This window comes from Barbus barbus (genome assembly GCF_936440315.1).
Source record: "Barbus barbus genome assembly, chromosome: 36".
NCBI classification, from domain to species: Eukaryota; Metazoa; Chordata; class Actinopteri; order Cypriniformes; family Cyprinidae; genus Barbus; species Barbus barbus.
Genome location: NC_136714.1, coordinates 13235776 through 13378741, shown reverse-complemented (window position 1 = coordinate 13378741; position 142966 = coordinate 13235776). Strand labels below are relative to the sequence as shown.

Genomic DNA, 142966 nt, shown 5'->3' with positions numbered 1-142966 from the left:
GTCTATGCAGTGTCAGAGAGCTCTCGGATTTAATCAAAAATATCTTAATTTGTGTTCCGAAGATAAATGAAGGTCTTACGGGTTTGGAACGACATAAGGGTAAGTAATTAATGACAGAATGTTTTTTTTGAGTGAACTATCCCTTTAATAATAATTTAAGGAACCTTTTTTGCAATGTAAATGTTCCATGGATTTTAAAGGTTCTTTATGGATCCATAGATGCCAATAAAAAAACTTTTATGTATCACCCTGAATAACAAGTAACAGGGCAGATTTGTGGACAACACTTTTTTATTACTTAAATTAAACATACTGTACAAAAATACGTTGATATACAAAGGGAGCTGAGGTTGCTCTCTCAAGATTTATAAATGAGAGGGCGACTGGCTTGTTAAAGGTTTGAAGAAAGATTTGGTCAAGCTAACTGGAAACCAGCGATGGAAATACGTTCTAGTCATGGTACATTTTCAGGATGCAGCTTTTGATGACACCCATGTATCTGTCCCATATTACTTGATGCCTGAAGAAAAAAAAAGTGTTTAGATTTTTTTTAAAATATGAGAACGAGATCATAAACACACATAAATGCTTATATACTAACGTGAAAGCCTCAAGCGTGTGTACGGAGCTGCTGTAGTGCGTGAGGAAAAGTCTGAGATCTCCGATAGTCCATTTATCTGACCGGCACGGTTCAATAAACTGAGAGAAGAAGCGATAATCATTCAGTCACACTCAACCTGGGAGTATTCAAGGACAAATATCACCTCATGGCATATAGTTTATCTACAGTGTCAGTGCATTACCTTCTCCACAAGGTCGATGAACAGATCTCGGACATCTTTGGTGTGTGAGTTTTGAGGCGATGTTAATTCTTAAGTTCACCCACAACAATAAGCACCCATGTAATCCAACATGAATAAGACTAATTAATAAACAAAATTGTGTGTATATTACTCCAGTCTTCAATGTCAAATGATCCTTAAATCATTCTAAAATACTCATTTGGGCTTTTTAGGGCTCTCTGATGAACAGAAAGGCTACAAGAATTTATTTGAAATTGAAATCTTTTATAACATTATAAATGTCTTTAGTGTCACTTTTGATCAATTTAAGTATGAAAAAATGTTTACAATTAAAAACATTCATGCTTCTCAGCTTAAAACTGGCCTCCATCTCACTAAAGACTTTAATTTGTCCTCTAAGCTGTGCACATACCAAGCTATAATGTTTGCAGAGAGAGATATTTTAGAGATAGTGTGTCATCAGCATTACACATAATGACCATCTGAACAAATTATCTGCATGCCTTTTGTGTTGGTCCAGCATGTCCTTATCATTAACCAAAACTTTCAAGTTTTTCAAGTCATGCAGAAACTCTTTTTCTAGATCAACATCTGTCTTCCATCACGTTGTCTAAGTACAGAAGAAAGAAAACAAAGAGCGTGTGAATGCATATACAGTTGCTGTGATGCATTTCCTTTCAAATTAATTTTTCTAATTTTCCCAAATATTTCCCAATTTTGGCATTGGCTTACTTAAATTTTACTCACTTTCACCACTACTGTACAAAGACACTCACCAAAGATGATCTGATTGGTGGAATATCATGCAATCTGACAGTATTGGATTCTGTAGTAATGTAAATGACAGAATTTTCATTTTTCTTGAGTGAACTTCATCTTTAAGGTGAACATCTTACCAACTGCTCCCACAGTCCAGTAGCTGATGAGATGACCAGCACAAAAGGCAAAGTCCTGGAAAGACAAGTATTGTAGCTTTCTCGTCCCTGTCTCACAACGGCTGTTAGCAAAGAACACAATGGCAGCATAGTCCCTGCAGAGAGACATGGCTGAGTCAGTGAGAGGACAGGGAGAGTGTGAAAAGTGTGCCAGGAACAGAAGAGAGAGTATGAGGAGAAAGATGAATGGAGGAGAGAGTCCAAGCAAAACAGTGAGAGGATGAACACAACAGAAACATAAGTTTAAGATGTGCCTGTGTGTTCTCTAGGTTTACGATGGCTTTCAATTAAAACTCTAAAAGCTTTCACTGGTGAAGCTGGTTATATTAAGTCACAATAGCACACATGCATTTACAGTATTAAAGTATATAACCTCTTGTAAATCATCTTTATCACAAGAACAGGTACGAAATAATATTGTGTTTGGCTCACATTTATGTCCGCTTAATTGGAAAGCTAGAAATGGTCACAGTTTTCAATAGGTAGGGCAGCTGCTTTTTTATAGCACTTGCAATATGCTTCATTTGGCCACATGTGTGAAAGTCTCACCTTGCCAGAACATCAGACAGGAGAAAGTGACGCTGTGTATTCTCCACCAGGGGGCCTTTTAGCTCTTCCACCACTTTAAACATATGCTTGAAATTGTCAAACTGAGAAAATGGTAGAAAAGTTAATCTCCCTGCTAATGATTGAATTAATAAATAAATTAATTAGAATGAATGAATCAATTAATTCATATTAAGTTATTGACAAAATATAATGTTATTATTTAATATTTATAAGTACCGTACACCAACAACATTTCTGTAAATAAGCATATGTAAATATAATAATAACCATAATAATTCAATATTTATAAGTATTGTGCAAACACACTATCAAACTCATAATACCTACAGGACAAATATTGCACCAAATAAATAAGCTTAGCAAAACAGTAATGATGTCCCTAACTGAAAACTAAAACTAAAAAAAGCAACAACTCTATAAAACACAGTGGCAAACTAGTATGACTGCAGACCTCTCGATAAGCATGGTTTGACGGTGAGGAAGGATCTGGAACAGAAGCTGATTGGCCACTTTGGAAGGGGACTGGAGGAGCCGCTCACACATCTGGAATGTTCTGAACTGGTCCATGGTGTCACTGTGCAGAACTTCTGCATTGGCTTCACACTCCTGCAAGGCACCTACTTCCATTCATATTCTCACCGCATCTGTGACTATATACCAACATGAAGAATTACCTCAAGTGTTAAACATAAAAAGCTAGCAGACCTCTCGATAAGCATGGTTTGACAGTGAGGAGGGATCTGGAACAGAAGCGTTGCAGCGTAAATATTGAACATTTTCACAATATTCGAATTTTCTGAGATACTGAATTTGGGACTTTGATTTATTGTCAGTTATAATCATCAAAATTAAAGGAAATAAACATCTGAAATATATCAGTCTGTGTGTAATGAATGCATCTAATATACAAGTTTCACTTTTTGAATGGTATTACTAACTTTTTCATGATATTCTAATTTTATGACCAGCACCTGTATAATAATTAATTGCTAAAAAATAAGTTGATATACATACAGTGGTCAAACATAACCTTGTCTTGTAACAACACATGGAATCTCCAAATGGATTTTTACAGTGCATTTGCTACACAAACTGTTTTTATAAGATGTGCAGAGATTTAAAAAGCAATATAAAATGAATGATACATGAGAACTGTAACCTGCTTACTCATAGAAAGATGATGAAAACTTACCGTTTATTAATGTTTTGCACTGGAAAATCAGTCACAGAAGACACTATTATCTGATGTTAAAACACTACAGAAAGTGGTGCACCTGAGCTTATTGCGCAGTTACAATTCAAAACACGCACTACTGATCTGTTTGTGCGCTTTATGCAGTAACACAACAAATACTATCAGTATTATCTATGAACGCTGACTGATACTGTAGTATGTGCAAAGCTGTCAAACTTCTTCTTCTTCTTCTTCTTCTTTCGGAGTTTTATGGCGGTTGGCAAACCAGCTAAATGGTGCATTTACCGCCACCAACTGGACAGGAGTGTGAAGCGTTAACCGAGTGAAGCAAAAGTCAACTAATTATATATATATATATAAAAAAAAAAAAAAAGTCTATCTATATACATAAACTATATTCTGTTAACCAATTCTGTTTCTCTTAGATACCTCATTAGAGCACTATAAACCCTTGTCTCTTTCTGTGCGTTTTGAAATATGCTATTTACTGAGTATTAATACGTATCTTAATGATTCTATAAAGTTGATTCTTTCTCTGTTGTATTCTATGCAATGAATCAACACGTGTTCAACTGTTTCTGGCAAGCCACATTTATCACAATTCTCAGAAACTCTTTTTCCTATGATAAACAGTGAATAATTAAGGCATGTGTGCCCTATTCGAAGCCTAGATATTATGGCATCTTCTTTTCTGCTTCCGTATTTACTTCTCTCAACCCCAACTTTATTTTGAATTTTATACAGATGTCTACCTTTTGTCTCCTTGTCCCATTTCTGTTGCCACATTTTGTTTAGAGCAGATTTTATTATTGCTTTAACTTCAGTTTTGCTCAGTGATACATTAATATCTATTACATTACGTTTCAGAGATCTCTTTGCCATCTGATCAACCTCCTCATTACCCTCTACCCCCACATGTGCTGGAACCCATAAAAATGAAATGTTTACTCCTATTCTGTATATTCTGTACAGATTTTGAAGTATTTCATACAAAATATCCTGCCTGGATGTAGACTTTCCACTGTTTATACTCATTAAAGCTGAATATGCATCTGAGCATATCACTACATCCATAGGATGAACGTCTTCCACCCACTGAAGTGCCATTAAAATACCAATCATTTCTGCGGTGTACACTGAAACATGATCTGTAATTCTTTTTTCAATACTATATTTAAAGTGAGGAATGAAAACTGCTGCCGCTGTATGTCCAGTATCTGGACTCTTAGAAGCTGTCAAACTCCTCACTGGATCCAGTTTGTGGTTTGACTCAAGCTGAACTACATTCACCATAGACACTGCCCTCCCTCAGCGTTATTGAGCGTCTAATAATGTGTGACTGCCACCTGCTGGTAAGGAATAAACAAAGCACAATGTCGTAACCAAAACAAAAATAGATAAACAAAATGTGCAGAAATGCACAAAACTGTGTTATTTTAGTTAGTTTCTGGCTCAGGTATTCAAATATTTCACATTTTATATTTTATTAAATATTAATCTAATAATATTCAAAATTATATTCACTATATTTACATTTTTATAATATTATAATATTTATAAAAAGTATATCATTTCCATATTTCTTATAAGCTATATACTACCGTTCAAAAGTTTGGGGTCAACGTTTCAAATAATAATTTATTTATTTTTTAATCAATGTTTTATTAAAGGGCTGAACTGGCAGTAAAGACTTATTGTTACAAAAATTCAGTATCGGATAAATGCTGCTCTTTTAGCCTATATTTTCTATTAATCAAAAAATGCAGAAAAAATATATAAAAAATTCCACAAAAATATATTAAATAGCACAAACATTTACAACATTGATAATAAAATATTTCTTGAGCAACAATTCCAAATGATTTCTGAAAGAAGCTGGAGTAATGGTTGCTGAAAATTCAACTTTGCCATCACAGAAATAATTGTATTTTAAAATAAATTAAAAAGAGAAAATAGTTATTTTAAATTGTAATAATATTTAACATATATATTAGCTAAATAATAAACATAATTTATGGAGCTGGGACCCAACCAAGGTCCACACCTGTTGCTACACCCATGGTACAAAAACATTTGCTAGAGAAATAATATTTTGAAACTGTGGTTTATTATGAAAAGAAGTAAAACAAATTGTGCATGCAAGATAATAATTCTATTAGAATTGAATAGATTTTAAAATTTCGCTTTCTTTAACAAATATACGCGTATTATGTTATATAATCCACAGCTGATCTGAACCAGCAGACTCAGCACTAAACATGACCAGCATCAGTATTTATTCTGGGTTTAGGTCATTTAACTTGCAGATGGGCATATGTGCCTCAAAAACCAACTCCAGCCTCTCTCTCTCCCTTTCAAGAGCAGCAATCTCTTCCTCCAGTTGAGTCTTCACATGTTCCAAATGATCTGTCTCCTGAAACAAAAAGCACAAGCTCAGGACATGCGACTAATGGCTAAACATGGTCTATAACACAAATAAGTACTAATCTCACATTCTGTAACGTGTCTATAAGCATCCGACGACGGTCCCGACACCTGGCAGCTGCTACTCTGTTCCTTTCCCTGCGGATCCTTATCCTGTCAAGTTCCTCAGAGGACATCTATAAATGCCGAGAAGGTTTTAGCAAGGCAATTCCAAATTTTATTTAAGAACCAAGCTTCAGTCTAAAAGAGTGGTGGTGCTGCCATCTTATGGTTGATATCAAGAAAACATACACACAGTAAATTCTACCCAATTCCAAATATGCTGTTCCTGTTACTCATCCACTGGCACCAATGACAACATGATCCATCCATCTGAGCCTGCGCTTTACGATTCCCGCTCAAATACTACAGCACATTCCCCTTTGTGATTCAGGTGTGAGTCATTTCACTCGTTTACCATAAATGAATGAATCACCGGAACACCTCAAGTTTACTTTCACTATTTTCTCCATTCTAAACTCTGAAAATATCAGAAATACCTATAACTTACATTTTTGTTAGCATGTCCTACTGAACTGTCCCCCACTGCTCCATTACAGGACGGGTCAGGACTGGGGCACTGTGACAAACAGGGGCAGTTGGGCATGGTGGTGGGTGTGAATGAGGAAAATGTTCCCAAGTTGGTCTCTGATTGGGAAAGTAGAGAGGACTGCAGAAGCCACTGAAGATCTGGATTAGATGCAATTACATCAAGATTTGGGCTGGATGTAGTGCCCTCAGTAAGATTCTGAAAAATTAAATAACAAAAAATTAATAAAATAAAAAATAAATACATGAAAATTAATAAAGAATTTTTTTATAATGGTTATAATTATACAAATTTAGGCTCAAACCAATTATAAGAATTGTTCATATTTTAAATACTTAATTATTGCCAGTTCTATTGTATTTCCTCTATATGATTTGGTTGATTTAAAAAATAAATGACACTAAATATCTTAAAATATTATATAAATAAATACGTACCGGACGTACGTGAAGAGCCGTTGAGTTCTCCGGGTCCATCCATGCTGGAGAAATTTGGGAATCATGCATACGATAATACGATTCTCTTCCTTCATCATGATTCATCATGATCAAACCCGATCCGTATCCTTTGAGTTCATATTATTTCTGTTTGTTAAGTTCGCTTAAACCCATCTCCCGTGCTGTTAATTGCAAAACAGGCCCACAAAGGCACAAATTCGGTAGGAGCAAAAATGCCACAACTACGATAAATCCATCAGAGCGAATAATGAAAAAATAAATCAAAACATGTGCTACAAGTTTTCTTAAAGTGTTTCAGCGCCTCCTCACACCCACTCTCTCTCTCCTCCCCATCTCTGGAGCATTTATCTTTTCCAATCTACCGCTTTTTCTCCTCTGTGGCCACTAATGTGTCTCTAATGACTTTTACTTATGAAGACCTTCTTGTCAATAACGCCAACTAACCGCCACTGAAATCATATTCGCTAGGAAACGAGGTAAATATCCTAAGTTTAATGCTTGTGGTTTGAGAGCTACAGAAGCTTCCATAGCTCACACCCTTCACATGTTGAATTTCACTTACAGACATCTTTTGCCAAGTGACGTGCAGGTTTGAAATGTATGAATAAGCGAACTGTTGCAGAACTGGTAGGACATCCGTGAATCACTGCACTGGGTAGAGATCTGATACATGCCCCATTTAATGTTTCATGGCAGGCTGGTCTGTATTGTATTCAAGAATACATTAAAATGAGAAAAAAAAACTTGAAATTAAAAAAATATATATATATTTCTATTTAATAAAAATTTCAGTTTTTGTGCACCAGGCATATATTCAATGATTTAATAAAAAAAAGTATTTTTACTTTATTTTAAAATATTTATCTTATATATAACTTTTATCAACCAAATCAATTTGGTTGTTGGCATTAGTGTAAGTGCATTAGCATGGTTCAAATCGTACTTATCTGACCGCCAATTCGTAGCAGTGAATGAAAAGGTATCATATCGATCACAAGTGCAGTATGGAGTACCTCAAGGCTCAGTACTAGGGCCGTTACTTTTCACACTTTACATGTTATCCTTGGGAGATATTATCAGGAAGCACGGGGTTAGCTTTCACTGTTATGCTGATGATATTCAGCTCTATATTTCTTCGTGGCCCGGTGAAACACACCAAATTGAGAAACTTATGGCATGCATAGTCGATATAAAAAACTGGATGACGAGTAATTTCTTACTGCTAAATTCTGAAAAAAACATGTGTTAATTATCGGACCTAAAACCCCCACAAGTAATAACCTAGAACACTGTCTAACACTTGATGGCTGCTCTGTCAATTCTTCGTCATCAGTCAGGAACCTAGGTGTGCTGTTTGATAGCTATCTCTCCTTTGACAGCCACGTTTCTATCATTTGTTAAACTGCTTTTTTTCCATCTTAAAAAATATATCTAAACTGAGACCTATGCTCTCAATGTCAAATGCAGAAATGTTAATTGATGTGTTTATGACCTCGAGGCTAGGTTATTGTAATGCTTTATTGGGCGGTTGTTCTGCACGTTTAATAAACTCCAGCTGGTTCAAAATGCAGCAGCTAGAGTTCCTACTAGAACCAGGAAGTATGACCACATCAGCCCGGTTCTGTCAACACTGCACTGGCTCCCCATTGAACATTGTATACATTTTAAAATCTTGTTAACTACTTATAAAGCCCTGAATGGCTTAGCTCCTCAGTACTTGAGCGAGCTCTTATCACATTATAGTCCTCCATGTCCACTACGTTCTCAAAACTCTGGCCATTTGATAATACCTAGAATATCAAAATCGACTGTGGGCGGCAGATCCTTTTTCTATTTAGCGCCCAAACTCTGGAACAATCTACCTAACACTGTTTGGGAAGCAGACACACTCTGTCAGTTTAAATCTAGATTAAAGACCCATCTCTTTAACCTGGCTTACACATAACACACTAATACACTTCTAATATTCAAATCCATTAAAGGATTGTTAGGCTGCATTAATTAGGTAAACCGGAACCGGGAACACTTCCCATAACACACGATGTACTTGTTATATTGTTAGAAGATCGACATCTACGCTAATATTAGTGTTTCTTTCTTATTCCAAGGTCACCATAGCCACCCGATCCAGTCCGTATCCAGATCAGATGGTGGATCAGCACCTAGAGACAACCTCTACAGCTTATACTAAAGTTACTACAACTCAAGACATTGTTCAGATGTTGTATTTCAAGATATTTGTCAGGTTTTTGTCTTGCTCTTGTTTGTAAGACTAATTTCTTATTCATCTCATTCCACGCCTTTTTTGCCAATTCCAAAATGTCATTTCAGATCTAGTCATTATTAGAGTCCCTCAACAGTGTTCACACATTAGAACATTCATCATCCAATTAGATTCAATCATTTAACAGCCCCGTAGTATAATTTCAATTTTACTAAACAAAACCTGACAAATAGCTTGAAATACAACATCTGAACAATGCCTTGAGGTGTGGTAACTTTATTACAAGCAGAATAATTGACGCAACCCTGTTCTATTAAATTATTAGAAAACAACACACACCTGAGGTGTAACGGTCATTGTGCTTCGTGTCATGGCCGCATTACCAACTTGGTAATGCGGCCATGACCCATCATCAATTACTCCTTACTTGACTGAATCAGACATCAATGCTGACAAAAAATATACAAAGACAGAACTATAATTTTATCTTAGTCAGACTCGTATGACTAAGCCTGTGTCATAATTGAGATGGCAGAATGAGCTTGTCAGCACAAATCCCTGGTAAAATGTTTTATTATGAACAGAAAGTTTCACGGTTTATTCCTCTTGTAAATTCAGTGCATGTTTTTCCCCCCCAAGGCAACATAAACCAAAATGAACAGCAGATGTATGATACATCAACAGAGGAGCGCAGACTCACAAGGGTATGAATGACTAATTATAAGGGTCTGTAGGCCCCAACAGTAATGTCAAATAATTTAGGATTGTTTAGTGTCCCTTCTTTGTCCAAAAGGAAGTAGAACTTGTACCCTTTGATTTTAAGAGGGGTAAATGAAGGTGATTCCTGTCTGTGTGCATGACAGGTCACTTGAGTCAAAGGCACAGTTAGATGGTGAGCTCTGAGAGGTCCCAGCGGTGACTGTGTAGATACTGTGACTTTTCCACCTCCCTTATGAAGAATTACACGACTCACTGAACGACGGCTGAACAAGGTAGCCACGCCAACGATTCCTCCACCTACAACAACAGAAAAATAATATTTAGAGCTGGAATACATAAATGTCATGTCATCAGAAATCAAAGTTGAGGCTTACCAATAATTAGGCACCCAAAAGTGAATCCATACCTCCAGGCATCTGAACCGAGGTTCATATCAAAACTGAAAAGCCCTCCTAACTCAGTTCTAACCTTTTGAGGTTCACCACTATTTTGTCTTGTGTCTCGAAGACTTGTGAAAGCAAAGTGAGCCAGATATGCCCAGAATAGAAATTGGCCGCCACAAAATATGGCTAAAAGTCTGAAGAAACGCGTCCGGTCGTGTTCGAAGAGAATCACGTCCTTTGCGACGGCTGTAGACGTGAAGGTATAGGCATTTCTGACTGAATTAACGCGCACGCAGCGTAGTGGATTCAAGATGCTTGTTATATCATTGACATTGACTTTAACGGAATGGGTCGCTGTAAACGCTCTCGAAGACTGAATGCCTGTCAGTCGATAAACTGAAATAAATGTTCGACAGGACCTTAGACCGAACAATAAGCACTGAACAGCCATGATTTAATAAAACGATTACTTTTCAGTAATTTTCTGAAATACTGCCATTTCAAACATGACACGTAGCTGTATATTTTGACACTATAATATCTAACATGCTGAGCGATTTGAATGGCACCAGGTCGACGCCATATTTGTGCTCTTTCAAACTACGGAAGCCTCATTTGTCCAATTGGTCCAGTTCGTTTCTCCGTTTTTCTAAAAGAGATCTTCCAACAACACTTGCGTAAAACTTTTTAAAAAATTGTTTATTGTTATTTCTAAATAAAATATTGAGAATTGTAAATGATGAGATATATAGGGAAAAATAGTATTTTATTCAACTGAAAAACAAAATGCAAAAAATGTAGGCGTATTTTGAAATCAACTTATACTTTATGAAATTCAACTTCTATTTTAATGAATTATATTAATAAACAACATGTAAACTAGAGCTGCACGATTCTGGATAAATTGAGAATCACTATTTGTTTATATATAAACTGGAGATCACGATTCTCTCACAAAATAATTTACTAGTTGTTCTGACAAAATTTTTATTGCTTAAGTCTTTTAAAAATATATATATTAATTTGAACAAAATTAAAAAAAAAAATCAATGAAGGAGTCAGTCTCAGTTTATAAAGACTGGTTTCATTATTGGAGTCTCCTGAATGAATGATTCAATGTCAAATACATTTTTTAAACGGGTTGTCGCCACCTTCTGGCGGAAGTTGATAAGTGTTACAAGTGTTAAGATATTTTCGTTTTGATCGCTACTGTAGACAAGTGTTTATACCCAAACTATAAACTTTTATCGAAGTACTTCTGTTATTTAAATGTCTGTAACACTTTAGAATACTGATCCTTTGTTAATGAATAACTACACAGGAACAAGTCACTAATGCACTAACACTGTAGTAACTACTATTAGGGGTGGGCGATATGGGAAAAATATCATATCACGATTTTTTTTAGAAATATCACGATTCACGATTTTATCACGATTCTTTGTCATGTTGGTTTTACAAGTTTTCTGAGCATTACAGCCAAACTAGAAAGACAAAGCCTTTCAAGGTAACAAAAAACAAAAAAAAAGACATGGCAGATATTTAGGCCAAAGTGGGCGAAGATAAAAATCTTTGTCATCATTCTATCTTTCTTATTTTTTAATAAGAACAAAGATACAAATTACAAATACACATAATATACAAATAAAACAAACAGTGCTTTATTTTCAGGTACAATAGGTGTATTTAGCAGAGCATTCAATGAAATTGAATGAACAAATATAAAAATAAAACACTAGATAGACTGATTCCTAAAGCAACTGTATTAAAGATTTTCAGTCAAGAATAGTGAGTGATTTTTCTCTTTGCGTTTTGTTGTTTTGTTAACGTTAAATGAATAGTTCCCCCAAAAATAAATATTCTGTCATCTGTCTGTCAATTCTGTCATGTTTTATTTTTATACCATCATTTACTCAAAAGTTGTTTTAAACCTGAATGAGTGTCTTTCTTCTGCTGAACATAAATGCTATTTTGAAGAAGGTGGAAAACAGTTGCTGGTCCTCAGTGACTTACAAAGGATTTTTCTTTCCTGCTATCAAAGTCAATGTGGACCAGCAACTGTTTGGTTACCCTCATTCTTCAAAATATCTTATTTTGGGTTCAGCACAAGAAATTAATAGAGGTTTGGGACAACATGTGCGTGAGTAAATAATGACAGAAATTAAATTTTAGGGTGAACTATCCCTTTAATGACAGTCGACAGCACGTTTAGTGTCCTGTCCCTTTAAGAGCTGCACGCATCTAATACACAGGCACGCATCTGTTTCTCTCTTAACTATTTACTTTCATTTTAGAGATAACCAACTCAGTCTGTATGTAAACCTTGTGTGTTTTGACAGTATTAGCGCAAAAAATAAGTTAGTTGAGTAATCAGGAGCTGTTAGACAGGCTTTTTAGTGCTCGTGCTTCAGGTGTATGTGCTCAGAAAAAGCGCACGTCAGACCAGCGCGCGAATGAAACATTTAACCAGCAAGGCTTGTGTGCAAATAATGTACTTTTGCGATCGCAAATAAGTGCAGTGTCCTGTCAGAGTAACTCTACTGCTGTATGTCGTGTTGTACAGTATATAGAGACCGCGGCGCCAGAACTGTATTTGACATAATGTGTGCTGTAGCACGATACTACGATATTTCTTCAAAAGCAGCTCGTGGAGACATTTTTATCGTCCACGATCAAACATCGTCATATCGCACACCCCTAACTACTATTACCTAACAAGAAACTGATTATTGATTTAGTAAGTAATAGCGCTCAGCTGAAACTGGTAGTTCACTATTAGCTAATCAATAACGACTATTTTTTATATATAATTATACAGGTTCATAATTAATGTGAATTATGCATAATGGATAATTAATTCTAAAATGAAGATCATGGTAACCCACTAGTAATGATTTAAGTGTTACCAAATCTAGCAAAAATGAATTACTAACCAAAACCTTACAAAAACCTTAAAAGTTTACAGACTTCAGTAAGTACTAGGGAGTTATCACGATCTTCACTTTAGAATACTGATCCAAAAAATGTGTAATTCCTTTAGAAGGATGTAGTAACACCTGAATAATTACTATCCAATGCTTTACAACACTCTCAAAAGCTTACAGTGATTTCAGTCGTTACTAATGAGTTATCATGATCTTCACTTTAGAATACTGATCCAAATAATTAGTAATTCCTTCTGAAGAATTTAGATTAGATTAGATTCAACTTTATTATCACTGTGCAGAGTACAAGTACAGAGCCAATGAAATGCAGTTAGCATCTAACCAGAAGTGCAAATAACAAAGTATATAAATAAATATAAAAAATGTGTATATACATTGTTTTATGACATATAGTGCAAGTTATGAGGTAGAGGGGGAGAGACTATAGCTCAGTGCAAATGACTGTACATACAGCTTAGGTTGCAAGGAAGTATAAACAGAAGGTGCATTATAAAGTGAGGTATGTAGTAGCATATGTTTATATATGACCAATGACCTTAATGGCATCCGGAGGTAGAAATGTGCAAGAGAATGTGCAAAATATCAGAAATGTGCAAAATAACAGAGGAAACAATAAGAACATTGAGGAGTGCAGACAGGTTATTGAACAGTGCAGTTTTTTTTTTTTAACCATTAGGTGGTCCATCTTGGATGTAGTGTTCAGCGCCTGAGATTGCAGTTCAGTAGGCTGACAGCTGAGGGAAAGAAACTGTTCCTGAGTCTGCTGGTGCGACAGCGAAGACTCCTATAACGTCTCCCAGATGGGAGAGGAGTGAACAGTCTGGGACTGGGGTGAGAGGAGTCTTTGATGATACTTCTCACTCTCCTTAGGCAGCATTTGTGGTAAATGTCCTTGATGGAGGATAGCATGACACTAGTGGTGTATTGGGCAGTTTTCACCACCCGCTGGAGGGCTTTCTGGTCCGAAACAATGCAGTTGCCATACCACATGTGATGCAGTTTGTGAGAATGCTTTCAATAGTGCAACGGTAAAAGTTCAGCAGGATTTGGGGGGACAGTGAGCTTCCCTTAGTTTCCTAAGGAAATAAAGGCGCTGTCGTGCCTTTTTGATCAGTATGGAGGTATTCAGGGTCCAGGAGAGATCCTCAGAGAGATGGACACCAAGGAACTTGAAGCTCACCACGCGCTCCACTTCGGCCCCATCATTGTAGATGGGAGTGTGTGTGTGGTCCTTCTTAGTCCGCCGGTGGTCTACAATCAGCTCTTTGGTCTTCTGGGTGTTGAGTGCAAAGTTGTTGGCACACCACGTTGCTAGATGCTGGACCTCATCCCTGTAGGCTGTCTCATCATTGCCGCATCAATTTGTCTCATCAATTTGGTAATACTTGAGTCTTTACTAGTGGGTTACAATGACCTTTACTTTAGAATTAATTATACGCTATGTATTATTCATGTTAATTATGAACCTGTATACAGTAGTTCTTAGGGAGGTATGAAAAATAGTTACTGATTAGCTAATAGTGAACTACCACATTCGACTAAGCATTACTTACTAATTCATTAATCAGAGTTTCTTGTTATAACAGTTGAGTGCTAATATTGCGTTACTCATGTGTTCTTGTGTAGTTCATTAATGATGGAACAGTATTCTAAAGTGTTACCAGTTGTAACACAGAAATAACAATGTGTGGTTGAAAAGACTGTGTTGCTCTTTCTGGATCAGCAGCAGCATGAATGTCTTTAACACCTGTTTCACATCGTAAGCGTCAGTGGAGCTGAAAAGCCTTTAATTGGCTGTTTAATGCAAGGCTGTGATATGCTTCGCTATTGTATTTTATTTTTATTCATTTTTGTACAGGAAGTATGCCTGTACTGAAAGTGGCTTTTAAACATATTCACTAGAGTAAAAAGAGTGACCCGGTCTCCCCTACATGCAAAACTGCTTTCCCTATAAAAATAAACCTGGTCTAAAAGTAGGTTACCTTTTATCCACTGATGTAGCATCAACAAAGTGCACGGAGACATTGTGTATGATCACTGTATTCATTTTCACAGTGTACTTTAGAAACAGATTGAGATAAGAGGTGTTTGTGTTTTCATTGTGTGTGTGTTTGTGGGAGGGCTGTTCCCTCTTATCAGATTTTTGAGACACTAACATGCTGCAAACTAATTTGCATACAAAGGTTTGATGTGAACTAAACGCATATGGTTACCAAGTAAACTATATTGTAGCATATGTAGCAATGTGGAAAGCGCCAATTCCTTAATCCTCTTATTAATATTGGTAAAAATCCATATTTCAATGACAAACGGTGTCTTAAAACTTTAGTTGATCAATTTATGCGACAGGACACGCCCGCCCCCCTGCTAATAGCCTACTGTTACAGCAATGCACCCTAACAACACCCACCCACCTCCAGACAACATAGGCTACACAAACAAAGGAGCAGACCCACACCCTACAGAAAACCTGAAGACATGCTTAAAAAAGTTTATAAATGGACTAACATTACAATATAGTGTGCTAAAACTAACACGAACATGTTAATATTTAAAACCCGTTTACCTTTCTCATTAAGGTTAGCCTACATTAACATTACTTTTGAGAACCGGTTTTACCTGTACCTGCACTGCGCCGTTATATTTCTGCGCATGCGCAAACTCACCTGGCGGCTTCCTTGTTATAAGGAAAGCGATAGTTGAATTGTGGATAAATGTAGAACTGTGGGTTGCGAGAGGGTCCGCTTAAAAACATATCTTGGAATATAAATCATTCGCTAGCGTTTTCGAAAATGCCTCGCGCATTCCTCGTCAAAAAAGTGAACATCGGTGCTGAAAAAAGAAGCTGGAGTGAGATTCCGGATTCCGCGCGAGGGGACGTTTACATACCTGGTGAGTGTCTCGTTCATGTTCGCGTGTCACTGGGTGCACAGGGAGTTAAAAGAATTGAATATAGTGGATAAGTACTTTGTTATAATTAATTTTAGGCCTATATTGACGATGGTTGCTATTTGGAAACAAATCACTTTACAAACGCAGACTGCTTTCTCGTTATATAAAATGTTATGATGAGGTGTTCTGGGTCAAATTGTTTTACACAGGCTATTTTATTTTATATTTTAAAATGTTTATAAATAACTTGATATTGTGGTGACTTGTGATGCTGTAAAAAGTCTTATTACTCTTGCATTAAATAATAATAATTTAAAAAAGAACTTAATGCATAGAATTAAATGAGGACTTTAAAAAAGCGTAGGCTACCTGAACTCGGTGACTAGTCAAAATCTGTTGCTCTCTGCTCTGACTTGAAAACACATTCCCAAACTCATTCGTGATCAGTCTTTGTATTTCAAAAGCCATATTAAAACACATCTTTTCATTTCTTGTTTCTCTGATCTCTGACTGTATGATCTGTTTCATGCCATGGATTTCATGTCCATCTGTGTTTTGTTTTTCTGTCTGCTGTCATGTTTATCTGTTCTGTAATTGTAAAGTGACCTTGAGTTTGCAGAGAGGCGCTATGTAAAATATTATTATTGTTATTAATTAAAAATCTCTTTGCTCTTGCTGCTTCCTATAGAGTCCATTTTTCCACCATACGTGCATGAAGTCTCTGAGGGCTGCATTGCAGAATACTCCTGCTTCACAACTGCTCAAAAAAACAACACATTTCTATAGGTTCAGTCACGTATGTTGTCTGCACAGCTGCCATCTTCTGCTGCACAGGGTCAACCTGATCACAAGCCAGAATGCCACATGTGGACCCAAAAAGTGCCTTACTTGCGCTCAAAGCTAAAGGTGAGTCGACAGTTTTTTTGGTTTAAATTAAAACACACAATTTGTGATGATTGTGTGTGTGCGTGTGTCAAGAACATATCTCTCCATTCTTCTCTCATTTTCAGATAACTACAGGTAATATGCCATGTCTAGTCATCCCAGATAATGCAAACAAATTAGCAGATATTCCACCCACTGTATCAGTGTTGTCCTGCCAGGTGTGCCAGAAGACATTCACTACAGCACGTATGCTGAAACGCCATGTGAAGCGCCATTGTGAAACAAAAAAGTACTCTTGTGAGCACTGTGGAAAAGGATTTAATGATGCTTTTGACTTGAAGAGGCATGTACGCACTCATACAGGTACGTTTGCATTTAAATTAGTATACAAAGTATATTTACATGCTTAAATTTGCAAGTTTGTAAATTCATCTCGAACTTTCCTCTCAACTTACAATATACAGGTGTGAGACCCTATAAGTGCACTTTGTGTGTTAAAGCCTTCACTCAGCGCTGCTCCTTAGAATCTCACCTGAGGAAGATCCATGCCGTTACTCAACAATATGCCTACAAAGAGCGTAGGGACAAACTATATGTGTGTGTGAGGAGTGTGGCTTGACTGCACAGACACGGAACGGTCTGCAGAATCACCTTCAAGCTGAACATCCACAGAGACTCATAACGACAAAAAGCAACCATAAACTGAGAGGTTACACATCTGGAGGTAACACAGCGCCGTGTTCACCTGAAACCCCCCACATAAAGTGCTGAAGAAAAAAATAGAGGACCTAGTTATTGATGAATTATGATTGATTATTTTGTTCCACTCTACATGCACTTTTGTAAGTCAGTAATGGCAGAATGACTGCTTATCCCTTATAGAATTATTGGAATTGGGAAAATAATTTAAATGTATTGTATTGAATGACAAATTATGCTGAAGTGCAAGTAAATAAAATTCTGGTATGCTTTTGTTTGTTTGAACATATTTTCTTGTGAAAGTGAAGTAGCCTACACTTTAGCTTACTGAAAACAATACTTATTATTAGGTATATATTAAACTGCATATAATATTTTTGGAGACTTAATTGCATGTTATTTGTAATGTATTGTAATTTAAATTTATAGGCCTCTTAAATTCAAATAGTTGAATTTAAGAGAGCTTCTTTGTCTGCACATAGGACTTGCGTACATCTTTATGTGTAATTTCATTAAAAAAAATATATATATAATTTTTTAACTAGAAATAGTGTTTTTTTAATGTAATTTCTGTTAAAAAAAATTTTTTTGTATTTAGGCTACATATTTGTAATTATAATGTTACAATTTAGTAGCTACATTTAAAATAGTCCATTACTTTAATAACAATAGGCAAACAAACATGTATAGTGATGAAAGCCAAAATATTACTTTACATGTCTACACATCAAAATAAGTGTAGCCTACTTCTGCACTGTCTGTAGTTCCGCCACTGGTTGCCCTTTTGTCTTTAGTTAATAGTCTGCTGCAGCTTTAAACTTGTAGATAGACCTATATGTAAAAACGATGTATTACTATTAAATAAGCTAGGATAAACGAAAACTAAACCTCTAATAGGACCTACAGTTAAAACCGCTGTCAGCGGGCTGGTATGAACTGACCAATTATTAGGATTTTTAAGGATGACGTCAGAGTGAAGTCCGCAAGGAGACCGTTCAGGTGAAAGGAGGTTGAGGTGGAAAATACGCGGTGCTCGGGAAGGAGTTCCGTCATTTCATCCTTTCGATTTGTCGTTATATTAAAACGTAGAGAATATAATCACTGATTACGACACACGGTGTTCTGCAGCCTTCGACAGAGCGAGGCGCAAAGATGATGCGCGCGCTGCTGTCCAGCCATCGCTCCGTCTCGAGCTTGAGATGCTTTTGTCACACAGACTGAGGGGAAATCAAGCGCAACAGTTACCCGCTATTCTTGGCCGGACTAGAATCTAGAAGAATCGCTACCGGGATTAGGTGATGTGATAACCTCTGTAAAACACGAAAGGGAAAGGACGCATCTTTTGGGGATGCTATAGTGAACGTCGTCGCCACCATAGAAACGTGGTGGCACTCGCTGCTGATGGGGTGAAATAGGTCACGGAGAGGTCCTGACGGTGGACCGCAGCGATATTTTTCATCCTGGACTGTGTGTGCCGTGATAATACATGTTAGTGAAAAATGCAAGGGGTGACGGTGACGGGAGAAGCGCCCACGTTGAATGGGGGCGGAAGGGAGGAGGTAAGGCGTGAAAATGTTGGTAAATAAAGCCATGAGTTTCTTCTTGTTGTATTGCATTTGTCTTCTCAATATGTAGCAGGTGAAATGCGATGTAAAGAAAATATCGTAGACATTATATATATATATATATATATATATATATATATAGCCTACGTTTTATATTTTATAGATATTTTGTTACACAGGTCTGCTTGCATGCATTATGAAATCATTAATACAAAGACAAAATCAGAAATAATATATAATTTTTAGTTCTCTTGCAATATGCAAAAATGAAAGGAAATTAATCAAAAGGTTTTTATTTATAGTGCAAGTGTGTAATTGCTATTCATTTTTACTGACGTCAGAATAAAAATGTTATTACACTACACATTATCACACTATGTGACAATCTAATAAAACTTGAACCTAAATTCCTTTATTTTCACTTAAATTGTAATTAGATGATAAATATTAAGGATAGCCTATAAATAGGTCTATACACACAAAAGAAAAAAAACATAAACACAGATGAGCTGTATCTACTATTAATAACCAATGATGCTTCTAGTTAACAAACTCATTCAAGCAATTAATCATTACATGCAAATAATTTATATGACTCTTACTACTAATGCTTTTTTTTGTTTATTCAAAGTCACCTTCATATTTATCTATTTTATTGCCATCAAAAATAAAGATTGGTACAGCAGAGCGTTAATCACATTAAGAAAATATTAATTTTAAATACTCCCTTATGTGAAATCATGTTGTGCATTAACACTGCATTGACACTGTCGTTCATCTGTTCTCTGCTTTATCTTTTGTATCTTAGAGTCTTTATGCTTTGTTCATGTTGCTTTGTGGATAAATGCATCTTAGTGAGCACTTGCCTGGTCAAATAGAAATAGATGTATATGCTGACAAGGCAATTAAGACTTTAAGACGGCACTCAGGCCTTCCTGTTTTAATTTATGAGCATGCCTATCTCCTCTGCTATTTACCATTGTTAGTATAGCCACACACCTAACTAGTCACATAACTAGTCTCTCTTGTGTACTAGCTATGCACTGATTAATGTGCTCTGTAGCCCAACCACTGATGCATTTCTCTCTCAATATCATTTGTTCAGACTGAATATTTTATGAGCCTTCATCTCAAAATATTCACAAATAGAAATGAAAGGAAAGCCTCTAGCAGAGATGGGAATCGTAAAGAATTTCCTCTTAATGAATCCAGTTCATTAATGATTCTGTGTCAGTTTCCACTGCCAAATGATGAGATAATGTCAATAAAAAATATTTAAAACAATTAATTTAAAAATTGTTTAGACAAACTTAAATTCTTTACAAAATTTTAGAGGTGGCTTAAATAAAATAGAATAATTGGCCTTAAAGGTGGGGTAATCGATTTCTGGAACCCAATGTTGATATCTGAAATCACCAAAACAAACACGCCCCTACCCCAAAAGGGTCTCGCCCCTATTTTGATAGCTCCACCCCACACATACGTAGCCTACGCAACTCAGGCAATGATTAGTTCTGTGAAACAAAGCAAAACCAATGTTACACCGTGTCTACACCGGACGCGAGCGGCGCGACAAAATACTATAGAAGCCATTATAATCAGTGATGCTGTCTACACTGGATGCTGTGTGGCACGACAAATCCCTGACAGAGAACTGCTGCCGTGTTCTGTTTATGACGTGCTGACACAAATTTAAAATGATTTTCAATGGTCGCTTTATCGCGTCCAGTGTAGACATGGTGTTACTAACCTATCGAGAAGAAGCAAAGCAACCTTGGCGTCTGATCGCAGGCATTCCGCTCCATGAGTTCTCTCCAGCGCTGGAAAGCTGATCCGATATTTATACGGGTCCTACTTCTTGCCTTATCATTCCGCAGACGTTTTCCACTTTTGTTTTTTATCCGCCATCTCTATCTTTATGTCACTCGGCTTGGCTGTTCACTGAATGCTCTCTCCTCCATATCATGAGTAGACACGCCCCTTACTGCTGATTGGCTACAAGTTTGTTTTGGTACTCGGCCCCGAATCAGTTTTCTAAAGTGTTTTTGAACAATTACATACCCCACCTTTAACATATTTAACAACAATAGGCTAATGAACAAACAATAAAATATGATTGCATGTTTCATTTATTTACATTTCAACAACAATTCAGTAGCTATACACTCATTTAAGTCTCACAGTAGTTGTAATAAGCTGCAGGTTGTTAATCAGTAAAAATAACTGCGTTTTTTCTTTTGGCAATTGACCTTTTGCAAAGACCCCCCTTGTTACATGTCCGACAAACCATGCCGCTCTCACACCACACATAATGTTTGACATATCGTGACTCAGTTCAAGCGGTACGTGAACCATTAATCTCTTCCTCTTTACTATTTAAAGCATGAAATAAACATGAATGAACATTAGAAGGTATCTTGTTTCAACTGCAGAAAGATGTCAATATCAATTTTACAAGTTCAAATCCACCAATATTACTCTACTCTCTAGGGGAATTCTGTTATGATTAGTCAGATCGCCTCTCAGTCAAACTCCCTGCGAAGGGTCAATTGCACATAAGAGGCAACCCTTTCAAAAGTTACTAATATGTATGTTTTAAGGCACTAATATGCTCCCTTTAGGAGTAAAAAAAAAAGACTAAAACTGTACACTCTTAAAAATAAAGGTGCTTTATGATGCCATAGAATAACTTTTTAGTCTAAATGGTTCCATAAAGAACCTTTAACATCTGAAGAGCCTTTCTGTTTTAAAAAATGTTCTTTGCGGTGAAAGAATGGTGAAAGAAAGGTTCTTCAGAATAAAAAAAGGTAAGGAAGAGATGTTTCTTTAAAGAATCTTTGACTGAATGGTTCTTTGTGGAACCAAAAATGGTTCTTCTATGGCATCGCTTGAAGAGCCTTTTGAAGCACCTTTATGTTTAAGAGTGTACTTACGGAAAAGGTATCGTCTCAGTGACAGATTTTGTACCTTTTTTTTCTGAGAGTGTGGGGTGTGAGCAGATCATACAAAAATATACCAATAATGTACGATTTTTACCTGAATATGAACAGGATTGTTTCTCGGTTCCCAACTTAGATTTTATGCTCAACCAGCAAGTAAACAAATAGCCACTTGCTTTTGCTGTCTTATCCGCTTCCCAAGAGGGCAAATAATGTATTGACTCATACGCACTTGCAGGAAAACACTTACACTTGGGCTTGATTTTACCCATTCACCGATGCCTCTCATGTAAAAAGCATTCAAATACACACGATCATATATGCAGACATTCTCAGGTCATCTAAATTATTTAACCTATTAGAGTGGCTCTGACTTTATCCACTATTTATACATCATTGCAATTTTGTTCTATGCAAGTGTCGTAATCACAGCCTCCAGTATTGAATCTCACTGAATATCATTCACATTTCTTAGGACACATTTTCTTGTGGTACCAACACTAGCTTCTCACCCTCCCACAACTGCACGTCTCTGAGATATTGTGCAGTGAAAGCATCTAGTGAATAAATAATTAATTTGTGATAAGCTTGCATATTTTATTGAAATTTGAAGCAGTAATAATACTTTGTAATCCAAAATTTGCAGACATACAAATCTAAATGTGTGTATATATGGGAATATTATTTTTTATATAATATGCTGTATTATCATGTTTCATGGCTAAAGTCCCCATTATTAAAAACATGCGTAGATATCAGCTTGTGCACATGGTAAATCTCACTGCAGGCCCTAATGGATTCTATCTCTCCAATCCCAGTTTGCTCTCTTGTCTTGTAAAAGGAACAATTAAACTCCTGCAAAGAGGAGCGCAGCCTCCATGCCATGCTTGGTCTGCAGCCTGCTTTTAGTGCTGCAGTTTCTCGCAGCAAGGGCATTGCTGGTACTATTAGCTGATTTATGTGTGTAAGTATCTGTGTGTGTATTAGAGAGCAGTGTTGGGAGTAGCGCGTTACAAAAGTAATGCTTTTTGATGTAACGCAGTAAGGCATTACTAATCAATTTTCAGTAATATTTTACTCGGTACATGTTCAGTAACGCTTGCGTTTCAATACACTTTTAGCCCCCAATTTTATTTTTTATTATGGTTTTTTTTTATTTAAAGTCAGGCTCCGACGTTTTTATGTCCCTAGGCCCGGGCTTCGGGCAAATATTCACGCCATAGTTCAGACTCGGGCCGGTCTTCAGGCCTGTTTTAGGCTTCTCCTTATCTATATATTTTAGACATCCATCACTTATTGATGAAAACAAATTGTTGCGCTGTTGGAAATAACAGCTGAAGAGTTCTGCGTTCAAATACACACAATAAAGCAAAAGCCCCAGCAAAAGTAATTACCATGAATGTGTCCGGGGGAAATAGTAAGGATTCGCCATCTCCTCGTTAGACGCGCCTTTAGAGAGAAGTGCATCTTCACGGATAACGATTGTATTAAATAGTTTTTGTTTTTATTTATTTCGTTAAGTAGTAATTTAAAGCTTTCTATAGATATATTTATCATCTCTGTGAGGCATGTATTCGCTATCTTTCGGTGCACACAAATAAAAGTAGACCCTTTTACAGTTACGAATGATGTATTACTCTTACCTTTATGAGCAAAAATTATGGCGTAAGTTGTTTCCATTGAAAAAAAATGTTAATTGATTGCGCTGGTGCCTCCATGTCCTGCGCTTAAGCTTCCACTCTCCGCACTACTGATGCAGTGCACATTTATCAGGTTTAACGTTTAAACATTGTTATATGCTTGAACTGTTTTAGTATATCTATAGATTTTATTTTAGGCAAATCATGATGATTTGAGAAGGCTAAATTGATCAAACATAAGCTATGATCAGCCTGCTGGTCGTTACTTTAAGAAAAAAAAAACTTATTTAATGAACAAAGGTTTTTTTCTGAATGAACTTAATAAAAAGCCGGAACGAAATATAAACACTTTGCCATTAGGGCAGGGCTCTAGTACATTTAGTCATTTTAGAATGTTAAGTTCTACTTCTGTAGTTATTTTGGTGAAAGTAACTCAAAAGTAATACAGGAGTCATGTAACGCATTACAATTCTGAGACAGTAATATTGTAAGGTAAGGCATTACTTTTAAATAACAGTAAGAAGTAATCTGTAATGTATTACAGTTTGGAAGTAACTTGCACAACACTGTTAGAGAACATGTATGTGATGTTGCTAAAAAAAAAAGACAGCAGGGGAAAAGGACAAAGAAAGGACGAAAAAATTATATAAAATTGCAGACCAACCATAAAATACCTAATCTTTTTGTGCCATACCTTTCAGAGAAACTGTATGGTTTGTTTTTTCTCCCTCCTGCTAGTTTGGAACCAGTTCATCTTTGCCCATATGGCCTCAATACCAAAAGCTGCCACTGCGGTCAGACTAGGCAGTCGAGATCCATAGGCATTTAGTTGAGATGATGCACTCAATGATGTCTAAAAGCATCTAGATTTCCCCTCCACAGTCATACAGAGCGTTTTAAAAGGAGACAAGGTTTGGGTTACGAGCAGCCAGGAAATGTATTCAGCCCTCAGGAGAATTATCTATTACCGAGTTCTCTCTGCTGCATGTCAGAGTGGATATAGCAGGCTGTGCTTCACTCAGCTGTGCATGTTGTAATATTCCCTGAATCATCTAAAACACGGGTTCAACATAGAGTTCGGGGACCCCCAGGAGGCTGCAAAGGAGCCCTAGGGGGTCTGTAGAAAAAATATGATAGAAAATAAGTGTTAAAGGGCATCTATTATGCTCCTTTTTACAAGATGTAATATAAGTCTCAGGGGTTACCAGAACTTGTAAAATGTGATGTCACATTTTATGGATTCTGCGAACGGCTTATTCTGAGACACTACGTATGATTTATGGGGATTAAAAAAAAGGAGCGGGTGGATTTTTATCATTAAATGGTGGTTGTTTACACACACTGCCAACACACATTTATGTTCAAACAACATGTAAAAGAGAATTTTACATAATAGGTGCCCTTTAAATTCATTACAAATGTAAAATTAATGCATTATAGGCATTCTGCTTTCTCGAGACTGCTGTGAAATCATGACTTTAATAAGTACATATATTTTCATAATTTCTTTTTGTTCTTGTACAGTGTTGTATGTTGTATGCATTTCTGCCAGAACTAATTTTTACATTTTCTTTCTTTCTTCCTTTCTTTCCCTCCTGTTGTCCCAAAACCACGGTGCCCTCTGCTTTCCTTTGCAACCTCCAAATCATCTGTTATTGAACCTTGCCCCATTCAATTTCTATTCCATCTGCACTACCCTCTGTCCCCTGGTCTTCTTATATTTCCATCCACATCCGGTCTCCCTCTTCCCACCTATAGCAGCGTCCCCTCAAGCAGTCCCTGAGTGGCTCACTGTGCAGAGAGTCCCACTGGAAGTGCCTGCTGCTCACCTTGCTCATGTACGGCTGCTTTGGCACGCTAGGCTGGTGCTCCCTATACCGGATCACCGTAATTACTTTTGATGACCAAGCCTACTTCTACAAAGGCAATGCCCGACTCTACCACGACAGCCCGTGTTCCAACGGCTACGTCTATATACCGGTAGCCTTCCTGGCAATGCTGTACGTCGTCTACTTGGTGGAGTGCTGGCACTGCTACTCTAAAACAGCTAACCTTGCTAAGGTGGAAATCAGTGAGGTGTATGACAGGATACAGCGGTTGCAACAAGCCACACCCTGCATCTGGTGGAAGGCCATCAGCTACCATTACGTACGTCGTACCAGACAGGTGACGCGCTACCGAAACGGAGACGCCTATACGACTACACAGGTGTACCATGAACGGGTCAACACGCACGCAGCCAGCTCCGAGTTTGATTATTCACGTCTCGGTGTCAAAGACGTTTCGAAAGAGCTGCAGGGCCTGTTGGAACATCCTGTCACTCGCTTGCGCTTCACCAAGTGCTTCAGCTTCGCTAGCGCCCGCGCCGAGACTGCCTACCTCACGCAGCGAGCACGCTTCTTTGGGGACAATGAGGGCCTGGACGACTATATGGAAGCGCGGGAGGGCATGCACCTTAAAAACGTTGACTTCCGGGAACACATGCTGGCCTTGCCCGACCCATCGCGACCGCCCTGGTACACCAGACGCTGGGTGTATTGGCTGGCCTCGGCTTTCCTGCTATCGTGGCCTCTTCGTGTGATTGCCGAGTACCGTACTGCATATGTCCACTACCATGTCGAGAAACTGTTTGGAGAAAATGAGGATGCAAATGACAATGATAATACAGAGGCGGGAAATTACTGTACGGGCTTCGAGCATGGCACTGGGGGTCCCACTCTGCGCGTCATATCGCGGGTCAACACGGTGGATATGACCGAACTTGAATGGCACATTCGCTGTAACCAGCAGATGGTGCCTAGCTACTCTGAGGCCTTGCTTATGGATTTGGATATGAATACAAACACACCTTTATCAGTTGCAATGACTGCACGTATGCGACGCAATTCTAGCTACTTCCTTCAGAGCTGCCCAAGGTGCCGGCGCTCAACAAGCAGCTCTTCGCTCCCTTCCTGGTTTAGAGGGAACATGGCTGCGGGGACAAACACATTCCCCATTAGACCTGGTGGTAGGCTTTCTCTTAGTCGCAGTGGTTTCTCTCTTGGCCGGTTGCATACCGCAAGAAGCCGCCATCCCTGCTTGTTTCACTCGAGAAGCCTCGGAGGTGGGATGGGCGGCCGTGTGGAAGAGGGTGGTGGGGGTTTCCTTGGTCTTGGGTTTAGAGTGCCAGATGAGGAGAGGAGGGGTGTATTAGAGAATGAGGGGCTAGAAGACGATGACGTAGAGGAGACAGGCCAGGAACAAGTGGAGGAGAGAGAGAATGGAGAGGCCAGGGAAGATGAGAGAGACAGGCCACCCACTTACCAAGATGCTCTTTACTTTCCGGTGTTAATCATTCACGGGGAAGAGAGCTGTCATGGGGGGCATGGCATTGACACGGGTTAAAAGAACCAATATGATGTAAAGAATGATTGAAGTGGCTTTTGAAAAGTAGAGCCAGATTGACATCTGGGTGCAGATGGGAGACAGGGAGACCGAGATGTTGAGGAAGAGAGGGGAATTTTGACCAGACCCAGGATAGAAAAGTTGAAGAGACTGATTTTTGTCTCTGTGTAAGACTGAAAAGCAATTTGTTCATGAATGTGTAGAATGTTGTAGGGGATTGAAATGAAAATAATATACATCGGTTATGTCATATTCAAGTCGACTCACTTGATACGGACCGAACCTAAATATATATATGTAGTACCTAGTAGAACATACTGATAGGCATGGAACATCAGTGTCCTATATCGATCTTAATGTCCTATTATTGAAATCTCTGGCATATCATGTCCATAACAAACTAAAAGATCAACTTGTCCTCCTTTTGACCGTGGGAATAATGTACTATACGTGAAAAGCTTGGCGTCTGCAACCTGCTTTTAACATTGCAAAGCAGTTTTTGCGACTCCACATTAACGTGAAAAAGCCCATGCTGGTGTAGTTTTGTAAATCTATGCATCGACAACATACAAGTAGTTTATGGAAAAAGGGACTGAGATGTGAACTGCATTTAAGTTCAAAATAGAGATTAGAAAGAAACAAGAATAAAAAATCTACTAAGATAGAGCTGATGGGAAAAAAACAAATGGTCCTCAGGGGGAAAAGTAAAAAAAAAAAAAGAAAAGAAAACTAGACCTAATAAAAAGGGATGGTAAAAGATCAATGAGTGAATGTAGGCTGGTGAATTGTAATCCCTCGCTGTTTGACACTGTGCTTTAATCCACTGTCCTGGCTAATGACTTCTTTTAATCTCCTGTTCTTTTTAATTGCCTGGTAGAAGCACGGTGCTTATGACTTCACTTATCTCTGCCTTAGAGGTTTCTTATGTCAGCCTCATGTCCACTGCAGCCAACTGAAAGTAGATCTGTTCAGCAGCAACTCAATGTACTCCTTTTTATTCTCCTGCATACATTTGTTTTTCTATCATGGTGGGGAGTTTCCATCGACTTCTATTGTTTTTATACTGAGCTGATGATATTTTCTATCCCCTGCCCTTAAACCTAACCCTCACAGAAATGTTTTTGCATTTTTAGATTTTCATTACCACATCATTTAGTGTGTTTATAAAACCATTGTCCTTGATTTGTTGGGACATCCATCCATCCATTTGTAGACCTCCATATTCCTTCCTTCCTAGACTGTTAGAATGTTTAAAAGTTATTGGATTAAGCTTGTTTCAGTTTAATACAACTATTGTTAAGAGATAAAATAGAGAAAACACAATACAAAGTAGTGCAACAGTCCACCGTCCCATGTAGTCACATCGGTGTTATACACTTAGAAGAGCAAACAAGCATACAAATTTAAGTATAGGTCAGTACAAGCACAATGTGTCACCTACTTTACGAACAGTGCAGGGATTGAGTTAAAATAAGCTGTCATTGGAAACACTGAAGAAACGAATGTATAAACACAGCCTTGCACATGGAGAGGATATTAATAATAAAAAATGTAAAGTCCAAAGCACACACTAAGAGCATACCTGTATTGTTTGCAGGATTTCTACTTATCAAATTATTGCTAATACTTCAATAAGCACTAGCATATCTGTCAGCGATGAGGAATTGATTACAGTGGCCATGACCATGATGCTCTTATTAATAAAGTCAAACCATTAACAATGTGTTCATTGACTGCTTTATTATTATTATTTATTCATGTATTTTACTAAAACTGCTGTATTATTATTATTCATTTAAAAAAGCTTATTTACCTAAATTGCAGGTATCATCACAACAAGCAGGCTATATGCAATATTAACTCACTTAGTACAGTGCTCAGATGTTTTATAGAGTTTTGATCGAACCTGAAAGTCATAGATGCTTCTTCTGACTTTGAATGACCCTTTAGGATTAATTAATAATGCTGTGAAATTCTGGATTTCGTCTCAGTAACTCTAGACTAAAGACCAGAGTTGTTTTTAGGGTTGGATCAATGCAGACTTGGCAAACATCTCCAGTCTTGTTGGAGATGTGCTCAACAGTGTTTCATGAACAGTGAATATTCTATGATTACATAACTGAATGCATAATAATATTGCGATTTCCAACAAAGAGCTTTGAATTTCTTGGGATTTTCACTATGGGCAAAGACTATAGCAAATCTCACCACGTGCTACACTACACAGGCTCAAATCACGTGTGTTTGATCAATGGCTCCACCTAGTGGTGCTTTTCACAACGAAGTCTTATTGTGAGGAAAAGTACAAAATGGTGTAAAACCGAATATAGGTCTAAACGAAATTATAATGTATTTATTTTTAACGTACTTCTTAACTGCATGGAATGTCAGGAATCTTGCGAATTACTTGCATGTCGTCCTCCCCTCCTCTCCCTCCCTCTTTATAATCTGTTGTTTGAAGGACAGAGCAGCAGTTCTCTCATTGCTGCTGACAAATAATAGAGGAAGTGAGAGAGAGCCAAAGGAGAGTGACTGTGTGCTGCATAAAAGGACACAAACCAGACCTGGTAAGTCAAACATCGAACCCATGCATTCAACAAATATTCAAACATTTTCAGAGTAGAATGAAAATAATTATAGATTGAAATTTTACATAGCAGGATTGTCTGATTCAGGAAACTAATTCCAAGACAATGGAATCTTGTTGCTAATAATGCATTTCCAATGAGCACTGCATTCCACTGCCATTGGTGATAGCTTTCCAAATACAGTGGCTGCATTGTTTAATTTATTTAATTGTTGAATATGTCCTTATATAAGTTATAAGAGAAGTGAAGTAACAGTGGCGCTGAGATAGGCTTTTCACTAAGCAGCTTGTTACCTCCCTTGAGCCTGATGATTCAGACTAGTGCTGCCATCAGAGTATTAGGTCACAGAGAACACAGCATGTTGCCCTATAGTGACATTGATGAGAACCACCTTTTCAAATAGGCCTACCCATTTCCTTAAATAATGTGGATTGCATTGAAATGCGTCTAATAATAGTTAACCCCCCCACCCCCACCCACACACACACACACACACACTTTTTAAGCAACTATGCCACACTTTTTATTCCAGGAGTATTTCTCAGTGTAGGTACATACTGTAAATTTTATAAATAGGCTATGGGTGTGTGTTTGTGGGCCACTTTATTAGGTAACTGCTCAACTATCACAAATATCTAATCAGCCAGTCACTTAGCAGAAACTCAATGCATTTAGACATGCATGCATGGTCAAGATGATCTGCTGAAGTACAATGAGCATCAGAATGGGGGAGGAAGATGTTTTAAGTGACTTTGAACATGGCGTGGTTCTTGATGCCAGGCGGGCTGGTCTGAGTATTTCAGAAACTGCTGATCTACTGGGGTTTTCACACAGATATCTAGGGTTTACAGAGAATGGTACAATACATATACAATATCCAATAAGTGGCAAAAATGCCTTGTTGATGCCAGAGGAAAATGGCCAGACTGGTTTGAGCTCATAGAAAGGCAAGATGGTAGAGTCAGAATTTGGTGTAAACAATATGAAATTTACGATAGGACATTTACAAAATATCTTCTTAGAACATGATGTTTAGTTAATATACTAATGATTTTTGGCATAAAAGAAAAATCGATAATTTTGACCCATTTCTAGCACCTTGTTGAATCTATGCCACAAATAAATAAGGCAGATCAAAAGTCAAACCTGGTACCTAACAAAGTAGTCTACGGTCAACATATTCAATGTACTGCTTTTTTTTTTTTTCTTCTTGGAAATATATTAAATTTGGCAACGTGATCAATCAATCAAATTAATAATAATAATAATAATAAAATAAAAAACAGTTAATTGAACATGTTGACATTTTGTGATGTGTGACACATAGCAGAGTAAGTTATCTCAACAGAGCCCACCTTTAAATAGCTTATATTAAACAGTAAAACATTTATAAAACACAAATTAATGACATTTAAAATGTGATAACTTGCTCCAACCTGTCATTCATATTAAATACCTTTGTCCTGAGGACATAATTCAGCCTTTCAGGTTCAAATATATAGTTGTTTTATTGTGTTCAATTGTTTACCCAACAGCCATAAAAAAAATATAATCACAAAAATGGTTATTTGCATGAATAACTCACAAAATAGTCAATTCACAAAAAATATTGTCATTATTTAAAAGGGTTTTTGAAATGGATGTTTGAAAGTCAATGTAAAAAAAACTTCTATCGATAAAAACAAACGTGTAATTTTCCTTGACTCCAAAATTAGTTACTAAAATATAGCCCCGTGTAGGCTATTAGTATTAATATTATAATTTTCTTTTTGGTTAATTTTTTTTCTTCCTCTACTCTCCAACTGGACTTGGTGTGGAGCAGCTGTGAAGTGAAGAACAACAGGATGTCGAAGGACCAGCTGGACTCAGTGGTGAGCCACGCGGAGGGCTTGCTTTCATTGGCCGCTCAGCTGTACGCGCAGTGTCAGGAGCAGAGCGCGCAGATGGCCGCTCTCACCGAGCAGCTGAGAGAGGAGAGCCAGAGTCTCCTCAGCCAAAGCGACGTGCTTCAACAGGACATGGCTGAGATGTGCAAAGCACTGGAAGCTCTGATGGACACTAAGGTGGCGTTTGAAGCCAAAGAGAGACAGGCTCGCAAACTAAGTAAGCAGCTCTAAAACAATGGAGGAAGTAGCTTGTCCGGCCACATAAATTCATGAAATTGGCATTGACAGTAAAAAATAGTGGTCTGCTAATTCACAATTTTAATTGGAATTTATTTTTTAAATTAAAATCTAATCCTGAGACAACAAAAATCACTCAAGCAATAGTGTGAGTTTGGGGCGGGGTGATCTGTTTGCTCAACCAATGGCTGATAGGGGGAGTGTTTGGCAAACCTTTTTGAAAACCACCATGATTTCTCCAATCTGGTTGTGGGGCAGAATTTACACACTCTAAATCTTAAAATTGTACCATCAGTTATTGGCATATTTTTTATTTAAAACTCTGAACAATCCACCGCATACATGTGTGAAGAATTAATATTTTTACACTAAGCACACAAGCACAAAATTTCACAATTTTGAATAACATTAACATAAAAACAGATACAAAATACAGATCCCCTTCACAACTTTGCATTTAGCTCTTATTTTAGGATATTAAGTGTAACATGTAACCCGTCAGAAAAGTACTGGTACTGCTGAAAGAGTCAGTAATATATATAATTTACATCACCAATATACTATAATTAAGATGATTGTAATACATAATTAGTTAAACTCAAATTAAAATGTTATGTCCATTTATTTCTTTATTTTCTAAATATCCTTGTATTAAGCAGGATAAACCCCTTTAGGGTGATAGAAGAACCCTCCTCTTTGTTTTGGGATCCTGATTATTTTATTTTGCAATAATGGTTGTCTGACTCTATAGTAGACAGTAAGATTCATATTTTTCTTATATCCATCATGTCCAAAGACATGGTCTTAGATGTTTCTGGACATATACAGTATTTAAACTTCAGACATCAAATCAGACATCAAAGAACTGTTTTTGTGTACAGCTAAATAAAAATTCAAATGTTGCAACAAACATAGTATTAGGTATTATATAACTGCTTGTGGTCGCATCTAAGTGTATATACTAAACTACATGATATGTAGTGATAAGCTCATGTAATAGTGGCCTTGGTGATTTATCTCTGACGGGATGGGCGATGGAGGAAGGGCTCTGTCTCAGCACGGCTCCACTCATCATCACCCCAAACCTTCAACCTTGAGCTCTGGTGCCTCTGTATGACCACCACGGCCGTTATTAACACCCAGAAGAAGAAGCTTACCCACATAGATCTCTGCAGAGGAGAGAAATAAACAGGGTGAGAGCTCAATAAACACAAGAGATTTATTTCTACTGTATTTATTAATACAAATAAAAGCATGCATGAAGAAAGAAACTAAGAAGCACTAAGCATGTATACTGACACCTACTGGTGTGGAGGCAGCATCTTGTGAAAGCTTTCAGCTACAGATGCCAATGAAGAAACACTCTATTCGTAATTATCAAATTATTTGGCAACAAAAAGTGTTTGTTAACGTGGGATAGCAAGATAAGGTTATTTTTGATGGGTCATGTGTTTTCAACATAGCAGCCACTGTGAGAGGGTGATGACCTTATGAAGAATAACCAAACCAAAGTACTAACCTCAGTACTGTACAGTCCTGTGTAGAACTGGTTTCCAGTGTATGGATGGGCCCAAGTTTTATTCTCTGCATCTTCACAACTAAAACAAAAACATTGATTTGTTTTGTGATTGAGAAAAAAAGATGGGAGGAAAAATATTTCAATGCTTTTCCATTATGTCGCACATCCTTTGCTCTAACCCGAGAAACTTTGCTTTCGTTCGCAAAATGTTTGCCTTCTCTCACAAATTTTCACATTTATTCGCCCCTCCAAGAAACTTAAAATTTTCTTGCAAAACTTTTGTGGTCCCATGCGAAACTGTGCATTTGTCTGCAAAACACTTGCGTTCCCCTGAGAACCTATGGATTTGCTCTCAAAACACTTGTGTTCCCCCAAGATACTTCTCCCAATAAACGTTGTGCTCGCAAGACTTTTCTGTTCCACAGAAACCTTGTATTAGCTCAAAAATCTTCGGTGTTCGCTCACAAAACTTTTTTTGTTTCACTGAGAATCTTTGTGCTTGATTTGCATTCTCTCGTAAAATTTTTGCATTTACCTGAAAACCTTTGCATTTGCTTGCAAAATGTTTGCGTTGTTTCACAGAGCTTTTGCAGTCTTTTGAAAAACTTTGCGTTCACTTACAAAATTTTGTGATGGAAATCATTTAATACAGGAGTTTCACAAGGAACACAAGACTTTTGCAACAGGATAAGTGGTGCAAATAAGCATAAAATCATTGAAATATAATTTTTCCTCTCATCTGATTTTTTATTCACATAACCATTTCTCTTTAAGGGTCCTACTTTAATTTTGTAAGCATAGCAACTGGGAACTATGAGACACTCTGTTGATTATGTAATCTCTCATTTTCTATACTTCTGTAGGGTATATGGTTCTTTAAATGTGCACCAAAATCACAGATGCAGAATGTCATACACAAGAGAAAGCAGATAAAATCACCTGGTAATAGAGGGAGTGTTGTGAAGGACAGAGAAACACAGGCTGTCCCGACCGATCTTGAGAATACAACCTGATACCAAGAGAAAAAACAGAAGACCACCACAGACTCCCAGAGACGTGTTGAGAGAAACAGTTCCCCTGCATATACATGCAAGACAAAAACATAATTGTTAATGTGACTGTTAAGTCCCAAGTGCATGAATAAAAGAAAGTGGAATGTGAAACATCTAAATGTCAACAGAGAAGTCAATACATTCACCTTCTCACATCCTCATCTACACAGCTCGCATAAATCCAGTAAAGAATAAGGGAAAAGCAGTAAATAGCCATGCACACAGCGATGGCTGACACAAAATAGCAGACGGAAGGAGAACTAGAGCCTTCTACGGTCAGAGCCTGGCCAGATGCATTATAATGAACACTTCCATAGAGGATGCACCGTCCATCAAAGTGGCCCTAAAAAGACAATAAACAAAAGTCATCCATATGTGCATATGATAAATATAAGGAAAAACAACAGCAAAGGACATCTAGGGGTCATTTTCTTATTCTTTGTCAAACTATGTGGAAGATTTGTACACGCACAGATAGAAGGAAAGTGCTGCACTAAGAGCTTTTGTCCCTGCACCATATGACTCTAATGAGCCATAATATGGTGCGAGAGGCCAGTTGATCACATGGTGATTACATTTTAAAGCTCTGGAGGGTCTGACCTGGGATCAGCAACATAGCATATTCTATATTTTTTTACACATGAATAACAACAAATGTAGCCTATCATTGAAAATTATTCATTCATCTTCCCCCCAAAAAGTAAGAAAATAATCTGACCATTTCAATAAACATACTAACATGCTGTATGATCACACAATGTTACATATTAACATTAAACTGAATGATGTATAACAAAATAATGTCTCAAATGTCCCATCTTGATACTTAAAACTCTGAACTAAGTTCAGAGACAAAGTTATAGCATATTACAATACTCTAGAGACATGATTATGCTTTTCATTTTCTTAATAATAAATCATTTGACACTTTCAGTGCTCATAAAATAGCAATGATCAGACATTGTGGAGAAGATTAATTACTGTTACCTGAGTGAGTGTCATCCATGCGGCAGCTATCACCCCACAAATGAAACAACCAGCATAAAGGACAAGCTCCAAAACTAGCAGCCATGGTAGTCCCATCATGAACATGCTCTCACAGTCACTGTCTCACAGAGTCAAGCAGCCGAATACCTCATTCATGTGCTCTGCGAACAGCTCTAAAGTATGTTCTGTCCTCACAACAATGTTGCTTTTCAGAATAATTTTTGACAATTGGGCCAGAGAATTTCACAGCATTGCTATTAGATGTAATAAAAGACTGCATTCAGGTCAAGGCAGGAAAACATGTCAGACAGCCTGTGCAGTACAGCTTTAAATCATCATTTACTGAAAAACACTTTTTTCTTAATATCAGATATATCAATATCTGCTTATTACAGATCAGTTGTTGATATGATAGGAAAGCATTAAGGTATAAAGATATGATCTCAAACATTGTCAACAGTTGTACCATAGATAAAAAATATATATATATGCAAATATAACTTTAAATAATACAAAAACAAAACTATTTTTTTTTCTTAAACTGAGGTCCTAAGCATGAAAGTGAAGAAACTGCACCTCCATGTCTGTGACCATTCACCATTAAACTAATGATAGTAAGGGAAAATTTGCTGTATATTAATAGCATAGTAGCCTACTTCTTTTCCCTACCCACATTCTTCAAAATATCTTCTTTTGCGTTCATCAGAAGAAAGACATACAGGTTTGGAACAGCTTGAGAGTGAGTAAATGGTGAAAGAATGTTTATTTTCTGGGTGAACTATGCTGTTAATTCGTCTCCCAAACCAATAGATGGCAATAAACACATTTCAATGAGTTTCGTCGACACTGACAGTTCTCTTGTTTTTTAGCTGAAGTTTAATGTGCTATAAATCAGACTCGTCCACCACGTCTTTTTATATTTATCATGATGATCTCTTGGGAAACCTTATACCTCGCATTATTGTGCATCATGTCTTCTTGTGCTGCAGGTAGGAAGTCACACAAATCAGTATTCTATTACTTTGTTTTAAAAACATGATATTTACATAATTTCTGCCAGTATGTCAGTTACTAAAGTTATTGTTGCTAAGTTAAAATTCCTATAACTTGGCAATACCCACAACTGTCATGTCCCTGTCAAAATATAAAATATAAATGGGCCTATGGCATTTTATGTATTCCAAACAAACAAAAAAACATCAACTTGATACTCAATAAAAAGTATTCTGTTCACAAAAGATATGTTTCTTTACTTGTACACATATTTCATATTTCATCTCTAGTTCTCTACCGACACTGTTGTTGACTCTGGTCATTTAAACTAGTACAAACTTTTGAACAAACTTAAAAATTGGAAAACTTGTTGATTGTGATGACGCCACAGCTTCGGTTGTGTAAAATATTTTTATTGAAAAACAATCTCCATACCATATCTTTTGAAATAGTCTGTTCATTTTATTCATGTGTCTAAAAAAATAAATCATGTTTTTCTGATTGGATATCTGTGTCCGTTAAAAGTGTAAATCAATAAAATTATACATAATGCACTTAGGTAGCAAAAAAATTATAAACGCATGATAAAACGATTTCCAATATGGTTTCTAAGAAAACTATTAAAATCTGTTAGAGTAGTTTTAATAAAATTAAACTCTTAAAGGTTGAAAAACTCAAATGTGGTATTTTAGTGAAAACTGTGGAAATGTTTGTAAGGCCCTGAAACCACCAATTGCTCTAAGTAGATACTTTAAGATAAATAACCATTTGTTTTGGCAGTTGATGAGATGGTGTTTATTCCTGGTGGAAAAATGATGATGGGAACCAGTGCTGCTGATGGGAAAGATGGGGAATCACCAACACGAGCTGTGACTCTCCTGCCATTTAAGATAGACAAGTATCCTGTCACTAACTCTGACTTTAGGTACTTGCCATTGTAGATATTGGCTCAAAAACCTACTTTGACCTCCTACTGCTTGTATATCTTCTTACTGGCCTGATACAGCTGCTTCTGTTCATTCCAGGGAATTTGTCAGACAGCAGAAATATAAAACAGAAGCTGAAAAGTTTGGTTGGAGTTTTGTGTTCCAGGATTTTGTGTCTGATGAACTGAAAAGTAAGATCACCCAGAAAATTGAGGTATGAACCCAAAGCAGGAGCATAAACGAACAAAATCTACCAGTCACAATTTGGTCCTAAATTGAATGCCTATTTCTTGTCTGCTTTTCAGACACATTAATCTAAACACAGTCTTTTATACTAGATTTTCTCTTAAATCCTTTGTTCTCTTGAAAATGTCCCATTTCTTCTGTCCTAGTCGGCTCCTTGGTGGTTACCAGTCGAGAAAGTGTTCTGGAGACAGGTGACATAGTTAACACTTTATGTATGATTAATTCTAGAAGTGTATAAATGACTTTAATCAGTGGTCAACCAGTGTATATTAGTGCTGTCAAATGATTTTGTGATTAATCGCATCCAAAATAAAAGTTTTTGTTTACATAATATATGTGTGTGTACTGTGCATATTTGTTATGTGTATATAAATAGACACACATGCATATATATTTCAGAAAAATAGGTTGTTTATATATGAAATATATTTATACATAAATTATATTATATGAATATAAATGTATACATGTAAATGCATTTAAATATTTTCTAAATATATACAGTATGTGTATTTATTATATATATATATATATGTGTACACAGCACACATACATATATTATGTAAACAAAAACTTATTTTCGATGTGATTAATCATTTGACAGCACTAATATATATATATATATATATATATATATATATGAAATTTGTATTAATTTATAAATAAAACTAATAAATAATCAATTATTTTGATATTGCACATTTAATTAAAATAGTTATTTATTTAATAAAAACGTTTATTTATATTCATTTATTTTTACTGTATGAATGTCGGGTCTCTGGTTTTGATGTGTGCAGCCGGCAGGACCAGGCTCTGGTATCAAGGACAGGCTGGAATCCCCTGTGGTGCAGGTCAGCTGGAATGATGCCCAAACCTACTGTCAGTGGAAGAAGAAAAGGCTGCCAACTGAGGAAGAGTGGGAAATGGCTGCACGTGGAGGTTTAGAAGGCAAGCCAAAAAAGCCTTATGCCTCACAGCACCTAAAAACTGCTGTCTTACTCTTGTCATGCAGTATTGTCCAACTGTTTTACTTAATTTTATGTAGTCATCATAGCCATCACATTTTTGTATTACAGGCAGGACCTACCCATGGGGCAACAAGTTCTTGCTGAACCGGACTAACCTGTGGCAGGTCAGTTGAGGTACATTCTCATCCATAGAAGGTGGGAAAATGTGTATTTTTTTCCTTTAAGACAGTTATAAAGTTGTTTAGCTGTTGGTAATTGTGAAGTCTCTGTTCTTTGTACAAAGGGCTCATTTCCAGATAGGGATGCCGCAGAAGATGGTTATCATGGTGTAGCTCCTATAACTGCCTATCCTCCACAGAATAACTATGGTAATGTAGTATGTATAGTATGGCATCACACACTGCACTGATGGTGTGTCACATTTGATCAACAACAGAATTCATAGACAGAGACAAATCTTCCTAGAAAATCTACATTCAAAAGTTTGGGGTTGGTAAGATAAAAAAAAAAAAAGTTTTTTAATCTCTTATGCTGACCAAGGCTGCATTTATTTGATCAAACATACAGTACAATAGTAATATTGTGAAACACTTACAATTTTAAATAAATATTTTCTATTTAAAAATATTTTAAAATGTAATTTACAGTATTTACGTGATGTCATTACTCAAGTCTTTAGTGTTCAGGAATCATTCTAATATATTGATTTGCTGCTCAAGAAGCATTATTATTAAAGTTGAAAAGAGTTAGGCAATGTAACTCTTTCACTGTTGTTCTGAATTTAGAGAATAATATCCCACCTTGTTCCAGGACTATATGACATGCTGGGTAATGTTTGGGAGTGGACCTCCTCACGATTTCCTGGTGCTCAGACCATGTACGTCCTGCGCGGAGCATCCTGGATCGACACAGCCGATGGCTCGGCCAATCACAGAGCTCGTGTCACCACTAGGTCAGTCATGCTCCATCCTGCTACATTCATGTTATTCAAAGTCAACTTTTATAAAGCTTTTATTATTCATTATACAATTGCTTCTTGTAACAGTTCCGGGAAGCTGACCCCAAATGTGTCTGGATTGTCCAAAATAGCTTATGAGAATATGATAAATAAAAACTTGTGTTTTTATGCTCTCACATGCAGGATGGGAAACACACCAGATTCAGCCTCTGATAACCTGGGCTTCCGCTGTGTTATGAGCTCAAATGCAAAACAGAAAAGAACTGAGCTTTAAGAGCCAAATGTTCAAGACTACTTGATGCCAGTGGTGCATTATTGGAGGGATACTACATTTCTCCTGTGGAGACACAAATTTCTGGAATTCAGTGTTCCATCTGTTTGTTTGTTTTTTACACAAAATACTGTGAAATAAAAATCTTAACAACCTATCTTATAGTTTGTTTTTTTTTTTTTAGCCTTTCTTTTGGTCATTAAAATCATTTAGATATAAAAATTTAAGTAACATCATATTTAAAATAGAATAAAAATGTAACTATTAAATATTTCAGGTCTCAATTGTACATTTTTAACAATATTATTTCCTTTTCACTGTGTAAATAAGGTGGAAATAATCTGTCATAGCAGTAGAGGTGTATTTTTGGACCGTTGTCAACAGGTAAATTGTTGTATCTGGGATTATTCGGAGACGATGAACCCTCACCAAGTCCTGGGTGACACATTCATCTCCTCCGCAGCAATGGAGAGCAGAATGACTTTTGGAGTGTTCTCAAATAAAGCTGCTCTGTTTTGAGTTTGCCCTTTCTTCACCCAGTGGCCGTAGATCTTGAAGGCACATGCGTCGATCATCTTGCGTAGAGGTTTGATGGCATACGGGTCGCTGCGGATCACCTCTTTGGTGACAAGTTTGGCACGACGATAGTTGCAGTAGATACGCACGGCAGCAAGTATGGTCATACAAATAACCTGCAGGAGATCAAAAAAAAAACCCCTCAAAATCTATGCCTTCTTAAAGAAGTCATCTAGAACATCTGCTCTTTACCTTGAACTTCCTGTAAGGGCTGAAACGGCGTACTTCTGCAACCACGTACTGCTGGAAGAACGGGTGATTGAGGGCTTCTGTGGCTGTAAAACGACTTTGTGGATCCACAACTAATAACCTGGATATCTACTGGGAAGAAAACAAACTGACTTTGGAAAGGCATTTTCTCATGAAATTTGTGTAACTACTTCTGAAACTAGTCGTCGGGAAGACCAGCAAGACCACCGACACCCACCAAGTCTTTGACCGTGTCCGAGCGGTCATCCCACTCCAGAGAACTGAATTCGTATTTTCCTGCAAGAATCATTCGAAGCATCAGCATTTGTTTCCTGTGCCAGAAAGGTGGAGATCCAGCCAAAAGAGTGTAGAAGATCACGCCTGCGCTCCAACTGCTCAAGAACAGACAGAATGAAGTTTGTAACATCACATTCATCTACTAAACATACAAGTTTGTTGTAATCATTTCATATTCTTCTGGTTCACTGTCAATGCCAGGAAGTTCATGTATTTATTTATTTGGTTGTTTATTTGACTGTTAATACAATATTTTTCTAGGCCACTTGTTAATTTTCAGTAGGATACAGTTCTAAACAAACACGTCAGTGGATTTTGATTTGAGAAGACTACAGGGAATGGACTTTTTCACTCTGGAGAAATTGTTATTATGGATTATGGTTAAAAAGTTTAAAGTTAAAAAGCCTTAATGAATTATTGTTTCTTACAGACATGCAGCTTTTCGCTTCACAAGACATTAATTGATGAAATGGAGTCGTGTGGATCATGTTGTTTTTATCAGGGGCCTGTACCATGAAGCCGGATTAGCTGGCTAGCCAGGTAAATTTCAGTTTAGTTTGCACCAATCCTGGGTTTTAGGTACCATGAAAGTAGCTTGGCTTGTTCATTGCCATAGTAATTTACACTCCACGGCTAACCTGCTCCGGGACAATTTATGTTATGAGTTAGAGATCTCAAACTGAAATTGGACCTATCAGATGTGAGCAAAGTGACACGTCTGACACAAAAAGTCTGTTTCTTCCCCAGTTTCTCAAGCTCCAAATTAAAGGTCATTAGTACTAAAACACACACACACACACATACACAAAATGTCTGGCTTTAATGATAATTACTTAGTTAATATATACAGATCATATGTAATATAAATGAGCTGTATAGAATCAATAGATAACACTATTGTAAAAACAACTACATGTGACCTTACATGTTCGAGTCTCTATTGCTATACATTTTCAAATGTATAAACTAACTTAAGTTTCACTTATGACTGCACTGATAGAGCAAGATAATTTCTTTTATTTGTCCTCTTTCATGTTTCATTTAACGTTTAAATTTGTCATATTCTTCAATCTCTTAACCTTTAGCAAAACCTTTAACCTTTAGTTTTGAATCTCACTTCTCTTGCGAGAGGTAAATCAAACTTGCTTTGTGTTGCAAGGCTCGTGATTGGCTTTTCGCCAGTGATGCCACTCATTCATGTTCACACGCTCCACAAACTCAAGATTAAAGCCTGAGTTGACAAAGAAAGTTGACGATCAGCATCATGGTACCAACAAAGCTGGATTGGAGTAGTTTGGTTTTGTCAACTCGAAACTAATCCTGTAACTTGTAACTAATCATGGTACAGGCCCCAGGTGTTTGAACTCTCATTTTGACAGCACCCATTCACGGCAGAGGATCCGTTGTTGAGCAAGTGATGTAGTGCAAAATATCTCCAAATCTGTTCTGATAAAGAAACAAACTCATCTACATCTTTAAATGCATAAGGGTGAGTAAATTTTAAGCAGAATTTAATTTGTGGGTGAACTAATCCTTTAAAAAGCATTTTAAAATATCAATAAATACTAAACTAAATAATACTAAAATAACACTGCATACTTAATTTATGCACTTACATGTCAACAGCAGTCCCATAACCAGCATGATTGGGATCCATGGAGCACTCAATTATTTCTGGAGCCAAGTAACCTGGTGTCCCACAAACCTCTAGGGGTGAAACAGAAGCTTGTTCTGCAATCGTTCCTTCCAAATACGTATATTTAAAGCTGCTCATAAGAACTCACCATTCAGTCTTTGTCCAGGCTCAATCTGGATTGAGAAGCCGAAATCAGTCAGTTTGATATTCACATCATCATCTAACAGAATGTTCTCAGGTTTCAGGTCACGATGGACTATATTGTGGGTGTGAAGATACTCAACCACCTCTAGAAGAGCTTGCATAATCTTTCTATCAAAGAGTGAGAAAAGAGAAAACTGAGGGCCAGTTATCAAGATCTTACTTCTAAGATTAATACAGCAGCTTCAATGAATGGATTAGAGTTGTGATAAAAATTTACTTAATACTTAAAAGCTGACTTTTTAGCAGTCATTCCTCTAGTTTTCAGTGTCACATGATCCTTCAGGAATTATTATAATTTGATTATTTGGTTCTCAAGAAACATTTCTTATTATTAATGTTGAAAACTGTGCTGCCTAAGATTTTTTTCTTGGAAACTGATACATTTAATAAAATGTCATACAATTCATAAAAGTAGACAAGAGTACTACATTTATGAGCATGGTAGTGTGCCGTGACCTAACTTTAAACCCATCAACACTCAAGACGCCATGCTTAAACATTGGTTCCTTCGTCGCGCAACGCAAACCGGACTTTGAGTTCCTGAACGCCGGCGCCTTGTTTACAGACACCGCATCAGAGCCCTTTGTCTGGGCTGCACGATCGCGACCGAAGAAACGCCGCCGGAAAAGGGGGAAGAGAGCCGGCGTCCTTGTCAGACTCAGACGCCGTCCCCTCCGACCTCCTCTCCCAACTATTTTGCTGGCTAACGTTCAGTCACTGGACAACAAACTCTGTGAACTGCGGGCACGCATCTCATACCAACGGGAAACAAGGGACTGCTGCATTATTTGCCTCACAGAAACCTGGATGTCGGCAGTGGTTCCAGACTCAGCCATCGAGCTCACGGGGTTCTCCGTGCACCGCTCGGACAGAACGAAAGAGCTCACAGGGAAAAGCAGAGGCGGGGGCGTCTGTTTCTTTATCAACAACTCGTGGTGTGATGAAAGGAACCTACACTCTATTAAATCCTCCTGCTCCCCTGATCTGGAATTTCATATGCTTCTGTGTCGACCATTCTGGCTACCGAGGGAATTTACAGCGATCATAATCACAGCTGTTTACATTCCCCCTCAAGCCAACACAGACCAGGCACTTAAGGAACTGTATGGGAATATAAGCGAGCAGGAAACCGCGTACCCAGATGCAGCGTTTATTGTTACGGGGGACTTCAACAAAGCCAACTTCAGAACAATAGCTCCAAAATACTTTCAACACATCACCATCAACACGCGTGGTGATCGTGTACTGGACCACTGCTACTCTCCATTCCGGGACGCCTACAAATCGCTCCCCCGCCCACCTTTCGGCAAATCGGACCACACTTCCGTTCTGCTCCTGCCTGCTTATAGGCAGAAACTGAAACGAGAAGCACCCGCCCTCAGGACAATTCAATGCTGGTCGGACCAATCAGACGCTATACTACAGGACTGTTTTGATCACGTGGACTGGGACATGTTCCGGGCAGCGTCTGATGACGACATAGAGGCGTACTCAGATACTGTAACGTGTTTCATCAGGAAGTGTGTAGAGGATGTAGTACCGACAAAAACAATCCGCATCTACCCCAACCAAAAACCGTGGATTAACAGCGATGTTCGAGCAGCTTGTCAGCGCGGACATCTGCCTTTAAATCCGGAAACTCTGACGATCACAAACAAACCAGTTGCGATCTCAGGAAATCAATCAAAGCTGCCAAACGACAATATAAAAACAAAGTTGAAGAACAATTCAAAACCAACAACGCAAGAAGCATGTGGCAGGGTATCAACAACATCACAGATTTCAGAGGGAATAAACCAGCTACTGTGAACATTGCCGCCTCTGTACCGGACGAACTTAATAACTTTTATGCTCGTTTCGAGGCTCACAACACCGCCCACACAGAGCGCGCTCCCGCGGCTGTAGCAGAAGAGGCGAGCGCACTTTCCTTTTCTGTCGCAGATGTAACCCGATCCTTCCGACGGGTGAACATCCGCAAGGCTGTGGGTCCCGATGGCATCCCAGGCCGTGTGCTCCGAGCATGCGCATTCCAACTGGCCGGGGTTTTCACAGACATTTTTAACCTTTCCCTCTCTCTGTCTGTGGTTCCCGCATGCTTCAAAAAATCCACCATTGTGCCCATACCAAAGAAAAATAAAATCACATGCTTGAATGACTGGAGGCCCATTGCTCTGACACCCATCTTCAGCAAGTGCTTTGAGAAACTCATCAGAGACTACATCTGCTCTGTGCTGCCTGACTCACTGGATCCCCTACAATTTGCATATCGCAGAAACCGTTCCACAGACGATGCTATTGCCTTCACCCTGCACACTGCTCTCTCCCACCTGGAAAATAAGAACACCTATGTGAGAATGCTGTTTGTGGACTACAGCTCAGCATTCAATACCATAGTGCCTGCCACACTGGTTGAGAAGCTCCAGACTCTGGGACTAAACGGATCTCTGTGCAGCTGGATCCTGGACTTCCTGACAGGCAGATGTCAGGTGGTCAGAATGGGCAACAACACTTCATCCCCGCTGACCCTTAACACTGGTGCTCCTCAGGGCTGCGTCCTCAGCCCACTCCTGTACTCCCTGTACACACACGACTGTACAGCAACACACAGCTCCAACGTCATCGTCAAATTTGCTGACGACACAACGGTGATAGGCCTGATCACTGACAACGATGAGACGGCCTACAGAGAGGAGGTGAGAACCCTGACTAAATGGTGTCAAGAGAACCACCTCTCACTCAACATCGACAAGACCAAGGAGCTGGTGGTGGACTTCAGGAGACAGAGCAGAGAACACACACCCATCACCATCGACATGACACCTGTGGAGCGAGTAAACAGCTTCAAATTCCTCGGTGTTCACATCACTGAGGATCTCACATGGTCCGCTCACACAGATGCAGTGCTGAAGAAGACACACCAACGCCTCTTCTTCCTGAGACGGCTGAGGAAGTTTGGAATGAACCCCAGCATCCTCAGATCATTCTACACCTGCACTGTGGAGAGCATCCTGACAGGCTGCATCACCGCCTGGTTTGGAAACAGCACTGCTGGCAACCGCAAAGCTCTGCAAAGGGTCGTGCGAACTGCCCGTCACTTTGTTGGAGGTGAGCTTCCCTCCCTCCAGGACATCTACACCAGGCGGTGTATAAAGAAAGCCCGGAGGATCATCAGTGACTCCAGCCACCCGTCCCACAGACTGCTCTCTCTGCTGCCCTCAGGAAGACGTCTCCGCAGCATCCGATCCCGCACTAGCCGACTGAGGGATAGCTTTTTTCCTCAGGCTATCAGGCTAATGAACAGTCAAAACTAATATACCTACAGCATAATCCCACCTTACAGTATACGCACTGCACTTTAATCCCATACAGTTCAAACTGGACTACCAGTACACTACTGCACAAATACAACAATCTTTTTGCCAGCACCGGATACCATCCAATGCACATCCATGACATTTGCACATCCGGTTTATATATAATCTGCTGCATCTTCGCATATTACTGTGTGTATATAACGTAGAATGTGTACTGCATACTGTGTATAATGTGTATCGGTAACTGTATGTCTGTCTAATAGTACACTGTGTGTACTGAGTATATGTATGTGTATATTACACATTGTCATCTGTATAAGTCTGTACGTATGTATGGTAATGTCTATATGTAAATTGTTTTTGCAGTGTCTGGAGCACGCTCTCAAGAATTTCACTCACGAAGGCACACGTGCTGTGGTGATGTGACAATAAAAGTGATTTGATTTGATTTGATTTGATTAAACGGTTTGATTATACAATCCCCCCTTCAGCATAGGATTTGTTTTACACAATTTGAATACAATCAGAAGCATTGAAAATTAGTTATCAGACTCATTACCGTGTCTCTTTCTCACTTAGAGTGACTTTCTCTGTGAGGTAATCAAAGAGTTCTCCTCTCTTCATCCTGTTAAAAGAACATTCATCGTTAAACACAAACTAATAAACTTTAAAAACTAGGAATGATAAGCAGTTAGTCCAGTGATGTAAAATTGGCACATTACAGACAGACAATTGCAACTGCATTTGTTCAAAATACAAGTGTCAAAAAAAGAAATTTGGAGGGATTTTGTGCACGCTTGTATTGAGAGTTAGGCTCTGGCAGAAACTTGGCATCTTGGCAATGAGCCATATTGTGGGCTCTTAGAATAGCCAGTGTCTTATCTGTATGCTGCGAAGTGTCAACCAACCAATAATCTCCACAGGGAATGTCTAGAAATCTGAATAGAAAGCAAACTTGTAAACAAAACAACAGTTAGCGGTGAAAATGGGCTACCAGGGAAAATGAGGATAAAACTTAATAGTTGCATTTTCTGTGCTAAATCTGAGTGGTGCAGCCACAATTAAATAGTTTTAAGGGTATTTTGTCACGGGTTTCTCAAGTCTATGTGACCACTAACAATAGTGATGCACAGACATGAGAGCTGTGTGTGCCATTAAAAGCAATTGAAGCTGTACTTACAGATCAAATACCAAAAAGAAGAAGGCCTTTGATTCAAAGCAATCCTTCAGCTGAACTATGAGGGAAAAAAATACATCTCGTTTGTTGTTGTTGCATTACCATTTTTTTATTTTTGTAATTCAAAAAGAAACTGAATTTCTTAAAAGATACATTTCTGTATCGTAGCACCATTATATTAGGCCTATATTTTGTGGTAGCCTTTATGTATTGGAATAGGTTCTAATGGATCAAACTGGCAGTGGACAGTCATACTTATGTTTTTTTGACCAGACACTGTTCGAAGAATGTCGATCTCTTTCACAGTGGCCTGCTGGATTTCCTTTATCTCTTCAGGAGTAATTTTGTCTGATGGTGTGATGTCTATGATCTTTACTGCATATTCCTGGCCAGTCTGTTTGTCCACACATCGGCGAACTACACTGCTCACACCTCTGAAAAGAAGTCACTCAGACAAATTCAGGACTTATAATGTAATTTTAATGTCAGAATTTGATATTTATTTTATTGTAGTGTGACACTGTTATACATTTACTTTTTCCAGACACAAACCTCATCAAAATAGGAGACACTTACCGTCCTAATATCTCCTTTGGTTCATATTTGTGGTAAAATTCTTGACCACCGACCCACTCGGGGTTTTCTTCTTCTTTTGTCATTTTGAAGAGTCAGATATCCAGTGCTGTCTACTTCAATTTCCTTGTCTTTTCCTTTTATCACATAGGCTACACAAACACAGAATGTATTCCACTTTGTCATTGGTCAAATTGTTTGCACCAGTGATTTTTGGTTATGTTAACTACGAAAGAAAACAGCACAGTCTATTCTTGGACTAGCTGAGTTCACTCACCTTTATAGCGGCTCGTCCTTTAGTATTTATGGAAGCTCTAGTTCATATCTCATCCATAACAGACGTCGCTTAGTTACAACACCCTCAAGAACAAAACGCCTTAGAAGTTACTGTTTTTCTGTCGTTTGTATAACCTTAACAGTGCGCCAGTTTTCGGTCCAGAAGTGGCTATAAATAAGTGATAGTTTCGTGATTCGTTCTTATGAGTCGGATCATTGAATCAGTGAACCGGTTCTCAGTCTGAACATTTCTTTAGCCAATTAGTCTAAATAGCTCCGAGCGGATTTGTCGCCAGTAAACAGTTGGTTTTAATTATTATATATATATATAAAAAAACTGTTCAATGTAAATAAAAGTCATTTACGTGTATTTTACTTTGTTTTATGTGCTGAATCGCGGCTGCAATAAACTATAGCCTACCTAGCCTATTAAATGACCGTAAACACCTTTATTAATAAACCTTTAAAAAAAAGATAAATTATTATTGGAATCATTGAATCGTTCTGACACAAGCTATTCGAGAGAACAATTCGCAGAAATGAGTCGGAGCTCCCATCACCACTATAAATATACCAGCTGTTATTTGAGTAAGGGTGAGGGCATAGCCAAAAGGAACAGCTTGTACCCATGTGTTTACTTTAGACATATCTGATAATGTTAGCAGCATTTCATTTTGCCTGTATAATATGCATGCAATTTCTAGCTTCCACTTCTTTCGTAGGGAGATTTAATTATAGTGTAAGTGTTGTGTTCAAAGCTACATAATCAAAGGGCGTAATCCTTATTTCACAGACGTGCCTGGACACGTCAATGTTTATATTAATCTACGTACAAAAGCCTCAGTCCCTCAGGTAAAACCCTCTGTGATGTCAAACCCTGTGAGGCTTGTTGACGCACATTTCTGAGCGTCAAAAGACTGGAAAAACTGGTTTGAAGACATTCTCTGATCTGAGTTTCAGTCTTCACTCTCCTGATAAGAGCGTGCATTTCATCTCTGGCCGCTCTTAGATGACAATGGAGACCTTTAGGAGAGATTCACCAGTAACTTTGCGCGCTTTTAGGCACCTCCCGGAGTCACCACTGACCACTGAGGAAGTCCACAGACGATTAACTGACGATGAGGATTCAATTTCAAGTCATGACACGGACAGAGAGTCTAACAGCTCGCCGCTGTGCACACTGGATGAGTTACAAGAGCAGCTGGCAGTGGATAACAGCAGTGGCCGTACAGTTGTGGCCGGTCAAACAGATGACTCGCGCTTGATGACTGTGGTTGAACAATCTGACCCAAACGCGCCCCAGAAGCCCGCTCGAACATATTTAGATGAAGCGTTACCGGATCTGCTCCGGAGTGGAAGCCCACTTCGCAGACGAGTGTCTAGCCCGGTGTCTGCCACGGTGAGTCATGCTTGTTATGAATACACCGATTCAAATCAGTGAACGCATATGAACAAAGGGGAAATTTGCTGTATAATGGGATTCTTCAATTAGGCGCACCTCTCTGTCCCTGTGATTAGTCTGTTTTAAGGAACATATTTATGGCTTTAATTGCATTTTATTTATTTTTTTGCTAAATTCACAGCGTTTTAAAATGTTTATTTGATTGACTTATTTCTCATCTCATACTCTAAGAAATGCAAAGTGCAAAAGTGTTTAAAATTTCTTATTCTCTGTTCAAATAATTTTAATTGCATCTTTTTTATTAATTTTGAACCCTTTGAATTATGCTAGTTTTGGATTATCCCTAACCCAGACTCTAAGAAATGTACAACAAATGTAAAATTGCAGTCTTAATTTAAAGAATTTTAATGACTTTAATTTATTGTATATTTTAAATACATTTTTCATCATTTTGAAATATTACATTTGCAGGAATTGACTGTATGACTATTTAACAGAATGCTTATTTACAATTATTCCTCACACAGACTCATAAAAAGTCAAATAAAAAGTTTTTAACATACTTTGTTTATTCATTATTTACATAGCCTGTAATTCATATTGTTTCATGACAAATGATCACTTCAACTATAGCTGTAACTCCCTTCATGTCAATCATTTTTAATACTTGTTTTTATTTGATTATGATGTTAATAGCTACAAAGTGACTGATGAGCACATCTCTGCCAGAACAGCACAGAGACAGTTTGAAATGATCGGAAATGTTATTATTATTATGAGATTTTTAAATGTCATCATTGAAGAACCACACAAACAAACACACAAAAAAGGGCACAGGTCAATGAAAGGACCAGATGGCCAAACAAAAGTTAATTTGCTTGTTCTCCATTCAGCCAAATTCATTTTAAAGACTCTTCAGCACTAATAATGAACATGCAAATTATTATAATTTTTTTATGTGCAAATTCATGTCCAGGACATTGACAAACTGTTTTACTTGATGAATTTTTGTTTTTCTAATGATGCCTGTTTGACTAAAACTAAAACAACGCAGACATTTTTGACACACCGCACTCAGACATTTGAAACATTTACCCCTGGTTTCACAGACAAGGCTTAAGACTAGTCCCAGACTAAAATGTAATTCTGAGCTGTTTCAACTGTAATAACCTTGCACTGACTAATCTTAAAGCATATCAGTGCATTTGTTTTCTCTCAAGATGCACGCCAGTAATGTTTTTTCTAATGCATGTTAATAAAAATTACTCAAATGCCCTAATTGAACTATGACCTAATCCTGGTTTAGTCTAAGCCCTGTCTGTGAAACCAGGCCTTTGTCTAAAGATTTAAGTAACCAAATCACTTCACACTAGCAAGTAAAGGTCATCTCAGATTTGGTTCAGAATGTTATAGTTTCGCCGGAATGGCTGGATTCCACCTCTCTCAGTTCTTTGAGAATCCAGAATAGCAGGGTTGTAAAAGACACAAGACGTTCTGTTTTTATGTTTGCAGATATGTCAGTCTGATATCATTCTGAGCGAACCTAAACATGCACCACAAGTGTATAGCTATATGAACCCATACAGTATGTCAATAGAAGCTTGTATGTTGTGCTCATGTAACACTCTCTCTCTATGGCGGCAGCTGAAGCATGTGAAAAGGGAAGTGGAATTATCTCGGCAGCGCAGTCTAAAGCTCAAGGCACAAGTGGATAGACTGCAACAGCAGAATGATAGCGGACCCGGCTGGAGTGAAAACAGACACCGGGTGAGTCTCAACTTTGTCATGTAAATGTTCTTAAACTTGCAGCACCCTCTTATAACTGATGGCAGTTTATAACAGACTGGACTGTGATTTAATTTATCAGAATCAGAATTAGCTTTATTGCCAGGTATGTTTGCACATACAAGGAATTTGCTTTAGTGACAGTAGATCCACAGTGCGACAGAATGACACAGATAATAATAATAAAAAGAAAAAAAAATTATAATAATAATGTACAAATATACAAAATGGACAATATGCAAAATAGCACAAACACAATATACAAAATAGACAATTCGGTAAGTACAGGTATGTTAGGTGCAAATTTGAAGTGTAATAAGTATGTGTGTTAAATAAAAAATAAAAAAGTATGATTGTGTTGTGTGTTTCATGTTTATTGTTAAGAGTTCAAATGTTCATGAGATGGATTGCCTGAGGGAAGAAACTGTTCCTGTGTCTGGTCGTTCTGGTGCTCAGAGCTCTGTAGCATCGACCAGACGGTAACAGTTCAAAGAGGGAGTGTGCTGGATGTGAAGGGTCCAGAGTGATTTTACCAGCCCTTTTGTTCACTCTGGATAAGTACAGTTCTTGGAGAGTGAGGAGGGTTGCACCAATGATTCGCTCAGCAGTCCGGACTACTCTCCGTAGTCTTCTGAGGTCAGATTTGGTAGCTGAGCTGAACCAGACAGTTAAAGAAGTGCAGAGGACGGATTCAATGATGGCAGAGTAGAACTGTTTCAGCAGCTCCTGTGGCAGGTTGAACTTCCTCAGCTGGCGAAGGAAGTACAACCTCTGCTGGGCCTTTTTAACAATAGAGTCAATGTGAATGTCCCACTTCAGGTCCTGAGAGATGGTGCTGCCCAGGAATCTGTATGACTCCACTGTTGTTACAGTGCTGTTCATTATGGTGAGTGGGGGAAGAGCAGTGGGGTTTCTCCTGAAGTCCATGATCATCTCAACAGTTTTAAGCGTGTTAAGCTCCAGGTTGTTAAGACTGCACCAGACAGCCAGCTCCTTAACCTCCTGTCTGTAAGCAGACTCGTCACCGTCCTGGATGAGGCCGATCAGTGTGGTGTCATCTGCAAACTTCAGGAGCTTGACAGAGGGGTCTTTAGCTGTGCAGTCATTGGTGTACAGAGAAAAGAGCAGTGAGGAGAGAACGCAGCCCTGAGGAGCTCCAGTGCTGATCGTACGGGTGCTGGATGTGTATTTTCCCAGCCTCACTAGCTGCTGCCTGCCTGTCAGGAAGCTGTTGATCCACTCAGGAATTACAGAAGCTTCAGTCTGGATCCAACCCTTAAATGATCTGAGATGGCCGAACACCTGAGAAAAGATGATGCCAACCCATCAGAGGACCTCAGAGGATGCCAACGCTCAGACAACATACAGAATTACAAAATTTTGCCATAAGTTAAATATTAAGTTTCTGCAATATATTGTTGAAACGTAATTTCCTGTAGAGCTGCTTTGCAACGATTTGTATCGTAAAAAGCGCTATACAAATAAACTTGAACTTCTTCCCTGGTGAAACTGATCGTGTTGGACAAACAAAAAACAGGAAAAACTAACAAAAACACTAAAACAACTGGAGAGCCAAGCACAATGGCTGCCATGCACGGCGCCATCTTGAGAAACATAAACCTAATTGTAGGGCTTGTCCTAATTGCATCTTCATTTATTTCTGTGGTGTTTCTAGGTGGCAGAGGAGATTCAGTCGGTTGTAAATCTGCTACTCCCTCTCACAGATTTAGAGTCAGCAGAAGTTGATCAGCCGTCCCAAACCAATCCTTTAGACAAGGCACTGCTTCAACTGCAGAAAGTGGCCCGGACACTCGCTGTTAGCCACACCTCTCAGGTGAGCTTTAGCCACGCCCATCAGCTCATATGGGACACGCCTCCTTTTTGAATATGTACATACCTCCATTCTATTCTTAGCCCTTGCGTAACCATTGCATGCTCCTATTATTGTTAGAACAATTGTAATTTTATTTTTTTACAAGTTTATAATTTCATTTTGAGGTCTGCTAGAAAATACTTAAGTTATTTAAAGGCCACTTTTCCAAAAGCCCAGCTTTCTTTTATTGGTCAGCTGGCCTAGTCTGGTATTTATTGGTCAAACACTTATTTAACGGCAGAATTACTAATAAGTTGTTTCAGGACTTTTTTTTTCTGTTGGCGACATTAACTCCCTTTGGCATGGACTTTGCGCTTTGTAACTTTACCAATAGTTTACATGCACAACCAACTGTATTAAACATTAAAGGAAAGGTATAATAAAAGCTTAATAGGTGTCCTTTAAAACAAATCTACTGCCATTGACAGGGAAAGAAGTCTGGGGAAGATGCTGCCATTTTACAGCAAGCTCTACGGGACAGAGATAAAGCCATTGCAAAGTGAGATCAGTTGATAACACTAATTATTTTGTGTTATGAAATAAGACTGCTAGCTGATAACAGACTTTTGTTTTTTGGTGTATGAATCAGTTTTTAATTTTATTGCAGGAAGCAAGCAATGGAGACTGAGATACTGAAAAGCAAGAACGAACTGATGACATTGAACAACCAACTTTTGGAAGCTGTTCAAAGTCGACTAGAACTGTCCGTAGAGCTGGAGGCCTGGAAAGTATGTTTAATTGCACATTTAAATGATCAATCAAAATGCTTTTGAATATTTGTCTAAAATAATAAGGAAAGAAAAAGGGAAGAAAATATTAAAATGAATTACCTAGAAATATTAGATTTTTTTTCTGTATTTTTTCCGTGTCTGGTCTAGCTCATTTTAAAATGGTAAAAATCAAACAGACATGTTTACCTTGACAGACAAGTTGAATATTTGGAGTCTTGATTGAGTGAAAAAAAGTCTAGAAAATATACAATTCAATATTAATTTAATTTAAAAGGGTAGTTCGCCTAAAAATGAAAATTACTCCATGACGTACTCACCCTCTAGGTCTATATGACTTGCTTCTCTCAAACTAATATATATATATATATATATATATATATATATATATATATATATATATATATATATATATATATATATATATATATATATATATATATATATATATATATATGAGTTCAGAGGAGAATGGACAGACTGGTTAGAGATGATAGAAAGGCAACAGTAACTCAAATAACCACTTGTTACAACCAAGGTATGCAGAATACCATAAATACGCACAACACGTCGAACCCTAAAACAGATGGGCTACAGCAGCAGAAGACCACACCAGGTGCCGCTCCTGTCAGCTAAGAACAGGAAAAGGAGGCTACAATTCGCACAGGCTCACCAAAATTGGACAATAGAAGATTGGAAAAATGTTACCTGGTCTAATGAGTCCGTTTATGACTACAGTGTACCCATCTTCTGATGGTTACTTCCAGCAGGATAATGCACCATGTCACAAAGCTCAAATCATCTCAGACTGGTTTCTTGAACATGACAATGAGTTCACTTTACTCAAATGGCCTCCACAGTCACCAGTTCTCAATCCAATAGAGCACCTTTGGGATGTGGTGGAACGGGAGATGCTCAATTGGTACTAAGGGGCCCAAAGTGTGCCAAGAAAATATCCCCCACACCATTAAACCATCACCACCAGCCTGAACCGTTGAGACAAGGCAGGATGGATCCATGCTTTCATGTTCTTTACACCAAATTCTACCATCTGAATGCCGCAGCAGAAATCGAGACTCATCAGACCAGGCAACGTTTTTCCAATCTTCTATTGTCCAATTTTGGTGAGCCTGTGCAAATTATAGCCTCCGTTTCCTGTTCTTAGCTGACAGGAGCGGCACCTGGTGTGGTCTTCTGCTGCTGTAGCCCATCTGAATCTCTTTTCATCATTTGCTCTTTTTCGGACCATTCTCTGTAAACCCTAGAGATGGTTGTGTGTGAAAATCCCAGTAGATCAGCAGTTTTTGAAATACTCAGACCAGCCCGTCTGGCACCAACAACCATTCCATGTTCAAAGTCACTTAAATCCCCTTTCTTCCCCATTCTGATGCTCGGTTTGAACTTCAGCAAGTCGTCTTCACCACATCTAGATTGAGTTGCATTGAGTGCTGCCATGTGATTGGCTGATTAGCAATTTGTGTTACCAAGCAATTGAACAGGTGTACCTAATAAAGTGGCCGGTGAGTGTGTGTATATATATATATATATATATATATATATATATATATATAAATAAAATGTCCTGGCTCTTCTAAGCTTTATAATGGCAGATTTTGTCCAATAACGTGCTTCCATCCATCATAAAAAGTTCTCCATATGGGTCCGGGGGGCCTTTTTAATAAAGGCCTCCTGAAGCAAACCAATACAGATTTTTAAGAAGAATATCCATATTTAAAACTTTATAGACTGTAATCTAGTTTCCCGTGAGAATATGCTAGGCTCACGAGAACCAAGTTTTGTTTACAGCAAATGACAACCAGTCTCCTCTTTTGGCTTGTATCAAAATCCTCCAATATTTTTCTTTACAAATCCTAGTTTTGTACTTCTAATTCATGACCGGTGTTTTGTTTTGCGCTCTCCTCTGCGCTTCCTCATTCGTCACTGCGTTTGCCCACATCCAACATAATTTTTAAAATATAACTCTGATTGTATTCATCTGAAAGATGCAAGTCATATACGGATGGCTTGAGGGTGAGGAAATCATGGGTTGATTTTAATTTTTGGTAGAACTATCCCATCAATACCGTGTGATTGATTTTATGTAATGTAATCAAGGCGGAAGGGTAAACTGTAGGGAGAACACCTGCTAGGGGTGCATCTCTGCAGGACTGTTGGATCTGAACCCTGTGTTGCCATCTGGACTCTGTCTGGTTTTCCAGCAGACCCCTGAAAACACTCATGGATGTGATTTGTCCATATTGGTTTTCCACATGGCTATACTTAAAAGCAGTTGTGCAGTCAGTGAACTGAGTCTCGTCTCTTACAGGATGATGTACAAACCATTCTTCATCACCAGCTCCTCAGACAGCAGCAGGAAGAACAGGCTCAGAAGAAGTCAGTGTTCAGTGTTCTGCGGCGCTCAAATAAGCCCCTTCCTCCTAAACCTGATTACTCCTCCATGATACACACCTCTGTCCCGACCCCCCAGTCTCCATCACCTGCAGGAACACAGAGATGGAAAGACAAGCTCAGACGAGGAAGAATCGGCACACAAGGACCTGCAGAGTCTCTGCCAGAAAGGAGCGACAAAGAGGACAATTTTCAAACGGTTTCTTTGGACTGATGTGAGGCCGTTTCAGATGATCTCACATCTTTGTGATTGTTCAATGATTTTAATCATATTGCCTCACCTCATTTTGTACATCAATCCTAAGGATGTAAATATTACGAATAATGTTTTGACACATTTGAACTATGTTATGGATGTGCTTTACACTGTAGAGAATATAATGTAACTGCTGTGCTGAGAATCTTAAAGGGTTTTGTTGACCTGCAATCATGAACTTCCTAGTAATATATTAAGAAAAGGGAATAAAGGTGACAGAAACAATTTATATAATGATTTATAAGGGCCCCAGTTTTTTTTACTTTATTCATTATTATTCCACATTGGGTTTTAATATGCTCAAGGGCCATTTGCATTACCATTCAAAATTTTGGGGTTGGCAAGATTTTTTAAATACACTATAAACAATAATATTGTACAATATTACAATAAAAAAAAACAATTTTAATACATTTTACATTTCTTCCTGTGATGGCAAAGCTTAATTTTCTGTGTCACATGATCCAATTGTGTTGCTTAATATTTTTGTGGAAACTGCAAGCAAATACTTTTTTTCAGGATTCTTTGATGAATATAAAGTTAAAAAGAACATCATTAATTTGAAATAAAAATCTTTTGTAATATTAAAAATATTTTCATCAATTTAATGCATTCTTGAGGAATAAAAGTGTTAATTTATCAAAAAAAAACACAAACTTTTTAACAGTAGTGTAAGTGACAAACAGTTCTACTTTATACTTGCATACTACCTAGATCTGTTTTCACCGACCAACATAAAAAGTTTACCATCAGTTGGTATATCCACAGTACTGTATAACCACCCCATTTTACCCATGCATGATGGTTGCTGTGCAAAACAACATATTTTTCTTTAAAAATGCTAATATTTTAGCATTATTATGAATTCAATAACAGTTTAGCAGATTTTAAGAGGCTCTGACAGTAAGTGTGCAGCCAACTTTGGAGGGAAACTACTGCTGCAGGGTCACCTCCCAACGATTTCCTAGATGGAAAGATTGAAAATGAGAAAAGAACATGTGTTTACTCACAATGAAAGCTGCTCCAGATAGGAATAAAACAGTGGAATTACAGCATTGTATATGTGGTAAAAAATATCTGTTAGGGCGTTGCAAATCAATCACATAAGCAGGTTGAAGACTTGTACATTTATTGAGTAGTTACAAATCTGCACACAGATACACTCTAGCATGCAAAGGCAATACACCCATACAAACTGCTCAACATGGACTCATACTGTTACAGCCTGAATGACCACACACCCTTTCGTGACATAAGAACCAATATCACTGCGTATCAACAATACATTTAGTTACCTCCACTTTCAAACAAACAAACAATACTGCATGAAGCCACAAGAATAAGTTTGACTCTCTAATTTAGTTTAAGTATACATTACGTACAATGAAAATATATCTACTGTGAGTGCCAAGATAACAAATCCAAATTCTATATATTAATTTCAGTACTTTCTGAATACACTAAACAGATTCTATATTATTAGAAAAACATCATAAATGTCTGCGCATTACGTTCTAAACTGATTCATCTCTTTAGTATTGCATACATGTACATTCTTCAAATCAAAGGGCTGTTTCATAAGGAAGAATGAGGGATTTAAATGAAAATGTTTTGAGTTAATCTAGCTTTATGAAACAGTCCACTGAATTGCTAAAAGTTCAAGCAAAATCTTAAAACAAACAAAAAAAAAAGTCACAGGATCAATAAAGACCCAAGTCAGTGTTTTTATCTAGCAGAATAAAGTACCCAGTTAACAAAAACAAGTTCTAATAATGTTTTGCTAATGCTAACATTAAGTTAAAACATTCTGAATGTTCTCTAAATGTTCAAAGCGTTCAGTGAACATTCTGTTTTATCAATTGTAAACATTATGAAAACGTTACTTTTGAAAACGTTCTCTGAAAATTCTGAAACAATTAGGAACGTTTACAAATGTTGCACAAACATCTAACAACACTACTTCAGGGGCAAGAAAAAAACACTCCATGAAGAATGTTTTTGTGTTGATGTTTTGAGAACACTATTAAAGACCAAATAACTTTGAATAAACATTCTAGTTCTGAGAACGTTTCCTGTTAGCTGGGTAACTGGCAAAAGACACTGAACTAGCACTGCTGCTAATAACTGGCAGTAAAGTTCAGTTTTGAAAACTTATATATAAGATACAGTTCCATGTAAACACAAATACATAACAAATTGTGTGTGAATAAACATAACAAGCAATGGCAGTGCTATGACTCTAGTGTTCCACCATACACATTCACTACAATTATTACGTGACATGAGAAAACACACACCGACATTAAGGATATGTCATTTTGCAGCATATTTCTTGATTTATCAATCATTACGATATTGTAATCATACATATATATTTAATATAGTATACATTTATATAACCAGTACTGTATATGAATATACAAAATACTCATCATTTACAAACATCGACACTTTCACAATGAACAAAAATATCCCCTTATAACAGCAGTTTTTATACTAAAGACTGCCAAAAACAGTACGTGTACGTTTATTCTTAAATGTGTGCCACATAATGTTAGCACACCACTGGTCAAGGAAAATCTTTTCATAAACGCTGCTTTGGTACGTCAATAACTATTCATAATAGTGATATACCTACAGATAACTAATAAACCTACCAAGATTAAATGACAAACAGTGTGCAGAGGTAGGCACATTGTTCTCTCTGTGATAAATCACACTAACATATCTGTGCTGCGTCTAATAGTCGAACAAGCACCAAAACAGGTTTTGTTAATCACATGCTTATGTATTTGATCTGTTTATTGATTATTCGCTAAATACACAGAACAAGGGGCTTAAAAGAAAAAGGACCCAGGGCCAAAAAAGAAAGATTTCTAGTAAAACAGATGTATTTAACAGAAATGTAGTACCTGATTTCATAACTCTTGATGCTCTGAAAGGTGTCTTGGTTACATTGCAGCATCTTTGTTTGTTGTAAAGCCATACAAAACTGTTTTAATAAAACACTTAACTTGTAACACAGGCTCAACTGTTTTTAAACAACAAAGAAAGCTAATCTATTATGCCCTATGGCATTAATTAAAATATTTCACAAACTATTAAATTTTCTGTTTGCAGAAAAAGAGTAAAAATTCAAACACAGCCTTGGCTGTACGTCAAAGTGTTGCGGACCTTAAGATGATTCAGTGAGAGATGCGTTCGGCTTGAAACCGTTAAATAAGTCGCACACTGTTGCATAGACATCTTTGTATTTGTTATCAGAGAACAGCGAAAGGGTGTCCATGTCAACAAAATGCTTCAAAAATTTAAAGGAAAAATGTATATCTAGTCCAATTATAATTTAGTATAATTAAAAAATTCAAATCATAATATTTAAAAAAAAAATCAATTTCATGAAGGTAAAGTATTTTGTTTTTTAAAGCCACTGGATCCACTGTTATATAACTTGTTACACTTGAGAGCTACAAACAAATGTCCTTGATTGAAAGTCATGGACAGATTTCTACTTTTGATAGAATTGCATTTAATGTACTATGTTAAGCCACAGTGCAAATACCACATTAAAAAATGAATACACTAACTATCAGAAATTATGTTAGGATTCAGTTGTGCATTATAAGGTAAGAGACTAAGGTAAGAGACATCTTGGTCCATACCCTTACAATTCATTCACTGTCCCTTTATGATTGGGCCCACCTGTGCATATCATTTCCTGAGACATGGACTATGATTGTAAGAAGGTTATTATGGAGCTGATGAAATCCAAAGGCTTGTCAGCATGAATCCAGTGACTGGCATCTGGGATATACTGTATATCGACACAAGGAAAGAGCCTCTGGATTTCAGGGTAATCTTCCGAGCTAAGAGAATAACAAGGGGTCCATAGCAAGAAAACAGATGTATACTTAAACATGCATTTAAGACATTCAAAAATTCACAAGTAGTAGAAAGAGATTGAGTTAACACGTGTACAAGTAGTGGTTTAATTTACCTTATATAGGCTGAACTACTGCCACCCAAGAAAAGAGTTGGACCCTCATAGGTGTTAATAAAATGAGGAAAACCCATGAGGTCTTCTAGGTGGTTTGAGATGGCTTCCAGGTTAATCCTCCAGCCGTAGTGACCATTTTGCTCCTCCAGGTTAGTGAGGAGGAACTGGCGCACTGAACGCTCCTGCAAACAACATAAATGTGGGTGATTTATTCTAGAAAGGCAATAAAAACAACACAAACAATAAAAAAAATTACCTGACAAAAGTCCAAACTGTTCTAGTTAAAATGGTTACCTTAACTAACTTCCTGAGCTGGTCTTCAGCCAGTCTTCGTGCTGTGGAACGTGGGATATTACTGGCTATCTTCACCTCTTTCATTGCCTGAATGTAGGCATGGAAACTGGTGTGGACTGAAGTCAGAGAGGGACTAATGTCCACGACCACCAAACGTTCCACTAAACTAGGCTGAATTAAATAGAGAGACAAACTAAGAAAAAAGTAATAACATATCCTTAGACTTTGAATACAAATACTTGTACATATCTTTAAAAAAATATTACAAATATAAAAAAATATTATATATATGCATGTGTGTGTATATGTATATATATATATATATATATATATATATATATATATATATATATATAAACACACAACTTTATAAACTTTAAAAAAGATAAATTATATATAATTATATAATTTATTTATATTTTCTTTTATTTACATTTTGTAATGTAACGCTTAAATTTGAAAGCATCCTTGCTTAATAAAGCAAAACAACAACAAAAAATTACTGACCCCTAACTTTTGAACTGTATTATAATTTTATAATACAGACTTATATACCACCAAGATCTATTTTCATGGCATTTTTAATAACATGACATTTATGACATCTATGTCTTGTCATGAAAATGTAAAATTATAAGATATTTCTTATTTGACTTATTGAACTTTGCACACAGTAATGAGGGTCTGTAGTGGTCCTATAATACAATTTCTTACATGTTTCTGGCTGTACCACATGATTTTGATTTGGCCGAAAAATATCCAAAACTGTTTGACTGCTAAATTTCTAAGATATATAACTAAACAATAATAATATTAAATAATTATGCCATACTGCTTAAATGAGTCTTTTTATCGTCATTGTGATATGACAATTGTATCACCATGCAGTTTTTGACTTCATGCCCCTTCATTTTAATTCATAAATTTAAAAGCACCATCATATAAGGAATGCATTCAAGTCACTGTATGCATGAATTGCAGTATGTATATTTGAATAAATTAATACATAATCATGAATGTCATGTCATTGACCCCTAGCCTTATAGAAGGCCTAAAAGATGTTTCAATATGATACACATAAGCAATAAATAAATTATACAGCATGTAATACCTGTGACAAAGCTGTTGTCATTGCAACCTTGCCACCCATGCTGTGTCCAATCAGGACACACTTCCCAATGTGTAGCTGTCCAAGCAGATGCGTCAGATCGTGAGTCATTGCTTCGTAGGTCAAGGCAGGACTGTGTGGGCTTTTGCCATGGTTGCGAGCATCTACTGTCAGCACCTAACTAGACAAAGTACAGTCAGGACACTCACACAGACTTTTCTGACACCCACAGCACCTCTAAACCACTGGAGAAAGCGGAGGCATACCTTCCTGCCAGTCCGCTGAACCAGGGACTTGGCTATGGAGTGAAAGTTTGATTTGCTCCCAAATAAACCATGAAGAAACACCAATGGCGTGCTGTCTCCTTTCCCATCAAACACATCGTAGGTCAAATTTACAGGGCTAGGAGAGAGCAAAGCAGTCAAAGATTAAGACTATCACACAATCATAACAATTATGACATCTTGCTTTCATAAGAGATCGGGATTTAATAATACGTTATTCTGAGATATGTATTGACTGGACACATGGCCTTGTTTATAGAATCATAACAATAGAGTTCTAGCTAATGTATAATTTTATTTATGTGTCCATCACCTGTAAATAGCCAAAACAGAACATAACGTGTATAATTAGCCAGTTTTGCTTTGGTTTGACTTTTTTTTCCTTTTAATAAAACTACATACACCTGGCTAATTTGCTAATGGGGTACAGAATGCATAGACATCTACTTTAAAATAAATTAAGGAACTTTTAAATGCAACAGTCCTCTCTTACAAATGTAATCCTGTGTAATTAACAGTATTTGAACCGGAACATTAAAGATGCAACACCTTGCGGCTCGGAAGCTGTCACTGCCAGCTCGGTGCAGTCGCGAGACTCCGCTGCAAAAATCCCGAAGTCCCGGTACAGATAAACAAGACGACGGGCCGCAATACACTCCCCTAGTTAAAATACGACAAAGGGTACTCATGGCAAAATTTGACATGCTAAAACTTCTGTCCGGACTTCATTCATTCGACCGGGGTTGGCCACTTCGTGATGATGTTTAGCTAACACAAGGGAAACCGCACCACAGTGTTGCCAGATCTCTCTGGAAAGATCAATTTAACGTGTACAAAACATACACTAAATACTTATCTTAAGCTAAAATGTATTTCCAGTTATTTTGCAAAAACAATTAAAATGTTTCAAACACATAACTAGCCAGATAAATCAATCGCTCTTTTACACTCACATCTATAAATTACTAATATGCATACAAATAATTCGGGTAGTTTGAGCACTAGCACTCCTAAAAACGTGACTGTATTAATATTAAATTGTATGATTTATGTTTAATATGATATTATAAGCAACTTAGTGAAAAACAACAACAACCCGAAGAAGCATAAAATCAACGGTCATGGCAACACCGCGGAACGACAACATAGACTGTTCGTGATGTCATTACGTCGTGCGTCTTATGTCTGCGAAGATAGCGAAATTTCAGACACCAACTTTCGGAAATAATATTTAGTGTATGACTATGCACGTGCACGAGAGGTAATAAATCAAAGTAGGGGAAGATAAAACAAAGAGAGGAAAATATATTTGGATAAATCAGTAAACACTGCTTGGACCAGTATGAGCAGATAGTGGCGCCACAGACCATGATAACAACAGCCTTTATAATGGACTGTCATTGCAAAGAAAATAACTGATCGTTTATAAAAGCTAAACAATTTAAATGAAAAAAAAGTTTTAAACCTTAACCCTTTTTTGCTGAAAATCCTTGATCTAATTAGGTGTTCCAAGAGTACAAAAATTGCTTATTTCTTATTTAATTATAATATAATGATGATGATGATAATAATAATTATTATTATTATTATTCAAAATCCAATCCAATAATCCAATAAGTTTGTTGTTGTTTTTTGTAAGCTTTATTTTTTATTTTTTTTTATTTTTTTTTAACAAGGTGGGGAAGAAAAATTAAACAAAATCACTTTTTGTTGTAGTTGATGATGATGGTGCCGTGTATGCTGCGTGAACACAGTCAGTAATTTTTAGTGCAATGAGAAAGAAAATCCTTTCTGGGTCAAAAACAACAACAACAACCCAGAACACAACATGAGGGTTAATTCAATTAATAATTAGTATCTTAATTCAGATTTTACTTTTAATAATGACATTTATTATTAAACAATATAATTTTAAATCAAACTGTATCACTTTAATATTTTAAGTGATACAATATGGCAATGTTTAGGCCTATGTCAGTTTTTTATTTACATTTTTTTTTATTATGTAACTTTTATGTAAATTTAGCATTTTAAGTTTATCAGCTGACATCAGTTCTTTATATAAATGTTGCAAAGGCCATTTGAATGTAGACTGTGAAATGGATGTGAAAGATTTACCTATCATCGTCACAAACAAGCTCCCACCAACGTTCTCAATAACAAAACTGGCACAATCCTTTCAATACAATGCCCTTCGAATTAGACCTGACAATATTTATTATAATTTAATTTTGCCCCACAAAGAGGACATGTTGTGACATGCAGAAAGACAAATTAAGGGGACGTCTACACACAATGGCATGACTAAATGAACACAAGACAAAATATTCCACAGCAAATAATAGGCAGTAAAAAATGAAAAGAAGAAGCATGACAGTGTTATCAACAAGATCCTCAAATAAAAACATTATGGAAAGTTTAAAGACCATTTAGGTCTATTACACTGAGTACTGAGCAAGAGCTGATAAAATGTAAAAACTGTAACTTGAATGCAATGTAAGTCGCTTTGGATAAAAGTGTCTGCTAAATGCATAAATGTAAATGTACTTTAAAACATATTTTGTTGGGAACATTTAATGTTGGTTCAAAGTAACCGATAATTAAACATGTTTTCCAACATTTAATGTTGGTTCTTAATTGATCTACTTCCGGCTTTGCTACTGTTCGGACGCTCTTGCTTATTGCTCTTCGCTTTGCTCCCTATTTTTGCATTTTTCTCATATCTCTCCAAGATTTTAACTTCAGCAGATCAGCACAGTGCTCAGACAACACATTTTTTGGGGGGAAAATTAAGACTTTCTCCCAGCAGTTTACATTCCAGAGACGGAAAAATACAGCTGTCTACATTCAAACAGACGAGAGAAAATGCCTTTCGTGGAATCTACCTGCTGCATGAACTGCCACAAACTTCTACAAAGGATTGCGGTTCTTGAAACAAAGTTACTTGCTGGACTTCCAAAACAGGATACTGATAACACCACGCAGCCACAACAAGCACTGCTCATGGACATCCCGGCTGAGCCCTGCCCACAGAGCTCATCACATGCAGACTGTGACGTACTGCAACAGCTCCAAGACTCAGCACCCAAGGACGACTTTCTGGAAAACAGCATCTCACAGCCAGCGGAAACACCAGAGCCAGAGCCCTGCTCACCAGACACACTTTCCCTCTCTCCAGAATCTCCACTTCTAAGCTTCTCACAGAAAATGGAGGAACTGGTGTATGCTGGGACCAAACTCTCCCACTCTTTCGCTGCAAGCCCCCAGATATCAACTAAAAAACGGCGGGCCCCACAACCACCAAAGACTGCAGGCCCAGCTCACCCTCCTCTTCCTGCGAGAGCTCTCTGGCCGCTGCCACAACGTCAGGGCCCAAACCCCTCTCCATCTGGTGTAGGTGAACCAAAAACAACTGATAACAGCTCTCAGTGATGTGTGTCGGGTCCCCGCTATATTAGCAGCAACATTCACAAATATTTCTGTTTTATCACGCGATAGAAAGTCTAAGGCCTTCTCAAGCCGTACGGCTGACCCATCTAACCTGCGGTCTATAATGCATCAATCTAAGATTGCTGTAGAGACAAAATGTAAATCCATCAAGTTAGCATTTTTAAACATTCGCTCACTTAAAAATAAATCATTTCTGATCAACGATTTAATAACCACAAACAACCTGGATTTTATGTTTTTAAATGAAACATGGCTTGAAGACAGCTGCAGTTCAACAGTCCTCACTGAAACAGCCCCTCCTAACTTTAATTTTATAAGTGTCTGCAGGACTGTTAGGAGAGGTGGAGGTGTAGCTGCTCTGTTTAAAGATGTTTATCAGTGCAAGCAAATGTCATTTGGTCAGTATTCATCTTTTGAACACCTAGGTATTGTGCTGAAAGGTGCTCCACGCACCCTGTTTATCATTATTTACAGGCCTCCAAAATATTCTCCAGCCTTTGTTGATGATTTCACTGAACTGTTATCAATGATTTCCTCAGAGTTTGACTGTTTTGCTATTGCAGGGGATTTTAATATTCACATAGATAATGCAGAAATCAAAACTACAAAAGAAATTATAACTGTTCTAAACACTTTTGACCTGAGTCAGCATGTGCACGGACCCACACACAATCGTGGACACACTCTAGATTTACTCATCAGTAGAGGTCTAAACATCTCATCCATTGTAATCAAGGATGTAGCACTATCTGATCACTTCTGTATTTTCTTTGATATATTGATCTCAGTCACCACTGAATCTAGATCTGTCTCTATCAGAAAGAGATGCATTACCGAGAACACTGGTGCGCTATTTATGGAGGCAATATCATTAACACCAAGCATTTCTGCAGACTCTGTTGATCTTCTCCTTGAGTCATTTAACTCAAAAGTTAAGAATGTTATTGATGATATTGCCCCGATAAAGGTCAGCAAGAAGACGGGGAAACAGAAATCAATTTGGAGAAAATCAACAGCAGTTCAGAGCATGAAAAGACAATGCAGAAAAGCTGAGCGAATGTGGCGGAAGACGAAACTCGAAATTCACTATAGCATCTATAAAGACAGCCTTCATGCTTTCAATGTGGAACTAGCCACAGCTAGACAGACTTTCTTTTCAAACCTTATAAACAGTAACTTAAACAACACTCGCACTCTTTTTGCGACTGTTGAGAGACTGACAAACCCCCCAAGTCAGATTCCCAGTGAAATGCTCTCCGACAGCAAATGCAATGAGTTTGCTTCCTTCTTTTCTGAGAAGATCAATAATATCAGAAAGGAGATTGGCACATCCTCAAGTTATGCAGAGGTCACACAGATTCGACCGCAATTTCAAAAAGAAGTGACTGTGTGTTTTTAAAGAAATTGACAACAAAATTTTGGAAGAAATAGTACAGCACCTTAAATCTTCAACCTGCTATCTTGACACACTTCCCACATCCTTTTTCAAAAATGTGCTTAACTGTTTAGAAGCTGATCTCTTAGAAGTGGTGAACGCCTCACTTCTTTCTGGGACTTTTCCAAACTCCCTTAAAACTGCAGTTGTTAAGCCCCTTCTGAAAAAGCACAATCTTGATAACACCATGTTGAGCAACTATAGACCCATATCAAATCTTCCTTTCATAGGTAAGATTATTGAAAAGGTAGTTTTTAATCAGCTGAACAACTTCTTAAACTCAAATGGATACCTGGACAATTTTCAATCTGGTTTCCGAGCACATCACAGCACAGAGACAGCACTCATTAAGATAATAAATGATATTCGCCTCAATTCTGATTCTGGCAAAATATCAGTGCTGGTACTACTAGATCTTAGTGCTGCGTTTGACACTGTCGATCATAACATACTTCTAGAGAGACTGGAAAACTGGGTCGGGCTTTCTGGGATGGCACTCAAATGGTTCAGATCATACTTAGAAGGGAGAGGTTATTATGTGAGTATAGGAGAGCATAAGTCTAAGTGGACGGCCATGACATGTGGAGTCCCACAAGGCTCAATTCTTGCACCGCTCTTGTTTAACCTGTATATGCTCCCACTAAGTCAGATAATGAGGAAGAACCAAATTGCCTATCACAGCTATGCTGATGATACCCAGATTTACCTAGCCTTATCTCCAAATGACTACAGCCCCATTGACTCCCTCTGCCAATGCATTGATGAAATTAACAGTTGGATGTGCCAGAACTTTCTTCAGTTAAACAAGGAGAAAACTGAAATCATTGCATTTGGAAAGAAAGATGAAGTTCTCAAGGTGAATGCATACCTTGACTCTAGGGGTCAAACAACTAAAAATCAAGTCAGAAATCTTGGGGTGATTCTAGAGACAGACCTTAGTTTCAGTAGTCATGTCAAAGCAGTAACTAAATCAGCATACTATCATCTCAAAAATATTGCAAGAATTAGATGTTTTGTTTCCAATCAAGACTTGGAGAAACTTGTTCATGCCTTTATCACCAGCAGGGTGGATTACTGTAATGGTCTCCTCACCGGCCTTCCCAAGAAGACCATTAGACAGCTGCAGCTCATCCAGAACGCTGCTGCCAGGATTCTGACTAGAACCAGAAAATCTGAGCATATCACACCAGTCCTCAGGTCCTTACACTGGCTTCCAGTTACATTTAGGATTGATTTTAAAGTACTTTTACTCGTTTATAAGTCACTCAATGGCCTAGGACCTAAATATATTGCTGATATGCTCACTGAATATAAACCGAACAGACCACTCAGATCATTAGGATCGAGTCAATTAGAAATACCAAGGGTTCACACAAAACAAGGGGAGTCTGCTTTTAGCTATTATGCGGCCCGCAGTTGGAACCAGCTTCCAGAAGAGATCAGATGTGCTAAAACATTAGCCACATTTAAATCAAGACTCAAAACTCATCTGTTTAACTGTGCATTTGTTGAATGAGCACTGTGCTATATGTCCGAACTGACTGCAATACATTTTATGTATAATCATTTTCTTTAAATTTATTTTAAATCATTTTCTATATCATTTTAAAATTCCTTGTTTTTATTATTTTTACTTCCATGTTTTTATTGATTTTAATGTCTATTTCACTTTCTTTTATGTAAAAGCACTTTGAATTACCACTGTGTATGAAATGTGCTATATAAATAAACTTGCCTTGCCTTGGTTCAAAGTAACCGATAATTAAACATGTTTTCCCACATTTACAGGACATGTGCTACTATAGTTACACCCTAGATTCATCATTGAGGGTTATTCAGGGTTAACTGCTTTCACAGTCCCCTCTCTTATTTCTTATTTCAGACCACGTAAGAGGGCCAACTACTTGTTTATGTGCATCTAAAGAGAAAGTGACAGTGAGAGCTTCATCCTCCTCCATGTCTCCTGCTGTCATAGGCAACCCAGCAGTGGGGATAAAGCAGCTAATGATCACAGTAACCATGGTGAGGGCACATGCAGAAGGGACACACAGAATGAGAAAAAAATAAGAAAAAATTCATTGTTAGCGCTGCTGAATAATACACTCTGGAAATTATGTGTTAGGTTTATGTAACAGGCTTTTTTCTTTCTTTTTTTTACTTAAAGGCCCTAAGAAATGAATGGGATTTACTTTTAAACTTACGTAGGCCTAAATAATCATGTACTGTAATGAAACCTGTTTTAGACTAGATATTTTACTCATATGTATACGGTGACATATATAGGCTACGGTACATATTTATTTTGTGAACGAATAATGCATGTATATATGAATAGGCTACATTTCAATAAAACAATAATTTTAGAAAACTAAATTTTACTCATTAATTATGGGTGTTAGTGAAACTACAAGATTAGATATGTAGTGAAATGCATTCCTAATGTTATTAGGTAGGCATAAATAGACTACTATTAAATGAATGCAGCGTCAGAAACCAGCTGACCTGCTTACTTCCTTCTGCCCTGTTTTATCAAGGGAAAGAGCAGACGTTCACGGAAACTGAACATTTGAAGGTCACAGCAGAAGTAGGGAATTGGCAGGTTATGGTCACGTGATCTTGGGTCCCGTCCTCGCGAATGATTTTAAAAATCTAAAAGTTAATTTATTTGACACATGGCTGGGAATGAATATGAAACAAAGAACACAACAATATACATTTAAATAGGCTACATTTAAAAAGTAGCCAACAAAGAGCCCATACTTAACGCAAAAGTCTAAGTTGCCCCACCAAATAAATATGTTGCTGCTATGTCTTTGTATGGTGGTTAAAAGGAAAATGTCCTTCACGGAACTGACCGTATGACAAAGCAGACTTCCGCCAGGCAGTCTCGAGAAACATTAGCAAACAAATCTCCTCACCTGCTATGGTTTCGGTCACGTGGTTTCATTTTCTACACTGCAGGTGGACTAGTCTAGAACAGCCTATAATGTGTTTTGTAACATAATTCCATATTCAATTCCATATATTGAATCCGTGCCGTTTCCAAGATCCTGCTATAACTATATTAAACTATTAGCTAAGTGTACTAGCCTACTTAAAAAAAACATACTGTTCCCGTCATCCTTTGTTAATTTGCAAACCAGAAAATAAAGTCGACTCATTCACAAAACTAAGCATATTGTCATATCACTGTGAGAAAACATTTATCAATAATACTGGGCAATATATTATTGTATATATCATATTATAATAACATTCAGTTTTAATAATAAACACAAGAAGAGGAAGAAGAAGATGAAGAAAGAAGAAGAAAAGGGGGGTGGAGGAGTTTGCAAGTGGATGTATCCAGTGGCCAAAAAATACTCTTTTTAAATTAAATGTTCCTTTTTTGTGAGAATTCAACCGCACATAATGAGAGGGAAATTACACTTTATATATGCATTATATGTGATATTGCAGATGCTTTTATCCAAAGCAGCTTACAACTGCGGGAACACATTTAAACTCTGAAGCAATCTGTCATACAGCCAACAATATCCATAGTATTCAATGTTTTTATGTAGGCTACATCTGCGTAAAACTGAACTAAGCGACTGAACACATATTGTAAGCTACTGCATTGCACCTAACCTTCAACCAAAGGTAATTTCGTGTGGCTCAACATTACCCTGCACCCATTTTACACTAATAATGTAGTTAGGTTTCTTAAAGGGACAGAATGAGTTGTATGACATCTTGTCACCACCTTTATGGAACCTATATATACTGTAGATGTGCAGTTTTTATCTTAAAATATATTAAAAAAATATGATAAAGAAATCTTTCCGTTGCATATCTGACCTCAACCTTTGAACCTGTCGCCTTTAGTTTACACTGAGTGAATTGCTGAAATCAAACATAATACTGCATTGATTAGGGAGAAGAAGGTGAAGAAAATGCCAAGAGTGAAATTTGCCCTCTGATTATCAATTTTATGGTTTCTTTTTTATTTGGCAATATAGATCCTGTTGCATATAGACTGCAAATCATTCCTTTCGTAAAAGATTTGTTTCTTGACTGGAATCTGAGAAAATTGCAACATCTGCTTTTCTGTAACCTTCTCCCATGAGGGGAGGAAACCTTCACTTCACATTCCTGAGATAATCAACACTGCAGGCTGAGAGAATTATGCTTACAGTATATGCATCTAAAATTAAAAGGTAGTATCATCACAACTATGTTCCTTCTTAGAGAAAAATGATATATGTGAGGATTTCCAGTCAGGTTTTCGACCATATCATAGTACTGAGACTGCTCTCATTAGAGTTACAAACGACCTGTTTTTATCATCTGATCGTGGTTGTATCTCTCTATTAGTGCTACTGGATCTTAGCGCCGCGTTTGACACTATCAATCACAATATTCTTTTAAATAGACTAGAAAATGTTATGTTGGCATTAGAGGAAGTGCACTGGCATGGTTCAAATCATACTTATCTGACCGCCATCAATTTGTGGCAGTAACTGAAGAGGTATCATACCAATCACAAGTGCAGTATGGAGTACGTCAAAGCTCAGTACTTGGCCCCTTACTTTTCACGCTTTACATGTTACCCTTGGGAGATATCATTAGGAAACATGTTGTTAGCTTTCACTGTTATGCTGATGATACCCAGCTCTATATTTCTTCGCGACCTGATGAAACTCACCAATTTGCAAAACTAACGGAATGTATAGCTGATATCAAAAACTGGATGACTAGCAATTTCTTACTGCTAAATTCTGAAAAAACAGAGGTGTTAATTATTGGACCAAAAACCTTTGCATGTAATAACCTAGATCACTGTCTAATACTTGATGGCTGCTCTGTAAATTCTTCGTCATCAGTTAGGAACCTAGGCGTACTTTTTGATAGCAATCTTTCCTTCGAAAAATATGTTTCTAGCATTTGTAAAACTGCATTTTTCTATCTTAAAAATATATCTAAATTACGACCTATGCTCTCAATGTCAAATGCAGAAACATTAATTCATGCATTCATGACCTCGAGGCTAGATTATTGTAATGCTTTATTGGGTGGTTGCTCTGCACGTTTAATAAACAAACTCCATCTGGTTCAAAATGCAGCAGCTAGAGTTCTTACTAGAACCAGGAAGTATGACCACATTAGCCCGGTTCTGTCAACACTGCACTGGCTCCCCATTAAACATTGTATATATTTTAAGATCTTGCTAATTACCTATAAAGCCCTGAATGGTTTGGCACCTCAGTATTTGAGTGAGCTCTTATCACATTATAGTCCTTCACGTCCGCTGTGATCTCAAAACTCTGGCCATTTGATAATACCTAGAATATCAAAATCAACTGCAGGCGGGAGATCGTTTTCCTATTTAGCGCCCAAACTCTGGAACAATCTACCTAACACTGTTTGGGACGCAGACACATTCTGTCAGTTTAAATCTAGATTAAAGACCCATCTCTTTAACCTGGCTTACACATAATACACTATCGCATTTCTATAATTCAAATCCTTTAAAGGATTGTTAGGCTGCATTAATTAGGTCAACCGGAACCGGGAACACTTCCCATAACACACGATGTACTTGTTACATTGTTAGAAGAATGGCATCTTCGCTAATATTAGTCTTGTTTCTTTCTTATTCCGAGGTTACCGTAGCCACCCAGATCCAGACTGTATCCAGATCAGATGGTGGATCAGCACCTAGAGATGACCTCTACAGCCAGGACACCTAGATGAGCCCCAGAGACTGATCCCCAGTGAAGACCCTGTCTCCAAGAAGGCCATCGGGACAAGACCACAGGAACCAGATGAGTCCTTTGCACAATCTGAATCTGCTTTAGCCTAGATTTAAACTGCTGATTTTGTCTGGCCAGAGGAGAATGACACTATTTCGACAAACTATTTCTCCGTCTAAATACTATAAAGCTGATATAAAGCCACCCAGCTTTATATCAAACCGATGTAAAGCTGCTTTGACTCAATTTGCACTGTTAAAAGCGCTATACAAATAATATTGACTTGACTTGACTTAATCTTTTTGTTTGTCTTCATGTTCATGGTGATCTCTCTAAATTACATTGTTTTTCTGTAAAAAAACACTTCAGTCTTGCTTCCGGCTTTGCTACTGTTCGGACGCTCTTGCTCTTGCTCTGCGCTTTGCTCCCTATTTTTGCACTTTTCTCAGATCTCTCTAAGATTTTAACTTCAGCAGATCAGCACAGTGCTCAGACAACACATTTTTTGGGGACAATTAAGACTCTTTCCCGGCAGTTTACATTCCAGAGACGGAAAAACACAACTGTCTACATTCAAGCAGACGAGAGAAAATGCCTCTCGTGGAATCTACTTGCTGCAGAAACTGTCACAGACTTCTACAAAGGATTGTGGTTCTTGAAACAAAGTTACTTGCTGGACTTCCAAATCAGGTGGAACACACAGCAGATGGTCATCACGGACCCCCTCAGCATACAGCCGGTGAGTCCTGTGAATCTAGTGAATCTCAACAGTTTATAAATGTAGAGGAAAAAGCCGAAACAGATCGACAGACAAATCGATGGCACAAACAGGGAGCGAGACCCAAAGGCAATCGAGACATCAGATCATCACGAATATCTCGTATTGCTGCCGTAGCAACCTCTACCCCAGATACGGCTATGACAAGACTTGTAAACACTGGTATCCTACCACCCCCTTTACATCTTGAGAACAGATTTGAAGCATTAATGAATGTGGGTGAGGAATAAATCAATCTAAGATTGCTGTAGAGACAAAATGTAATTCCATCAAGTTGCATTTTTAAACATTCGCTCACTTAAAAATAAAACCAATTTGGAGAAAATCAACAGCAGTTCAGAGCATGAAAAGACAATGTAGAAAAGCTGAGCGGATGTGGCGGAAGACGAAACTCGAAATTCACTATAGCATCTATAAAGATAGCCTTTGTGCTTTCAATGTGGAACTAGCCACAGCTAGACAGACTTTCTTTTCAAACCTTATAAACAGTAACTTAAACAACACTCGCACTCTTTTTGCGACTGTTGAGAGACTGACAAACCCCCCAAGTCAGATTCCCAGTGAAATGCTCTCCGACAGCAAATGCAATGAGTTTGCTTCCTTCTTTTCTGAGAAGATCAATAATATCAGAAAGGAGATTGGCACATCCTCAAGTTATGCAGAGGTCACACAGATTCGACCGCAATTTCAAAAAGAAGTGACTGTGTGTTTTTAAAAAAATTGATAACTAAATTTTGGAAGAAATAGTACAGCACCTTAAATCTTCAACCTGCTATCTTGACACACTTCCCACATCCTTTTTCAAAAATGTGCTTAACTGTTTAGAAGCTGATCTCTTAGAAGTGGTGAACGCCTCACTTCTTTCTGGGACTTTTCCAAACTCCCTTAAAACTGCAGTTGTTAAGCCCTTTCTGAAAAAGCGCAATCTTGATAACACCATGTTGAGCAACTATAGACCCATATCAAATCTTCCTTTCATAGGTAAGATTATTGAAAAGGTAGTTTTTAATCAGCTGAACAACTACTTAAACTCAAATGGATACCTGGACAATTTTCAATCTGGTTTCCGAGCACATCACAGCACAGAGACAGCACTCATTAAGATAATAAATGATATTCGCCTCAATTCTGATTCTGGCAAAATATCAGTGCTGGTACTACTAGATCTTAGTGCTGCGTTTGACACTGTCGATCATAACATACTTTTAGAGAGACTGGAAAACTGGGTCGGGCTTTCTGGGATGGCACTCAAATGGTTCAGGTCATACTTAGAAGGGAGAGGTTATGAAATTAACAGTTGGATGTGCCAGAACTTTCTTCAGTTAAACAAGGAGAAAACTGAAGTCATTGCATTTGGAAACAAAGATGAAGTTCTCAAGGTGAATGCATACCTTGACTCTAGGGGTCAAACAACTAAAAATCAAGTCAGAAATCTTGGGGTGATTCTGGAGACAGACCTTAGTTTCAGTAGTCATGTCAAAGCAGTAACTAAATCAGCATACTATCATCTCAAAAACAATGAATTAGATGTTTTGTTTCCAGTCAAGACTTGGAGAAACTTGTTCATGCCTTTATCACCAGCAGGGTGGATTACTGTAATGGTCTCCTCACCGGCCTTCCCAAGAAGACCATTAGACAGCTGCAGCTCATCCAGAACGCTGCTGCCAGGATTCTGACTAGAACCAGAAAATCTGAGCATATCACACCAGTCCTCAGGTCCTTACACTGGCTTCCAGTTACATTTAGGATTGATTTTAAAGTACTTTTACTCGTTTATAAGTCACTCAATGGCCTAGGACCTAAATATATTGCTGATATGCTCACTGAATATAAACCGAACAGACCACTCAGATCATTAGGATCGAGTCAATTAGAAATACCAAGGGTTCACACAAAACAAGGGGAGTCTGCTTTTAGCTATTATGCGGCCCGCAGTTGGAACCAGCTTCCAGAAGAGATCAGATGTGCTAAAACATTAGCCACATTTAAATCAAGACTCAAAACTCATCTGTTTAACTGTGCATTTGTTGAATGAGCACTGTGCTATATGTCCGAACTGACTGCAATGAATTTTATGTATAATCATTTTCTTTAAATTTATTTTAAATCAATTTCTATATCATTTTAAAATTCCTTGTTTTTATTATTTTTATTATTGTTTTTATTTCCATGTTTTTACTGATTTTAATGTCTATTTCATTTTCTTTTATGTAAAGCACTTTGAATTACCACTGTGTATGAAATGTGCTATATAAATAAACTTGCCTTGCCTTGCCTTTTATTTAACTTTTTAACTCTTCCTCATTCTCTACACCTAAAACTTCTACCCAACAGTTTACTCGTTGTTAAAAATAGATTTCTTTAACATGCAGGCAAAAGCACATCAATGCTTGTGCTGCTGTCTTTTATATTTATAATAATATTAATACATGTATAATTACACAAATGTTTTATATATTCACACTAGATGAGAATTAAACTCAGAGTTGAATTGCTTTGCATTGAAGGAAGCCTTGCAGCAAACACACCAGGTGAGTCATTTTCCTACGTGGAGTTTCCCATCCCCCTCTGGCAGGCGGAGAAGAGGGCGTCACCTTGACAAGCATTGTCTCATTGAGCACAGGCTTGTTTTAATATCCCTTAGGGTTATGTGTTTTCGACTCACCATGGTTTCGTGGCCTGTTGCCTGCCTTTGTAATAGAACTCATTACCAAGCGTCTCCATTTCAATCTATAGTTATACATTTCATGAATTGCTAAGAAGATATTCTTTATCAGGAATTACCAGGAATAATGTAACTTTTGTTTAAAGCAGCATGTGGAATTTCATTTTGAATCCATAGTTTAGTTTGTGTGCAACTTTCTTTATGTTTTGTTTGCTGCTCAATGTGCATCAGCTGAAAGGATCTAATTGACTCTTAGAGCATAAATTCAGTTTTTATTGCATTTATTTTTAAATTACAATGGCATTAAGTACAGACATCCAGTATATGCATAATTTAAACTAAACATGTTGTGCCTTAAAAGTTTTCTTTCCAAATCCCATCTCTCTTCCCCTTGTTATTCAGACTGGTTTTGGTCGGATCTGTCGGTCACCACCTATAGCAAACAGTACAGCTTGCCTAAGGTTTGTAAACCGAGTGGTCGCTCTCAGAATGTGTCACATTACTGCCCTATTTGTACAACAAAGGGCCAAACAGGTACAACCACTCCAACAGTCTATTGTGTGCAATAACTGACCATTTGTTTAATATATCAGCTATTGAACTATTTTACATTTCCGCGCATTCAATTTTAATAATATAAAAGCAACACAATTGACAAATATTTAAATTGGTTATCTAAAAAACACACTCAACAATGTCTTTTAAATCTGTAAAAATCTCTATGAATAATAAAACAATTGTACAAAAAGTTGTAACTATACAGAAAGGAAATGACGTACAACCTCAAAAACCGAAACCTAAAAGGAAAAACAAAATACATGTTCAGTTTCTGTGTCCAGTGAAATTTTCATAAGCAAATACATGTAAAGAGCTAAAGTTTTCCTCTTCCTGTCAACATACGTAAGTGATAGATAAGCCATTAGACTGACACAGCGACTGGTTTTCTCTAATAATATCTGTCTCTGTCACATATCATATGCATTTAATGTCTGCTAAGAACAATTTTAAATATACATTTTGACACCAAGTTATGCCTTTGATGACCTTTTGACACAAAAAGCAAGAACAGCTGAACAAAAAACAGGAAAATTTAAACAACAGCATATAAAATATTATAAATGTATATGAAATGTATAAACACAAAATCCCTGACAGGTATAAGCCTACGAAACCAGCTCTTAACGCACACACACACACACACACATACACCAGCCAAAAAGCAAATATTGACAATATCGTATGACCCTTCATTGCGGAGTCCTTTCAGAAGTATCTCCTCCCTTTCTGGGAGATCTTCAAATCCTTCTAATTCTTCTTTGTTTGTATTTTTCTACTAGAAAATATTTTTAAACATAGTCCTTCCTGTCATATCCACCACTGACGGAGCGTGGAGCGGAGTAGCCCATTCTTGGTGGCTTGTACTTCTTCTCCCGCGGAGGACAGGTGCAGCACAGCATAGCTCCTCCAATCAGTAACATAGTAGCAGCGGCAAACCCTATGTAGATGGATGCACCAAGCTCTCTTTGCTGAGCGTTGTTCAGTAACGGGTTGTAGAAGTCCCTAATGGTTTGGTGTGCCACCCAAGCCGCTGGAATGAGCTCCAGGATGCCAGCAATAATGAACATCACGCCGGAGACGATCATCACTTTGGCCTTGGATGCTTCATCCTCGATACAGTTGGTGCACTTGGCGCCCATGACGGAGATCAACACGCCCAGGATGGCCAAGATGATGGCGACGATCGACATGGCTCTGGAAGCCTGAAGGTCCTGAGATAGAGCCAGCATGGAGTCGTAGACCTTGCACTGCATCTGTCCGGTGCTCTGCACGACACAGTTCATCCATAAACCTTCCCAGATGATTTGTGCCGTGACAATGTTTGCGCCAACGAAAGCTGAAACACGCCACATTGGAAGAGCGCAAGCGACAATGCTAATGATCCAACCAATAATGCCCAGGGCAATGCCCCCGATCTCCATTCCCATCGACATGGTGCCTTTTAATGGTACTTTTTACCTAGGAAAAGGAGATGTAGCTTAGTTGTGAAGATTATACACAAATAAAAGCTGTACTAACAGAAGATTAAATAATGGAGGAATGTCATTTACCTAGTGCTGAGATGTCAATATAGATGTCTGCGTCCCAATTCTTCCTTTCTTGGTGTAGCCTGTGAAAGTGCTTTGAAGCCTAGCAGCCTTTATATTCCCCGAAGAGACAGGTGCGAGTGGAGGAGGACCTTAACATGATGACATAGAGGATGTGATACAGGTTTGTGCACTTCACCTGCCTGCTATGGCCACTGCGGGGAGAAGAACAATATAATGGTATTGGCTTTCCCTTGTAATCTAATTCCTACTAACATTGTATGGCGTAGAGAAACAGGCTCAGCCAGGAAATAGCTCCTGAAAGAACAAGTCAATAATCAAGGGGGTGGAGAAGAGGGCTAACATTTCACCTGAATCACACTTAATATTTCACACTGGAGATGTTAGTGATGCTGTATATGAGGGATAGTGTTGAAAAATGGATTTTATTGACTGACTTCAAAAGTGTGTTTGTTTGTTTTTCTTAGTATGAGCTTTGGGTTTTAACAGATGTACAGAAAAATCATTAGGCAGCGATAAAAAAAACAAACAAGAAAAAACAAATGTTATGTTTATCTTATTAATATGTTTGAATTGCATCATCGAAGGTCAGCAGCAAAGATATCGGTTAATAAAATGGGATTAAATACATAAAAGATATTTGTGTTATTTAATACATTAATTATTGCAGGTTTGCATTTAACATTTTTTTATTCATTTTGAGGACTACTGAATCAGTTTTTGTGCATGTGAGATGAGTAAATGCATGTTCACATTTAGTCTAGAACAGGGGTGTCAAACTCAATTCCTGGAGGTCCACAGCCGTGCAGAGTTTAGCTCCAACCCTAATTAAACACACCCGATCCAGCTAATCACAGGCTTATTTTAAAAATACATGTTTTGTGTGTTGGAGCAGGGTTGGAACTAAACTCTGCATGGGCTGCGGCCCTCCAGGAACTGAGTGTGACACCCCTGGTCTAGAACTACAGCAACCATCATGTTTACACATCGCACACAATGCCTCTGCACTTACTCCTGATTTCTCTCAACATGGGGACAGGGGAGCTGTCAATCAATAAATGGGAAAACAAAGTAACTTGGCAATTTATATGAAAAAGTAGAGTCGATCGGGATTACGTTACTCACGTTACTTGTAATGATGTCAGACATTACAACCAAATGAACGAGCAGCACCTCCATCCTTACACTTTGTCCCACTGCATGCTTATGTGGTGACTTTCTGTGTCTTGCATCATTTATTAAAACATGTTTATGTTGTATTACACCAAAAGAATATGCCAAGAGGACAGAGGTCTGATTCAGCCAGATGTTCATGAGAGGGCGTTTACATAGGCCTGTCTGTCAGGAATGTCAGTCTCAGGGCAGCTGCTATGTCACATTTACCTTAGTCATATTTAGGTTTTAGCCATACCTTAGGGTTTCCAGATGTTTTTATGCACATTTTGAATTTATGCATAAAAACAACTGGATGGAAACATGAATAGGCCTACTGTTACATTATGTTGAAAATTTATATTATGCTAATTGAATTACATTTTCATATTGTTCATTCTGTTAAAAATGTTTTCTAAAAATAAATTGAATAAATAAATAAATCTTCTAAACAATTCAAGTTTGTACAGTCGGGTTTTGAAACATCTGATGAAACTGAAATTTAAAATGAAATTTAGAATTAAATTTTTTTTGCAAAGATAAAGGATAAAATATTTTTGCAGTTACATATTAACAAGGTCATAGAAAGGGATATTTAATAAAAACAAGAATAACACAAAAAAATCTAGCTTGTATTGTCGTGTTACTTTTGACCCACCTGTATGTTACTTTCGTCCCAACCGACGGGTTATTGGCTACAGCAAAAATATATATCTGTCCACAAAATTATCTTTTTAAATTTTGTTTAATTATGGTACTTTCGTCCCCGCTTTCCCCTACTCTTTCAAACGATTTAATTAGGTGTACAGTAATTACTCCAGTACTAGAGTTTCTCCTCAGTTAACGCATTTTTCTGCTAAAAGTTTCTGTGACGTACAAAGCTCATGAATAGCCTATGTAATGAGGTAAGGTTTATAAGTGTTTGATAAAACATTATAGCACCCCACTGTTTTACACTGTTACCATGATATAACCATCTTACAACATGTGAAATGTTGCTTAACCCATGGGTAAAAGTGGCTTTTACCCAACGTTTAAAAAGATAACTGTGGGTTAAGTGCGCAGTGTAGAAAGCCCTCAAAGTCAACAAATGATCAAAGATCTGAAATGAATACATGGAGATTCTTTAATTTATTGGTGTTAATTGTTTTTGATAATCAAGAATTCAATTATAAATCAATTATACTTATTCAAATACATGTTCTAATTATATAGTGATGAACAACAAACACACAAACATGAACAAAAACGAACAAAACTTTGGGAGTTGCCTGCATATAGTCTCATAGTTTCTCTGTTGTGTTGTCCAGTGGAACTTGAACTTAGAGGCTAAATCCAGTCTCTACCGAGAGAAACAAAACGAGTGTTTTCCCTTTTTATCAGTTTTGCATAGGCATGCACCCACCGTACTTTATTTTGTAACACACGCACAAATAGACTATAGAAAAAAGATCTGGTGGTTGTTCATTGCTAAAGTCCAAAGCTACTGTGTAGATATTTAGTTTTAGAGAATGAGAATGCCACTGAAATAAACCATAAACACAACTAAATATTAACAGAGTTGATTGCAGTTCAAGATAAGTATAAACATATTAGTACAAGATTTTCCATTTTGTTTTAATGAAAGTAAATGAAAGTAAAAAAAAAAAATACAAATTCTCAAAACAGTAAATGAAAGCACACAAGAGTACAAAAATAAAACCACTGACATTTACCATTATAAATCAACTTGTCCAAACAATGTACTACACAAGATGATTTATGCAAGTGGTGCTAAAATATATCTAAAAAAAAAATGTGTGGAGTGACAAGATGAGTAGAACAGCATGTAGAAATATTCACATGGAAAAAAAGTAAACACAATTTTGAGTTACCTCCAACTCAACACGAAATTATCTTTCAATGAAAGACAGACAGTAAAAATCAAAAGTCCTCTGAGGTCCTCAGACATAGTCTCTCTTGTTGTAGGTACTCGGAGCCATTGAATGGTGGGCTGAATAGGCAATACGACTTTGTGGTGGATACCTCGTCTCATCCTTAGGTGGGCAACTGCAGCACAGGATAGAGCCTCCGATCAGCAACAGTGCCGCGGCAGCCCAGCCGAGGTACAGCGATGCTCCTATTTCCATCTTCTGAGCTTCTGGAATAAGTGGACTGTAGAACTCCAAAATAACGGTGTGCGCTGACCAGGACACGGGAATAAGCTGCATGACCGCGGCCGTTATGAAAGCGGCACCAGAGCTGATCATCACACGGGCTTTGGCCCCTTCATCCTCAATGCAGTTGGTGCACTTGGCCCCCACTATAGCGACAAAGAGTGCAAGAACACCCAAGATGATGGACACCACCACCAGAGCGCGGGCTGCCTGTAGGTCTGCGGGAAGAGCCAACATGGAGTCGTAGATTTTACACTGCATCTGTCCAGTACTCTGAACCACGCAGCTCATCCAGATTCCCTCCCAGTATACCTGTGCCGTGACGATGTTGGTACCGATGAACGCGGTGACCCTCCACATGGGCAAAGCACAGGACACAATGCTGAGAAGCCAGCCAAGAACCGAGAGCGTGACTCCCACTAACTCCAGACCGAAAGCCGCCATATCTCCGCACTTTCTCCTTTCAAACTCCCTCAAAATCGCTCTTGTGCTGTCTCTTGAGTTCACTGAGGCTCACTGTCCTTCAGACTATTACATCAGGAATCTCAAAAATCACCAAAGGACTATTCAGGTGGGTGTTGACGCACAAAATCTCCTCTTCAAGGGCGGCTGGAATGTTCTGTCCTGGTAGAAACTTCTCCTGTTCTGTGAAAAAGGGCTGACCTACCTGAGTTCTGACATTAGGTGATAAGGCAGTATCTTGGTATTGGTTAATGTCCTCATAAAAAATGGGAGCTGCTTTCTGTGTAGCACTTACACAATGTAGCTTCCAGTAAAATTTGTTTAAACCAAAGGTTGGGACTATTTGTCGATGTTAATAGATAACACAAGGTAGACCTGTAAAAATAGCTCTTTAATGAACAATCATTGACTACACCAATGCAAACACCTTAGTAAGCCATAATGCATGCATGCTTAAGTCTTAAAGGAATAGTTCACTTAAAATATCTGCTCTCATCTACTGATGTCAAATGATATCATATTTAATATATATTATTATATTATATATAAACTTGAGTGAAACACAACTAGTTTTTTTTTAAGCCATACAGTAATCCTATAATTAGTTGTGTTCGAAATAATAGCAGTCCAACATCACTAACCAGATCAATCACTGTTTTGGTAGAAATTATATTTCTACATGGTAAAATATTTTACTAGTAGGTGTGGTAGAGTAATAGAAAACCAAAAGACCCAACAGTCATGACATGCATGCTGATTCTGTGTAATTGAATCAATAGAATCATTAATTGAAAAGGGCGTGTTCAAAATAATAGCAATGTGGAGTTTAATTAGAGCGGTAAATCATTCTTTGAAAAAACTGCTGTCAAACAAGTAGCCCTTATTTAAGGACGAAGGCAGAAAATGTTGTGCTGTGCATTTAAATGGGTCATTCCAGACTTTTTTTTAAAAAAAGAATAGCATACTTTCATTAAAAAGTTGTAGTTTATACAGTAAATGTTTGACTTTGTAAAGAAAAATGCAGACACTGCTATTTTTTTGAACAGCCTAATATTCCTTCTTCTTCAATGTCTGTAAAGTAATAACAAATTTACTAAATTTTGTTTCATGTTTTGATTTAGAATAATGCATTTGTGCGTATTGAAGTAAAAGTTATTATAAGGATTTGGAGCTTTACTCACTTTTTTAAACACACTGCTGTTATTTTAAACACAACTTTATATCAAAACATTAAAACACTCAAATAATATATAATAATAAAAACAAATGTATCACAGTTTCCATGTCTCATCAAAACATAAAGTCATAACATTTTATGACTCTTAATATTTAAACACACAAGGGATGTGGAAATTGTCTGGAAAAATGTTGCTGTTATTGTTTATAAACTTCCTCAATGAAATACAATAGAGATTTACAAAGGCTTCCTTCTTCCGTAGCAGTAGGCCTATACTTAAACACACAAACTACTGAATTCAAAGTCCTGGTAGCAATATAGGCCAACTTCGATTGCAGGTCATAAAATCTAGCCGTATGTAGAATATTTCAGATGCCCATCCTGGCTGTAAAAAGATTGAATTTAGTGACGCAACCCAAAAACAAGTGTACACAGAAGTGAAACTAAGAAACTGATAGGTTATCAGTAAATGAGGAGGTTAGACAGTTTTAGTTTAAAAAATGCAAAACATGCTGAAAAAGAGAGCAGATGGAGTGGTAAATTATCATATTATGTCAATATGTGTATCACAGTTTTGTTCACTTTGGAGAAAAAGACACGATTCTTCAGATGTGTACACACTTATGAAAGCAGGAGTGTGTGGCAATGTTGAAATTAAATTCACTTTTGTGAAAAGGAATGCTACTGTTCACAAAACTCTAAAACTTTCCTCATGCTTTTATCATGACATTGATATTAAATACTTATCAATGCCCAAACCACACAAATGTTAAAGCTCTAAAAGAGTGGCTTTCACAAAATTATCATGGGTGTGAAGATGAATTAAGTTGACCAAAAAGTGCTATTTTCCCCCATGCAATTATAAACTTCTTTTTTTCATCATTTGACTCAGTTGCTCTAATGGCTCATTTATTCTACAGTATGTAGTGGTTTAACTTGTTTTGTTTATATTGGAAATCTGATGAAGGATTTGAGTATTTGCTAAACGTTAACTAATTAATGCTTTCCTGATAAGACAACTTAAAACATAAGTAAGAGAGAGAGGGTCGTCTGTTTAACAATATGACATTTTACAGTGTAAACAATTGCAGTGCAATGAACGCATATGGGACAATTCAATTATAAATATACATACACTGACATGTTTAAACCAGGCTCTGAGTCAGTAAACATTTGATTAATCCACCAAGTTCATAAATAACCTATTTGACATGAGCAGCTTGATAAACATTTAACTGGACATTCAATAAAAATTGAGGTTCTCAAAGATGAAGCCAGGCACAACCAGAGAGCCATAAAGATGAGGATGTTGAAAAGCTTTGTAGTACAAATTCTAAACCCATGTAACCTTTTATGTGAAGTGAAAAATAAAAGAGAAGAAATTATTGCCATGTTTACAAGACAGCCCGAAACCGGTTTGTAACATGACATCATTTTGCAGTGTGTTGGCCTACTTCCTTTCTCAGAGAACAGCCATTATATTTAAATAAGTTTCTGTGAGGCACCCTAATGGCTATGACTAATGAGTTTCAGTGGAAACATATTGTTCAAAGGGGTTGAGTTGTGGGAGTGGCCAGTAGTTCCTGTGGCACTCTATTGGCCACTTCACTCGCAGTATTTACAGTTATATCCTGTATAAATGTAATGTTTGTTTGTTTTTTCTTAAATTAATCTAATATTTATTTCTTAAATTTTTAAACAGGTTTTTTTTTGTCTACAACATTTTACTATGTTACATTTTGGTTGCAGTATATTGCAGTAGATACTGCAGAAGGCTATATTGCAGTATTCTACACACTTAAAAATACGATTAAAATATAAACCAAAATAAAATATTTCAGAGACAAAACGTTCTGAAAATAAGCTACCTCCAAAATCAGTACCAAAAAGGTACAGAACCGACCCTCATCGCGAGATTTGTGGTGAATTATGTTATAGAACTTAAATAAATGAAGCTATAATTAAACAATAAACAACAAAACACGTGTCCGTTGGACAGGCTGCATCACTGAACTTTCTAGCCACTAGTGGGCATGCATTTACCATACAAAAACAACTATCTATCACATGTAATACATTGTAATCGTGAAAATGAATATTTTTGTTGACTTAAGTAGTATGTCATAGCCTACTATTAAGCTGTATTAAGTCATACTGTTTGTATTTGTATAGGCCTATGTAAAAAGGTAGGTTAACTTTCTGAACTGCATTCTGTGCTTGCAAACATAACTATCACAAGTGACATTAAAATATTTGTGTGTGTAAATGCAGCATCTACTAAATTCCTTAAATCTTAATTTTGTGTTGCTTATATCTGTCATATTAATGTTGCTCATATAATTAACACCCATCACTAAGTTGTAAAGTTGAAATGGTTCAACATTATGCAGTCTCAAAAAGGTTATGTTTATCTATAGAGTTCAAGGCTTACCGATTTCTCAGAACCAATCTCATGTGAAACAGCCCCTTATCAACAAGAGAGCGCGTTTCTGTTTGCCTCTAATATCATGTTTATTTTTCTGAATGTGATATTCTGCTGAAGATTTAAACACACAAGGAAAACACAAACACACCCTTTGCCAAGCTGGGGCATGAATAAACACATCTGAACAACGTTTTATTATTATTTTGTGCCACAAAATATAGGTATGTTAGAATATTTTATGCATAATGTAATATAGTTCCTCCCATTCAGATATATTTGTTATTCACAGCAGAAGCAATGTGTTCCCATTGAATAACAATATCAACTCATTCACTTCTCTTTGTAAATGAGGCTTCATGTTGTGGATAACAATGAAGCTTGTTTCTCATTTTTTCTCCTTGCTTATTAGAGCAGTATTAGAGCACAAACTGTATTGTCAAGATTTGATTATTCTCTGTTATTGTCAGTTGAACAGGCTTGCTGATGCAAGGATCTGTGATGATAAGCTGTTCAGTCTTGCCCAGACGAAGTGTCAACATTTCACCTGTGCTCCAGCAGAAACCGGTCTGACCATTTCAGGTGGGTACAGGTGCATTCGGGCTGCTCCTCCCCCTCACTGAGGCACAACGTCAGGGAAATCTTGAGAAATAGTTGCCATGGGAATTGCTAATGTGCTGAGTAAGACACTGAGTAATTATAGCATATTTGTAAGTACAAATTGTTACATATGTGTCATATCCAGAGATATCTTGGAGCGTTGGATGAGATCATGGTCAGTGCTCAACAATAGGGAAAACATCACAAAAATCCCCAAGTCTGCTCTATTGTGTCATATGAAACCAACTGCTACATTCTTGATACTTTTAAATATTTCTGGTAGACAATGAGGGAGCACACATTACAAACCTAAACAGAGAAATATGATAATGGTGTGGACAAATTTCCCTGTACACTGTAAAAATATTTGTTGAAAATAAAGCAAAGAGTACCGAGTACGTTTTACAAGAAAATACTATATATATGTATATATATATATATATATATATGCACACACTTGTATATGTTTGTATCAATCTGTTTATTATATCTATATTTTTAAGAATTTTAATTATAAAATGTATTATGTATTATGTATACATTAATGTAATTTTTAATTGAATTGAATGATAATCTTTTATATTAGTTAACTTACATTTATTTATATTATTTCACTTACTGTAGTTCCATACACAGTTTTTTCCCCCCTGGGAACATGATTACTTCCTCTGAGCAGCACTTCCTGTCTTATATTCTGTTTCTGAATTCTGTCAAAAAACAAACAAACAAACAAACAAACAAAAAAAACTTTTTTTCTTAGTAGTGCAATGCACATGTTCTTGGTCTATTTTTACTGATCCCTTCATAGATTTTTACATAAATATTACAATTTGGAAGAATAAACACTATATAACCATATAAGGTACTGTGTCCACAACGAAAAATGTCACGGTAGTGACTCATTCAAGCCAGGCTTAGTCGCACCCCATGAAGTAACGACGAAACCAGCAGAGCAAGTCATTCAATAGAAGTCCCTCCCCCAAAACTCCACAGGCTCTTTTAAAGCATCAGCACGCAGCCTCTGAGACATACACCTGTAAGCACTGCAAAGAGAGTCACCTCAAGAGACAAAGAAAAGCTAAAGATCATGGTGTCTGCTGGGCTTCAGTTACTGGGCATTTCCTTGGCCATCATAGGATGGATCGGTACCATTGTGGTCTGTGCTATTCCCATGTGGAGAGTCACAGCTTTCATCGGCAGCAACATCGTCACGTCGCAGGTTTCATGGGAAGGAATCTGGATGAGCTGTGTCGTGCAGAGCACTGGACAGATGCAGTGTAAAGTCTACGACTCCATGCTGGCCCTCAGTTCAGACCTTCAGGCCGCCCGTGCCCTCACCATCATTGCCATCGTGATTGGGATCCTGGGTATTATGTTGGCCATGGCTGGAGGCAAATGCACCAATTGCGTCGAGGACGAGAGCTCCAAAACCAAGGTCGGGATTACTGCCGGCGTGATTTTCATCGTTGCTGGGGTGCTGTGTCTGATCCCTGTGTGCTGGACGGCCCACGTCATCATCCAGGACTTCTACAACCCCTTGATGAACCAAGCACAGAAGAGAGAGCTGGGAGCAGCGCTTTACATCGGCTGGGGAGCCGCTGCACTGTTGATCATCGGGGGAGCTTTGCTCTGCTGCAACTGCCCACCAAAGGAGGACACGGGAAAATACACAGCCAAATATAACGCTGCAGCTCGGTCTGAAGCTTCTGCACCATCTGGCAAGAACTTTGTGTAAATGATGAACTCTGAAATGAACCCTAAAGTGCCTTAATGTTTACAGTCTTGGTTTGACCGTGATGCAGCTGCTCAAAAAGAGTTTGCGACAGGTATCATGAGGACTTGAAAAGCAGTCAATGAAATGCTGATGTTACAAGTTTTCTACATATTTTCTACATATAAGACAATGAGGAAAATGGGGAAGTTGGAACCACTTTAAAAAACCTCTGCATTAAGGAGGCTAATTTGATATATGTCCTGTTTAAGTATGATCAAATTTTCCTCTTATACCGTTTGATGTTTTTTTTTTTCATTTAAAATGTATTTGAATTTTTTCAAGTATTTGAGCTTTTATGATTTTGTAAATATAACTTTTGTACAGAATTTTTATCTGATATAAACTTGTCTAATGGGAAAATAAAAAATATATTTGTGTCGCACCTGTGTGGTGGAGTGTCTAACTGTATAAAATGCATTTGCATGGGCGTTAACACGGGTGTCATATTGCAGCCCTCCATTATGTGTCACCCACCCTGTGGCACTTAAAAGATTTCAAAAGAGTTCCAGTGTACAAAACATTCTCAGAGGGAGTTGTCAAACAGCAAATCCAGGACAGGTGTGGTTTTTCAGGTTCTTGCACATAATAAGACAAGGCTAAACATGATCTGAGGTTTGGCTTGTATTTACATAAAACTGTTAGTAATTGGACAAGTTATGAAATATTTATTATTATTATTTTTTCTTCCAACACAAGTTTAATTATGAAAGTCAACAGCAACCAGGGTCGTGCTCCATTCAGAATTCAAATTTGAATTGTGGTAGCAAACAGGATGCATTATTACAAGTCAAATTCAATTGTCAGGAAGTAGTATTACACTGAATTTGAATTTTTTATCTTCAATATCATGAGAAAAAGTTACTATATTATAGAAACGTGATTTTTCAAGAAAAAAAAAACTTAAACATGAAGGTCCGCCCCTAAAAATCTAGTGCAAGATCATATGAAAACGTACACATTAGATAATGGGAATTTATACGAGTTGTAAAAATCAATGTACTTTGAATAGGCCTATTAGCTTGACTTTCTTGTTTTAAATATATCTAAGATATTTTAAAATACAGCTGATAGAAAATTATTTTTATATACTTATATATTCTAGGAAAATAAGTTTTTATACAAACACTTCATTTTCCAGAATGCATTACCTGTGTTGATTTTCTTTAACTGAAATTTAGTAATACAGTATACAGTTTAGTGAATAGATTTTTTCCCTTTTTCTAATTCATTTGTATTGCCAGAAGTTGTCTCAAGTTATTTAGCTCTTCATACACTTCAAACAATAGTCAAAGAATATCAAATGTCAGGTTTTCTTTTTGCTTTTTTTTATGCTAGAACTTTTGCTAGAACGCCCAAAGTTTGATGGCTATAAAACCCTGACAATTAAAACCCCTCAGATGCTTTGCACAATCCCAAAGTGACCTACGTCACAAGGCATCGCAAGGCATCCAGATCCTAAGTGTCATGCTTGCTATGATAGGCTGGTTGGGAACCATCATCACCTGTGGCATGCCAATGTGGAAGGTCACGGCCTTTGTTGGAGCGAACATTGTCACAGCACAAATCATCTGGGATGGTCTGTGGATGAGTTGTGTGGTTCAGAGCACCGGACAGATGCAGTGTAAGGTCTACGACTCCATGTTGGCTCTATCGCAAGACCTGCAGGCTTCCAAAGCCATGGTTATCATTTCCATCATGGTGGGCGTCTTTGGATTCCTGATGGCTGTATGCAGGAAAATGCACCAACTGCATGGAGGATGAAGCGGCCAAAGCCAGAGCGTGCGTCGTTTCAGGGGTGGTTTTAATCATCGCTGGCTTTCTCATCCTGATACCTGTGTGCTGGTCTGCACACACTCTTATCAGGGACTTTTACAACCCTTTAGTAATAGAATCACAGCGGTGGGAGCTGGGAGCCTGTCTTTACATTGGCTGGGGATCTGGAGGCCTCTTGTTGCTGAGTGGTGGGCTGCTTTGTTGGAACTGCCCATCCAATGACAACAGGCCCTACATGGCAGCCAAATACAGCCCTGCCATATCTGTGATCCCAGCAATGGATTACGTGTGAGAATAACCTTAAGATATGTGGCAAGTACTGTGAAAAATGACTGAAATAGACTATCACGCAAATTATCATTACTTTGTCGTTTGTTAAATAAAAATGACTGAATGAAAGCTGATGAAAATAAGTTCCCAATTGTTTGTTTACAATAAAAATGTGATCAAAATAAAAATGTATTTGTGTGTAATTGATAATAAACATTTCCAAATACAGATGTTCTATCTGAAAACTATTTTTTTCTTTCATGCAAACACACACACACACACACACACACACACACACACACATACACTTAATAGTGAGTGAACACGCCTCTGTTGACCATTCCACAGCTGCTGTTTTGTGCTGCTGCTTTTGTGCCCATGCATACAAAGGATAAGTTATTATCGTCGCCAAGGAGAAACTCTTTGCATTCCAACTACTGTGCAAATTCAAACAAGCACAAGCATTAATTACAGACCCTTGCCAAATCTGTTTTAAACAGAAATGAGCACTGGCCGGGAAAAACAAAAGTAGAAATAAATGACAAATAAATGTTTTTATTTTATTTTTATGTTATATTCTATTCTATTCATTGAGAAGTGAGGATGTCTGAGATAATAAAAATATTTAAAAAAAAATTAAAACATGGTGTGTAATGGTGGTCATTTGTGTATTAATGTTGGCTGCATACATTTTTTTAAGTGATTATTTAATGTGACTTAAAAAATATTAAGTGGTGCAATGGCCTTGCACATTAAATACATGTGAGATAAGAAAAAATAAAAAAAATATTTTTTACAAATATGATGAATTTGGGCTTAACATAAATAAAATCTAAATATAAGACACCAAGTAATCATTGTCTAGAGGAGTTTAATTTTTTATTGTTATGTATTTATCTTGATAACAAACTGGCAGTCTTGCTTGTTATGCCACATACCCTTTAAATTGCATTTTCATAAATGATCAACATGTCAGAAACTGAAAACTTGTTAATCATCGAAGTGGTGGTAATATGTCATTTTTGTTTTTAATAATATTGTATTTGTAACATTAATAGCCTACTGCATTCTAAACAGCAACATAAATTCACATGACTTGACAATTATTGAATACAGCATTAATTAATTATTTTTAAGCTACTTTTATTAATTAGGCCTATTTTTACACAAAAAGGCTTAATATTAAAACTGTCTAATCATGTAGGCTACATTCATATAGGTTATATTTAAACCACTGGATTAATAGTCCACATTTTCAAAAATGTAACTTTTTTGTTCATTACAGAAAACTCGTCTATAATAATACAAATGAAAAGCAAACTTAGACAAAACTTCTAATGTTATTTTAAATGTTCTTCATACATATTCTTTTTCCGAGGCGTTTGATTTCGGTGCCGGGTATTTGGGGGCGAATGCTCGGTGGTCTTTCTGAGGGCACTGGCAGCACAGTATCACTCCGCCGGTGAGCAGCAGCCCCGCGGCGCCCCAGCCCGTGTAGAGCGACGCCCCGAGCTCCCGTCTCTGCGCGTCCATCAAGAGCGGGTTGTAGAAGTCCCGGATGATGGTGTACGCCGACCAGCAGACGGGTGTGAGACACAGCAGTCCACTGATGAGGAAAAACAGCCCTGCAGATATGACAACTCTAGCCTTCGCGGTTTTGTTCTCGATGCAGGTGGTGCATTTCCCTCCAACGACCGCCAGGAGAATGCCGAAGACAGAGAGCACGATGGAGAGGACGAGCAAAGCGCGCGCGGCTTGCAGGTCCGGGGACAGGGCGAGCAATGAATCGTACACTTTGCACTGCATGTGCCCCGTGCTCTGAACCACACAGGACATCCACAATCCCTCCCAAATTACCTGTGCCGTCACGATGTTGTTGCCGATGAAAGCTGTAACCCTCCACATTGGAAGGACACAGGTCATGATAGACCCAAGCAACCCAAAAGAGGAAAGGGCAACCCCTAAAATCTGCAGCCCCAAAGATGCCATGGCTCTTCTTGTTCCGTCACACCTTTCGTTTAAATTTTTTTATTGACTGGGGGAGTTTATATGCAGACCCCCAAACGCTCGGGGTGGGATTTGAATGAACAAACAAATTGGACTTGAGAAGCAAAAAAGGGATGTGGTCTTCTTGGATGTGTTTCAGCTGCCTGGCTTAACTTTTTGTTGTTGTTGTTGTGTAAGTATCATTTAAGTAAAAAACACACACAAAAAAAAAAACTTTTTGTTGTGCGTTTTCACCCCCAAAATGGAGAAAATTCATATTAATTATTGTAAATTACTATAAAAAAAAATTACAGTATTATCACGGTATTCACAACAGTATTCGTTCCTTACTGTACAATCTGTGTACGTTACTGTGAATTTTGTTGTTTTCACTTATCCCACTGTGTTCTCAGCAGTTCTACAGTATATTAGTGTAGATCAGTGGTTACCAACTTTTTTTAAGCACAAGCTCTGTGAAGAATTGAATTGATAGAAAAAGACAACCCAGATTGTACTTCCAATCTCAGATCGTTTTTTAAATATTTTAATTAATTGATGCACCCATCATGATTTTTCATGGCCAATTCATATTCCGATATTTTATTTATTTATTTTTTACAAGCAAATTGGCTGGTTGCTGATTTTTTTATGCAAGTTTACTTATTGTTTATTTGCACTGTAATAAGCAAACTGGCCTTAAAAATATCTCCATTCAAATTAGAGGCAACCACTGCAATTAAATCATGATCCAAACAAAGATGCTACATACCTGTTGCGTGAACAGGTGGTGCTTTTCATTGACTTCACATAAACAAAATTGCTATCTCCGATTTCAACGATCAAGGGGCGGGGTCACTCGCCTTGGTCTGTTCATGGTGGGCCCCCATCAAGTATGGGACCCTGTGTGGCCACACCAGTTGCACCGCCCTAAAGACAGCCCTGGTTGGCATGCAGTATCTTTGTCCAAAGTTCTATGACTGTCTATTAGGACATGTGTGTATCTTGAAAAACATGGCCGTAATCGGCCAATGAATTTTGAGCACCTATTAAACAAGATTAATGGAGGACAAACGGAATGAAACTCACTGGGCCTGTTTGACTCTTGGACATCAAGGTCTGTAAGAAATTTTAAAGAAATTGGCCTCTGGGGGCAGTACTGCATTTTTTAAGGTGCGTAAATTATTGTATATTGCACAGTTTTCCACACATGCACATAATATCTAAATCATAAGTAAGATCTCTTCATTGAGAATAACTTTGCCTCAAGAACCACTGCTGTCAGTCAAATTAGTTAAATGTGTGAGATTATATTAAAATAAAATCTTTTGCGAACTAGTCCTAGGGATTTTGCACAACATCAATAAAATCAGTGCGGTATAATTCTATTAATTCAATAATTATCAAAAAAAAAAAAAAAAAAGTGAAGTTGAACTTTTGCACAGGCTATTTAAAATATTGCACAGTTTATTTAAAATACACCCAAAGCCCATCGTATCCAAACACTAAAAACGAAACTAGGTGAGTACATACAGATGATTCTGAACAATCATGCAAAGCTTCATGAAGATCGGGCCAAAGGTGGTGCTCTAACATTTAAAAAGGTTTTTATAAAAAACAACATTCTACCTCAAATTGCAGAAAATGTTCATATAATGTTTCACACATATGAAGGATTTAAAAACACAATATTTCTATGGTAAATGACCTCAAATTGCAGAAAATTTTCATATATTATGCAATGTTTCACAAATACTCTTGATCTTCATATCATATGATAGATCTCATTCTAAACAACTTTGCCTCTAGGACGACTGCTGCCAATCAAATAGTTAATTATTAAATATTTGAGATTATTTAAAAATAAATACTTTCGCAAACTAGTCATATGTTTTTCAATCAAAATCAATAAAACCAGTGCAGTACAATTCGCTGCATGGACACTCTAGGTCAATAATTATAATAAAAAAAACAACAGCTATACAACTATAACAGGATAATTTAAGAAATGTACTCTTTATTGTAACCAAAAGCCTATAAATTCTAAAAGAAAACTCAAAACTTCACAAAATCATGTGAGTTCATGCATCATAAAATTCCAAACAAGCATGCATGCAAAATTTTATGCGATAGGGCAAAAGTTGGTGCTATAACAGTTACAGAGGTGAAAAAATATATTTCTGTGGCCAGTTCCCTGAAACTACCATTACAACCGCTAGATGGCAGCATATGACTGCTCATTGACTCATTCTACTCACTAATAATAAGATTTGCTTCTGGAATTTTATTTAGATATTATAAAATCATTATTTCATTTAAGGTCATATTTTGTCAAAGTTCATCACGCCACTGCTACTCAAGTATCACTTTTTGCATTTATGCCACATTAAGATTAGGGTAAAACCTGAAAATGGTGACTTGGAGTATGCCTTTTGTTACATTTATTTCAAATACAACAAAATATGGGTGCATGTATGTGTGTATGCATGCTTAGTGTGTATTAAGTGTTACAATTTTAATAATTTCCTTTTTTGTGTGTCTTTGTGTGTGAGAAGCGTTAAAGGTCTTAAAGCTCTTGAACCATTGGAGGAGTGTGTGTGAGGCTGGGGAAGGTTAAATCTATTATGTCTGTTGCTAACAAAGTTAAATTGAATGGGAAGTGTCGATTGCAACATTAAATTAAATGCAACATTAAATTAAATTAAATCTTGCCCAGCTTTTTTTTAAGCGTTTTCACAGTGTTGCACATTATAATCAATCACACACGATTCTGTTGCGCTTAGGAATGCAATGGCCAATCAGAGGCGTTCAGTTCTTCATGAATTCTCTCATCATAAACATCAAAGCGCAGATATTCGTATAATGTAAGTAACAGATTCATTTCACAGTGTAGACAACTTAAGAGTTTAAATTATTTATATAGTTCTGTTTTTTTGAAAGCGCTTAACCTCGCGATAAATCAAAGTTAGTGATAATGTTCTTCGCTCGCTTTCTGTATATAATTTATTCGCTCTTTGAATAACCATGGAATTGAAATGTTATAATTATCCATTTCTAATGTTTTTATTAAATTGTATTCACATTAAATACAAATTCAGTCCCATTAAATATATTTTGTTAGCCTACATGACACCTACAGTGCTGCTTGAAAGTTTGTGAACCCTTTAGAATTTTCTATATTTCTGCATAAATATGACCCAAAACATCATCAGATTTTCATATAAGTCCTGAAAGTAGACAAAGAGAACCGAATCAAACAAGTGAGAGAAAAATATTTTCTTTGTCATTTATTTATTGAGAAAAATGATCCAGTGTTACATATCTGTACGTTGCAAAAGTATGTGAATCTTTGCTTTCAGTATCTGGTGTGACCCCCTTTTGCTGCAGTAACTGAAGGTTATATTTCTTGTAAATGCTGATCAGTCCTGCACAATAACATGTAGGAGTTTTAGCCCATTCCTTAGTGCAGAACTACTTAAACTCTGTGATGTTGGTGGCTTTCCTCCTATGAACTGCTTGCTTAGGTCCTTCCACAACATTTTAATTGGATTAAGGTCTGGACTTTGACTCAGCCATTCCAAAACATTAACTTTGTTGTTCTTTAACCATTCTTTGGTAGAATGACTTGTGTGCTTGCTTGGGGTTGTTGTCTTGCTGCATGACCCACGTTCTCTTGAGACTCTGTTCTTAAACAGATGTCCTGACGTTTTCCTTTAGAATTTGCTGGTATAATTCAAAATTCTTTGTTCCATCAATGATGGCAGGCTGTCCTGGTCAAGATGCAGCAAAACGGGCCCAAGCTATGGTAATACCACCACCTTGTTTCACAGATGGGACAAGATTCTTAAGATGGAATGCAGTGTGTTCTTTTCTCCGAACATAATAGCTTCTCATTTAAATCAATATGTTCTATTTTGGTTTCACACATCCAAACCTTTCTCCAATAGTCCTCTGGCTTGTCCACATGAACTTTAGCAAGCAATTTTCTTTTTGGAGAACAGTGGCTTTCTTCTTGCAACTCTGCCATGCACACCATGGTTGCTCAGTGTTCTCCTGATGGTGGGCTCATGAACATTAACATTAGCCAATGTGAGAAAGTCCTTTAGTTGCTTAGAAGTTACCCTGGGAAATTTTGCAATCTCGCAGACTATACACGTTCTGCTTTGGAGTGATCTTTGTTGGTCGACCACTTCTCAGGAAGGTAACAGTGGTCTTGAATTTCTTCCATTTGTATACAATCTGTCTGACTGGATTTGTGGAGTCCAAACTCTTTAGAGATGGTTTTGTAACCTTTTCTAGCCTGATGAGCAACATCAACTCTTTTTCCGAGGTCCTCAGTAATCTTCTTTGTTCGTGACATGATTCACTTCCACAAACATGATCAGACTTTGATAGATTCCTGTTCTTTGAATAAAACAGGTCACGTACTGAAATTTGATAATCATTGCACTGACTGAAAACACCTCTGCACAGATGGACTCTAATTTCACCTTTAAATTAACTGCTAATCCAAGAGATTCACATACTTTTGCAATGCACAGATATGTAACACTGGATCATTTTTCTCAATAAATAAATGGCGAAGAAAATATTTTTCTCTCACTTGTTTGATTCGGTTCTCTTTGTCTATACTCTCAGGGCTTATATGAAAATCTGATGTTTTGGGTCATATTTATGCAGAAATATAGAAAATTCTAAAGGGTTCACAAACTTTCAAGTAGCACTGTATGTCTGGTTCTTGCCTAAAAAGACAGGTTTATGATGTTTGTAGTTAATAAATCTGGCTTTAGCCTTGCCCTGGAGTTGGTTCACCTTCCGCCTGTCTATATGAATAATATTGCATTTGTAATATTAGGCCTAATACAGCATTTATAGTTTTTTTTAACAGCAGCTTGACCATTATTTTGAACATAGCTTTATTTTATTTTTTACTTTGTGAAAAGGTTTTGTTTTTTTTACTTTAGGAAAGTAGGTTCTATATTAAAACTGTCTAAACATGTAGGACTACACTCATAATACTGAACACAATAGTCCAAATACTTTCGAAAGAGTGTAACATTAAAGAGTTGTTTAAAATACAATTTAAAAGCCAAACTCAAACAAAACTTCTGATGTTCTTTTAAATGTTCTTCATGCAAATTCTTTTTCCGAGGCGTTTGATTTCGGTGCCGGGTATTTGGGGACGAATGCTGGTTGGTCTTTCTGAGGGCACTGGCAGCACAGTATGGTTCTGCTGGTGAGCAGCAGCCCCGCGGCGCCCCAGCCCGTGTAGAGCGACGCCCTGAGCTCTCGTCTCTGCGCATCCATCCAGTAGCCCCTCACTGCAGAACAAAGATCCAGGGGGCGGGGTTGGATCTATATCTAGGGGGTGGAGATGGGTGGGTTTAGGGATCAGGGGGTGGAGACGGGTAAGTTTAGGTATATGTAAGGTGGGAGGAGTTGGATCTGGATTCAACCTCGCCCCCTGGATCTTGTTTTCTGCAGTGAGGCCCATCTTCGTTCATCAAGAACGGGTTGTAGCCAGTGAAGAAAAAAGTGGTTTACTATTACCCAGTCGCCCCCCACCAATATGTATATATATATGTATATATATATATATATATATATATATATGTATATATATATATATGTATATATATATATATATATATATTGTTGTTGGTTTATTAGTAATTTATAGAGTAATTTAGTAATATCAATACAGTCCACTCTAAAATTGGTCGATAGATTATTTTTCAAGTCTACAGCATAACTTCCTGGTTGTTTCAGCCCATGTCGACCGCATTATTACAGTTCTATATAATTTCAATATGTTTCTTTGGAATTATTAAAAAAAAAAAGAAGAAAAGTGCTTCACAGATACATCTGAATTTAATGTTTTATTTTATGCACTGATACACTGATTGTATTATTTAGGAAGGGAATTATACTTCCTGCGAGGGGATTTGCATGTAGGCAGGGCTGGAGTAGGGTTAAAATTTGGCCCTGGACATATCCGGCCCACGAGTTCCCCCATGAATGTTTTTCTGGGTTATAGGGCCTTCAATTGGAGTAAATAAATTAATAAATAAAACAGGACAGAAACAAATAATGATGGATATTACTGAATTCAAAGCAAATGCATTATTGTCAGATAGAAATGCACTTGACAATAAAGCAATGATTTTGAGCTAGAAAAATTTAGGCCTACTTCTAATAAATTCTGTCATCTTCTCTCACCCTCATGTGTTTCCAAACCTGTATGACTCACTTTCTTCTGTGGAATACAAAAGAAGACATTCTGTAGAATATTACCAAACCATATTGCTTACTCTACTGTATGTACAAAATGTCTTGAATTTCTCAGATTATCTTATTTTTTTTATGTTCCACAGTAGAAAGAAATTCAGAGGTTTGGAACGACATGATGTTGAGTAAATGATCATTATTATTTTTGGGTGAACTATCCCTTTAAAAACTTGTAAATAATACACACCATAAGACACTGATATTTATCTTTAATCCTGCTCTTACTGAATCAATATTTTACTTCTATTAAAATTAATTAGAACTAAACCTCTAAAGAGAGATGTTCATCTAAAGTAAGATGGTGGTCACAAGAAGTAAAACCATGGTAAATTACTATGGTGCTGAATCAGTCAGCAAGTCAGCTCCAGGCCCATATGCAAAAAAAAATTGTACGCAATTCTCTCTAGGCTCTATATTCGTTCTCTTGTTTCAATTAAAAGTTCCCCCTCGGCTCGACGGGCCCCCAATCTGCCCGGACCCATATGCACCTGCATGCCCAGACGCTACGACATTGACATTGCTGAATTGACAAGCCTATGTATTGGTGTTTTCCAGTTTTACATCTTCATGCAGTTTACATTGTCGTGGCTGTTTTCAGCCAGCATCACTACAGAACCTTTAATGTTCTCATATATCACACGACTATAAAAATAATTATGTGTCTGTCACATCTGAATGGATGAAGCGACTTGCGCTGTTTATCACTTTATATTGCGCGCGGCTGGCGGATGCATTGCACAACGCCGAATCCGATTCACACTTTTGGAGTATTTGCTTTTTGCAGTTCGCTGTAAAACAGTTTAAAAACAGTGCCTAATGTGGGGGAGGTCTTCCTCGCTTCGGCGATCGGCTCACTGCTCGACCGATCCACCGTGAATGTCCCGGTGCTCCTGCTCGTGGTTGAAAAACAAAAGCGGCATTGAGTGGAGTTCTCTCAATGCAGCGGACACGCGCACTCAGTCCATGATTGGCGGGAAAAGGTAGAATGACTGAAGTGATAATGCACCAATTACAACAAAGAATCACGAGTTTCACACAACTGTATGGGACACCATTATAGGGGAAACTATAGTAGATTACGGACTTGCGAAGCAACAAAACAAGTGGGAATACCGAGGGTATACAGCAAATATTGATCTTTAGAAGTCATAATAGGCAACCAGCCCGAGGAAAAAAGTAAGCATATGGCGTATACTTGCGTATGGCCCCGACTACACCACTGGTTGTAGGACTCCTGGATGATGGTGTACGCCGACCAGCAGACGGGTGAGACACAGCAGTCCACTGATGAGGAAAAACAGCCCTGCAGCATGGGCGGCGCTAGGGAGGGGCTAGCAGGTGCTTCAGCACCCCCAAGAAAGACCAAAGCACCCCCACAAATAAAGAAGATGAAATAAATATAATATAAAAATAAATATATTATTTTATATATATATATATATAAAATAAAATAAAAACGTTTGACTCATTACATGCAAAGCAATACAACATGACGTGATTTGCAGTCATTCTACCTTTTCCCGCCAATCATGGACTGAGTGCGCGTGTCCACTGCATTGAGAGAACTCCACTCAATGCCGCTTTTGTTTTTCACCCAGGAGCAGGGAGAGCCTACTGGCCATCGGGGACATTGTTGTGCCCCCTCCCTCAAATATTATGGAAGTAAAAAATAAAAAAAACACATAGACCATATAGGGGTCAAAATAGAACTTTAATAAAATATAAAAGTAAATAATACGGTTGCGATGCGGGAATGGTGCGTCACGTTTTTTTGTTTTTGTTTTAAGCAACTGGGATGGTATTTTATATATATTTAACTTACTGTTAATTTCAACATTTACTAATGCATTATTAAAATCAAAAGTTATGTTTGTTAATATTAGTTGATGCACTGTGAACTAATGTGAACTACCAATGAACAACTGTATTTTTCTTAACTAACATTAACAACGATTAATAAATAGGCTACTGTAATAAATGTATTGTTCATTGTTTGGTCATGTTAGTTAACATTTATGAAATCTTAGTGTATATGTTATCATATAAATGTATAGGCCTACAGATAGGCTACGTTTATTTGCATCGTTGCATGTGTCATTAGGCTATATTAAAATCAAGTTCAAATAACTATATGAAATGTTTGACCAGCGAATGTTTTTTTCCGTCATTACCGCATGGGCATCGCATTTAAGTTTTCATGAACTTGCAGGTTATTCAGTTTTCTGTCGCTATGTGGGCGCTCAGTTTTTTCTGTTATTTGGCCAAAAAGATTCAGCGCTTCCTACAAGCTGTGACGCACAACAAAATTATATAAGACACTCTTCTTCTCTGCCCCTTAAAAACAAAAAAACTTTAGCTTTGAAAAAATATAGTGTTTCTTGAGTAAAGAAAGCGTAGTACTTATTCAATCAACAGTTCTTTATTTACCTTAAAACCTGACAGCAAACCAGCTGAGATGCTCTAAGAGAGCAGATGGATGGTTCTTTGACGTCATACGCCGATCGTTCTGCGCAGCGCCGCTTCAAGTCGAACACCTAAGGTTTTGTGTGAGCATCATTAAAAAAATAAAAAGCAAAAATCTGTTTCTGTTCTGCTTCACTTCAACAAGGGAGAAAACATATTTTTATAACTATAATAATAATAATACGTTTTCTTTGATAATAAAATGGTACTTTAATTATTAAAAGATCACAACGATGACAATATGTTAAATCATAGGCACTGAGACAAATCTTGCACTAATGAGATGATGAAATTACCATGAAGCCTTTCAGAAAATGATAGATAAAACTCAACGTTATGTTCACGGCCATGCAGACATTTTTAGGGGCAGTGGCTCAAACTAAAAAAAAGGGGCTCTAATGGGGTGGGTGCTTGTTAATACAAATTATCCAGTTGTTACAAATATACAATTAAAAGAGAAGACAGCACACTCAGACTTTATTGTAGATGTTTGGATAGAACACAACAATTACACATTTCTGATAATAACAGAAAATATATTTACTGATTTACATTTTGATATTTAACTTCTTTTACAGCAAAATCTTTTTTTATTTGGTACAATGTCCTGAAATATCTTGACAACCTCATCTTTTATGATTCACAATTATACATTTGGCTAATGCTGAGTGGGCTCTCCCTCACTCTCTGAGCCTGCTTCTGCTTCATCTTCAATGGAAGTAGGCTGTATCATGTCCCTGGTGTTGGCCTGTGCAAAATACTGTGGCATGTTTAAATTAAATCATGAAGAATCAGGAACTTGAAATACATTTCAGATCGTTAGGCCTTTCAGTGGCTTTCAAAACGATAAAAGATAGAATTTCGAACAAATTGAGGGGGACATGATAGCCTATGTGCCGCCTGCCAATGACATGATTATGTCCTTAGTTTGTTAAGACAGCCTGGTGTCTGAAATTAATTAGGCGAAAAGAGCGGGAAATCCTGACCAGCTGCATCAAATCACATTGCAATCCACGCCTCTAAAAGCCACTATAAATAACTTTATTATTTGCGCGTTAGAATCGGCTACTTTGCACACTAACAAAGACATAATGGCATCTGCTGGACTTCAGATTTTGGCCACTGCTCTGGCGGTCATCGGCTGGTTGGGAGAAATCATTATCTGCGCGCTCCCCATGTGGAAGGTGACTGCGTTTATTGGCACCAACATCGTGACCGCACAGATCTTCTGGGAAGGCCTCTGGATGAACTGCGTGCAGCAAAGCACGGGTCAGATGCAGTGCAAGGTCTACGACTCCATGCTGGCGCTGCCACACGATCTCCAGGCAGCTCGAGCGCTTGTTATCATCTCCATCCTGGTGACCTTCTTGGGGGTACTCCTGGCCGTCGCTGGAGGCAAGTGCACCAACTGCATTGACGAACGGGACGCGAAGGCTAAAGTTGGGGTTGCGGCCGGCGTCTTCTTCCTGGTGGGTGGCATTCTTTGCCTGATCCCGGTCTGTTGGTGCGCGCACACCGTCATCAGAGACTTCTACAACCCCGTTATGTCTGAGGCTCAGAAGCGGGAGCTGGGGGCGTCGCTGTTCATCGGCTGGGGCGCGTCTGGTCTGCTGATCATCGGGGGAGCGCTTCTCTGTTGCCAGTGCCCAAAGAGCGACAGTCGTGGTTATTCCGTGAAGTACTCCGCTCCGAGGTCCGCTCCAGGAGCCTATGTGTGAAACTCAGACTTTCTGGACTGAAAATGAGTTCTGTTTGTGAAGGAAGAGATTTTAACTTTTTAAAACTTTCTGGTCTTGCATGACTATTTTAATAATAAATTAGTGTTTGTTTTTTACGTTTGTCTAACTGACTCCTTTTATATAGATTAACGAAGTAGTTTGGCTCAGACTTTATCAAACAAGTGCGCAGCCATTTTTAGACTGGTCCTTTGAATTTTTTTTTTTTTTTTTTTTTGCGATCTGGTTTACGGGACAAACGTCACGGGAAAAAAAATTATTTTAGCTATAGAAAGTTAGTCAAATTTGTTTTTAAATGTAGCCAAATTAAATTGTTTGCAGCCACTTGCCTTAAATTCTATCTTTTTTTTTTTTCTCCTGTGTTCAAAACTGGGGCGGTATGCTTTTTAAGAGTCATTCACCGTTTTAGTGGCAAGTAGGCCTACAGAAATGTACTTTTTGTAAGGGTAGTGCCACAGTAGGTGTAGGCCTATTTGTTTTCTGCGCACACACCTGCTGGGTTAAAAACAAACCAGTGCTGGGTAAATATTGTACAGAACACATGCTGCATGGGTTGTTTTCAACCAGCAACTGGGTTAAATGTTTAACCCAACCACTGGGTTTGTCCATATTTAACCCCTTTTTTTTTTAATCAAATTTCCAATAAGCAAATGTTATCGCTGTTTTTCAAGCTCCAAATGTAGCAGTAACAGAAGGAAAAGGCAATATTGCTCCTGAGAGCAACAAGATTTACTGATTCTCAAATTCAACCAGAAGTAAACAAGGCAAAGTTTTTTGAAGCTGTATATAGCCAGATTTGTGTTACGGACTGACAAATGCCAAAGTGTAAAATTGTTGGCTTTAGTGAATTATTTTCCTCATTTGTGAGTTGCATTAGATAAGCATTTTTAGAAAAAAATTAAAGCATTTGTTTTAGATTAACTCATTTGAGTTTCTTTAGATAAGAGCATCTGCTAAATTTCAAATCCGATGGCTCTTGGTGCAGTCCAATTGTTTTAAGAACTTAGTGGGGGTAATCAGTCTTAATTTTTTTTTTAGCTTCAAATTAGACCAATCTACCTTTTTTGTAATTGACTTTAAAAAGTTATGACCAAAGAAATTAGATGATTAAATTTTTAGGACTAGTCAAAACTAGTCAAGTTTATGCAGGCAGCCCAGAGGATAGATATTAATAACATCAAATGTCATGATGTGAAATCTGCACCATGTAGCCAGCTGCAAGGCAAATAAAGATGATCAGTGAATAGAAGGATGATGTATTTTTGTAGGCAAAAACCAAGAAATGAGTTAGCATTTTGCCCCTCCAGTTCCATTGTCCTGAAGTCAGTTGGGTTTTTTGAGTTGGTTTTTGGTTAAATGCCTGAAATTAGGACTGTGGTTAACAACTTAAGAGTTTTTCCAGTTTTATTCTATACATCAGTAACAACTCGTGTGTTTCTGTTAAGCTTTCACTTATCTTTTAAAAAAAGGGTGGTTTGATTGCTAACAAAGGGGTAAATGAGACTACAGAGGAAGTCAGAGACATTATTCATCATTGTACTGAACACTAATAATCAATAGCCTGTTTTACAGCCTCGTTGTAAACAATTCTAACTCAAACCTTCAGGGAAAACATTTGTGGAAGCTTGTAAAGTGGTGATGTTCAAATGTGGTTTGTTTCTAGCCTTCATTTAGGTTTTTACTTCTGCTGTTTGCATTTAGGCTTCAAAATTCATAAAACTTCATTTGTGAAGATTATCATGATGAACAAAACATGTACGAATAATAAACCTTTGTTTGTCACCTCATTTTCTACTATTTTTGGGGCATAGTCTCTATTGATTTACGAAAACAATTAAATGCAAAATAAACAACACATGTTTGGAATAAGGGTGAGTAAAGACCGAAAGTGCGTCCCAATTTGCATATTTATGCACTATTCTACGTCATTTTTAGTATAATTAGTGCAAGTATTGTGTTCATACTAAGTACTCCAAAAAGAAAAGGAGCACCTTAATATGCCTGAATGATGCACTTAATTTATTGAAAAAACAAAGTGAATTTTGGACACTTTATGCACTCAAATTGTCGCCGCTTTAATTGCATATTGGAGGAGGTGTTAGTGATGATGGATGACAAAATAAGTATAATTCCTACTACACTAGAAGGTTGGGTGCATAGTGTTTAGTGCATGTATATAATTTGGGACACAACTAGAATTTTCATTTCGGATGAACCATCGCTTTAGTAAAACCATGTCAATTTCAGTGTTTTCAATTTAGGCTAGCTATTGCTTAAAATCATTGAATTGTGTACTTTTTCCATGAACCCGTCCTTATTGTGGACATACTGAATAGAAGAATCAAGTTGAGCAGGAAACTCTATATGGGTCTCCTCCCCTTGCTTTGCTTTCTTTTTGTTCAAATACCAATACCTGAGGCACAACAAGGAAGAGCATTCACTTTGTCAATAGTCGTTCGCTTGTACAACTTCAACATTTTCCTCCCTTTAACTGCAGAGGAATCACTTTTGTTCTGTAAAAGATGAGACGACGACAAATCTTGGCTGTATGTCTGGGTGTGTTGGGCCTCTGCGGTACAATCCTGGTGTGTGCATTGCCTATGTGGAAAGTGACAGCCTTCGTGGGAGCAAACATCGTGACAGCACAGGTTTTCTGGGAAGGCTTGTGGATGAACTGCGTCCTGCAGAGCACCGCTCACATGCAGTGCAAAGCGTATGACTCCATCCTGGCTCTGACTCAAGATCTCCAGGCAGCTCGAGCATTGATCTGTGCCTCTATTGCTGTCAGTGTGGTCGCCATTGGACTGTTTGTTGTTGGTGCCGATTGCACCAACTTTTACAGGGAAGAGCGGCTTAAAAAGACTAACACTGGAATAGCAGCTGGTGCAGTCTTTATAGTTGCAGGTGTAATGTGCCTTATTGCTGTCAGCTGGTCGGCGTATGTTATCATCGTGGACTTCTATAATCCTCAAGCAGTGTCAGGGAGAAAAGGAGAGCTGGGAGCATCCATCTATGTAGGATGGGTGGCCGGTGTTCTGCTGATTGTAGGTGGCGGGCTGCTCATCAGCACATACTCCAACCGATGTTGACCAGATGTGTTGGTTAATCCTCAAGTGACTCATGATGTGATGTGCCTGATTGTGTTTGTAATATCATGGAGTCTCTTTCCTGAGCTGGCAAAATCAAAGCTGGCAAAATTTGAGGACTGTTTTATGTTTTTATGAAATATATAAATCCTTTGGTTATGTCAACCTCTGGCATATGGACATATGTAGAAATGCCAGTTGCACAATTGAAAGCATCAAATACACTTAGGACATATGCATATGTTGCATTACGTTCCAAAAACTTAGCTTAGAGATGCAAGAACATTGTACAAATGCATCTATATGGTCACAAATGAGATTTTTGATTAGTGATTTAGAATATGTTAAATAATATAGGCATATCAAGGAAAGTTAATTGTTACAGCACATTTCAAACAAATTGTATGAAAAAAAAGATAATTCAAAGTGCTTTACAAGAAAGAAGATTAAAACAATCAGTGATCATAAAAGGAAAAATCATAATCATAAAAAGAAAAGAAAAATAATAAAAAAAAATTAGCTGAAAAACAAAAATGATATATTAAAAACATAAAAGAACGGTTTAAAAAGAACAGTGCAGTGTAATTGGTACTGCACACAAACAGTGTATGGAAATATTTCTTCGTTATTTTGGTGCAATTTTTTATTCATTTGCAGGCTCAAATGAAAAAAAGAAAAAAGAAATCCAAGAAAAAAATCCAATAGGAACCCCAGTTTTTAAATCTGTTGTATGTATGTCTTCTGTAGTGTTCAATCATTAGATGTATATTGTTATTAAACTTTTTAAGATTTCAGGTTACCAACTAGTAGCAAACTAGCAATATTTAAAATATTTGATCTTATTTTATATAAATGTGACCAAATAAATACTAATAGTTAATGTAATTCCTGTCTTTTTTTATGTAAATTGTTTTATTTTGTGATTTACTTTTTCCAATGTGGAGAACACAATGAAAATACAAATTATAGGCATATTTAACACAGGTTTAACTGAAAGATAAGTCACAAGATTATTGTGTGGAATATTTCAAAGTACAGAAAATAAAAAGATGACATCCCATGAAGGTGTCAGAAGCAGAAGAGCAAGAGGTTGGCTGTAATATATCAATAAACATTTACACAGCCATATATGGTAATCTATGCTATTAGAAGTTATATACTAATTTTTTTAGAGGATGGAACATTTCTAAACCTCATGGGAATGTGGTGAGTGTTACAGCGTCAGCATACTGAGCTAATTATATCTTTTGTGGTAAGACCACTAAAGCAACCAATGTTGCTTGCTTGCAGACAGCTTATCATTTACGCAGACACGACAGATAGGTCTGAGTACCAAAACCAGCCCAATTGCTACTCATAACTAGCCCAATTGCATTCTATGGTCCGGGGATGGTCGCGTCAATCCGCGGCTCAACAGTGTAAAAATAATCCAATTCCACAGGAAAATCACAGACTTGGTAACATCTCTCTCAGACATCTATGTAGGATTTCTGCCCCAGGAGTTGTACATATACACCAATTGTATTATATTTTGAAAATTCATAAGATTCAAACATTAGTAGTTACTACTTAGTGTGATGATAACAGTACAAGTACAGCCAAATGTGTTTGACTGAACTAAATTCTAAATTCTACAGGAAGATGAATATGCAACAGCATTCTTTTTGCAAACTACAGCATTTTCATTCACTTCTATAGTAAGTTCCCCACAATAACATACATTTTTGGTTCATATTTTGTTTTATGTTAAATGATTCCTACACAATATGCCATATTTAATTTAAAATATTACCACAATGACAAATGACAAAGTGATGTCATTTGGCCTAGAAAAAGATTTCCTTTTTACATAGCACAGGCTTCTCTAGATTAGAAAAAATGTTTAAAAAAAAACACTTCCAGCTTCCTATGTGGGTCCATTTGAACAAAACTAGTTTGGCAGCTTTGGCTAAACATTTGCCTTGGCCATTAGTAGGAGAAAACTAGTCCAGCTGGAAAGACCTTAAAACTGTTTCCCTCCCCCATTTTTTTATACAGCCATACCTACAAGAGAGTGTTACATTTAACATAGAGACATAGCTAACGGCCATTGGGGATAACAGCAACATCTTTCTGTATTCATTCCTTCAAGGCAACAAGTTAAGAAACATGTCGTCTACGGGATGTCAAATCTTGGGAATCTGCCTGGCTACGATCGGCTTCTTGGGAAGCATCGTCATCTGTGGCTTGCCCAACTGGAAGGTGTCTGCCTTCATTGGAGCCAACATTGTGACCTCGCAGATCTTTTGGGAAGGTTTATGGATGAACTGCGTGGTTCAGAGCACAGGACAGATGCAATGTAAGGTCTACGACTCTCTACTGGCTCTTCCTCAAGATCTGCAGGGCGCCAGAGCCTTGGTAATCATCGCTGGGGTGTTTGGAATCATCCTGAGCATCGTAGGAGGAAAGTGCACCAACTTTGTGGAAGACGAGGCGTCTAAAGCGAAGGTCGCTATCGCCAGTGGCGTCATCTTCATCATTGCTGGACTTCTTGTCCTCATCCCTGTCTGCTGGACTGCGAATACCATAATCAGGGACTTCTACAACCCTATTTTGGTGGAAGGTCAGAAGAGGGAGCTTGGGGAATCTCTTTACATTGGCTGGGCTTCTGCAGGTTTGCTTTTTCTGGGTGGAGGTCTCCTCTGCAGCTCGTGCCCACCGCGTGAAGATGATCGCCATAATGTGATGTATTCAAAAGCCAGGTCTGTGGACAGCAGCAAAGCTTATGTATAAAAAGAAGGACTGATTAAACAAATGATAGTGAGATGAAGAGGAACTGATTTACACAACAGTAAGAAATTAAGATGAAAAGCATTTCTTGATGAGTATTGGAATATGCATTGCCACATAATAGAAATGCATTAAACAAGTTCAAAAAGTTTTCATGGTACATTAATTGAAGAAACGTGCAAATCAAAGTATGTATTTTGAAAGTGCTGCTGAAATGTTTTGTCGCTTCCATAACTGTTGTATCCTTGAGACCCTCCTTGCCCCAGGAGTTTTGTTTCAGCATAAAAAATAATGTTGAATTTGACAATAGCACTGTGTGTTCAAAATACTTTTGTTTTGTTTTTCATTCAACATAATTGCTCACATAATATAAACCAGCGTTAAAAGTTTGGAGTCGGTGTGTTGGTATGTTTTTTTTAAAAAGTCTCTTATGTTCACCAAGCCTGCATTTTTTTTTTATCAAAAACTGTAATGTTGTGAAATATTGTTTCAATTTAATTTAACTGTTTTCTATTTTAATATTTTTTTAGCAATAGAGAAAATAAAATTCATGATTCTTGATGAAAGGAAAGTTCAAAAGAACATAAACCTTTTGTAACAATGTCTTCGTTGTTTTGATGTGAGCTTTGAACAATTTAAAGCATGTGTTACTAAATAAAAGTATTAACTTCGTTTTTTTAAATTACTGAGCCCAAAGTTTTTAAACAGTAGTGTAATAATACATATTTTTCATTTCATTATTCTATATAAAAAATGTAAGCCAATCATTGATAGCACACGTTTGTTGCTAATTTGAAAAATCTAGTTATTGAACTGTGATTCTCATAGTTTCACCTCATATTATAGCCATTATTCATATGACATGTAGCAATGTATACTTAATAAAAAATATTATCTTACTCAAACTGTATGTGTATTCCCACATGCTTAAGAATGCAACAGGAAGAAACTGACCTTATTTTTTTGGTAGGTATTTTCCACACTATGACTGACTCACAACAAGTGTTTCAACCCTTAGGTATGATGACAACAAAATCTAAATGTAATGAGCGACTTTAGCATTCTCTTCACTGTTGATTTAAGACCTCTAGGAAAATATTTCAAACGCTCTGTGACTCATCATGTCTAATCATTCGTAACTATAGTAAGCAAACAGGTGAGTAGCAAGACTGTAAACACAGTCACAACAATGTTGTTTGGCACTCAAATCATTAACTTTTACAATTTATAAACCTACATTTTAGACCTTTAAATTAGTTACCACCCTCGTCTTCCATTATATGTGCATCATAAATGAATGGCAGTATAGTAGCACAATCAATCATTCAAAAGGGATAGTTCTGTAATCATTTATTCACCCTTATATCATTCCAAACCTCTACGAATTTGTTTCTTAGAATTAATAACGATACTTTGAGAGACATCAGTCAAAACTGTTTGGCCACCAACATTCTTCAAAATATCTACTATTATGTTGCGCAGAAATGTCATACAGGTTTAAAGCGTGAGTGAGTGAGTAAACAATGACAGAATTTTCATTCATTTTCATTTTTAACATATCAAAATTATTATAGCATCAGATATAGAGGCTACCTTGGTGGTCAGAGCTTCAAACAAATCTCTAAAACCTCAAACAGAAAAACAAAACCGTGAGATCGAAACTGCATCTGGTTACCTAAACGCAAGTGGCGCACAAACATTGCAAACGCAAGTGGCACCTGAGCCCTTTTCAAAAGTCTAATGCAAATTCCCAACTAAACAGTAGCCCATCTACCTATTTTTACATGACCCGCCCATATAGTCCATGGCTAGAAGAAGGAATCTGGTTAGTCTGGTAGCGTGCGGACTAATGGAGGCATGATCTGTTTAACTGCTCACGCCTCCTCAGTCATTCTCTCTCTTTTTAGCAAATAAACACCTCATCACAGTCCCCAGAGTGAAAGCTGAGCTGCAGAGAGGAATAAGTGAAGAAGGAAACACCACAAGGCCTTCAAAAAGGCTTTAACTGGCGAGAAGAGGCCTTAGTGTAGCTGTGGATGTGAATAACTGAACCTCAGGGAGATGGCTTCTCTAGGCATGCACATGTTAGCGAGTGCATTGGCCCTACTGGGATGGGTGGGAGCCCTCATGTCCTGCATCATGCCAATGTGGCGTGTGACGGCCTTCATTGGAACCACCATTGTAACCTCAGAGATCATGTGGGAGGGCATTTGGATGAGCTGCGTGATCCAAAGCACAGGCCAAATGCAGTGCAAACCGTACGAGTCCACGCTCGCGCTAGGCACGGATCTGCAGGCTGCCCGGGCCCTAACGGTGATGACGATCCTTTTGGGAGCAGTGGGCCTTGTTTTAGCCTTCATCGGAGGAAAGTGCACCATCTTCATGGACCGATCCAAAAGATCCAAAGCCAGGATTGCCACAGCAGCTGGCGTCACGTTGATTGTTGCCGGAGTTCTCTGCCTGATCCCCGTCTCTTGGTCAGCTGGCATTGTGGTGAGAGCGTTTTACAACCCACAAATAGCCGATTCGCAGCGAAGGGAGATCGGTGGTGCCATTTATGTCGGTTGGGGTGCATCCATCGTCCTCATTTTGGGTGGAGGAATGCTCTGCACCACTATCTGCAAAGAAAAAACAGAAGACGACAGTGGCCGTTCAGTGAAGTACCTGATCGTGCGCTCTTCGCAGGCAGGGTCCAGCAGAGCGGGCTCCCAGAGGATGCGGCCCATCTCTGTGAGGTCTCTGCAGAGTGGCGCTCCATCTGTGAGGTCCCAATGGAGTCAGAAAGCTCCTTTGAATCAGGGCAGACCTTCTTCAGTGGGCTCCCACCAGAGCAGGCCGTCAACTACAAAGTCTCAGATCGCCAGAGCCGAATTCTTGCCAGAATCTGAGCGGGACGAGGGGGCACCGACTAAGTCCCAGCTGATTGATGATGGTTTGGATCATACACTGGTTGCCTCTGAACCTAGTGAGACTGAAGACGATCCCAAGACATACATTTGAATAAGGAGACACTGAACACTGCAAAATTTGTGTTGATTGAAGGACTTAAATGCACTTGGACAGTCATATATCTGCCATAGCACTGTGAATGTGAAGAATGTGTGATAAAATGAAGAATATGTTAGTGGCTGAACCTAACTATTGTGTAAAACTGATAATGATCTCAATTAGTCCATTCTGATTTTTTTTTTAAAGAATATGAGACACTTTAAGAAGTGCAGCTGATCGAGATAAAGATTTGCACTGTAACTTACACGCAGACCTCAGCAGTCATGAATATTATGCTGTTTTATAGTTCATTTTAATAGCTTCCATACATTTTATGTCTTTAATGTGTGTACATTTAATGCATGTTCATGATTGTAAGCGGAAAAATGTTTTTCCATCATGTCATGCACTGTACTTAGTACAGTTCTCCTTTGTAGCGTAAAAAAAGGCTGATGCCTCCTCAACAAACATATGGAAATTTGTCAGTTTCATTCAAATATTATGTTGTTTTCCTGCTAGGAAACCAGAATGAACATATTTCTAGTTGAAACACATATAAAAGCACTGCTATGATCTTGGCCACACAGGTGGTCTTTCAGAGATGGACAATGGTTCGGTTCAAATGTTACAAGGGAGGGAAAAGAACACTCTCTTCATTGTTACCCTGTATGCCAGCTCAACTGAATGAAACGGCAGATCCAGGCCAAACCGGTTTAACAGAAAGTATCACCTCATGATAGCGCTTTGCATTTTGTTGAGGCACAGAGTGTTTAAAAAGAGTTCAAAAGAATGTGCTGTAGTGAAGCGTAAGCTGTAGAGACAAAACTAAAATAAAAATCTTAATGTTTATCCATTTTGCTTGAAATTTATATTGAATTAGCTGTTGCAAGTTATGAAGTATAGTCAATCATTCCTGAGTTCCTTTGCGTATGCCCTTGTAATATTTATTTAGTCAGAACATTGTGAACCTGTTCTGAATGTTTATAAAAGGAATTACAAACCAATAAAATTTTATATCTACACTGTATTATTTTGGAATGTGTTCACTTGTATATATCGCTCTGAAATATTGTCTGACACAAAATAAAATGTATTTTAATTTTATATTTATTTAATCACATACAGTATAATGCAATTTTAACACTGGATTTCGACAACAACCTTTTAAACTGGAAATTTTCTTGTAAAATAACCTTATAGTACACACTCTATAATCTGTTTATGTGCTTTATTTTTGCCCCATGACACCAGCGGAAATGGCTGTTTCAAAAGTTTAGCGGTCAGAGTATCGAGGAGTGGCAAACAGAAAGGTTAGATGTAACTGGGGAATGGTAGATTTGTAACCACACACCTTAGACATTTTCTCACAACATCCTTTAGTTTCATGGACTTTACTTGAACAAAAACCTTAACGTTTTTTCAAATGGCTGCACTGTGTACCAGTGCCAGGTTAAATAATTTGGTGCCAAAACAAACAAATATATCATGTTTAAGCTTTTCTCTTGTCAGGTGCTTCTCTGGGGAACAAAAGTATTTTCAAAACAAGTAATACTATAATTTCTGAAAAAATACCACCACCTGCTGGTGGAACGAGAACTCTTTAGAATAGCTGCACTGATTATTGAGCATATTTGGTCATTGGGTTTCCCTTGTGTTATCCTAAAATCATGGACTGCATTTAAAACCTTTCTAATACAAATAAATGGCGCCTGGAATGTACCCGCTGTCCTGTTCTGAAACGGCCTTCTCCCACACCTCCAACTCAACTACAGTCACACGGCTCCATTTCTGCTCTTCCTCAAGTGCTCTGATCATTTGCTCCAGTTCAGCCTTGTACTCCCAGTTATCAGTGTTCCCTCTCGTAGTCATGCCCACATAGCCACCTGTTACAGAGAATGACGGAGTTTAGGAAAATATCTGAAATTTAAATGTTCTACATGCATCCAAAAGTACAACAATGACATCACATTAATAAAACCACAACATTCTTGAAAAGTAACACTGTGGGCTGTGTCTGAAAGCTTAGGCAGCTGACTGCAGTGATTTGTGCAGAAAACTCATTTTGGATGGGCCTCTGAGGCAGCATAATAGTTTAATCATCCACAACTAATTAGGGAGAGCTTTTGTGATAACCAAGCAAATATTTAGTCACTAAAATACTAATTTCTCGCTAGAAATGACATCAAAAGTGGAAAAAGTTGTTGAAAACGTACATTTACACACAAACTGACCACCAACGACAACTTTCAGACTGCTAAACTGTCATGGGATTGAACCCACAGGATTGTGGGATATCACAGGCAGTGAAGAATACATGCGAAATGTGATAGGATCATTGTGCCTTTTTGCCTTCCTATCTCTGTATACGGGCTGCAGAGGCAGCATTTTTCAGCTTTTGACTGCAGCTGTGAAATGCACAAGTTACCTGGTTTTGTAGCATCCCAGAGTTCTCCGATAACTGTTAAAGGCACCTGCCCGATGCTTAGTGCTCCAACAATTATAACAATATCATATGTTTCTGAGACGAAAGAGAAAAAAGGCATGTTTTATGATACAGGTTATTAGTTATAACAACTAAAGCATGGGTGAATCAAAATGTGTATTCTTTATCTGCAGAATGTCCTACTGAACCAGCAAATTGTTTTCAACAAAGTTATGGGTTTAATAACTCTGTAACAGGTTATCTTTATTACAACAGTCTGAAATTGCAACATGACATCCAAACAGGCATATCTGATAAGAAAAACAGATTACATTTTGACAGTAAAAGCATTAACATCCACAGCATGGTTACCAGATTCAACAGGAATTTCATCTTGACCGAGCAGACATTGCGTAAGCTGCTGATAAAGTCCAGTTTTCTTTGCCAACTCCAGCATCTTCAAACTTCCATCGATTCCAACAAAATGACGAAACCCCATTTTGAGCTTTCCTCAAACAAATGGGATTGAGAAAAAAAATATATATATATCACTCGTTGCTTTACCAGGTTTATCATGTTGTCTTTTGCCCACCAGAATTCAAATATATAGCAATGTTTACATGTGCAGAGACCAGGCCTGTTCCACAGGCCACATCCAGGACAGCGGCCTTCTCTCTGTCACCTCTGAAAAATGAGCTCACACACTCAGTTGCTAACAAGGGGGCACGGTAATCCAGCAGCGCTACATCCTGAGAAAGCAAATTACAGATGAAAATAGTTTTACTGGAAAAAGTGCTGGGAAAAGTACTGGTGCCTAAAGTTTACCTGCTCATAGTTTTCAGCCCAGGTATCATAGAAGCCAACCTTATCTTGGGCCCCTGTGTTTTTATGGGCTGACAGGATCACATTCCTCACGTCAGAAAAGGTCCGACTGCTGTTTGCCATTCCTTTATGAAAAAATTACACAGATTCAGCAATTTCTTACAGAACATTTTTATGACCTCTATACAAGTCCATACATTTATATGACGTTTATATAAAAGGTATATGTACACATACAGATGTACTGCAGATTGCATTTGGATAAAATCATATACATTTACATGCAAATATATGAAACTCCAAAATACTTTCAACACATCACCATCAACACGCGTGGTGATCGTGTACTTGACCACTGCTTCTCTCCTTTCCGGGACGCCTACAAATCGCTCCCCCGCCCACCTATCGGCAAATCAGATCACTCTTCCGAAACAGAAACGAGAAGCACCCGCCCTCAGGACAATTCAATGCTGGTCGGACCAATCAGACGCTATACTACAGGACTGTTTTGATCACGTGGACTGGGACATGTTCCGGGCAGCGTCTGATGACGACATAGAGGCGTACCCAGATACTGTAAGTAACGTGTTTCTTTTATGATAAGCCTTTAGAGAAGAAAATTTGTTTTGTTCTCAATTTGTTTATTTTGTTTGGGAAATATCACATTCATAAATGTCGATGGGCAAAAAATACACCTAGTTTTATACATTTTAAGTTTGAACTTTGTCAGTATTTTAAAGCATTGGAGGGTGCAAGGAATGCCAAGGCCAAAAAGACTATGGATTGTTGTAAAGCCTTGAAATGTTATCCTTTTTAAGGTCTCTTATATTTATTTTGTAATTGAGAGATGGACTTGTCTTCAATACCCCTCTGTATATAGTTCTTTTTTTTGTTGTTTGTTTGTTTATTAAGCAGTTTTCTTTTTACTACTGTATCTGTAATTTTGGTTGATTTCTTGCTGTTATTATCTTTGCATGTTATGTGAGTTGTTACTAAATAAAGCATTAAAAAAAAAAAAAAAAAAAAAAAAAAAAAAAAAAAAAAAAGTAACGTGTTTCATCAGGAAGTGTGTAGAGGATGTAGTACCGACAAAAACAATCCGCATCTACCCCAACCAAAAACCGTGGATTAACAGCGATGTTCGAGCAGCCTTGTCAGCGCGGACATCTGCCTTTAAATCCGGAAACTCTGACGATCACAAACAAACCAGTTGCGATCTCAGGAAATCAATCAAAGCCGCCAAACACAATATCAAAACAAAGTTGAAGAACAATTCAAAACCAATAACGCAAGAAGCATGTGGCAGGGTATCAATAACATCACAGATTTCAGAGGGAATAAACCAGCTACTGTGAACATTGCCGCCTCTCTACCGGACGAGTTTAATCATTTTTATGCTCGTTTCGAGGCTCACAACACCGCCCACACAGAGCGCGATCCCGCGGCTGTAACAGAAGAGGCGAGTGCACTTTCCTTTTCGGTCGCAGATGTAACTTAACCCGATCCTTCCGACGGGTGAACATCCGCAAGGCTGTGGGTCCTGATGGCATCCCAGGCCGTGTGCTCCGAGCATGCGCGTTCCAACTAGCCGGGGTTTTCACTGACATTTTTAACCTTTCCCTCTCTCTGTCTGTGGTTCCCTCATGCTTCAAAAAATCCACCATTGTGCCCATACCAAAGAAAAATAAAATCACATGCTTGAATGACTGGAGGCCCATTGCTCTTACATCCATCTTCAGCAAGTGCTTTGAGAAACTCATCAGAGACTACATCTGCTCTGTGCTGCCTGTCTCACTGGATCCTCTACAATTTGCATATCGCAGCAACCATTCCACAGACGATGCTATTGCCTTCACCCTGCACACTGCTCTCTCCCACATGGAAAATAAGATCACCTATGTGAGAATGCTGTTTGTGGACTACAGCTCATCATTTAATACCATAGTGCCTGCCACACTGGTTGAGAAGCTTCAGACTGGGACTAAAGGATCTCTCTTGTGCAGCTGGATCCTGGATTTCCTGGCGGGCAGATGTCAGGTGGTCAGAATAGGCAACAACACTTCATCCCTGCTGACCCTCAACACTGGTGCTCCTCAGGGCTGCGTCCTCAGCCCACTCCTGTACTCCCTGTACACACATGACTGTACAGCAACACACAGCTCCAACGTCATCGTCAAATTTGCTGATGACACAACGGTGATAGGCCTGATCACTGACAACGATGAGACGGCCTACAGAGAGGAGGCGAGAACCCTGACTAAATGGTGTCAAGAGAATCACCTCTCACTCAACATCGACAAGACCAAGGAGCTCGTGGTGGATTTCAGGAGACAGAGCAGAGAACACACACCCATCACCATCGACATGACACCTGTGGAGCGGGTAACCAGCTTTAAATTCCTCTGCGTTCTGTAAGAATTACAGAACCTCAGACACTTTGAACTCCTGAGATGGACAACACACACACAGTGCATTAACATACAGACATCTGTCCCCACATCCCACTGAGAGAAAATGCGGGAAAATGCCTCTCTAAAATATGCATCAGTTCCCTTTCATCCCCTTTCTTTCCCCTCACCCAGCTCACTCAGAATGGTCAATAGAAGAATGTAATATTCTACATTAATGCAAGTGTTATTTACAGTCATGTTTGGTATCATTTGAATTGTCTCAGGGCGACTGGTACAATGGTCTCATTCTTATAAGAAGTAAACTAAAAGGTAATACAAATCCTAAGAGTTCAGAGATATTTTGCATACTGTAGAGGGCGGTCAGTTCCCAGTGGTTTTCACGCAAATTACCTTCTGTCCCAAAAGGTGGCAACTTGGCTTGATCAAAGCAAATTCAAATTGTTAGTTCCTGTCTCCAGTTTGGGGGATGTTTATTCTGGTCTGAAGTACTTAAGGAAATTTGGCAAAAGGATCAGGGCGATTCTGTAACCAGAAGCCCGTAGTGTGGGTCTCAATGCTCACACTATGTATTTCTATAAAGTCAGGTAACTTATGCATCCTTTACTCGTAGAATTATCTTTGAGAATTCGATGTTTTGTATTGATATGATTTGATCTCTTTGAATTGCCGTGGAATTGACATAATACATACAGTATTTACCTGACTGATAATAAATTGTTACATTTGACCTTATTCTGTTTTACTCTGTAATTATTGACTCTAGCAGATTACATTGCATCCTTGTTAAAGACATGAGCAACCGAATGAACGAGTAAATATAAAGTCAAGAGTTAACTAGAATAATCAAATATCAGAATAATAAATTAGAAATGGACAAGCAATCAATTTGTATTTCAAGCTAAATACGAGGTCATAATAACATGGAGTCAGATTAAATAATAAAATGGAGTCAGATTAGAGTTTAACTTAAATTGAAGAACTTTGCAACACTTGGAAAGACCGAACACGCAGGAACCCTTCATCCACCATTGGATACCTTCCTTGGACCAGATGGGTGGAGCCTTACAAAGTGGTGACCAGCCTCCGTGATCTCGCAACAGACGAGCAACGTCTTTCCAGCGCGAATTTCGCTTTGATTCTCACTGACTGAGAACATGAGGTTTGAGCTTCTTCTTCCCTGTCTGCAACTGCTGCGGTAAGTTCCTTCATTTTATTTTTGTGTTGAGTGTTGAGGGAAAGCTTTTTGCATCTCACATATAGACACATTTTTAGAACGGGTCGGAATACCCTCTGTTTAGACTAGGGATGTAACGGTATGAAAATTTCTAATCACGATTATAGTGACCAAAATTATCACGGTTATCAGTATTATCACGGTATTGTTAAAATGTGCTGGAGATGTTCAATAAGTACCGATACATAAATCACTTCACCAAGTTTCATACTTAAAAATCAACAAACAGCAAATAAAATGACTTTTTGTTTGCATAATCACTAAAACAATAACATTACCAATGAGGTCTGGATTTTAAATGACAATTTGACTGACACCAGTTTAATAGCATGTTCAAATAAATAATGTAAATGTTCAAATAAAGCTTTGAAAAAGTTTAACATAAAGGTAGACCACACATTTCAGCCTTTAAAGAAAAGGGTTAAATTAAAATGATAATTAATAAATGATTATATGTATTTTATCAGCTCCATAAATAATTCTATATAGCATATCTGAGTTGTTTAAATGTACATAAGTTTGTTTTTCATCAACCGGTTAAAATTTACAGCAGGTCATGCAAATTTGGTCAATTTTTTGGCCAGACAGAAACTGCACACAGACTGAATGTAAATAAGTGTCTGTAAATCCACTCTCTGACAGCAGGTGGCGCTTTATACGGAAAAGCTGAATTACAGCTGATTCCCGTGAACTCCGCGAATACTTCCTTTAGGTATTACATGGAGCGAAGATGAGAACAAAATGCCATCAAATCGTTTCTGAAGACAGTCCGAACCTTCAGAGGTACATTCATATAATTAATTCATTGATATATTAATTTGTATAATTCCCTTAGCACTCTTTTAAAACCTCCCAGCTTTTCCGCCCTGTTTTCACTCAGAACGAAACTACTGTGCTGCTGTGCGCACGTGAGACTGTTACTGAAAACTCCGCTTTATGCCGGACAGTATTTATTTATCGCGAGTTGTTTAAATCACGGTAATCGAATACGGTTTTAATGATAATTAAAATGTGAAACGGTAATACTAACCGCGGGGAATTTTATCATGATTTATCGTCAAACCGGTAATCGTTACATCCCTAGTTTAGACCGGAGCCGAAAAATCCGGTGGGCAAAAGAATTAGCTGGAAAACATGGCTTTTCAGGGACAGTACAGCAGCAGTGCAGATCAGGAGATCATGGGAATTCACGCTGCGCATATAAAAAATATCCTTCTTCATTTAAACGATAAAGGATTAAACCTTACGTGGAAAAACAATGAAATCATATCCTGGTTTTTGTCAGGAGAAAAATTGACATCTAAATCAAAAGATAAAAAACAACAGCTGCCATTGTCTACTTACTTCGGAAAAACGACCTAGAAACATTAGCCGAAAATGAGCGCATAATGGCGAGTCTCAGAGAAATTGAGAAAGCGCGTTCGGATGAATTGCAAAAGCTAAGAGCACAGGTCGAGGCGTTTACATACGAAAGACAAGGTTGGGCAAGGAAAAGTGAAAACATGGCGAGAAAAATAGATGCGCTTCAGGAGAAACTCCAAACAGGCAGTAATTATATATCTGCTCTTGAAGAATGTTGCGACAATGTCGGATTTCCAGTGGCCGCAGTTAAGCAAGCAGCACTGGATGAGACTTTTGATCCTGATAAAAACAGCGATAGTGACGATGATGATGTAGCCACATTAGAGAGTCAAACACGGAGAGAAACTCGTAACCGAGCTCCCGTTCAGAGACATGAACAAAGTCAGCGAAGTCCGATTATAACAAGAGCTAACGTTAAACCCAGCGAAAAGCCCTCCACGTCAGCTAGAGTAGGCTCCTTGCACATAGCAACCTGACGTCATATCCGCAACGGGTAAATATGGCCCACTCTTTTCCTGTTTGGCGAAATATGGCGGCGCCCGCGGCGTAAACAGCGGAAAATGAGCCTTAAAAAAGATAGAGTTTTTTTCCAGAGGCAACAGAGAAAATATCATGAACATTGTTGTGTTCCCACATGCACGTCATCATCTAAATTCAACGGCGTTTTAAGTTACCATGGATTTCCCAGCGATGTTGAACTCAGAAAGCGGTGGCTGGTGAATATTCGTCGTGATGAGTTCATTGTCACAGGACACAGCAAAGTCTGTAGTTTGCACTTCACACCGGAGCAGATCATTCAGCCGAAAACACCGGAGGGGAAAAGGCAACTAAAGAAAGGAGCTGTCCCGGTATTGTTCCAGTGGAATGATTACTCCATCCCATCACCAAGACTGAGCGTTTGGGACAGAGTAAGCAAACTTCAGCCTGAGCTGGCATCAGCAGAAGATGGGCAACATATGGACTGCACTCCTGCTGCTGATCATGACTATTCATCTGTCCCAGAACCCGCTTTCATTGACTCGTTAATCGACGAAAACACGAATTTAAAAGAAGAAAATGACTCATTAAAGAAAGCGATACAGGAGCTGAAAATTAGCTGTAAATTTGGATTACAAAGATTCGCCCACTCTGACGACGACATTCGATTCTATACACGGTAAGATGCGAACAAGATACCCCTGACATTAGTAATTTGGACCATACGTGACCATACTGTAACGTTGTGTACTCTTTCTGTTCCGTTCCCATAGATTTCCCAGTTACCATAACCTTATGCTGTTTTGGAGATTGGTTGAACCATCGGTGCATAAAATGGTTCGTGCGTCGAGGGCCAAAGCTGCTGAAAAATTTAATGAAGCAATAACATCTGTCCGTCCCACACACACGGTTGGTTTTTGCAGTTGTCATTAATAATAATGTTGTCATTAATGTTGTTGCAGTTGTCATTAATGATAATCATTAATAATAATATTTTTCTGCAAATATAAATAAATATTCTTTAGTTTATTTGATTTATTATGGTGGTTTTTCAAAGCAAACCTTCAAATTAATGTGAGAGATGAAAATGACATCTGACTGCATTTACCTCAACATTCTGATATTAGATTGAGTATTTTCTAACTTGAATCCATATTAATTTATAGATTTGAGTTGGGGGGGTCGTTATTTTTTGCTGTTTTGCATTATTGCTGTTGTATTTTTAATTATAGACCAACAGCAGTAATGATAATTGCACATCCTTTTATCTATTAGACTAGAGAGGTTACATTAGGTTTAATGATGTTTGTGTGTGTGTGTGTGTTTTCTCACCAGAGACAATCATTGCAACGATGGACAACACACACACAGTGCATTAACATACAGACATCTGTCCCCACATCCCACTGAGAGAAAATGCGGGAAAATGCCTCTCTAAAATATGCATCAGTTCCCTTTCATCCCCTTTCTTTCCCCTCACCCAGCTCACTCAGAATGGTCAATAGAAGAATGTAATATTCTACATTAATGCAAGTGTTATTTACAGTCATGTTTGGTATCATTTGAATTGTCTCAGGGCGACTGGTACAATGGTCTCATTCTTATAAGAAGTAAACTAAAAGGTAATACAAATCCTAAGAGTTCAGAGATATTTTGCATACTGTAGAGGGCGGTCAGTTCCCAGTGGTTTTCACGCAAATTACCTTCTGTCCCAAAAGGTGGCAACTTGGCTTGATCAAAGCAAATTCAAATTGTTAGTTCCTGTCTCCAGTTTGGGGGATGTTTATTCTGGTCTGAAGTACTTAAGGAAATTTGGCAAAAGGATCAGGGCGATTCTGTAACCAGAAGCCCGTAGTGTGGGTCTCAATGCTCACACTATGTATTTCTATAAAGTCAGGTAACTTATGCATCCTTTACTCGTAGAATTATCTTTGAGAATTCGATGTTTTGTATTGATATGATTTGATCTCTTTGAATTGCCGTGGAATTGACATAATACATACAGTATTTACCTGACTGATAATAAATTGTTACATTTGACCTTATTCTGTTTTACTCTGTAATTATTGACTCTAGCAGATTACATTGCATCCTTGTTAAAGACATGAGCAACCGAATGAACGAGTAAATATAAAGTCAAGAGTTAACTAGAATAATCAAATATCAGAATAATAAATTAGAAATGGACAAGCAATCAATTTGTATTTCAAGCTAAATACGAGGTCATAATAACATCAGGGGTAGACAATAAGGGAAATTTGCCACTGGCCCTCCGGGCCAGTGTCTTTTGAAGTTCACTGGCCCAGGTCAACGCGTCGGGTATTGATCCCAATAATCACGAAAAAGAACAGTTTGCTTGAACAACATGAATAACATTTATTTTTTTTAAGGTAGGTTTAGTGCAAAGTGCAGCAAAACTGTGCAAAAACATGAAACAAGTGCAAATAAACCTATTGCATAGGATTCATTCTCCGTAGTCACACAGCAATTCATTATATTATGTTCATACCATAGGTTTCATACACGTTAACTTTTCTCTAACTTACTTGTCTGCATATGTGGGCATTGATCTGCAGAGCTCACAGTAAACCTCTTTTTTTTCTTGATCGTAGCCCAGCTAGGGGTGGGCGATATGGGAAAAATATCATATCACGATTTTTTTTTAGAAATATCACGATTCACGATTTTATCACGATTCTTTGTCATGTTGGTTTTACAAGCTGTCTGAGCATTACAGCCAAACTAGAAAGACAAAGCCTTTCAAGGTAACAAAAAAAAAAAAAAAAGACATGGCAGATATTTAGGCCAAAGTGGGCGAAGATAAAAATCTGTGTCATCATTCTATCTTTCTTATTAAAAAATAAGAACAAAGATACACATTACAAATACACATAATATACAAATAAAACAAACAGTGCTTTATTTCCAGGTACAATAGGTGTATTTAGCAGAGCATTCAATGAAATTGAATGAACAAATATAAAAATAAAACACTAGATAGACTGATTCCTAAAGCAACTGTATTAAAGTTTTTCAGTCAAGAATAGTGAGTGATTTTTCTCTTTGTGTTTTGTTGTTTTGTTAACGTTAAATGAATAGTTCCCCCCAAAAATAAATATTCTGTCATCTGTCTGTCAATTCTGTCATAATGTTTTATTTTTATACCATCATTTACTCAAAAGTTGTTTTAAACCTGAATGAGTTTCTTTCTTCTGCTGAACATAAATGCTATTTTGAAGAAGGTGGAAAACAGTTGCTGGTCCTCAGTGACTTCCATTGGATTTTTCTTTCCTGCTATCAAAGTCAATGTGGACCAGCAACTGTTTGGTTACCCTCATTCTTCAAAATATCTTCTTTTGGGTTCAGCACAAGAAATGAATAGAGGTTTGGGACAACATGTGAGTGAGTAAATGATGACAGAAATAAAATTTTAGGGTGAACTATCCCTTTAATGACAGTCGACAGCACGTTTAGTGTCCTGTCCCTTTAAGAGCTGCACGCATCTAATATACAGGCACGCATCCATTTCTCTCTTAACTATTTACTTTCATTTTAGAGATAACCAACTGAGTCTGTATGTAAACCTTGTGTGTTTTGACAGTATTAGCGCAAAAGATAAGTTAGTTGAGTAATCAGGCGCTGTTAGACAGGCTTTTTAGCGCGCGTGCTTCAGGTGTATGAGCGCACGTCAGACCAGCGCGCGAATTAAACATTTAACCAGCAAGGCTTGTGTGCAAATAATGTACTTTTGCGATCGCGAATAAGTGCAGTGTCCTGTCAGAGTAACTCTACTGCTGTATGTCGTGTTGTACAGTATATAGAGACCGCGGCGCCAGAACTGTATTTGACATAATGTGTGCTGTAGCACAATACTACGATATTTCTTCAAAAGCAGATCGTGGAGACATTTTTATCGTCCACCCCTAAGCCCAGCCAATTCCAGCGGTCTCGCCACTGGGGCTGAAACTTTCTCTGCCTTTTCTTTTCGTATTCCCTTTCGCTTTCCCTCAATTCCTCTGGTGATTTTCTCTTCCTTGCCTTCTCTTTTTTACCCGGCGTTTGGCCGGGTGATGGGGGTTTCAGAAACATGTAGCCTAGCTTAATAGTAGCTATAAGTAGGTGCTGAGCAGCAGTGTGCAGTTTGCGCGCGTAACCGCGGGAGCGAGCATAAACCCGCTGCATCTGTAACCCAGCAAGCAATAGCCGTCATTTCAACGTCTCGGTTAAATATAGACCCGATATAGTCTGGCTATGTGTAACCCACTTTTAGCCCAAATAACATTTTAATCTGGATAAATGTATTTTTCGCCAAAATAACTTGTGAGATGTATGATATTCCATCATGTAAGCAAAGTCAACTGTGATTACACAGGGCTGCCAACTTTTGAGTTCATCTTAGAGTGAGATTTTGGGGGCGGGGCTTGTTATGGAGGAGGGGCTTGTTGAGGGGCGTGGCTTGGTGTGGAAAAAATACAAACACAAAATCATTGCAGTAGCAGAAGTGTATTAGGTATATATTGATTGTCAAAGTATTTGGTATCTGTACAGAATTTCTTGGGAGATTTACATTACATTTAATTTTCACAAACATTTTACAGAAATAGGATTAACATGTGATTAACATGTTCACAGATTAACATGTGCTCTATTGTAAGACTAGGCATATCCAGATATTTGTCATGTTTTTTTTATGATAAAGTTATATAAAATAACTGCTCAGTGCTGCAAAACAAACAACTCTGCTAATGCTAACTTAATTCTATATAAACTATAACAGCATATTAGCTACTAGCCTAAACTGGACGGAGACACGGGGCGCCCTGTAACTCACTGACCTGCCTGTGTTCACAATTCACACGGTGCAGATGGGAGGGAGAACGGCTGACTACACAGTTTATGGGAATAAATTGTGTATTTCCCTCACAATTGTCACAAAAAACTCACTACACTGTCTGTCTGGGGGCTGTTCCATAAACCAAGATTAGAGTATAAGCCAGGCTTATTTCGGTTAGTCAGGCTTATTTTTGGTAGATTCGGTTTCATAAATCAAACTTAAAAAAGTTCAAACTCAGTTACCCCGGCAACTTATGCTGGCAAACTAACCTGGTCCGGAGCAGGCTAACTGTCCGGCTAAGCTGAGCTCCTCTAACTCTGACCAATAGGAATGCATCCATATTACCACTGACTCTCTCACATACAGTCAGTTTAATTTATTATCGGTCCAAAAATAAAAGTATACAGAAAATACACCTTAAATAATCAAATAAATAAAAAATAGGCTACAACCAACTGTATTTAATGTATTGTGCCCAAAATGTAGGCGAATGACATTGTAACATAGTTGCTACTTGTGCATGCAGTTGATCAGCAGTTTCTAGCCATGCAGCCTTTCTCTCTGAATTTATGACAGCTGTACCTTTTATGGTTATTAGAACATTAAAACATTACAATCTAAAATGGCTCTTTAAAGCATTAAAGCATAAAAACACAATCAAAAGTTAAAATCACTGAATTAAAAATGTAAATTTATAATAGAAATCAGAGTACATTTTAACTGATAAGAGGAACACACATTTAACTCATTTGAGCTAGTGATTAACAGTTGCTGCTATCATAAAAATACACTTATATGTAGGAATTAAAAATTCTATGTGTCACATTTAATGTCCAACAACAAATATTTTAGCAGAATGTATATTTTATTCAGAATTCTTGCGCTAGTATTCTATTCTGCTCTGTCTGTGTAGAGCGCATGTGCGCCGCAGCGCTCGTTCTCTCGCATAAGCCCCGCCCACTCCTGACAGCTAAATGGATATATTTGCATGGCTTTCTGACATTTACAGATGTAAAAAATATACCTGTGACGTATCAGTTATGCACTGAGGAAAACACAATGTTTCAAATGCGTTAAACAGCACAAATATTCGCTGTTTGCTATGGTGGATCGATTTGATCCATGATCGACATTAAGGGCTGCTTCAGAATAAGCATGTACGTCACATTATCCTGACTCACTGAACCTGGATAGCATTAGTCAGATTGTGTTAACTTGAATTGTCGTTTATGGAACCGCTTTAGTCCCGATTGATTTGTTAGGTTATTTCAAGTCAGGTTTTGGACTTTAATCCCCGCTTTTCTTAGCGTCTTTTATGGAACAGCCCCCAGGTCTCTCTGCGCGTTGCTTTGCAAGATCATGCGGCGCGATTTTTTTTTCTCACTGCTGCACGAGTCTGCGTGAGAAAAGGGGGGTGTGGCGTGAGAGCGTGAGAATTGGGTCAATTGCGTGAGTCTCACGCTGAATGCGTGAGAGTTGGCAGCCTTGGATTACAAGTTGTTTGGTTTGCTTTATTTTACATGTTATATGTGTAGGCTGTGCGTAGCCACGATTTTGCTCGTATTCAGACCCGGCTATTTGTAGCCCACTTTTAGTCAGAACTGATTAATTGTAGTTTTTTTGCCAGGCAGTGCATGAAATGGTTGATATTCCATCATGTTCGCATTGGTAATGATATCTACAAGGTTCAATGTGTCATTTCACGACATGGTCGATCTGTAGTCACGATTTAGCTCCGAATTGGACGGCTATATGCGGTCTGCTTTAGCCCACCTGGGTAATCAAGACAATCTGGTCTACGTACGGTTTGGCTATAGCCCTGATTCAGACCACATATAGTATAAGAATATTAGTCTTAGAAATGTTTTCGCTCACAAAGCTTAATGTTTGCTGTCACACATAAACATAACATTCATACACAATCTACGATATGACTGTCTATCATTTCAAATTAAATCAAATGCAATTGCATTTCTCAACCGCTAGATGGCAAAACACTACTGAGACATGACTACTGGGACTACTGGCATTGCGCGACTAGATCACTTTAGCCAGATCTCGCGATAAACATTTCCGCCATTTTGTTTTACACGAGGCAGCTGTCGGAGAGCGACACTCTGAAAAGCGTCACATTTCTACTTCGATCTTGTAAGTATGCGTTTTATTTTTGGTATGTTCATTGTTTAAATTAGTTAGTTATTATAATGTGTAGAAACCGTGACATTTTAACATTACCATTGCAGAGTACTATTTTTCTCCAACAAGTTAACGTTACCTGCACGTGTTATTGCAACTGTGTGCCCTTCTAAAATGTATCTAACAGTTAAATTCAATGTGGAGAAACTATGAAACTTATCATTACTATTTTTTATTATTATTAAATATACCAGTATATTTTTGTTTTTAGATTAGAGTAAGAAATAATACGTTTTGATTTAATGCAAATTTTCTAAGTACTTTACATAAAACATAAAAAAGAAATTATTAAAAAATATTTTTTCCTTTCCAATTAATAAAAGGTAGTGGCAAACAGTAAAGTCTTTAAACTTGATAAAATAATTAAAATATGCAGCATACATTCAGTTTCCAGTGAATTTGTTTCAGATATATGGTGCATAAAAACTGAATGCTGCTTCTCCATGTTTTGTTTTGACTTTGGGGATATAAAAGTAGCTGGCTACTGTCCCAGATCACCTGAGAGGTCTGCTCTGGATGGTTCATAATGCATCAGAAGATTAGACATTTACTTTGGCCTTAAAATGTTAATTAATTTAATAACCAGCTGTAGTATTTTGATACTAGACAGACAGATAGCCAGTGTGAAAACCTCAGAAGTGGAGTGATGCAATCCACTTTATTTGATTTAAAGACACTGTTTATTGCAAATTATCCAGCAATCAGTCAACAAGGTAGGCTACAGCAATTGAATATACAGTACACTTGTCAATGACTACCATTAAATGTCTTGTTACCAACATTCTTCAAAATATATTTTTTGTGTGTGTTCCAAAGAAGAAAACCATACAGGTTTGGAACCAAGTGAAAGGGAGTAAATGATTACATGCTTTTTTAGTTTTTTTTTTTAAGTGAACTACCCCTATAACTTCATTAGAGTTATACGAGTAAGTGATAAAGAATGATATATAGTTCACTTTGAAATAAAATTTTGGTATGTTTTAGCTTACCTTAATGGCATCCAAGATGTAGGTGTCATTGTTTAATTTGGACTTCTCTGTGCATGCTCTTTCAGGTGGTGACCATATAGACCTGCATTATATGACTGACAGACAAGAACGGTTTGACCTAAAAATATCAAAATTGAAACTACTGCGGAAACAAAGACACCTACATCTTGGATGCCCTTAAGGTAAACTAAAACATACCAAAATTTAATTTCAAAGTGAACTATCCCTTTAAAAATAAGGGAAGAACTAAAGAAATGAAAATAAAATCTGTTTTCACCTTCATTAGAATGATAATTAAAAATACTGTAATCGAACAGCTTGATTTCAGAGAGGGGTAAACATACAAGAAGATAAAAAAAAAAAACACTGGATGGATATCTATCATTTTATGATGGTTGTGTACAGGCACTGCCAACACACATTTAACTACAATCAACTTGTAAAAGTGCATGTACCATTATATGACCCCTTTAAAAATGATTGTCCACAATGCTTTTCTTGAGCAATAATTGTTTTCTATTTCTCATTTGGCAGACACAGTGATGACCAACTTTCCATTGGCGACTGAATGGGAAATAAAAAATGCAATTTCTGGTCATTTTAAACAGGCACCAGGGAGAGCAGGGGGTGGGGGTTATGGCTATAAAGCTAACAATTAATTAAAAATTTTTGTATCTTAAGTTGTTTTACATATTTTGCAATATTTTATTTGTTCGTTTTTATGTTTGAATGTTGTCTAAGTTGTTATTATAATTGTTCTTAATAAATCCCTTTATGTTCAAGTAGTTTGGATGGATTTTAATTTATGAGAACCTGTTATATTTGAGTGAAAAGAATCCTTATGCCTCCTTTTGTTGTCTATTACATGTATATGTAGTGTAATTGATGACTAGTCTATTCTTGGGCTATGGTTAGACGTCTATTAGATTTTCACTGACAGCCCAAAATTAGCCTCGTTTTAGCCTAGACGTCTGGGCTGTGTTTTGACGGCTATTAGACGTCTATTAGACACAAAATTGCTTGCTGGGAAGGCTGTCGGGATCACGTAACCTGCTAGCGGTGGTTACCGAGACGATTTAACAGAAATCAAAACACAGAACCACAGGTAATTAATGTGAAATTAGACTTTTTTTTTTTTTAATCGAGGCATTATTTTTACTGGCCCCACCGGGCTAGTGGTTGGAGCGATCTGGTGGCCCTGACGGTTTTAAAAGTAGCTACGTCCGGGCCACCGGGCCAATTATATTGTCGACCCCAGAACATGGAGTCAGATTAAATAATAAAATGGAGTCAGATTAGAGTTTAACTTAAATTGAAGAACTTTGCAACACTTGGAAAGACCGAACACGCAGGAACCCTTCATCCACCATTGGATACCTTCCTTGGACCAGATGGGTGGAGCCTTACAGTTCACATCACTGAGGATCTCACATGGTCCGCTCACACAGATGCAGTGCTGAAGAAGACACACCAACGCCTCTTCTTCCTGAGATGGCTGAGGAAGTTTGGAATGAACCCCAGCATCCTCAGATCATTCTACACCTGCACTGTGGAGAGCATCCTGACAGGCTGCATCACCGCCTGGTTTGGAAACAGCACTGCTGGCAACCGCAAAGCTCTGCAAAGGGTCGTGCGAACTGCCCGTTACATTGTTGGAGGTGAGCTTCCTTCCCTCCAGGACATCTATGCCAGGCGGTGTATAAGGAAAGCCCGGAGGATCATCAGTGACTCCCGCCACCCGTCCCACAGACTGCTCTCTCTGCTGCCCTCAGGAAGATGTCTCCGCAGCATCCGATCCCGCACTAGCCGACTGAGGGATAGCTTTTTTCCTCAGGCTATCAGGCTAATGAACAGTCAGAACTAATACACCTACAACATACTCCCACCTTACAGTATGCGCACTGCACTTTAATTCCATACAGTTCAAACTGGACTACCAGTACATTACTGCACTAATACAACAATCTTTTTGACAGCACCGGATACCATCCAATGCACATCCATGACATTTTGCGTATCCAGTTTATATATAATCTGCTGCATCTTCGCATATTATTGTGTGTATATGTGTACATAATGTAGAATGTGTGTATCGATAACTGTATGTATGTCTAATAGTACACTGTGTGTACTGAGTATATGTACATTACACATTGTCATCTGTATAAGTCTGTAAGTATGTATAGTAATGTTTATAAATTGTTGCTGCACTGTCACTCACCAAGGCACGTGTGCTGTGGTGATGTGACAATAAAAGTGATTTGATTTTGATTTGAACTCATGTCACATATGTACATAAAATGTCCAATAAAACATTACACGTTAAACTAACTTATTAAACTACATTTTAAAAATGTACTTAAACATTAGTCGCTCATATGTCATTGAGAGTGTGCATATAAATCTGCATTACTAAAAAAATCCTTAAATTGTTTTTTCATCGTCTTTCCAGTAGAGGGCGGCAAAGAAAATCAACAACAAAGTATCCCAAACTCCCTTTCCAACACATTCTACCCAAGAAAACATCAGATTTATATTCCACAACCGCCCAGCTGATGGTTTAATAAGAAAATGGACGCTTTCAAAGACTTTTAAACACTTTTCGACTGCTTTATAATGATTTCCATGTAGGGGAGCAAACCAAATTCGGTTTGCATTGTTGTGGTTTAGCGGAGAGACTAGAAACTCCTCGCCGTGGATCGGGCCTGTTTCAGCACATAACCTATTCAAGGTAATTGAGTGATATTTAGCTGGTTCCATTCCTAAATCTTTAAGAACTATATTCTGAAATATGTTCTTTACAGTTTAATGTGACATTTCGCCGCTGCTAACGGAGAAAATATACGCTAGCTACCTCAATGTTTCATGTTAGGTTTAAAGAAAGAAATTCAAGCTTTATTAAGTCGTATACTTCTTGCTTGCTCGCTATAACATGGCAGACTGTGTATAACTCAGAAAAAGATGAAAACTGATCATATTTTTCTTGAAAATGATTAGAACGTGTATGCGACCTACCTGTGGTCGTCCGACTCCATGCATCTGCCAAGTGAATTGTGAAAGTAGCACTTAGATACAATGCTGCTCTAATGATAATGCAAATGAGGTGGTGTTTAATTAATTATTTTATATACTTTAAAATATCTATATTTTTATAAATATTTACTTATAACTCTGAATTGTTCTGCCTTTATTTATTTTTATTTTGTAGAGTCATATTATTTCCTCAGCTGTACAACTATTTTTATGAATAAATGTTTACTTGTGTAAAACATAGGCTACTCGAATTTCACAGTAATTCTTTGTTTTCAGGTACTTAAGAAGTCACAATGTCGATTTTGGGTCTAAAAAAGAAGCAACCAAAGACTTTTAAAGTCAAAGTCAGCACCATGGATGCTGAAATGGAGTTCAGTTGTGAGGTAAACATATATGAACATACAAAACTGTGTGTTTTGGTTTCTGTCTGGCATGTCTGCCTGTATTATCATGTTTTTATGTTTATCTGTGTCTTATAGGTCAAATGGAAAGGGAAAGATTTGTTTGACCTGGTGTGCCGGACCATTGGTTTGAGGGAAACGTGGTTCTTTGGCCTTCGATACACAGTGAAAGACACTTATGCCTGGTTGAAGCCTGATAAACGGGTGAGATGTAACGGTAGTGCAGAGCTGGTACTGAGAGCTTTATATAGTAACTACTCTGACAAGTTTGTTGGATTTTTAAATCCATCTAGGTTTTGGATCAAGAAGTTCCAAAGGACTCTCCGATAACATTTCATTTTCTCGCCAAATTCTTTCCTGAGAAAGTCGAGGATGAGCTCGTTCAGGAAATTACTCAGCACCTCTTCTTCTTACAAGTATGTGGGAGTTGTTCTTGTGAATCTGGCATGATATCTGTCCATGATGGTCTTTACCGCTCTTCAGAAACCTCTTTTTGGGGTTTGCAATGATTTATCTTGTTTTCTTTGAGAAACGGTCTCCTAAAGTTGAAATTAAAACTCTTCCTGTTTCTTTACCAAGGTCAAAAAGCAGATACTAGATGAGGAGATATTTTGCTCTCCAGAAGCCTCTGTTCTTTTGGCGTCATATGCTGTTCAAGCCAAGGTAGGGCTCCATATCAGTTTTCAATCAAAGGATGCATCTAATTATATAGTGCCGATTAAATATTTCCTGTTTGTCTTCCTTTCTGCAGTATGGGGACTATGATCCAAACTTTCACAAGCTAGGTTTTTTAGCTCAAGATGAACTCTTGCCCAAAAGAGTGAGTAATGGCTGTACCACCTGAGAATGGGTTCATTTATCAATCACCAGCATTTGCATTCATTAACATGACTTGTGTGTTTGATTTCTGTTCTTTATTGTCCAGGTGCTGATGCAGTACCAGATGACACCAGACATGTGGGAAGAGAAGATAACAGCTTGGTACGCTGAACACAGAAATATCACAAGGTAAGACTGTGCATATCCTGTGGTGTCCATGTAAATTGCCTGGATATAGAAGACACACTGCATTTGTTTTGTGTTTGTAGGGATGAGGCTGAGATGGAGTATCTAAAAATAGCACAGGATCTAGAGATGTATGGAGTTAGTTACTTTTCTATTACAGTAAGTCTCTATTTTTATTTCTTAAAATATTTCTTTATTGTTCACTGGTTGGGAGAAAGCTAACCTCAGCCAAACTCAATTTACAATGCGGTCCACACTTCCTTTGGTATTTTGAAACTTTAAAAAAGAATAATTATTTAAAAATATTTATGTATTTAATCAAATTTATTAAATGCAAAATAAAAGCATCTGGTTGTCTCAGACTTTTGGATCCCAATGTGTTTATTGCTATTCAAAATTGAGATCAGTTGGAATGATTGCATTTCTCTTGGTATATTTTAATGTATCTTGTGTGTAGTTACCACCAAATTATAGTTGATGAATTATAAATGATGAATTAAATCTCTACTAAATCTCACAGCAGAATAAGAGGGACACAGAGCTTCTTCTTGGAGTTGATGCTCAGGGTCTTCACATCTACAGCCCCAACAACAAGCTCAGCCCCAACAAATCCTTCCCCTGGAGTGGAATCCGAAACATCTCGTACAGCGAGAAAGAGGTTGAGAGGAAATTCTTCACCAAAAATATTATTTTTCATTTAATTTAATTTACATTTTATTTATAGGCGCCTTACATGACACACAAGGACACCTTACAATAAAACACAAAACATTAAATGACAATAATTGCTAATACAGCCTAATTAGTTAATTCAGAATTGCTTAAATATATTGTATGTGTCTCTTCTCAGTTTACTATCAAACCATTGGACAAGAAAAAGGAAGTTTTTAAATTCTACTCCTCTCAGCTCAGAGTTAACAAACTGGTGAGTTACTTTTATAAGGGTTTCTGTAATAAAGTGTTTCAAAATAGTTGGTAATGTCTTTTATATAAATTAGATCTTACAGCTGTGTATTGGAAACCACGACCTGTTCATGAGGAGGAGGAAGGTGGATTCCATAGAGGTCCAACAGATGAAGGCGCAGGCCAAAGAGGAGAAGGCCAAGAAAAAGGTCTATAATTTTTCACTTCATTAGTTTAATGTTTATTGTCATTAACCTTGTTCATTTATGATACAGCTTTGTGGTGTTACATTTCTTGTGATTTGTTCTCTTGAATTATTCATGAAATGTTATTATGCTAATTGAGTATTCATTAAATATAATGAACAGTACACTTGTAAAAATTACAACAGCACTGAGGCAATATATACTAACTTAAAGGTTTAGCTTCAGTATGGGCAGAGTAAAGTACACTATCATTAAAAAGTTTGGGGTCAGTACATTTTTAATAATAATAGAAAACTTTCATTTAAATTCTATTATGAATTTAATATAATAGAAATTAATATTTTCAATCAGCAAGGATGCATTCGATTGATCAAAAGTGACCGTAAAGACAACTGAAATGTTTTCAATATTTCTCTTTCAATTAATGCTGTTCTTCAAAGAAAATCTAATATAAAATATAATAATATTTCCAAACAAATATTAGGCAGCACAGCTGTTTTCAAAATTGAGAAAAGTAGTAAGAAATCTTTCTTGAGCATCAAATTGGCATATTACAATGATTTCTAAAGGATCATATAACTCTGTGACTGTTGAAAATTCACCTTTGCCACCAAAGAAATAAATTAATTTACAAATGGAAAAGTTATTTTAATATTGTGAAATATTATTACAGCTAACTTTTTTACTGTATTATTGACCAAATAAATGCAGCTTTGTAGACCATAAGCAATGTCTTTGAAAAAAATGTACATGAATTAATCAGATTTTTAAAAATGTATTCAGTGTCATCTTGTATTATCTTGTGCAAGATATCTCCCTTTGTCTTATGTGTGTGTTTAGGTTGAGCGTCAGATTCTTGCACGGGAGAAGCAGATGAGGGGGGAAGCGGAGCGAGCAAAAGAAGACATGGAGCGTCGCCTGTTCCAGCTACAGGACGAGGCTCGAATGGCCAATGAAGCTCTAGTGAGGGTTTTGCCAAGCTTGAAATTGAGTGATGCCAAATAGTTTACTTTCTGTTCCCCGCCAGCTTGTAATATATGTCCTCATAGCCCAGACGTAAATTTGAGATGAACTGCAGGGCTATTAAGGTCCAGACCATTGTCCTGGACTCCCATTAGAATTCCATCCATGCTCTGAGACTCCCTGAGACTGATCCGGTAAGCCTTTCTTATCTGTCTCCCTTTCTGCAGCTGCGCTCCGAGGAGACAGCTGACCTTCTTGCAGAGAAAGCCCAGATCGCAGAGGAGGAGGCCAAACTACTGGCCCACAAAGCAGCTGAAGCAGAACAGGATAGGCAGAGGCTGGAGGTCACAGCCCTCAAAACCAAAGAGGAGAAGAGACTGATGGAGCAGAAGATGAGAGAAGCAGAACAACTGGCGGTTAAGCTTGTTGAGCAGTCGGAGAGGAGGTGGGCCAGTAGGGTTGTCAGTAGTTGATACCAGTACCAGTGAAGATTCTGGATACTAATTTCACAGCAAAATGATCATGTTACAGAACTCATGATAACACTTCTTAGTTAAATAGTTGAATATTAATATACACTGGCCAAACCTTGGAATATTGAGATTTTTTTATAATGCTCTCCGAGGCTGCAATTATTTGATCAAAAATATAATGTATTTTGAAATGTAAATTATTTCTGTGATGACAGCTGAATTTTTAGCAGCCATTACTCAAGTCTTTAGTGTCACATAATACTTCAGAAATCGTTAATATGCTGATTTTGTGCTCAGGAAACTTTTTTTTTAAATTAATGTTGAAATTAGTTTTTGCTGCTTAATAATGTGTATGGAAATCAGGATACACTGCCGTTCAACTATTTGAAGTATGTACAATAAACAAAAGAAATTTAAACTTGTATTCAGCAAGGAAACATTAAATTGATCAGAAGTGACAGTAAAGATGTTTAGAATGTTACAAAGATATTATATTTCAGATAAATGTTGTTCAATTAACTTTCTATTCATCAAGGAGTCCTTAAATAAATTATCATGGTTTCCACAAAAATATTAAGCAGCAAAAATAGTTTGCAGCATTGATCATAAGAGCCATTAATAATAAGAAATTTTTCTTGAGCACCAAATCAGCATATTAGAATGATTTCTGAAGAATAATGAAACACCAAAGACGGGAGTAATGCCTGCTGAAAATTCAACTTTACCATCACAGGAATAAATAACATAAAAAAAAAACAGTTAAAATTCTTAGTTATTACAAATCTTTGGCCAACAGTGTAAATATTCAGTTCTCTTAATTACACGTTACTTCAAGTTTCAAGTTTTAATTATTCAAGTAAACAGAAATTAGGAGCAGTGAGTTGTTTTCTCTTTTTAATATAGTTTTTAATATTAATATTACACTCAGTTTTTCTTCATTTAAAAAGTTTTACACACAAAAAAATGCTGTAATTATATCAAAATACTTCAATTCAATTCAAGTTTATTTGTATAGTGCTTTCACGATACCAATCGTTGTAAAGCAGCTTTACAGAAAATACGTTTCTACAATATATTTAGGAGTAGGTTATTAGTGGTGACTATGGCAGAAATGTACAGTAAGAATCATGCAGTTAGTTACAAATTACACGTAATCAAACAGACGATGAGCACTATTAACTGCAATGATTATATGTTGCGATTAAACTTTGCGATACTCAGTGCTGTGATTTTTTTTTTTTTTCCAACCAGAATCAAGTATAACAGAGACATTTAATTAGAGAAGTTCAATTCTTGTCTTGTATTTTGCGGTTCAGATTGAAGGAGGCAGACCACCTGAAACAGGATCTGAACGAGGCTAAAGATGCAGAACGGAGGGCAAAGCAGAAACTCCTGGAGATCACCAAATCAACATACCCTGTAATGCTGCTATGACATGTTAGAGAAGTATTCTGCTGTTTATCATGCTTAGTATGCTTCAAAAACTTGTAATTTGTGTCATGCACTCAGTTAATAGCAGCATACTCCAGCCCTCCTCCACCCACTGGGCCAGAGAGTCCAGATACGACTGTAGACATGAACAGCTCCATCAGAATGGACTTCAAGGACTCGGATATGAAAAGACTTTCCATGGAGATTGAGAGAGAACGGTACGCACTTGATCACATTCTGTCTGAAGAACTATTGAAAACTGAAGCTACATATATGCTGCTGTCTTCTTGTGTGTGCGTGTGTCAGGCTAGAGTACATGGAGAAGAGCAAACATCTTCAAGACCAGCTGAAGGAGCTCAAATCAGAGATTGAATCCTTGAAGTTGGAAGAGCAGCAACAGGCTGGACTCTACAGTCTCAGGAGTTACGCTGAACCTCCTTATATTCCCCACAGCAATGTAAGAAACACTCATAATGAACATAACGCTCACTGCAACTAATTTATTGGAAAATAGGCTGTGATACATGGTTGAGTAATATATCAAACATTTTGGGGTTGAAGTTCCTGCAGTAATAACTAAAATAGCTAAACCAACCATTCAGAAGTTTGGGGTCAGGAAGATTTATTCAGCAGGGGTGAATTAAATGTTTTAGAAGTGAAGTAAAGACTTTTATAATGTAAAAAAAATATATATTTCAAATAATTGTTGCTCTTTTGTCATTTTATTTATTAGACAATCATGAAAAAAAATATTGTTTTTAACAAATAAAATAAAAATAAGAAATGAGCCCTAAATTAGCATATTAGAATGATTTTTGAAGGATCATGCGACACTAAAGACTGGAGTAATAATGATGAAAATTCAGTTTGCTATCATAGAAATAAACTACAATTTAATATATATTAAAATAAAAAAAACATTTGTATCGTAATATTATGCAATGTTTTTACTTCATTTGTAGCCTTGGTGAGCATTAAAGGGATCATATGACTTTGCAAAAAAATGTGTTTGTGCGGTTTAAGGTTAAAAAAACACATTATTTTCCACATACTGTACATTATTGTTACTCCTCTATGCTCCGCTCTGAAACGCGTCGATTTTTACAAAGCTCATCGTTCTGAGAAGCGAGGCGTGGTCTGATTGGCCAGCTATCCAGTGCGTTGTGATTGGCCGAATACCTCAAGTGTGAGATGGAAATGTTACGCCCCTTACTGTATTGTGATGCCGTGTCCCGGCGCAACGACCCATTGTAAACGAGGCATTTGTTGCATCCAGTGGGGACATAATTACTGATTATAATGACTTATACTGTCTTTTTACGCATCACGTTGCATCATGCCGCGTAAACATTACCATGTCTGCATTTGTGATCGGAGAAACGACAAACAACAAGCACTACTCTACACTGCTCACAACTCGCGTTTGAGTAGCAGAAATGTACTTACAGGCTGTGAGTCAGAAGCGCCAGACTGTCCTTGCAAAGTTGGAATTGCCCCACTTTATAGAAACAGTCTTTGTGCAAGCCAGCATTGTAGGCTACTCTTCTGAATTCAGGAAATAGACCTCTGTATAATGCGCTGCACACACTCTAATATGTGGGTTGAACTGTTCTGGAACAGTGTTGTAAATACAACTTAACCACTGATTTCTAGTTGTGTCCTCTTTTGGAAGGCCAAACAAAGTACTTTCGCTTTCACAACGAAACACACAGCGTCTACAGGACATGGAGCCAGCGGCAGCAACAATACTACAGCGAGAATAATAGTTCAGCCCTCTTTCTTTGCGTATACATTTGGGCGGTGTTTTGCAAATCTTCCCACACCGTGATGTAGACATGCGGGGGCGTGTTTGAATGAGTCGTTTTAGGGGGGTGTGGTCAAGTTAACTTTTATAAAGAATATCTCTTTTGTTTTGAGACTTTAGTCTTTGCAACTTCAGGGATCTTATTAATGCACAAACAGCTTGTAACACTCCAAAGCGAAAGGAAAACTTGAAATCGCATCATATAACCCCTTTAAGAGACTTCTTTCAAAAATATAAAAATCTTGCTGACATTACTGATATATTAAATACAGTTTGGGGGTCAGTAAGGTTTTTGAAAGGCTGCATTTATTGGTTAAAAATAAGGATTTGAATGATTTATTTATTTTAATATTTATTTATTATATGTTAATAGTTTAGAAATTTGCCCACAAAGTGGATCTTTACTGTCAAATTGCATGAATGTTTAATAGAATTTAGTCAGCAGATAGGGTCATATTTTCCAACATCATGAAATAGTTTGCATTTCCCAAAAGACTGTAACAGTGTTCTTATTCTGCCGGGTCTGTCTGTTGCAGAGAAATTCAGCCTACATGAATCAAATGGCCTTCTACGAGGAAGTGTGAAAGAACAATCCAGTCTCTGTTAGAGGAGCAGGGGGTCTGGAGGAGCAGTTTGCAGCTATCACTGAAGCATGCATGTACACCAAAAATGCAGCAACCTCATATACTGTGCTTTTAAGATTAATATATTTCTTTTACTTTTTCGAGCAATTTGGTTTTGTGTACACTTCAAGTCATGTTTTACTACTACCACAAATTGTTTGGCACTTTCAAGCACATGAAACTGTGTTTGTTCACATGCCAAAAATATTTGCTGGATATGCAAGGTATTAAGGGACATTTCTGATACAGATAGTGCCTTCAGAATTCTCAAATCTTTAAATGATGAACACAAGCTTGTTGATAAAGTTAAAAGCCACCAGAAATACTAGAACTTATTCTTTTCTTATGGGATGCTCGATCAGTTTAACACTAGGTGCCTTTAACAAATGCCACAGATCGTGGTTTTAATTACAATGTCAACCAGTGTCAATTCATTTTATGTATTTGCATGTTTTGAACTGTGGATTGTTCATTTTTTTTTATTGTTTTTCCCCTTGGTGCTTTTTGAATATGTAGATGATTGATATTTTCCAGTACACTCCAGTGCGTTTTGGAAAAGCTTGCACTACTCATTGGGCTGAATGATTCTTGACCCATGCACTCTTTCTCGTGGTATGACTGGTCGTATAACCCACTCGACAAGGGCGTCAGCTGTAACTACTCTATCATATTCAGGAACGGAGGGAGATTGATGGCCTCTGTTTATAAATGTGCTGTACTCGTCCATTTTGGCTGGAGACTCAGACTCTGAGTGGTTTTTGAATCCATGACTGTTTTTGATACAGTGATACACGGCCAGATTTGTCGGTTTATCTACTGCTTTCTATTACTAAATCAACTGACGCTTGGACTTAGTGCTATGGTTATGAGCCATGTTGACATTTCAGCACATTTACATCTGAGTAACATTTCAGATCAGTTTTTTTCCCTTTAAAATTAGTTTTTTTGTTTTATTAGAGAATGTCAGAATGTCCATGGTTTCAAAATGCAATGTATCCAATTACACAGGACACATACATTTTGCACTCATTTTTAAATGTTTTGAATGCTTTTGGGTATAAAGACAGTGAGTTTGTTGCTGAAATGTTGATGTGAGACAAACGTGTGCGCTCATATAAAGGGATGAGTTGTTAATGATGTTGGAGGAGTTGAAAGGTTGTTATGCCTCGTTATGTTACAGCATTTAGTAGCATTAATGAATTTTGGAGCAATATCTTTTGGAAATACACTACATGCATTGCTAAGTCTTAGTTTAAGTGCAAGACATTCCTGTTATCGTCAGCATGACTGTGCACATTAGCTTGAGATGTCTTAGGCAATTGTTCATGTTTTAATCAATGCCACAACCAGGTTTGTGTTTGTCTTTATCCATCTGCACCACATAAAGAACCTTGTTTTTTTCATGAATTTCATAACGTCATTATCAACAAGGATCATTTTCACTTTGTGTTCGATTGAAACACCTATCACAGCACAAGTTGCCTTTGTTTAATGTGTGTGCCATGGATTCAGACACAGATTGTCCATATGAATGTGGACATACAGCAATCTCATGTGCGGTGAATTGTAAATTGATATACAATTAAACTGCAAAGATGCATGTGAGGGTTTTTGTGTTTTGTATTGGTCTTCTGATGCCTGTGAAAAACAACAAGAGACCAAAATCCAATTTGTGTGTCAGACAGTTTATCTCACACTTGTTTATGTTTATCTGCAGAACATCCAGTGCTTCAGTGTTTATCTGGAGGTTAAAGAACGAAGTTAAAAGAGTCTGGTGTCTCACAATATGAAAAAGTTCAAGTCGCTGCCAAAAGAGGGCGAAATAAACCATTTTATGCTGCTGAATATCTCTTAAAATGTATTCTACTGATATTACAGGGCTTTAAAAATAGTTAATTCTTTAGAAATTGATTAATAATGATCAAATGACATTTAAGAAGAATTCTCACAAGTTTTAAAGAGCAACCTCCCTCACTAATGGTTGTTCATAGAAAATTTATGACAATGATAAAGTTAAGGTAACAATCGAATAAATTCCATAAACGTCCTCCTACTTTTATTACTAGTTTTAGATGATAAAATAATTAGCACATTTCAATACTTGTAAGTATTTAGATTTTTTTTATTGCATTTATATTTTATTATTTAGCATATTTTTATTTCCTCGGGCACTCTTAAGTTTTGTGATAAAGGAAATTGCCCTCCTTTGATACGAAGTTATGGGTAGTTATAGATTTGTAATGATGCGTCTGAGGCCTGCTATATTTTTCTGGTGGCTACAACAACAATCAGATCCACCCACAAATATTTAATGTACAGTGAAATATGGATGTGTCCAAAGCTGTATATTTTATCATGCATTATCATACATTACGCATTCAAGGCCATCTGGCAAGTAGTTGAAAGAAGGTGGAAATCTTGTGGAAAATCCAACTTGGTGTTGAGGATTAGAACTAATTATATTACTTTCTGAAATTCCATTAGATGCGAGTTAGAGATGCAAATTACTTTGAAGGACAGTTTTGAAACAGAAAGCCCAGAATCGCAGAATAGGCCTACAATGTGCGTAAAGTGATTCAAATATTATCATCAAACACACCAGATCAGTCTAAGTTATATAAATGTCCATTCATTGTAAATGTGCAAAATTTATTATTATTACTACTCATTTATTTAGTTTTCTTACATTTTACATCAGTAACCATTAGTTTTTATATTATAAATTTATAATTATATATAATTTAATAAATAATACTGATAAAAATATAAATATATATACATAATTATATATTATATAATTTATATAATAATATATTTGAATAAATATGTATTTATATTAGTATTAATTGAATTTGCATTAGAAAAATGTTAAGTATTTTATAATATTTAATTATAATATTTAAATATATAAATTCTGAATTATAATTAAATATAATATAACAATATTTGTTAAAATATTAATTTAATTCATATATATGTGTGTGTGTGTGTGTGTGTACATGTGCTATTTCAATTGATATATATTTAGATATATTATTTACATTTTATTTCTAATTTAATATAAACTGACCCAACATATGCAACAACAGCAATAGCTGTTTTATTGAGTATAAATGTGCTTATAAATGTTTTGAATAGTGTAATTAATTTCATTGAAGTGATAACTTAATGTTACAAGACATAATTTATTCTATAATTTATGTCTTGTAACATTTTTGTCGCTTTTTATTTTTTTAAAACCTGATTTACACAGAATCATTAGTGTTGCATTATTGTTCACTGGACAGGCATTGAGTGTTTCTTTAGACACAAGCCAAGCATCAAACTGTGAAGGTCACATTTTTGTGTGTTTGCGATGGGGGTTGGGTCCCTCTCTCGTCTGGTCTTTTATTCCAGTATACTTCAGCGTTTAAGCGATGAGTCACCGAGTGTTTTGTACCTCGTACTGCAAGCACAGGGACATTGTTTCCCATCCAGCGTCTTCATGACTTGCCAGCTTAAAAATGTATGCAGATTTTTTACGGTCCCATCTCCACCACTAATGTGCTTCACATCCCGTGTTGCCCCTGGCAGCATTCTGCTCAAAAAGTTAGAAAATATGTTTTAAATAGACTTCGCCATTGCAGGTATTTTGAATATTTGTTTATTTGCACTGGTAGACATTATTGCCTTCAAGAAGCACTCTGGGAAAGCACTCATCGCTTTCGCTCGAGGCAGATCGGGAAATATTTTATATTCACGACACTCATATCTACTGTGTCACAGCACATATCATTCAGATTGAACACATTTATTTTTCCAAATGCTTCTGAAAACACTTTTATTTGATTCGTTAGCCTAACCATTTCAAGTTG

The 142966-nt window shown here is 37.5% G+C and overlaps 17 protein-coding genes, 1 long non-coding RNA gene and 3 pseudogenes across 28 annotated transcripts; 12 read left to right on the top strand and 9 right to left on the bottom strand.

Annotated features, from left to right (window-relative positions):
* Positions 1–383: 383 nt before the first annotated feature.
* Positions 384–3632, bottom strand: LOC306855956 (acidic fibroblast growth factor intracellular-binding protein B-like; annotated as a pseudogene). Its single transcript, XR_013786104.1, has 9 exons — positions 3501–3632; positions 2744–2958; positions 2288–2388; positions 1700–1833; positions 1307–1413; positions 1179–1219; positions 804–871; positions 602–699; positions 384–520 (listed from the first exon to the last, which is right to left on the bottom strand). The product of XR_013786104.1 is annotated as an acidic fibroblast growth factor intracellular-binding protein B-like (transcript).
* A 6238-nt stretch (positions 3633–9870) lies between these two features.
* Positions 9871–10834, bottom strand: tmem223 (transmembrane protein 223). Its single transcript, XM_079395474.1, has 2 exons — positions 10293–10834; positions 9871–10215 (listed from the first exon to the last, which is right to left on the bottom strand). Exons 1-2 carry the CDS (start codon positions 10750–10752, stop codon positions 9917–9919), a joined length of 759 nt encoding a protein of 252 aa, XP_079251600.1. The 5' UTR covers positions 10753–10834; the 3' UTR covers positions 9871–9916.
* Positions 10835–16038: 5204 nt separating this feature from the next.
* LOC306855955 (putative transcription factor Ovo-like 1) lies at positions 16039–17794 on the top strand (annotated as a pseudogene). Its single transcript has 4 exons — positions 16039–16138; positions 16827–17044; positions 17149–17386; positions 17488–17794. The product of its transcript is annotated as a putative transcription factor Ovo-like 1 (transcript).
* A 1427-nt stretch (positions 17795–19221) lies between these two features.
* Positions 19222–27250, top strand: tmem151a (transmembrane protein 151A; the record flags this gene model as incomplete). The annotated part of the gene is made up of 2 exons (XM_079394902.1): positions 19222–19281; positions 25625–27250. The coding sequence occupies 2 exons, from the start codon at positions 19222–19224 to the stop codon at positions 27248–27250; spliced, it is 1686 nt and encodes a 561-aa protein (XP_079251028.1).
* Positions 27251–32044: 4794 nt separating this feature from the next.
* On the bottom strand, positions 32045–35704 carry LOC306855822 (transmembrane protein 179B-like). The gene is made up of 5 exons (XM_079394716.1): positions 35520–35704; positions 34679–34875; positions 34420–34557; positions 33481–33559; positions 32045–33130 (listed from the first exon to the last, which is right to left on the bottom strand). Exons 1-5 carry the CDS (start codon positions 35622–35624, stop codon positions 32975–32977), a joined length of 675 nt encoding a protein of 224 aa, XP_079250842.1. The 5' UTR covers positions 35625–35704; the 3' UTR covers positions 32045–32974.
* A 666-nt stretch (positions 35705–36370) lies between these two features.
* Positions 36371–40037, top strand: LOC306856213 (inactive C-alpha-formylglycine-generating enzyme 2-like; the record flags this gene model as incomplete). Of its 2 annotated transcripts, XM_079395340.1 has the most annotated exons (9): positions 36371–36508; positions 37293–37437; positions 37538–37652; positions 37831–37875; positions 38482–38632; positions 38761–38816; positions 38936–39020; positions 39463–39604; positions 39794–40037. In XM_079395340.1, exons 1-9 carry the CDS (start codon positions 36445–36447, stop codon positions 39882–39884), a joined length of 894 nt encoding a protein of 297 aa, XP_079251466.1. In that variant the 5' UTR covers positions 36371–36444. The 2 variants fall into 2 exon arrangements, with proteins under 2 accessions (XP_079251466.1, XP_079251465.1); XM_079395339.1 differs by having other exon boundaries at positions 39463–39884.
* phkg1b (phosphorylase kinase, gamma 1b (muscle)) lies at positions 39647–48333 on the bottom strand. The gene is made up of 10 exons (XM_079395338.1): positions 48125–48333; positions 47851–47999; positions 47530–47708; positions 47278–47332; positions 46657–46722; positions 42728–42891; positions 42560–42650; positions 40885–41038; positions 40650–40775; positions 39647–40573 (listed from the first exon to the last, which is right to left on the bottom strand). The coding sequence occupies exons 2-10, from the start codon at positions 47931–47933 to the stop codon at positions 40307–40309; spliced, it is 1185 nt and encodes a 394-aa protein (XP_079251464.1). The 5' UTR covers positions 47934–47999; positions 48125–48333; the 3' UTR covers positions 39647–40306.
* A 426-nt stretch (positions 48334–48759) lies between these two features.
* bicdl2l (bicaudal-D-related protein 2-like) lies at positions 48760–57162 on the top strand. Its single transcript, XM_079395556.1, has 6 exons — positions 48760–49522; positions 51170–51292; positions 52986–53144; positions 53612–53682; positions 53791–53911; positions 56238–57162. Exons 1-6 carry the CDS (start codon positions 49133–49135, stop codon positions 56532–56534), a joined length of 1161 nt encoding a protein of 386 aa, XP_079251682.1. The 5' UTR covers positions 48760–49132; the 3' UTR covers positions 56535–57162.
* A 528-nt stretch (positions 57163–57690) lies between these two features.
* Positions 57691–63069, bottom strand: LOC306855778 (sn-1-specific diacylglycerol lipase ABHD11-like). Its single transcript, XM_079394651.1, has 6 exons — positions 62806–63069; positions 62239–62374; positions 61976–62149; positions 60865–61035; positions 60571–60752; positions 57691–60439 (listed from the first exon to the last, which is right to left on the bottom strand). Exons 1-6 carry the CDS (start codon positions 62958–62960, stop codon positions 60304–60306), a joined length of 954 nt encoding a protein of 317 aa, XP_079250777.1. The 5' UTR covers positions 62961–63069; the 3' UTR covers positions 57691–60303.
* A 13504-nt stretch (positions 63070–76573) lies between these two features.
* Positions 76574–99822, bottom strand: LOC306856335 (claudin-3-like). The gene is made up of 3 exons (XM_079395566.1): positions 99677–99822; positions 78428–78618; positions 76574–78335 (listed from the first exon to the last, which is right to left on the bottom strand). Exon 3 carries the CDS (start codon positions 78308–78310, stop codon positions 77666–77668), a length of 645 nt encoding a protein of 214 aa, XP_079251692.1. The 5' UTR covers positions 78311–78335; positions 78428–78618; positions 99677–99822; the 3' UTR covers positions 76574–77665.
* On the bottom strand, positions 80696–82375 carry LOC306856333 (claudin-3-like). Its single transcript, XM_079395564.1, has one exon. The coding sequence runs from the start codon at positions 82174–82176 to the stop codon at positions 81520–81522; it is 657 nt and encodes a 218-aa protein (XP_079251690.1). The 5' UTR covers positions 82177–82375; the 3' UTR covers positions 80696–81519.
* Positions 87425–88545, top strand: LOC306856334 (claudin-4-like). The gene has a single exon (XM_079395565.1). It carries the CDS (start codon positions 87481–87483, stop codon positions 88126–88128), a length of 648 nt encoding a protein of 215 aa, XP_079251691.1. The 5' UTR covers positions 87425–87480; the 3' UTR covers positions 88129–88545.
* Positions 89641–90232, top strand: LOC306856339 (claudin-4-like; annotated as a pseudogene). The gene has a single exon. The product of its transcript is annotated as a claudin-4-like (transcript).
* On the bottom strand, positions 91567–92199 carry cldn29 (claudin 29; the record flags this gene model as incomplete). The annotated part of the gene is made up of 1 exon (XM_079395567.1): positions 91567–92199. The coding sequence occupies one exon, from the start codon at positions 92197–92199 to the stop codon at positions 91567–91569; it is 633 nt and encodes a 210-aa protein (XP_079251693.1).
* A 2213-nt stretch (positions 99823–102035) lies between the features above and the next one.
* On the top strand, positions 102036–102662 carry LOC306856337 (claudin-like protein ZF-A89; the record flags this gene model as incomplete). Its single annotated transcript, XM_079395568.1, has 1 exon — positions 102036–102662. The coding sequence occupies one exon, from the start codon at positions 102036–102038 to the stop codon at positions 102660–102662; it is 627 nt and encodes a 208-aa protein (XP_079251694.1).
* Positions 102663–105202: 2540 nt separating this feature from the next.
* LOC306855954 (claudin-4-like) lies at positions 105203–108538 on the top strand (the record flags this gene model as incomplete). Its single annotated transcript, XM_079394929.1, has 2 exons — positions 105203–105764; positions 107898–108538. The coding sequence occupies 2 exons, from the start codon at positions 105203–105205 to the stop codon at positions 108536–108538; spliced, it is 1203 nt and encodes a 400-aa protein (XP_079251055.1).
* Positions 108539–110474: 1936 nt separating this feature from the next.
* LOC306856331 (claudin-4-like) lies at positions 110475–112620 on the top strand. The gene has a single exon (XM_079395557.1). The coding sequence runs from the start codon at positions 110597–110599 to the stop codon at positions 111533–111535; it is 939 nt and encodes a 312-aa protein (XP_079251683.1). The 5' UTR covers positions 110475–110596; the 3' UTR covers positions 111536–112620.
* LOC306856332 (methyltransferase-like protein 27) lies at positions 112595–131319 on the bottom strand. 6 transcript variants are annotated; one of them, XM_079395563.1, is made up of 6 exons: positions 116237–116331; positions 114771–114892; positions 114566–114694; positions 114318–114450; positions 113949–114041; positions 112595–113406 (listed from the first exon to the last, which is right to left on the bottom strand). In XM_079395563.1, the coding sequence occupies exons 2-6, from the start codon at positions 114888–114890 to the stop codon at positions 113213–113215; spliced, it is 669 nt and encodes a 222-aa protein (XP_079251689.1). In that variant the 5' UTR covers positions 114891–114892; positions 116237–116331; the 3' UTR covers positions 112595–113212. The 6 variants fall into 6 exon arrangements, with proteins under 6 accessions (XP_079251689.1, XP_079251687.1, XP_079251685.1 ...); XM_079395561.1 differs by lacking the exon at positions 116237–116331 and adding an exon at positions 131286–131319 and having other exon boundaries at positions 112599–113406; XM_079395559.1 differs by lacking the exon at positions 116237–116331 and adding an exon at positions 115076–115144 and having other exon boundaries at positions 112605–113406.
* On the top strand, positions 120335–120934 carry LOC306855620 (THAP domain-containing protein 1-like; the record flags this gene model as incomplete). The annotated part of the gene is made up of 1 exon (XM_079394389.1): positions 120335–120934. One exon carries the CDS (start codon positions 120335–120337, stop codon positions 120932–120934), a length of 600 nt encoding a protein of 199 aa, XP_079250515.1.
* On the top strand, positions 123734–129054 carry LOC306856340. The gene is made up of 3 exons (XR_013783007.1): positions 123734–127233; positions 128336–128452; positions 128805–129054. It is a non-coding gene; the product is annotated as an uncharacterized lncRNA (long non-coding RNA).
* Positions 130724–140955, top strand: LOC306856329 (merlin-like). Of its 2 annotated transcripts, none has more exons than XM_079395555.1 (17): positions 130724–131001; positions 131580–131686; positions 131783–131908; positions 131998–132120; positions 132284–132367; positions 132456–132524; positions 132630–132712; positions 132793–132868; positions 133230–133367; positions 133560–133634; positions 133717–133821; positions 134659–134781; positions 135009–135226; positions 136571–136673; positions 136764–136903; positions 136992–137142; positions 139026–140955. In XM_079395555.1, the coding sequence occupies exons 2-17, from the start codon at positions 131597–131599 to the stop codon at positions 139071–139073; spliced, it is 1752 nt and encodes a 583-aa protein (XP_079251681.1). In that variant the 5' UTR covers positions 130724–131001; positions 131580–131596; the 3' UTR covers positions 139074–140955. The 2 variants fall into 2 exon arrangements, with proteins under 2 accessions (XP_079251681.1, XP_079251680.1); XM_079395554.1 differs by having other exon boundaries at positions 133708–133821.
* Positions 140956–142966: the final 2011 nt, after the last annotated feature.

Coding starts and splice junctions, on each gene's coding strand:
- tmem223 (XM_079395474.1), bottom strand. CDS start 10,752: ATGGCTGTTCAGTGCTTATTGTTCGGTCTAAGGTCCTGTCGAACATTT. Junction 10,216..10,292: donor TTTTGGGTGCCTAATTATTG/GTAAGCCTCAAC, acceptor CTGTTGTTGTAG/GTGGAGGAATCGTTGGCGTG.
- LOC306855822 (XM_079394716.1), bottom strand. CDS start 35,624: ATGTTCATGATGGGACTACCATGGCTGCTAGTTTTGGAGCTTGTCCTT. Junction 34,876..35,519: donor CATGGATGACACTCACTCAG/GTAACAGTAATT, acceptor TTGTCTTTTTAG/GGCCACTTTGATGGACGGTG. Junction 33,131..33,480: donor CAGGACTGTACAGTACTGAG/GTTAGTACTTTG, acceptor TCTCCTCTGCAG/AGATCTATGTGGGTAAGCTT.
- phkg1b (XM_079395338.1), bottom strand. CDS start 47,933: ATGACAAAAGAAGAAGAAAACCCCGAGTGGGTCGGTGGTCAAGAATTT. Junction 40,776..40,884: donor CGGACACGGTCAAAGACTTG/GTGGGTGTCGGT, acceptor TCTTCCCAGTAG/ATATCCAGGTTATTAGTTGT. Junction 40,574..40,649: donor GCCCTTACAGGAAGTTCAAG/GTAAAGAGCAGA, acceptor GATCTCCTGCAG/GTTATTTGTATGACCATACT.
- bicdl2l (XM_079395556.1), top strand. CDS start 49,133: ATGACAATGGAGACCTTTAGGAGAGATTCACCAGTAACTTTGCGCGCT. Junction 53,145..53,611: donor CTGTTAGCCACACCTCTCAG/GTGAGCTTTAGC, acceptor TGCCATTGACAG/GGAAAGAAGTCTGGGGAAGA. Junction 53,683..53,790: donor AGAGATAAAGCCATTGCAAA/GTGAGATCAGTT, acceptor ATTTTATTGCAG/GAAGCAAGCAATGGAGACTG.
- LOC306855778 (XM_079394651.1), bottom strand. CDS start 62,960: ATGTCAAATTTTGCCATGAGTACCCTTTGTCGTATTTTAACTAGGGGA. Junction 62,375..62,805: donor GACAGCTTCCGAGCCGCAAG/GTGTTGCATCTT, acceptor GCTCTCTCCTAG/CCCTGTAAATTTGACCTACG. Junction 60,440..60,570: donor AGTAGTTCAGCCTATATAAG/GTAAATTAAACC, acceptor TTATTCTCTTAG/CTCGGAAGATTACCCTGAAA.
- LOC306856335 (XM_079395566.1), bottom strand. CDS start 78,310: ATGTCGATGGGAATGGAGATCGGGGGCATTGCCCTGGGCATTATTGGT.
- LOC306856333 (XM_079395564.1), bottom strand. CDS start 82,176: ATGGCGGCTTTCGGTCTGGAGTTAGTGGGAGTCACGCTCTCGGTTCTT.
- LOC306856334 (XM_079395565.1), top strand. CDS start 87,481: ATGGTGTCTGCTGGGCTTCAGTTACTGGGCATTTCCTTGGCCATCATA.
- LOC306856331 (XM_079395557.1), top strand. CDS start 110,597: ATGGCTTCTCTAGGCATGCACATGTTAGCGAGTGCATTGGCCCTACTG.
- LOC306856332 (XM_079395561.1), bottom strand. CDS start 114,890: ATGGCAAACAGCAGTCGGACCTTTTCTGACGTGAGGAATGTGATCCTG. Junction 114,451..114,565: donor CAGGCCTGGTCTCTGCACAT/GTAAACATTGCT, acceptor GTTTGAGGAAAG/CTCAAAATGGGGTTTCGTCA. Junction 114,042..114,317: donor TGAAATTCCTGTTGAATCTG/GTAACCATGCTG, acceptor CTTTCGTCTCAG/AAACATATGATATTGTTATA.
- LOC306856329 (XM_079395554.1), top strand. CDS start 131,597: ATGTCGATTTTGGGTCTAAAAAAGAAGCAACCAAAGACTTTTAAAGTC. Junction 133,368..133,559: donor TCTCGTACAGCGAGAAAGAG/GTTGAGAGGAAA, acceptor GTCTCTTCTCAG/TTTACTATCAAACCATTGGA. Junction 136,674..136,763: donor TCACCAAATCAACATACCCT/GTAATGCTGCTA, acceptor TCATGCACTCAG/TTAATAGCAGCATACTCCAG.